The 137032-nt window shown below is 45.7% G+C and overlaps 3 protein-coding genes across 7 annotated transcripts; 2 read left to right on the top strand and 1 right to left on the bottom strand.

Annotated features, from left to right (window-relative positions):
• The first annotated feature begins 6454 nt into the window (after window positions 1–6454).
• On the top strand, window positions 6455–26857 carry Fam107a (family with sequence similarity 107 member A). 3 transcript variants are annotated; one of them, XM_052190246.1, is made up of 4 exons: window positions 6455–6721; window positions 21869–22043; window positions 23508–23664; window positions 24425–26857. In XM_052190246.1, exons 1-4 carry the CDS (start codon window positions 6643–6645, stop codon window positions 24530–24532), a joined length of 519 nt encoding a protein of 172 aa, XP_052046206.1. In that variant the 5' UTR covers window positions 6455–6642; the 3' UTR covers window positions 24533–26857. The 3 variants fall into 3 exon arrangements, with proteins under 3 accessions (XP_052046206.1, XP_052046208.1, XP_052046207.1); XM_052190248.1 differs by lacking the exon at window positions 6455–6721 and adding an exon at window positions 14358–14458; XM_052190247.1 differs by lacking the exon at window positions 6455–6721 and adding an exon at window positions 14358–14605.
• A 34074-nt stretch (window positions 26858–60931) lies between these two features.
• Acox2 (acyl-CoA oxidase 2) lies at window positions 60932–95480 on the top strand. Its single transcript, XM_052190245.1, has 15 exons — window positions 60932–60982; window positions 62927–63161; window positions 63728–63890; window positions 64086–64237; window positions 64597–64704; window positions 66426–66545; window positions 66868–66983; window positions 67550–67722; window positions 69287–69449; window positions 71225–71415; window positions 73081–73260; window positions 75761–75866; window positions 78898–79115; window positions 90624–90756; window positions 95104–95480. The coding sequence occupies exons 2-15, from the start codon at window positions 63002–63004 to the stop codon at window positions 95164–95166; spliced, it is 2046 nt and encodes a 681-aa protein (XP_052046205.1). The 5' UTR covers window positions 60932–60982; window positions 62927–63001; the 3' UTR covers window positions 95167–95480.
• An 803-nt stretch (window positions 95481–96283) lies between these two features.
• Kctd6 (potassium channel tetramerization domain containing 6) lies at window positions 96284–125426 on the bottom strand. Of its 3 annotated transcripts, XM_052190242.1 has the most exons (4): window positions 105836–105899; window positions 104105–104210; window positions 99945–100013; window positions 96284–98067 (listed from the first exon to the last, which is right to left on the bottom strand). In XM_052190242.1, exons 3-4 carry the CDS (start codon window positions 99969–99971, stop codon window positions 97381–97383), a joined length of 714 nt encoding a protein of 237 aa, XP_052046202.1. In that variant the 5' UTR covers window positions 99972–100013; window positions 104105–104210; window positions 105836–105899; the 3' UTR covers window positions 96284–97380. The 3 variants fall into 3 exon arrangements, with proteins under 3 accessions (XP_052046202.1, XP_052046203.1, XP_052046201.1); XM_052190243.1 differs by lacking the exons at window positions 104105–104210; window positions 105836–105899 and adding an exon at window positions 124415–125426; XM_052190241.1 differs by lacking the exon at window positions 104105–104210 and having other exon boundaries at window positions 105836–105920.
• Window positions 125427–137032: the final 11606 nt, after the last annotated feature.

Genomic DNA, 137032 nt, shown 5'->3' with positions numbered 1-137032 from the left:
CTGATGCGGTGAGATGGGACAGAGACAGAAGAATCGCCTAGAAGCTTGCAGGCCAGGTAGCCTGAAGTATACAACACGCCAGAAACAGGAGAAACACTGCATCACAGCAAGGAGAGAAGCCAGAATCAACAACAGAGAGTGGGCCTCTGATCTCAACACTTGGGTCCTTGCACATCTTATATACAGAAGGGGCAGGGGAACCTAAATCAAACTGTCTTGAATCTACTCACAAAGCTCAACTTGCTTCCTTCTTGGGGCATTAAACAGGAACCTCACTTCTCTTAGTCTTAAAGGGCTGTCAGGAGGCTTAGCTGAGGCCTCACTAATGCTGGCTTATCCGGAGCCCGGGGCCAGCCTGAGGTCACAGATGTCTGCTAGAGTTATTAAGTTATCAATGTGTGGCATGGGAGACCCCTCCCTCAGCAAGCTCAGTCTCTACTCCCTTGACAATTGCAGCCTAATGAAGAACGACAGTTGAGGAAAGAAAGTGCACCCAGAGGCAGGCGTAGTATCCCCTCCAAATTTCAAGGAAAACAGCACCCTGAAGAAGTCATACCCTCTTCTCCAAGTTCAAGACTGACACCCACTTATGCTTATTTAAGGTACAAGTCTGCTCATGTCTCTGTGATGGATTTCAGGGCTCAGTTTGAACTAGTGTAGTATCACCCAGGAATAATTTCAGTAATGTGGGCAGCACGTGAGCTGAGGTGTGAGCTGGAGTGTGAGCTGAGGTGTGAACTAAAGTGTGAGCAGAGTAAGAGCTGAGGTGTAAGCTGAGGTGTGAGCTGAGGTGTGAGCTGGTGTGTGAGTTGCGGTATGAACTGGAGTGTGAGCTGAGGTGTGAGCTGGAGTGTGAGTTGGGGTATGAACTGGAATGTGAGCTGAGATGTGAGCTGGAATGAGAGCTAAGGTGTGAGCTGAAGTGTGAGCTGAGAGCTGAGGTGTGAGCTGAAGTGTAAACTGAGGTATGAGCTGGAGTGTGAGCTGAGTGTAAGCTGAGGTGTGAGTTGGGGTGTGAACTGGAGTGTGAGCTGAGGTGTGAGCTGAGCTGTGAGCACCCACTTTTTACCGCCTGTCCCTGATTTATGGATCTGTGTGACGTGCCTGACTCTTTCAGGCTCCTGCCTCTTCAGCTTCCCTGCCAGTGGGGTACCACAACTGGAACTATGACCTGAAATAAACCCTTCTTCCCCTGAGTTGCTCTTGTCAGAATATGTTATCACAGTAACAGAAAGGGAGACTAGGGTAGCCTCCCTCTGTCCAAAGCATTATGCACAGACGCTTGCTCAAATGTAAAAACATTTACCTGGTGGAGATGTCAAAGCAAAGCCTATAAACAGTTGCAAGCGCCCTTGGCAGCGTCTTCCCTCCCTTACAGGCCAACCACTCCTCAGCCAGCTATCTGCATGACCAATGTGCATTCAGTCAGCTGCCATAGAAGAATGTGCACAGTGGATGTTTTTAGTGCTGTCCAAAGACCACAAAGTAATTACTAACTAAACTAGAAAGCCACTCAGCAACAAAGAGGAATGGACCAGAAATGCAACTATACACTCAAACTGTCAAAACAGAAGCCAACCCATGCAGCAAATTGTACAGTTCATTTTTTAATAGTGACTTGTGTAGCCATGGCTGACCTTGAGGATGATTTTAAACATCTGGTCCTCCAGCCTCTATCTCCTGAGTACAAGGATCACTAAGACAAGTTCACATGGTGCTAGAGACTCAAAGCTTCGTGCATGCTAGGCAACCACTCTACCAACTGATCCCCAGAGCTAGAGCCAGGCCCAGGCCCAGACCCAGGCAGAGACCTAGACACAGACACAGACACAGACACACAGACCCAGACCCAGACATAGACACAGACACAGACACAGACAGACACAGACAGAGACACCGACACAGACACAGAGACACAGACACAGGCACAAGCAAAGGCACAGACACAGACAGATACAGACAGACACAGGCACAGACAGAGACCCAGACACAGACAGAGACACAGACACAGACAGACACAGGCACAGACACAGACAGATACAGACTGACACAGACAGATACAGACAGACACAGGCACAGACACAGACACAGACAGAGACACAGACACAGACAGACACAGGCACAGACACAGACAGATACAGACTGACACAGGCACAGACACAGGCACAGACACAGACAGACACAGACACAGACAGAGACACAGACACAGACAGACACAGACACAGACAGACACAGACACAGACAGACACAGACATAGACACAGACAGACACAGACAGACACAGACAGGCACAGACAGACACAGACAGACAGACACAGACAGACACAGACAGACAGACACAGACAGACACAGACACAGACAGACACAGACAGACACAGACACAGACAGGCACAGGGGCAGGCACAGACACAGACACAGATGTGTTTATGTGTACTGCTGGAGCCAAAGACCTGAAGACACAGTACAGAGGGTAGAACTCCACCTCCTGGAGCAGACAGTGTGTGTGGTGCCTGGGGAGAGAATGTTTTACATCCTAATCCAGAAGTGGATATAAGTGAGCACACACAAAAAAATCACTGAGGTGGCACTCAAAACTCACTCCCCTGTGGGCATGTGATGAACCTCAATTTTTAGGTATTTAAAACTTAAACAAATTCTGGGTATAGTGGTGCCCACCTTTAATCTCAGCACTCAGGAGCAGAGGCAGGTGGATCTCCGTGAGTTCTCCATAGAGAGTTTCAGACTAGCCAGGGCCAGCCATGTTTCAAAAGAGAAAAGGCAAGACAAAATACACCGAAGTCTATGGGCAAGACTATAAGGATGGATTTTGGAAGTCTGTCTGATAACTATGTCATTGTCATACTGAGACATTAGCCTCTAGGAGATATAATGTGGCAGAGTGGAGGGGGGGAGGACTTTAGAGGACAGGACAGTTGAGGTCACTAGCCACCAGCTCCTAGAGATTCTCAGCAATCAGGGACTGGAAAGGAGGCAGACGGTGGCCTCCACAGGAGGGACACAAATGGCCTCAGCTAAGGCAGAGCTGTGGTCAACAGTGTTTGGGTATTTTACATGCCAGACTGCAGCTGGTCTTTGCTACTTTGTGGGTTCTTCTTTTTCCCCAGGTTTCACCCCCTAACACTGGAAAGGAGAGAAACAAGGATGGAGAGGAAAGAGAAAGGGAATAGGGATCCCTGAATCTAATTTCTTGCCTTTTGTTTCTTCTTTGACCATGGCTACTAACAAACCACAACCAACCTCCCTAAATGACCAACAAACAACACCCCTGCCTCTCAGGGTCCCTAGCATTTATACACCCTCTAGAAAATTCCCAGAATTCCAAGTGTCACATAATCGCAGAAAACATCCGGCAAAACCCCGCTTCTACTAAAGCACGAGGCAAATCATAGTCAGATGCTGCAGACAGTCCAAAGCAGCCCCACATCCCTGCACCTGGGATTGAAGCAAAACCTCATTTTTATATTTCTGTATTTTTAAAAGAAACCAGTATTGCAAAATTCTCAAAAATGTCACTACACTTGGCAAAAGCAGTGCCCCCTGAGGATCACGGGTGGAGCTGGCACCTGCCAGTCTGCCATTGGTTCATGGCTGCATTAATCAATTGGCACAGTCCCAGTAGAAGGCTGTGAATTACAGGACTGCATCAGCAAAGACCAGGGTGGCTTTTCTGAGCTGTGTTGCTTTGCCAGTACCTGGGAGTGAAGAGCCCACTCGTCTACCAAGCCCACCCAACAAAGGGACACCCCCCAACCCTGGCCACCTTGCTCCGTGGGGCACTGCCTAGCCGTATTCATAATGGGCTCTCCATTCTAAAAGCCTGACAGATGTGCCAAGGGCATGTTTTTGAACTCGGGTCTGGGAGCTGCACTGTCTTTGTAATGCTAAGTCTGTGTGTGAGACCTAGTCTGCTTCCCAGCTCTGTGTGGGGAGACATAGGAGACGAGTTTATGAGTCCTTCCAACTCTCTGGAGTAGGTCCTTTTTCTATGTCCCAGAATTTCCTTCCATGGATGACGTTACTTGTGCCCTCAATCCCTTTGTGAAGGCAAACAAAAGGAAGCCTGACCGGTCCCCAAACACTGCCCCTCTTCTCTCTCTTTTTTGATGGCAACGCTCAAAATGGAAAGCCTCTGGGGACTCCAGCCCCTCCTATCTATCCCACAGTGCCACACAGGGAGCAGGCAGCCTCCCTTGCTTTGTCTGTGGAACTACACAGTAACTAAAAACTGTCAAGGTCACAGGCAAGAAGCAGCAGACTGTGTGGTATCCTGGAGATGGTTCTGGGACAGAGAAGAGCATTCAGTAAGAATTACAGAAGTGAGAATAAAGGATGATCAGTTATCAAAAGTATATCAAATTGGTTCATTCTTTTCAAGAAACTGACTATGACACTCATTTGCATACATTTGATTATACTTATTTATTTACTTACTTATTTGTAGGAGGGCATGCATGACACAGCATGTTTGTAGAGATCATCGGCAACTGGTAGGAGTCATGTGAGTCCCAGGGATTGAACTCAGGTCCTCAAGCTTGGCTTCAAGTTCCTTTGCCTGCTGAGTCATCTTGCCTGCCCTACATACATTATAATATTAAGGACAGGGACACTGGGTGTGGAATACAAGAAACTCTTTGTACTGTCTTCTTAACTTCTAAGTGTAAAGGGCCCCCCTATACTCTGCAAAAGCTGTGTATCCAAAGCTTGTCCCAGTGGTCATAACTGTCAGTTATGTCAGAGGCTTTGGAGAGGTGGTTAGGTTGCAAGGACTTACTTCTCAGGTGGATTGGTTTGTCAATGGAGTCATAATTTGGTGGCATTACTGGAATGGAAGGTGGAAAATGTGGATCAAGTGGCAATCCTCCCTACTTTCAATTGTTTGCTTTTGGGTTAGAAAAGGAAAGCTAATACATTTGTTGTTGTTGTTGTTGTTGAAAGAAGAAGAAAAAGAAGAAGAAGAAGAAGAAGAAGAAGAAGAAGAAGAAGAAGAAGAAGAAGAAGAAGAAGAAGCAGAAGCAGTGTTGGGAAATGACTCAGGTTAAGAACAGTTGTTATTCTGTGTTCAGTTCCCACCACTCACACTGGTTGGGTCACATTCATCTGTAACTCCAAGGGCTCTGACCTCCACAAGCACCCACACACATAAAAGAAAATACGGCATTAAATACACACACATTCAAAAAACTATAGTGATTTCCCCAGGGAAGACTTTCACCCTTACCAGTCAGTCTTCTCTGTAGCCAGAGACTCAGAGATTTGGGTGGGGTACATGGGGAGGGGACACATGTGCTGTGGTTGTGGTGGTCACGTGTGGATGTCAGAGGTCAACTTGCATGAGTTGATTATCTCCTTCCACTGAGTGCGTCCCTGAGATCAAACTTAAGTATTTTGATTTGGTGGCAAGCGTTACCAGCTGAACTATCCTCAGGGATGTCTCCTTGAATCTGGAGCTCACTGAGTCAGTTAGACTCACTGGCCAGCCTGACCCACAAAACTGTCTCCACTTTCCTGGCACTGGGACTACAAATGTATGTCACTATACCCAGCGTTGTATGGGTTCTGGGTATCCAAATTCAGGACTGCTTATGTGGCAAGCACTCCTGGGTAAAATCAGCATGCTGAGAGACAAAACTTCATAAAGAGTAAAGGAACCAGATCACATCTTGTTGTTTTAGATGCAGAGCAGCCCAGTGCTGGCAGAGTGGGTGACCAAGGCTGTGGATGTCTCAAATATCCCACAACTGCATGGTGGATTTCGCCCCATCCACCTTCAGACTCTTGCAGTGATCTTCTCTGGCTGTTTAAGAGACACCACAAAGCCAGAGAAATCAGCTCGGTCTTGAGGCATCCTACTGACTTTTCTCTACCCCAGCAATGCTCCAGCCTCACAGTACCACTCTAATCTTTGTGGTGTGTGTGTTTGTTTACTAGCTTGTTTAGATATGGAGCCGGGGAAGACCTTGAACTCTTGATCCTGAACTCTTGAACCTCCTATTTCCAATCTCTTAAGTTCTAGGGTAACAGGTATGCACCACCATCCCCGGTTTTATGCGATGCTGGATCTCAAACCCAGGACTTCACGTAAGCACTCTACCAAGTGAGCAACATCTTCAGATCACAAAGTCATCTTTAAAAGTACCGGGGCACAGTGCCTGCTCCGAACCTGCTGGGTTCTCAGCATTTCCTCTTAAGCTTGCCACGCCTCACCTTGTAACCCTGTGGATCTCTGCGCTTCTCAAATGAGGACCCTGGGCTTCTTTCACCAGCTCAGCTGGGAACAGATCCCAGGATCCTAATCCCATACCTGCTTGCAGCTTTCACAGAAGCCAGTGGCCAAGAACTGGGCGAGGTGGGCATGAGGCCAGGCTGGCAGCGCTCTGTGTGATGTTGCAAGAGCGTCCGGACACCCGCCCGCTTCCCCGGACACGGAGACTGCCTGTGCCCCTTGGCCCTCCCACACCACCGCACGCTCCACGCAGATCGGGGAAGCAGGTTGGATCTCACACACGGCCCACGGTAACCAGATCCCCTGCGGGTGGAGCAGCCGGGCGCGTCACTATCACCGAGTGAGACGCTGCTCAAACCCTCAGTCCAGGCTCCGCGGTGGAGATACACAGCGCAGGGCATGGCGCGGAAGCTGGGCGAGTGGGCCAGTGCGCCCGCAGAAGCCACCGGGCTGTACCGAGCGGTGCTGCTCAGGTCAGGTAAGTGGGAACTACACCATCACCCTCTGCAGACAGCAGCGCCCCGGTCCTTCCTTCCTTCCTTGGCGCCAGGTCTCTTCTTCCGATCATCTCAATGCTTCGACATTTCTTTATCACTTCTTATCTGTCCTTCCATTTCTTCTCTCTCTTCCATCCATGCCCTCTTGCTGAGTGGGAAAACACATGTGCGTGCACAAAATGCAAACTTCTGCAAACATTAAGTAAATATCCTGCCTGCAGAGGTCCCGCAAGGTCCCTGGCAGGACTGGTGCCAGGCAGGGTCCCCAATCCAAGATCTTTCATCAGGCATCGAGGAGGGTAGGTAGGTTTGAGAGCAAAGAGGGTAGTCCGGCCGGGGATGGGGATGGGGGCAGGAAAAGCCGTGAGCCTTGCCCACCACCGACCAGGGAGCCTTGGTTGTCCCGTGGATGGTTCCCCATGATGAGGAAACAGTGTGCTCCAGGCAATTCAGACAGCGTTTGCTGACTGCGGCCGGGCAACAATTGGGAAGGAGACGCGCGGCGGGCTTTTGAATTTTGTTGATGAGAGGTGTTAATCTCTAATTTTTTGTTTGCTTATGCGCGAATAAGCATTGTATTTTCTACTAGGGATACTTCAGAAGTCTTTTATTCAAATAATAAAATAAATGAATATATGGTCAGCATAAAAATAATCTGGAAAAACCTCAGGATATAGAAAAATAGAAGGAGAAAATGCCTTCGATGAAGGCTTAGGGTGTTTCCTTCAGGAACTAAAAACTCCTACTGGTCGGGGTTTAGGGAAGGCAAAAATTGCCCTCTTGAAGTGATTTAAAGCGCTCAGGGATTTGACCCTTATGCCTTTTGCCTTGAGCAAGGAGCGGGTCTCAGCTGGTAGTCAGCCTGAAGACTAAGAAGTCGGAAGTGCTAAGGCAGTTGGGTCTGCGACGCATTTTGCCGCGGTGGCGCTTGACTGGGTCCCCAGGGAGCCTAGAGCTCAGTGTTGCGGAGCCCCGCCCCTGCCGCGAGAGTTACCGCCCACCAAATTAGTTAGTGGTTTGAACAAGGGTTGCCTTAAGCCCCCAGACAATACCTGGCCAAGGTTTCAGAACCAACAGCGACTTCGGGGGGCGGGGGCGGGGGCGAGGGGCGGGCGCGTATAACCCAACCAGCACGGAGCCAGCAACCCCCCCATCAAGGAATCAGATTTCTTAAGTTCACATAAAGCTAGAGGCAAGGTCTCTAATAGGAGGAAAGCCATGCGCTTTCTCTAGCTGGGACTGCTATTGTGAACTGTCTCTCTCAGCTTACAGCAGACAAGTCAGAGCTCCAGGGGTCACAGGCTGGTCCATCTCCACCACCCCAACACCCCCCACCCACCGCCTCACAAAGAGACAAAGGCCTCCTTAAGGATTGGATGCTCACAGATGGAGCACTCACTAGAAACACCAAACATTGTTTAGCTCCATCTTCACAATGCTAATAGACCGGCTAAGCATCCGGTCCATTTAGTAAGTAGACTGCCCAGAGAGTGCCTATAGTCTTTAGCAAGAATCTTTCCACCCATCTCAGACTATGGGCTACTTCTCCCAAGTCAGCCTGTTTCCCTGGGACAGAAATAATGGCAATGATTCTGCCCATCTGTTGCTGTCATTGTCTTCATAAGGCTCTGCCCTGTCATCCAGCCATGCCAGTTCCCTCCTGTACTCAGATCATCATTGGTCTCTACTACGCACTCTGTCTTATGGGAGACACTGGATGTGTTGGTCAGTAGAGCAGGCAAGACCTCCTCCTGTTGGAAAATGAGGAAACTGGAGCTCAGAGGGCAGCAGGATTTGTCTAAGACAACACAGACAGTTAGGGGCGACGATGAGGTTCAAATCTACAGCCATGAACTCAGGAATCACTCCCCCACTGTCCAACACAAGGAAACACAGAGGAACGGGAATGAGGTGTCCTTTCGACGTCCTCAGGAGACTCTAGTATGCAATGGGAGAGAGCAACTGTATCCTTGGATAGCAGCCTTGAGCCTCACCCAAGAAAGAGTATACTACTAGAAAAATACAGAGGAGTAGAGTGCTACTCGGAGACTCATTGCAAGCCCAAAGCCAGCATGGGCTACTTAGTGACTCTCAGGCCAGCCCATGTGACATAGCAAGACCCTGTCTCCAAAAAAAAACCAGCCATAACAGCCATGCGTGCATCCACAGCGGTTTGGAGAACTTGGGACGAAAAAGGGGCGGGGCTTACCCCGTCATCCTATACTAGTCACACCAGTAGCTACCACCGGCTGCTAGTCACACTTGAGGACTCTGCTTTCTTATTCCCCCCGCCCCCGCACATAATTGACCTTTCGGGTTGAAAGTCACCTAGCTGTTCCGCCAGGGATCCAGGGTTGGTGTCTGGTTTGACACCGGATACTCATAGGCCCCTGACGGAAAGAACTCACTCTGTGATATAACTGATGCTCACTCAGAGCGGGAAAGCTGCGTATTGTCCCTTCATAACTGTCTCCCTGGTTGTGTTACTTCTGCCCTAGGGAAGAAGGCTTCTTTCCCTCTCGCTGTGTAAGTAACAGGGTACTTCCCCAGGTAGCTCTATTCTTTGTTAGCCCACCAGGGGGCGGAAAACCCCCCAATCCGCTACTGCTACCAAGAAGCACTACATTAAAAAACAACAAAACAAACGAACAAAAATCTGGACCCTGGTGCAATTTAAACCTCATATGTTGTAAATAGTTCCAAACATAAAACGGGTGCAGTTGTACCGAACAATTCCATTGCTTCTCTGAAATTCAAAATCTTCTAGGAGTGCTGTTCTCTACCACCTAGGCCTGCAACCATGGGTGTTCTGAAATTATATGGCTTACTATGATCTTCTCACCATACCCATAAGCAGAGAGAGGGAGGAGGGGAGGGGAAGAAGGAGAGCGAGGGGAAGGGAGGGAGAGAGAGAGAGAGAGAGAGAGAGAGAGAGAGAGCCTGAAAATGTGTCCTGGTTTGTCTCACAGCAAGAAAACTAAAATAATATAACTCTCAGAGACCACATTCACTGCACCATTGGCAGCAGATTCAGAGCCAGCTTTCAGAAAAAAAGGACTTTTGGTTCTGTTCTCGCTCTGCCCTGCCCCACTTCCTGGGTTCACAGCTTGAAATCCCTCCCCGACCCCTCTGGGATAAATGTTTCTCAGTTCAAGCTTGGAAAGGCAGCTCTTCACCGATTTGCAATCTCTCTATGGGTGGGTCCTATGGCAAACTCTACTGCCAGCGAGCTCCTTCCCTTGCCCCAAGGTCCTGTCAACAGAATATGCACTGAGTGGCCAGAGGGGTGGCCAGTTTGATCCGGGACTGTTTTGTGGGCTTCTTTGGAGACTGAGACTCCAAAACACAGGGTCATGGAAGAAGTTTTGAGTTGCTGTGGAAACTTCTCTGATGTTTGCGGGCCCATCTGAATTGCTTTTGATGCTACTGGACTGAAGTAAACTAAGCTGAAAAGAAAGAAAAGCTGTTTGGGAGAGTTTCCCTGCACTACAGCAGGGAATGCCTCGCACTCAACTATGCCTTCCCCAGTCTTCAGGACCCTTTTTTCCTCTCTTACTTCCCAGAGCCCAGGGAGAATGTGGCAGGGAGGCGTGACCTCTGTCTCAGGGAGGCGTGGCCTCCGTCTCAGGGAGGCGTGGCCTTCGTCTCCTGCAGTCCCCACAGCCCACTATGGGGCTCAGTGAGAATTCACCTTGGGGCTCAGTGAGTCCATCAGCTTCTAAGGCTCTCCATCTCAGAAGAGCAAGGTAGAGAGGGCAGAGAGGCAGCGGCTCCACCTTGAGCCCTGAAGGTTTCCAGAACACTCTCCAGACAGGTCCCTTTGCTCAGGCCTCCCTGTTCTTTCGAATTACAAATAAACATAGGATTCCCTGCTGACTTTCAGTACGGGTGCTTGGAAGGGGTGGGTTTCCCCACACTTTCTCTCCTGCTTCCCTATGGAGACAAAAAGCAACGTGTAGGTGGGTTTGTTCATTATTAAAGCTGCAACCTTACAGAATAGTGACAAAAGAACAAGGGCTCATAATTTTTATTTAATAAAAGAGTAGTTCTCAAATGTTAATACCAAGGATTCCTGAGGCAGTATGCAAAATCCCTATTCCTGGGCCAGGAAATCACTTACGTAGCATGCTTTTGAGACTCGGAAACACAGACAGACAGACACACACACACACACACACAGTCACACACTTCCCTGTCTAGGCTCCCATCAAAAGTCCTGATACAGTAATCTATGAGCACGTGCCCACACTTCTGTCTTTCACACTCCATCGATACCTAGCTATGGCAGTTGAGACTGATTCTCCTAGAACTGACCACTGCTGACGGATTTGTTTACATAGAAATAGGTTCTCTGTGTATGCATTTAAGAAGGGAAAGGGAGGGGATCATGCTTTATGTTTTCCCTACAGTGTAGGGGACATCCTTTACAGGTTGACATGCTAGTTGGCTGTACCCCATGTAAAGTGCCGCGGTCTCTCCTGTGGACAGTTGTGGTTTGGACAGTCGTGTCTCAGATTGCCCACCTCCTGTACAGTGTCATGAGAGCTCATACAGGACAGGAAGAGCCACAGCTCTCGGTGTCCATCCTTTGGATATCTTCAGGTCATCTGTAGTTTCTGAGCCCTGCTCCCATTGCGTCTAAGACCATGACAAGACAGAAACACTGTGGAAGCATTTACCACATGGAGTCCAAGGGTGCAGGACAGGGATGAAATGTACCCAAATTCACCCCCTCAGAGAGACCTACTTCCTTCCTTCTGGTAGCCCATTCGACTGCGACCCCATCAGTACACTGAACTATTGCTGAAGGTAAGGCCGTGACTAGTTGTCAATAGCGCATCTGGAGACTAAGCCTTCAGCACTGAGCCTTTGTGGGGAACACGTCATGTCTAATCCATAGCAGAAGACAGGATAAGGATAGGGTGAGGTCCCTGATGTTGAGCTGCCAGCCCAGGGGGTGAGCCTGCGGGTCTGCACCCAAGTCCGGCTATGACAGAAGCCTTAGTTGGAGCAACAGAGTTACGGCTGCACAGAGAAGACGACCCCTTGCCTTCAGGTTTCTTGCCTAGCTGTCCTTGGCCATCTGTTGTCCTGCACCTGCTGCCAGGACTTTCTGGAACAGGAAGTAGACAGAAGGAACAGTACCGTGGCCAGTATGGGAACTCTGAGAGCCACTCCCTCTACGATGGACTGGGACGCGGGTTTCTATCTTTTCTGTGCGTAAGTAGAAGCTTTCAGAGTCAGGGCCTCAGATCCTCAGCTGTCAGAGGTCGGAGGGCTCCAAGGTCAGTTCTGATGGGCTACCAAACCCCCTAGGACATGCCCAATCCCTTCTCTGTACGATAAGATGAAAGAGACGGGAATAGCAACAGAGGTTTGACAAGTCTTTGGTTTGGATTTTTAAATGAGATTCCATGTGGCCAGGTTGGCCGTGAACTGGCTATGCAGCCAAGGATGGTCTTGAACTGCTGATCGTCTGGGATTACAGATATGAAGCACCATACCCAGTTTTATACAATGCTGGAGATAGAGTCCAAGGCTTCCCGTATGCTAGGCAAGCATTCTACAGCTGAGATACACCCCGGCCCTTACAAGACTTCTGTCGTCCTATTCAGCCAGGAGAGTTGAGTAAAATGGAGTAGCCAGAGAGGGAAGCGGGGAAGGCCACCACTCCACGAATGTCCAGAGAGGCAGACTTGGAGCAACAGACGTAGCATACTGTGCATTGTCCCTGGAACATTGTCTCATGCCCGAGAACGCGCGACTCTAAGTTTCTGTGGCTTCCGAGTGCTCCACTCTAAGCACCCTCCCGAGGCTCCCTTCCACCATTTCCCTCCTTCCCTGTGGCAGCTCTGCTGGCCTTCCCTACCGCTCCCAGCTCAGAGCCTGGACACTGGCTGTGCTTGCCCTGAAAGTCTGTCCCCCACAAGCAACGACCAGCTCCTTGTGACACTGCGCCCACCCTTCCCGACCTTCCAGTCACTGCCCTGCCCTCACTCAGCCTTTCTACAGCCATACATCACTGCGTGACATTTCCCTGTATGTATCTTTACCTACTCACACACACACACACACACACACATACACATACATACACATGCACACACACACACACACACACACACACATACACATACATACACATGCACACACACATACACACACACACACACACACACACACTGAATATGGATTCCCTGAGGACTGGGGTACTATCTGTCTCTGTCTCCTTCCCATCATCATGTGACCACTTAGATCATGCCAGTAATTACATATGTATATATATATGTGTGTGTGTGTGTGTGTGTATGTATGTATGATGTGTATGACATGTATGTGTACATGTATATGTATACATACATACATACATACATACATACTAGATGAACAGATCCTATGGCCAAAAAAACCCCAAATCTGTATGTGGAATGTGCCTGCTTACCTGTGATGTGTCCTGGGCCTCATCACTCTTGGCCAACCACAGTACCTTGAGAAAGTAAACTGGGGTACAGGCCCAGTCTCACTGGGAGGTGCTGGCCTCCTCCATGGCGGGGGGGGGGGGGGGGGGGAGACAGAGGATAATGCCAAAAGCCAGAATAGGCCCAATGCTCAAGTGGCAACTAGCTCAGAAGGGCAGAGAAGGCCTTTGCTCTACAAGCACCCAGACTGGCTTTGGGGTTCTGCCCACACCCTCAGCTTTTTTTGCACACACGAATTGTGTGGCCCAGGCACCAGCTGCGTTAGTGAACACCATCTCGCTGAGGTCCCACACAGCCACACTGTTACCCTTGGCTGACAGGACAGCGAAAGTACGGAAAGGACAGTGTAGGGCGGGCTGAGTGCAAACTCTATCTGCTGCCCTCTTCCTGGGCTCTGCCCTCCTGGTTCTTCTGTGAAGATCCAGGAGGAAGTTAACCATGTGAAGTTAGTTAGTTAGTTAGTTACTTAGTTACTTAGTTACTTAGTTACTTAGTTACTTAGTTTGAGACTGGGTTTCTCTATGTAGTGCTAACTGTCCTGCAACTCACTCTGTAGACCAGGCTGGCCTCGAACACTGAGATCCACCTGCTTTTACCTCCCAGGTGCTGGGATTAAAGGTGTGGCCCCACCGCCCTGCGTGCCCACATGCTCAACACTTCTGTAGATGACTACTTCATTTCACAATGCTTCTTACACCTATGCCTGGAGGATTGCCAAGAGCTGACTCAAGTTCTCTCCCTGCTAGTATCCGAGAGCCAAGTTCTAAAGAATCCCTCACTGCAGCAGGAAGCATGTTCCCCCCCACACACACACACACCCTTTGGGGAAGTGCTGGAATCCCCTCCCATACAAACAAGGGAAATTCCTCCACAGAAGCCAGGAGCCGCCTTCCTCAGAACAAAGCTTGGCACATTCTTGCTCCTCACCAATCTTACAAAACATGCATTTCTTTGTGCTTCTCAATCGGGGTGGCTTGGACACGGTGTTCTGAGTCTCGGACATGGCCCCTCACCAAGTGAAATAACGGTTTCTATAGCAACAGTTCTTTTTTTATTGATATCAGAATAAGTGGGAATGGAAACTGCCTCCCATCTTGGGGGTTTAAGGCCCGCCCTTTGGGGGTGGCTGCCTCAGCCATCTGGGACCTGCTTAGCACTCCCTAAGTCTGAGACCTGGAGAAGAGCTAGCAGCCCGGGCACTGCAGAGGAGCTCACAGCCCAGGACCTGAGGAGAAAGAAGTAAGACTCTGATCTATTCTGCTTCACAGCTGTTAACTCAGCTGTTAGGCTGAGTGAGTTCTAGGAGATTCTAGGAGAAGATGGAGGGAAGGAAAATGACCTAGGAGCATCAGAGCAAGCTGTCCCAGCAACTGAATCCTTCAAAATGTAGGTACTGGGACCTGTCTCACTGAGGGGAGAGGACGCAAGGGTATAAAGCGGGGGTGGGGGATAATGGGCTAAGTTGGCTCTCCGTTAACAGCTCTGCAGTCTGGGTAAATGCTGAGAGGAACGTGCCGCCTGCTACAGCCTCTCTTTAGTCCTTTATCACACAGTAGGGGTATGTAGGGTCAGCAAGGAGGGTCCACTTAATAGTGAACAGATAGACAAAAATCAACAGCTGGTCCCGATACTGCATGTAATGAGGAAAGCACAGAACTTGGGTTTGGGCACCGGAGCTCAGCTCAGATTCTGCCTCGTCCTACACCGGCTTTGAGATCTGGGGAAATGAGATGATCTCTGTGAGGTTCGCTCCTAAGAAGGGGTTGCCCACCTTCTCAGTTTATTGAGTTTTGTGAGTCAGGAGCTAGACTGGTAGTGCAGGCTATGGGTAATTCCCACCTTGCTGATGGACTTGGCTCCATCATCCTGTGGCACATGGACAATCTGGGATGAGAGAAATCAGGCACTAGGGGATTGCCTGTCACTGGGAAGCTGCTCTAAGTGGGATGGTCTCTAAATCTGAGACAGTTCCCATGCATAGGTTTCTGGGCAGCTTGGATCCTGATGGCTCTTTTAGCATGAAGTGTGGTCACCTCTGCTGCGATTTTCCCTGAGCCAGCTGCCAGGTGGCATCAGATCACAGGGGCAGCGGTATGGTAGTATGCTTATGCTCACCAGCTCAGCTGAGGGGTTCCTGCTCACCAGCGTGGCACAATCCCCACCCTTGCTCTTAGGGACTCAATAGGCCTCACCCTTCAAACCCAACTCTTCTTCTCCATGGTTAAATGGTCCCAGGGAACCAAGACGGAGAGTTGAGGAAGCTAGTCTGGAATAGTCTGGAGCCTTCTTGCCCAAATGGACTGATGGCTCCTAAACGGAGAAGAAGGCTGGCCTGAGTCTTCAGGGAGACCTAGAGATGCTGCCAAATATGTTCTTAGGTTACTGGCCAGTGAGCTACAAATGCATGCCACCCGCAGGGAGGAAAGGGCAAGCCAGACTTGCGGCGGCCAGCTTGTCGCTGTCCTGAATGTTTCTCCTTCTCTTGTCAGTGCTTCTCAAAGCCTCCATTCTGGGCCTGCTGATGCTGAACCAGAAAGGTTTGGAGGGACAGGGGGTTGAAGTCTGGCCACGGGCCCTCCAGGGAAGGCTGCTTCAAGCAGCAGGGCAGTATTTGCCTTTCTCACTGGCTGATTCTCTGGCCTTCATATTCTCATCCATCAAAGGGGATCAACTGCCTCTTCCATGGGGTTTCTTGAGTATACAGAGAGGACAAAGGGCTGTAAATTGGTTCTATTGAGTCCATAGAACCCGGAAGACAATGTTGTGGTAGAAAGAGTACTAGGTTTGGAGTCCAACGATCCTGGCTTTGCTAAGTACTCAACACTGACCTTTGCTTACTAAGCTCCGATTTCCTCAGCTGTAACATGAGTTGCCTTCGAGATAATCGTGGAATGCAGACCAAGTCCCATGCTCACTGCACAACATGCACAACAGGAGGCTTACAGTTTGCCTAGGTGGGGCTTACTCAGCAAGGTAGCAGGCAAAGTACAGTACACACACCACATCATCTCCCGCTCTAATGACCTTAGGGTGGTGGAGATTGCCACGACTGGTCAGAGGCTGATAGAGCGTGAGCTGTTTGCCTGAGGTCACATTTGTTTCTTTTGCTTTATTCACTGGACACTTTACCAGACCCAATGCCATTTGTTGTGACTGATGCATCAGAAACATATTAAGGACATTGATGGTAGAGGGAATTCAGTCATAAGGGGCATGAAGACCATAGCAAAGCTAAGGATTCAGGCCAGTTGGTCAAGAACCTACCTAGCATGCACAAAGCCCCGAGACTGATCCCGGATCCCTCATGAATGGGACGTGTGGCTATACCTATGTCAGCCCTTGGAGGTGGAAGCAGGGCCATTAAGAGTTCAAGGTCATCCTTGGCTCTGTAGCAAGCTTGAAACCAACCTGGGATATGTCAAACCCCGCAAAAGGGGGCAGAGGAAGTAAAGGGACCTTGCCTTGCAAGCATCATCAGACTCCTGTACAGAAACCTTCAATGGTATGAAGACAGAGCTAAAATCCAAATCCAGATGTGAATGTCAAATACTTGTCAGTCTCCCTTAAAGCTATAAGCCACATAACTCCTCTTTTACCAGCCCTTCCTCTCCCTGGCCAGCTTGTTTTCTTTCAGCACTGCTCTTTCGGTTGTTCATGATCTCATGACCTCATCATGACCACACCCTCAACGGTTTTAGGTTGCTCAGAACCTCAGCATCTTTGGGAGTGACCCCAGATTTCTACCTCAGGAGCCCCACCTGATTTTTTTCTGCTTTGAAGTTATCCAGTGCCTATTCGTAAATGATGAGATGAGCTGGTTCCTATTGGCAACCAGGGCTGCCACCTGCAGTGAGGCAGGTTGTGACTACACAGCTCCAAATCCTCCTCCCTTCAACAGTAGCTTCATGACAGGACCTTCTCAAGGGTCTCCCCACAGAAGGCTCATCTATCATAGTAAAAGGTTAGAAGGCTCCCGCTGCAGTTCTTAAACTCTGAGGACTCCCATGAGCCCTGTACACACACACACACACACACACACACACACACACACACACACACACACGAGTTCAGCACTCACAAAGGCAGCACCTTCCCCAGCTCCATCTGCCCTCTCAGAGACTCCTGTCATACATTATAGATTTAATTTAAAAAGAGTAAAGGGTCCAGAGAGATCCTTAAGCCAGGGCTAGCCACTGATGGACCTGGTGTGGAGGTGACCCCCATGTGCAGGGCCCAGGACAAAATGGGGAGCTCCTCTCCAACATGTTTGAGATATTTCAAGAGAGCGACAACAGACGGTTTAAACCAGACAAGACTTGTGGAAATCACAACTTCCTGAGGGGGTGGCCTGGGAGTGAAGGAGGATAGCCGGGCCAATCTGAGGTTTCTCTGGAATGTAATAGAAGACTAACAGACAAACAGAAGCAGTATACTGTAAGTGAAGGAAATAAAAATTCCTAAGGCCTCCTGCTGGCCATTTCCCCTACACGGCAGTCGCCAGCATGACCTTTTAGAAATCCAATCTGCCTCCTCGCCTTTTCCCGGACCTGAAGCCAGCGGTCCACCCTCACTGTGAACACCCCTCCACCAGAGCTTGCCTCTCTGGGCACAGTGTGCCTTTGTGTTCCCAGAACAGACCCAGCTTGTTCAAGGTGCTGGAGGCAGACAGCTGTTCCCCAGGCCTAGAACAGCCTCCCTTCACTCTCAATACCCAGAGATTGAGCCCAACTCCTCAGAGAGGCTCTCCAAGCACCTGGCTGAACTTGGTCCTTTATACAGGTCTGTCTGAGCCATTTGTAATCTTTAGGGCAGGGCTGCCCACTTACTCAGCTCTCCTCTGCTGCTACCACAGTACCTGGCGAATGACAGGAGAATGAGCATGTGCAGAATGCATGACGTACTTTATTATACACCTTCTCAATGGTCATTCCTATTGTGTAGTGGCTCTTAATTCTATGCATTTATTCTAGCCATACAACTGAATCTCTCTCCTACTGTTTCAGTGGATATATAGGTGTGTCTTTTTAAAATATTATTATTAAATAATTATAATACTATATTTTAATATTATTTTATATAACTCTCCAAAAGTCATGTAACTTGTTTCTGCTGCTTGCTGTCTTGGCATGTTGGCAATAAACAATGAGTTCTTCTAAAGATGGCATGACTGATGAGAAGTACTCTGCTCTGGGAGGCTTGGGGCTCAAAAAGGGTGAGGGTGCAGTCTCTAGCCAGACAGCCAAGGAGATATTGGAGTGTGCTGTGTCGGCAGCTTGGACACGCTGGGAGCTGAGAGCATGGAAAGTCTACAGAGAATTTAGTTAAAGATCAGAGGACTCAGTAACAGAGTAAATACCAAACAGGGATCTTAAGGATACAATCTGCATCGAGGCATTCTGATATATCAGCCCCAGAAGACATGACCCATCAACTAAAAAACTATGCTCTCTCGATGGGCAGGGAGGGAGATTTTCTGACATTCCCGTTTACTAGAGGTCTGGGGGTGTAGCTCGGTAGGTAGAGGATGCATGAAGCCCTGGGTTTGATTCCAAGCACTGAGTAAAACCAGGTCCAAGCTACATAGGGTCCATTGTGAGAGGGGATGTGGCTACAAACTCCCGTCCCTAATCAAAACGCCAGTGTCAACTGACAGCTGCTTACAAAAGAAAAATTAGCATTCCCCAGTGGGATCCTGGGTATGAGAAGCACACTTAAGAGAGGTCCCGAGGCGGCAGTAGATGGCCGCCTGAAGGCTGAGCAAGGCAGAAGGAGGGGTACTTCCGTAGGTCTGTCTCATATTGCGCTCTGTGCGCGTGCGCGTGCGCGTGCGTGTGACCGGTCTTTGGCTCCTGTATTGTGTTTCCGATTCTGTGTTACTATGGGTTTTAATTTGTGTGTATGCATGTCTGTGAGTGTATGTGCTTCTTTTTCTTTGTTTTTATTCTGATTTGGCTGAGTTCTTTGTTTTTTGATTTGCCCATTTGTGTTTCAAAGAGACAGAAAAAGAAAGTATGGAGGTGGGTGGATGGTAAGGTTGGGAGAAGAGAGGGGAGGGAAACTGTGATCAGAATGTATTTACAAAAAACCAGATACCTGGATACCACCAAGATACTCTGAATGATTACTAATTCTCCATTGTTGGAACTGGAGATTGAGGCACAAGAACTGCGAATTCAGCAGTGGTGGCGCACGCCTGTAATCCCAGCACTTGGGAGGCAGAGGCAGGAGTATTTCTGAGTTCAAGGCCAGTCTGGTCTACAGAGTGAGTTCCAGGACAGCCGGGGCTATACAGAGAAACCCTGTCTGGGGGTGGGGGTGGGGTAAGAACTACGAATTCACAGTCATCTTCAACTATATAAGAAGCTCAAAACCCACCGAGACTGAGAGAGAGACAGAGAATGTGGAATCTCAGTGTGTGAGGCGGGGAAACTCTACCTCCATTGCTACATGGAATCCAATTAGACCTCTGGTTCCCCAAGATCAAAACCTCAAAGGTTTTTATCACAATTTACCTACCACAAATTACCAACCAATATTATTGAGTGTTCACTGCATATTACACCAGAGCCTATGTTCACCACACAGAAAAGGCTCAACCTTACCAGCCAGGCCAGCTGACACATGCACTGGTTAGTCCTGCTAGCACTAAGGCAGGGGACAGGAAGCTATAGGGATAGCACCAGCCAAGGCTTGGTAGAAAGACCTGGGTCAGAAAAGGAGTTAGGGTGCTTCCGAAAGCCCGAACTAGGAGGGAGGCGGAAACTGCCCCTAACATTCACTGTAATTACTCTAAACCCATAATTGCTAATCACTAATGGCTAACAGCCAGGCAGTGGCTGTCCCCCTGTGACTTGTTTTTATAGAACTCTCCTCCTCCTCTCCTGTCCCCTTCCCTCCCTCTAAAGCATTTCAAGTTTCAGGAGCTGTCTGTGGCCTTTCTGCCTAAATCTAAAGTACACTGACAGACATCCAGGTACTTGGTAGAAGTGGGATGCAGGACTGTGACAGATAAGACAACAGTTGTTTGTCACAGGGACACAGCAGCAACTCACTACTCTCTGGTGTGGAGGACAGGGACTGTGTCTCTGCCACACCATCGGAACTACAGCTAGGGTATTGGACAGTAAGGGATGATGTTTTCTTCTATTGCAGCATTTCTCCCAGTTGTCTTTAACTGATACAGATTGTGTGCGTGCACACACACACACACACACATTTTATACCTTTTCTTATGCAAGTTTGTTGAAAAGCAGAAACTCTAACGTAAGTCCCTTTTGCTGGTGGGACTTTTTTTCTTCTGTCAGTTTCTTGTCCTAGTAAGGGTTACTATTTCTGTGATGAAACACCATGATCAAAAGCAACTTGGGGAGGATAAGGGTTATTTGCCTGACACTTCCATATCACTCATGATCATCAAAGGAAATCAGAAGAACTCACACAAAACTGGAGCCTGGAGGCAGGAACCAATGCAGAGGCCGTGGAGAGGTGTGGCAGGCACGCTGGCTTACTCCTCACTGGGCTTGCTCACAGGATGCTTTCTAATAGCACCCAAGACCACCAGACCAGGGCTGGCACCACCCACAATGGGCTAAGACCTTCCACATTAGCACTAGTTAAGAAAATGCCCTACAGGCCTGTTCTTAGGAGGCATTTTCCTCAATCAAGTTCACCCCTCAGATGACCCTAGCTGCTGATGTCATGTCCATACAAAACTATCAAGCACAACCAGTGACTGTATAGTTTTATGCGTGTGTGTGTGTGTGTGTGTGTGTGTGTGGTGTGTGTGTGTGTGTGGTGTGTGTGTGTGTGTGGTGTGTGTTTGTGTGGTGTGTGTGTGTGTGTGTGGTGTATGTGTGTGGTGTGTGTGTGTAGTGTGTGTGTGTGTGTGTGTGTGTGGTGTGTGTGTGTGTGGTGTGTGTGTGTGTGTGTGTGTGGTGTGTGGTGTGTGTGTGTATGTGTGGTGTGTGTGGTATGTGTGTGTGTGTGTGGTGTGGTGTGTGTGTGTGTGTGTGTGTGGTGTGTGTGGTGTGTGTGTGTGTGTGTGGTGTGTGTGTGTGTGGTGTGCGGTGTGTGTGTGTGTGTGTGTGCGGTGTGTGTGTGTGGTGTGCGGTGTGTGTGTGTGTGTGTGTGGTGTGTGTGTGTGTGTGTGTGTGTGTGTGTGTGTGTGTGAAGGTACACATGTATGCATAGCCACCTGGAGGCCAGAGGTCATCCTTGCATACCATTCCTCAAGCACTGTCTGCCTTGCATCTGGAGACAGGATCTCCCACTGGGACATGAAGTCCCCTGATTAGGACAATAGAGTGGCCCATGAGCTCTCCATGTCTCTACCTCACGGTGCAGGAATTCCCAGCACACTGAATGAACCATCCCCCAGTCCCGTGACAGCTCACACTATGAGCCTTGGTCTCTTTCCACATCTGTACCCCACCTCCCAGACAAACATCTCCAGTAATCACAACAGCTTTTTACCTGGGTGGAGTGACTGTTCCCCACAGTAGAGGCAGGAGCAAGACTCGGAGGGCCAGGCAGCTTTCCCAAATGGCTCAGAAGCCACTGTCTGTGTGAGAAAGCCCCAATTAAGCTGCGCCCGAACAGAGGGCTGGAATGTGGATGCATTTGAGGTAACGTGACTTCCCATCACTACAGCCTCCATGTACTCAGAGATCCAGAGGGAGCGGGCTGACATGGAGGGACTCATGACCCGACCAGAGTACAGAGAGTGGAATTCAGAGCTCATCAAACCCAAGAAGCTGCTAAACCCAGTGAAGGCTTCTCGAAGCCATCAGGAGCTGCACCGTGAGCTGCTTATGAACCACAAAAGGTAGGATGGCTCCCAGCTGGCTGGCCCAGCAGTGTCCTGCACAGGATCAATGCTTCTTAGGGGGACCAGCCTAGCCATGGCCTGGAGTCCCCACAGGATCACCAGAAGAAACTGTGTGAACCTGAAAGCCCTATCCACTCTCTGTGAGCTTAGACGCCACACAGATTTACTAAATACCTATTGTATTGTGTGCAGGGCGCCATACCTGCACCTAAGATACAAAGAACGGAGACCCAGTTCCTGCCCTCCGCAGGGGAAATGAAAGTTGCTGGAAACTTTAAATGAATGTGACACCCCAGAGGGGCTACTGGGCTATCTACCTATATGACTTCATGGAAGAGAGGGTATCTAGAAAGCCTAAAGCAGGGGCAAGAGTCAACCCTGGAGGGATATGGCTCTTGTGGACAGAGTAAACTAGAGAGTACATAGCTATCGTAGAGAAGGTATCAGGTGATGCTTTCTCAGTCATGCCCTTTATTGGAGGAGGGCATGGAAGTAAAACAGAAGAACCAAGGGAGAAACTGGGCTATGGCAGCTCTGTGATCAGCAATCACAGGATGCCAAGTGTAGTAGAGGGCGGTTGAGGATCCATTGTGAGGATCCGGATCTCCAGGCTTGGCTGAAGCTGGCGGCACCTTCATGGCGCCCTCTGCCGGCTCGTTGCTGTATTGGCGCTGGACGTAATTTCAGTTCTAAGTCGTGCACTAGCCCTTGCACACTGGGCTGTTTGTGGGTTTGTTTTCTATTAATATTATAACATTATCATGTTCTCAGTGTTTTTTTTTTTGCGATAGTCATTCATTTTACTATCAAAAGAACCACCGCAATGAAAAACAGCTTCAGGCAAACTGAAATATTTGCAATATAAATAAATAATACTGAAAATTACATATACAGTATAAAATATTCATATATTCGTGTACCTTAGTCTAGAAGGAAAGGGTAAACAAAACGAGCGGGATTAATTTGCAAATGGGAAAATGTGAATACTAGAAACACTTTAAAGGCAGTTACATGTGACTGATAATCACGGAAACATGAAGACCAGGCATTGGTTTTTTTTTTTTTTTGTCCCCTAGACTTAAAAAAGTTAGCTTGTAATGTGGGGATAAATAGATATCTTTGTAAGGAAATTAATTCCCATGAGATTTATAAGAGAGAGAAGGCCAGCATTTCATCATCAGAAGCTCTAGCAGAATATCCAGCAACCACGTGATTGATACCTGGTCTCTGCAGCCTGGTCTGAAATTCTCGCTCACCAACTGAACCTGCACTTGCCCTGCGCGGTCATGGGGGAGGGGGCGCGGGGGCTCTTTGCCTTTCTACATAACATGGGGCAGTGAGAGCGCCCCCTTCTGGTGTTTCCTTAATACTCTAAGAGATAATGCAGAGATTGGTGTCACCGGAAAAGTCAGGTCCAGGCTAGGAAAGAGTCTCCTGACTGCCCCCCCCCCCCAACCCCAGGGGCCTGGGTGTGGACAGCAAGCCTGAGCTGCAGCGGGTCCTGGAGCACCGTCGCAGAAATCAGCTGATCAAAAAGAAGGAGGAGGAGCTGGAGGCCAAGCGGATGCAGTGCCCCTTCAAGCAGGAGCTGCTGAGGCGGCAGCAGAGACTGAACCAGGTGGGTGGGAGGCACCCAGCTTCCGTCTGAGCCTCCTCCAAGAGGAAGGGCGGCATGGGGTCAAGAACCTACCTCTGCCCTGCTGCGTGACTCTAGTCCAGTGGCATTTCTTCTCTGACCCGTTGCTTTCCTGGAAGATCAATAGCCTGGAAGATAGATCTGCTGATCATCCCTGCCCCGAGAGCTGGCGGCATTTCTGTTTCCTAGGTGGGAGGGTCTGAGGTCAGAGGAAGGAGTGATTTGAACAAGGAGAACCTAATTCTTACTGTCCCCAGGCCGGTAAACAGAGAGTTCTGGGTCCTTGTGTCCTGGGAGGGCCGGCTGGGGACACGGGTAGTGGTAGAGATGAGGTTCATTAAGAGAGAGGAAAACACTCTCCAGAATGGATATGGGCTACAGAGCTAGAACAGGCCCAAGCTCAAAACCCCAGGCTGCAAGCAGCCTGACCCTTGAGAGGTCATTTGCATATCACCCCTTGCCCCATATTCGGAGATGGTGGGATTTCTTTTTGGGTACTGTTTTGATAATGTTTCCTGAAGTGAAGGTAGATTTTTGTTGTTGTTGTTCGTGTTCATCTTTATGACTCTTTCAAGTGTCTACTCTCCTGATACACACCCCAGCTTTGGGATGGTTTGTAAAACCCACCCCAGGTTTTCCCCATTGACAGGACCCTTGGTCCAAACACCATGGCTTTTGAGAATAGGAATCTCACCCCTCAACCAACCCTGCGAAATTCACTCCTTGTGTTCCTCTGCTCCAGCTCGAAAACCCACCACAGAGAGATGAGGACCATGCCCCCGAGTTCATCAAAGTCCGGGAAAACCTGCGCAGAATCACCACACTGACCAGCGAAGAGAGAGCACTGTAGAGTTCCCTCATTCAGCTCCCGCCACTCACTCTGGCCCAGCCCTCCTCCAGCCCATCTGAACCTGAGTACCCTAGCCCACAATGATGCCAGCCAGGCACACAGCTATCCCCGGAAGCTGGAGACCCTCACACACACCCCACAGGAACGACTCTGGACTTTTCTTCTGAGCCTTCCTGCACCGAAGAGGAAGCCACTTCCAGGAAAGACCTCCAGAGGTGCCATCCCCAATCTGACTCACTGAGATTCCCTAGCAGAAGTGAGGAAGAGAGCCAGGCGTCTCTCCATTCTGCCTCGGTTGCCCAGTAAGGCTTAGTTAGCTCTTGGAGTAGCACAGCTCCTAGTGTTGGGGACAGCTCAACTGTGATTTAACCTGAGGCCAAGGACGCCTGTTTTAGAAAGCACAGAGCAAGCAAAGGCACCAGATGTTTGTGGCAAGAAGGGCGTGGGAGACCACAGCAGGCTGTGGCCAGGTGGGAAGGGTCCCCAGCGAAGCAGCGTTAGGTCTTTCCAGCTTGCCTCATAGTTTGGCTTTATGTCTCCTCCCCACTGCCCTCCCTAAATCACTAACCACACCTCACCTCAGAGCTCTGGCTTCCAGCCTAGAATAGCACTTTGCCAAGTTTACTGTATATGCAAATCAGAGAGTCCCGTGAACAGTCCCTGGAAGCTACGTGTCCAACACACTCCCGGAGGTGTTCCAGTATGTGGGTGTGAACATACAACCCCACAGTAGGCTGAAGCACCCAAGAGTGGTATATTAGAAATATCCAACTCTCTTGACTCCCTGGCCTGGAGGCTCCCAGTGGTTCTTCTGAAGCCACCCCCCCCAATTGTTCATTCACTATCTATAGTGTTCCAACACACACACACACACACACAGGAGCCCTTGGCCTGGTCAGGGGATTGTAACTGCCAATCTTCATTTCTTACTGGTATGAAAACACTATCATACAATTCTAGCCAAAAGGAAGGGAGAAAGAACCTTAGCCTTCTACAGCTTTTTGGAAAGCAACTATAAAACTCTTTCCTCTGGAAAGGGCAGTTTGAAGAGCCCACTGCCATGTGATGGAGCAGACTCTTAGGTCAATATTGCCAGCACTGTCACCTGAGACCCTGCCCCTCCCCTCCCAGTCTGGGTCTGCCCCACCCATTCTTCCTCCAAAGCCCCTTCCTCCTTGACAACCAAATACTTGAATCTTTTGCTCCTATGCCATTTTTGAGGACCTAGAGGGTAAGGCAGGCCTGAATTCTTTCCCCTGAAGAATGAAATCCTTGACTCAGCTTTTAAGCCCTTTGCAGTTGGGAAGAGAGACAAGCAGGGGTTCTCACTCTCCACACCACAGATTTCCCTGCTGGGGTGCCAGTGACTCTGCCTCCAGGAAATGATGGTGGGATAGGCCAGCAGGGTCCGACAGTGGACAGAGATTCTGTCTCTTCCTTATGGATGGTGCTTGCATAGATGTGTAATGCACCTGTGCACGCACACATGTGTGCATGCGTGTGTGTGTGTGTGTGTGTGTGTGTGTGTGTGTGTGTGTGTGTTTTCTAACTCTAAAGGTCTAAAGAAGTGTTTCTCAACTTCCCTAATGCTGCAACCCTTTAATATAGTTTCTTGTGCTGTAGTAACCCCTCAACCATAAATTATTTTCATTGCTTTTTCATAACTGATTTTAGTACTATTAAACATCATAATGTAAATATCTGATATGCAGGATATCTGATGTGTGACCCCCACCCCCATGAAAGGGTGACAACCCACAGGTTGAGAAATGCTGGTTTAAATACAGCAGACATGTCTTAAGTATCTGCTGGTGAGGTTTTATGCTGAAGATGTGTGTTTCCTAAATAGAGAGAGGGTTGGGGGTGCTGTTCTGACATGTAATGAGGAGCAGGGTTGGGCATTTGGGACAGAATAGGACCACCCAAGGGACTCCCCAGAGAAACGGCACGTCTTGGAGAAACCTCAAGGCAGGTCATCCAGGGGAATCATTCCGTCTCTCTCGCCACCTTCCAGCAGAGACAGTAAACCTAGCTGCTCATCTTCCTAGCCTCCTCGGGCGGGTTTGGGTGAGCACGTGACCAGGTCTGGCCAATGAAATTGAAGGGAAGTCTACAGGCGCGATTAGAAGAGCCCATGCCTTTTCTAAGAGCCTGGCTTTGCCTCTCCCTTCTTGATTGAGGATGGAGTGCCTGGACCATTAGCAGCCATGTTTTACCCGAGGAAAAGGCCAAAAGATCCACAAATTATCTGGCCAAGCAAGTGCCAACAGCTGTCCATCTCCCAAATCCTTGTAAATAAAAATAAATTCCTGTTTGGTAACACCATTATAAGTCTGTTTCTTACCTTTCCCAACTGACACACAAGGCCGGCCTTGCCTGCCTGTTCAGAAATTCCTGTCAGTGATGCTAAAGAGTTGGATCCCTATTTTCCAACAGAAACCTGTCGGGCAGGTCTCTTACTTCCGCACACCCTCTGATGTCATCTACCGACTCCAGCATGGGAACGGGAACTCGGGACTCGTCACCGATCACGTTCCCTGGTGCCAGGAAGCATGTTGCCTGGAAAGATGCTTACTTTCCCTAAGTCAGTGCCGGGACTCCTTCCCCGTTGCTGCCTGTGCCCGTGTGCCTCCTTGACAAAGCAGCCCAGACTGTTCCGTTACAATTTTAAGCAGATCTTGCCATCCTTCATAGAGCCTTCTGCTGGCTCACAGGGGAGTCCTTCAAGCAATCTTGAAGGCTCTAGGTGTCCAACTTCCTCTTGACCCTGACTTCCACTATGACAGCCATCCTGGCAAGCCCCACTGCTCCACTTGCAGTTGCTGACCAGGAATAGGCTTTCCTCGGGAGCCACCCAGCACACACCCTCATTCTCGTCAAGGTCTTACCACACGCGTGCGTGCACATGCACACGCGCGCGTGGGTGCACACGCACACACACACACACACGCACTTTCAATAAGAGGCCCTAGCTAAGCTGTTGACATCTATGTCCTACTAAAGGAGGTGAACATGTGCATCTCACGATGCACCAAACTGGCTTGCTGGTCATTAGGAATCCCTGCAGCAATGAGTTACTAGTGTGTGCCCAGGCACGCAGCCTCGGGACCACTATGAAAAGCAACCCAGCACAGAGCCAGAAACTTACTTAAAACATGAGGGTTTTTTTTTTTCCTATGAGATTTATTTTCTTCTAATCTATGGTTTCTCCATCATAAACTGCAGATGATAACATCATGGCACAATGTCCAAAAGGTTGGACCTCTCTGACAACTTCAGAAACGGTCATCCAGCAGTCTTTTCCTATGTGCAACAAACCATAAAGGTTCCATAGGAAGGAGTGTTTTCTCCACACAACACCAAATGGCCTTGTCACAAGACACCAGCACCTGAGCTGTCCTGAGCCTAAATAAATAACTTCTCCCCTTGTTTTTATGGGCTTCTAGATATCTTCTATTGGCATCTCTAGAATTTACCACCCCAGTCCAGAGACCTGGGTCACACCAGGCTTTACAGGCTATTATTTTGTGTAAAAAGTCATGCTTTGGTCATGTCTTCGCACTTGGCTTTCTGGTGAAAATCCTCGCATTCATGTAAAGGCATTTTCTCTTCTGAGTCAACCTTGCATTAACTTCTACCTCTCTGCTCTCTGAAATTCCAATCAGTTGGCCATGTGTCGTAGCCACGGGAATCCAGGGAGCTTTCAAATATGAGTGACTAGGGCCAGGAGCACAGATTCAGTTTACCCCCAAACCCTGTGTGCCCCAGAGGAACTGATTCTTCTAAGCAGAAGGAAGCAGCTTTGCCTTAATGAGCCCAAATGAAGCCCAGACGCCTCCACATTTTTATACAGTGACTTAGATCCCAAGGAGTGAGTGGAAAAGTTGATATTTGCCTTTCTGCTATTATTGGATTTACAGGAGATGAGACCCTTTCTCCATGGCTCCCAAGGCTGATAATCTTTCTCAACTCAAAAAATCAAAACCCTAAAATTATTTAAGAACCAAACCTAAAGGTTTGGAACAAGGGTCTCCAAATATCTTTGGCATTTCTGGCCTTCAGCCAAGACAGAACAAAGGACATTTTTGGCCTTTGGCCAAGGACACAAATCAAGAAAGACCCCCATCTCTAAACATTCTACCCTATTTTTTATCTTTTATTTTTATCATCCCCCACTGTCTTATCAGGGTTTCTATTCCTGTGACAAAACACCAAGACCTAAAAGCAAGATGGGGTGGAAAGGTTGATTTGACTTACACTTCTATATTGCTGTCCACCATCAAAGGAAGTTAGGACAGAACTCAAACAGGGCAGGAACCTGGAGGTAGAAGTTGGTACGGGGCCATAGAGGGGTGCTTCTCACTGGCTTGCTTCACATGGCTTGCTCAGTCTGTTTTCTTATAGAATCCAAGACCACCAGCACAGGGATGGCCCACCACCATGAGTGGGGCCCTCTCCCATCAATCACCAATTCAAAAAAAAAGTCCTACAGGCAGATCTTAAGGAAGTATTTTCTTAGTTGAGAACGCTCCCCCCCCTCCTCTAATGGCTCTAGGTTGTGTAAAGTTGACATAACACAGTCCAACACACCCCCATTCATATAATTGCACATTACTTTGTTCTTTTCAGAAGAACATTTTTCTTTAGTTCCCTTAGATACTGACGCCTGCTTATGATGCATGCTTCTGGGCCTCCAGAGACCCAACCCATCCTCTATAAAAATGTCTCATAGCACATGTGCTATAAGTCTGGCCTTAGTGTCTTACAGACAGTAATCTGCCATCTGGACAATCTTGCTACTTTAGAATTTGGTGTTAATCTATGAGCCCTGGCAAAATAAGTGCTTTGCTTTTGTATAGGAGATACATTTGCACATAATGTTTGTAGTAACTAACACTGTTCCCTAGGCTTGTAAGAGATCTAAAATTTGCAAATGATATGGCCTTTTTACCCTACTGGTCAAATATCCTAAACTGCACTTCAGTAGGAAAGCTGAGATAATTCCACTCCTCCCTCATGCACACATACACACACTTGTGTATAATTCTACTATGCAATAATACTAGCTGTCCCTGACTCTTTTATATATATGCGTTACATAAGTCATCTAAGAGATAAAGCTTTTTAAAACCACTTCACTGAAATGATGCCCTCCAAGCCATCAAGGTTCACTGACCTTTTCCTGGCATTGTGTTTACATGACTACTATTCTTAGCAAATACAACAGAGAATGATCCAAATGATGGTTAATCAGAAACTTCTTTTGAAGATATCGCTCAAAGGGGAGATGGGGCAGGACGGGAGGTGTCAGGGTTGAAATGAGGTCACAGTGAGCATGGTAGAATGTGTGTGTAATTCCCACATGTGGGAAGCTGAAGATGGAGGGTTTCACCTTTGAAGTCAACCTAGTCTTGGTGGCAAGACCATGTCTTAAACCAACAAAATGGAATCCCTTGTGCCAGCCTTCCATAGGTCACTAAATGTTAAGTGCTTACTGAAAACTCATCCCAATAGTTGACACTGAGTGTATTCTGCTTATGCTTGTCACAGACATAAACATTTTCCATCCACCTCAAGATTTAGATGCTAAAACAGAAATGTAACTAACCCGGAAGGAATGAAAATACCCCAAAGAGACTCTTATGTCCATCAGACTGTTTAAACAATAGACTCCAGGAAATTTGAATTTCCCTCGGGAATCTCATATGGAAGAGACAGAAACCCTAAACTCTGAACTAGCCAGAATGAAAACTTTTCTCACTGATGATCTACAGCTTCTCAGACCATCTCAATGGAAATGGTGATAAGCCAGTGACCGGCAGGACCACACTTGGCCAGAACTGCTAAAATATGCATAGTCCTGGCTTTCCACTCAAACTGAAACCTCACATTGGGACTCTGGGTCAGCGAGGGAAAACTATCTCTTTCTCTATCTTCCCAGTGAAGCCACATTGAGTAGATCTTTTATGCTTTTTGATATTGATCTGGATCTTTTAATTGGCTCAAAAAATAACTGACCTAGCCTGGCTTGTTGGGCACCAGCTGTGATCATTACCCTTTTCCCAATCCCCAGAATCCTCACTCCTTAATTTCTTGCCGACCCGAGTTTCTGAGGCAGGACAGAAAGGGACATTTGTGGGGACGTGGGAAAAGCAGGGAGCTCCTCGGCCCAGAATCTGTATGGCGCCTCTCAGCAGCTGTGAAGTAGGAACTCCAAGGCCATTAACAGCATCTGCTGTAAAGGCTGCCAATGCAGAAGAATACAGTACCTACCCCCTTACAGTAGCTGGTGCCATTTGGTGAAACTCTTCCATTTTGTTTACATGATGGTGGTTCCTCAAATCACAGTCATTTGCATTTCTGAAACTAGCATGTTTTCCTGGGTTCTTGGTCCTCCCCTATTCACCCTAGTTAAATCCTGCGCCTGCAAAGGACAACATCCGTTACCTGTGTTCTTTAACTCACAGCCCCCTAGCCCACGCACGCTTCACACTGGGTCTCTGCCCTGCAAATACCCAGCCTGTGAGCAGGCAGCAGGCTCTGATTCTCACACTAGGCCCTACTTCTGCAGGTTTCACTGCAGAATAAAGATGTAACGTTGGCAGGTCACTCATCCCTGTGTCTGTTCCCCTCCTACTGACCTTACATTTGGTCCACGCAGGAAGCAGGGATGGGGTTATCCCGTGGGAACTTCCTTCTGCCCTTCTTCCCTCCCAGCTTTTGTAAATCATGCCCTTTGAGTGACCCCATCAGTGTTGCTCTCCACCAACCCCCACTGGCCAGCTCAACTCTAGGTGAGTCTCTCAACTTTCTCCCCTCCTATGGAAGATGTTTCTCTCTGATGGCCCATCAAGAACACCTCAGAAAACCTCAGCGCCAACTTCTGCATGGTAGTCACATTCAGGTTCCTGTCTTTACACTGTCACCCACTCATACCCATGTGTGTCCTCCTCCCATCTGAGAACTTCTCTGTGGAGACCACACATTTCTGTCTGCTCCCTATTCCCTTCCCCTAGACCACACCCTTCCACATGGGTGCCTGGCCTGGACACGGGCTGCAAGCAGTAAACATCAGCCTTTGCTTCTCCAGCTAAAAACATCCCTCCCTGAGTTACAGTTTTTAAAAAGCTAACTCTATGTTCCATCTTCTGATTTCTAAACTGCTTGTCTAATCTGTAAAATCCCTTTACAACCCCCCCTTCCATACTTCCAAAAGCCGCATACCTAAGATCCCAAACTCCAGACCCACTCTGCCTTCCCTCCCTTCCCCTCCCCTCCCTGCCCCACACCCCTGCTGTGTAGTTCTCAGCCAAAACACAAATGATAAGGTCTTCTAGCGAGGGAAAAAGGCAAGTAAACTGACCAACTGGCTCCCAGCCATACCGCGCTTTTATAACAGAACCCTTGCGAAGTCCACACGGTCTGCCAGATAAAAAGCTGCACTCTGTCCTTTACCCTCCCCATGGCTTCAACACAATTATATTTTATGTTGTCTCACTGTACTGGTCTGCTGTCTTATGTCTTCCTAAAGAGTTCATGTAATCTATGTCACGTATTCATTCTGAAAGCTAAAAGGCCTATAGTCACTACATAAAGTACATAAATTTTAAAAAAAATACTTTAACTTCTTACTTATTAGTGTTTTGCCTGCATACATATATCTGTACAACACTCACCTACCTGCTGCCCACTAAGTCTAGAAAATAGTGCTGTACCCCCTGGAACTAGAATTACATCCTACAAAACCACATAAAATACCATTTCTGTTATTTTTAAGATGTGTATATAAAGTGTATATAAAGGAACATATGTCTATTTATAAACACTTTAAGGTATTTTAATTCTTTTTATTTTATTACTTGCATGAGTATTTGTGTCTTATGTCTACAGAGGCCAGGAGAGAGCATCAGATCATGTGGAACTGGAATTCTGGATGGTTGTAAACTCCCATGTGAGTGCTAGGAATTGAACCCAGGTCTTCTGTAAGAGTAATTGGTATTCTTCACCACCGAGTCATCTCCCTAATTTTAAAACTATAACCTTCTCAAAGATATATAGTTCTCTGTTACAGTATATTTAAGTTGGTTACCATGCCTTGCCTGTACTTCAAACTATTAGATATTTAGAATATAGCAGTCATGTTTTCTGTGTTTCAACTGTGACTTATTAATTTATAATTCAAAATATTAATGGCTTCAAGATTTTATAAGTGAAATTAAAAGCCGTTAAATCAAAACTAATGGAGCTATAAATATAAAGTACATAGCTTGTTTAAAATATTTAATAGACTAAAGAGGTGGCTCTGTACTTACGAGCACTGGTTACTCTTTCAGGGGATCTCGGCTTGATTCCCACATGTCAGCCTACCATCATTTGTAATTCTAGTTCTGGGGCTCCAGTACCATCTTTCTGACTCAGTGGGCACCGGGCAGGCAAGTGATGCACAGGTGTATATGCAGGCAAAACAGTAATAATCATGAAGCTAAAGTAAATGTTTTTTTAAGTAACTAAATAAATTTGACATTAGAATATTTGTGTAAAAATCTATTAAACTATTATAGTTCTAGCTTAATTATAATTCCTAAAGTCAAAATTCTGTTACATTGATGGAAAACTGATGCCTGATTCTCTATTGACAATGATAGCTTTTCTTAAATATTAACCTTGTTTGATCCTTGTAATAAATAAGATATTTAAAACCTGTGGTCTGCTTCCGCTAAATACTGTTGATGTGTTCTTGTTGGGTTAAGCCTTCCTGAGCAATAAAGATTCTGTTACAAGTCGGGCCTCATACCATGCTTGGGACATTCCTGCTAAACCACAAGATAATGAAGGAATTTATGTTAGTAGACCATAGCTTAGATTTGTTCATAAGGATAGCACACCATACAAAATTTCATTGTACCTATGAACTTCAGTTCTCTGGATTAATAAATAAGTTACTGTCACTAATAAATTATTATGTTCCACCGTAAGTCTGTAAAAAGTAAAAACAGTCTACATTAATCTGAAGATTCCCTCCTGCTCAGAGAAGTATTGTATTTTCTAAGTCCCGCTAAATGTAAAAGACATTTACATTTTTATTAGATCATTTTTTAGTATAAAAATAATGCTAATCTTGATTCTGATGAGACTCAGGTAAAGACAATATTAGGTCCCTTCAGTTGAAATTGTTTATGTAACCCACCTGTCTCTTAATCTCAGGGGTGGAGGGTGAATCTAGTGGAGGAAAAAGTGGTATGGAGAGCCAAACACTTGAGGAATCTTGATCCAGCCATACACAGCTGGGATCTGAAATGGTTCCCTGCCAACCAGTGAGACTAAACAAAGGCACAAGTCCAGGGAAATGGCCATTTTCTCTGTCTCCACGGGTATCCCACTGGACAAGCAAAACCCTTCCCTTACAGAGTATTAGGCAGGAAAATTAGATTCAACAGGCAGCGTGTGATGCCCCGTTTGGCCCTTGCTTATGTAACTACACCTAACCAAGCCCACTTAGTCAACAGGCTCGCCAGCGCAGGGGCAAGGATGGAAAAGAAAGAGACAATTAGACAATACTGCAGCATGGCTTCTGTCAATTCTGAGACTAAAGGCAGGTTTATTTTTCCCAATCCACTTTTATACCATTTTAATTACATGCAAGTAATAAGGGCAAGCAGTACAATAAACACAAATGTCAAGGAACAAGAAATGCAATAGCAAAGTCTGGTGATTACTCCCATGATCACTGTTTCTAAGGGCTTGTCAGGGTGACCAAAATATCTGAGCCTACTTCCCTGTCCAAGCCCAAAACCAGATTCTTGCCTGAATCCTACTTCTTTTGTTCCACCCTAAAATTAAATTCCTGCCTAAACTTACTTCCTTGTCATGGCCTAATGTCAGATTCCTGCCTGAAGTCCATTTCCTTATTCTTGACCAATGTCAGATTCCTGCCAAGCAATCCCCAGTGCTCTTCACATCTTCCCCTATTTATTTCATAAATAAGACTGAGCCTGTCTTAGGTCATTCTGACAAGAATGCCTTACTTACCTGTTATGGAATATGTATTATCAAAAGCAATGCACTTCTGTCTAAGGTTGGTAAGGATCTTTGCAGAATCCTACCCATCCTTGCCTTGTCGGTCTGCTAAATTTATAACTCTGTCTGGGGGGTCCATTTTTAGTTTCAAGCCATGTATTTTGGCCACCAACGTGTTGATGTTGTTAAAGGCAAGCTTTAACATGATGGGCAGGAATAGAAGTAATCCTAGGACATGAAGGGCTAGCATGATCAACCTATATATGCCATTCTTGAAGCTTGACCAAGATGGAAATACTGACCTCAGGTCATGAATAATAATTTTATCAGCAATATCACCAGCATCAAAGCTCAGTGGAGCAGCAATCTTTAAATTCATAATCTCAGTATGCAAAGCTAAAACATCCAGAGAGGTAATGGAATTATGCTGAATACCCTGAAAGTGTCTTTGAACTTTTTCCCAATTAGAGTGACTGCCATTGTAAATTTTAGTAGTAACACAAATCCATTGGTATTTGGCATGGCATGGGACTCGAGATGATTCCTTACTTGTAGACTCTGAACCTCCTCTCTAATAATTTGAATAGTATCATAAAGAGCATCAATCCAAATGCCTATCTAAATCCTCTTGAATACTCAGAACATTAGTAACATTTTTTTTGCTAAATGATAAACAAAAGTAGTTGCCTTAACTTCTTGTGTCAAAGCAATTGCAGAAGTTATTAATGTAATTAAAGCTGCTATATATGTCTGCAATAATCAAGCCCACTACCCTCTTGCTTCTGCTTAAAGTCTGACTCACTTCTACCAGTACCTGCAAGCTTTTTTCAGAATACCAAGGTCCTGTAATATTCACAGGCAATAAAACAAAAGCTGACTGATAGACCACCATAACAGACATGCCAGGTTTCAACACACTAACACAATTAGAAAGTGTACAATCAATACAACTTATATTGAATACTGTAGAAAAAACAATAGTAATTATAACATGGCCAATTAATAAAAGATCGGGAACCTTAACACATGAACTGACACGTGTTCGAAGTATAGATCCTGCCCCAATTCTATTCATAGCAGTGTAACTTCATTGAGAGCTTCAGCTAATTTCCAGATATGCCATCAGAAATGGCCTGCTTATGATTGCCAAAGGCCTATGGAATCTCCTTTTGCCCAATGTTTGATTGATTCCCTGCTCAATCAATAATTAGCATTTTATTGGAAACATTAAACTACATTGGGGGTTGATTAAAACATTCTTTCCATCTAATAGCGTTGTTAAATGCCTGTTCCACATTCTCTGTGGGTGCAGCTCCACAAGGTCGCAGCTCATGGGGATCAGGGGCAGATCCCTTATGATGTTTAGTCACGGCTTTCTCTATGATTTGAGTTATGGTTTGTGAAACCTTTTTATTCCAAGTTTGAGGAAACACTGAAATACACCCATCATTAGTACTATTCTTCACAAAGCAAACAGGGATCCCATCACCAAATGCCTTGAAAGTCACAGTCTTACTATAAATTGACTCTCCTGTCCAGGGAGATCCAAGAAGTTGAGTATTATTACTTGTCAAGAGAATCTCCGGTCTGGACCACACTGCTGGATGTATCAGTGCTGGGTCAGGAACATAGGCCCAGTGGGCTTCACTGTGTGCAGGAGTTGTCATCATCAGTAGGGAAATCAACAGCAGGGTGGGGTTGTTCTGCAGGGGCGTGGGATTGTTCTATTTGTCGTACCAGCCTTTCTGGCAACCACTGCGCCCAGTTTGCTTCCTGTGAAAAAACACAAACGTGAACTTGCTCCCATATGAGTACAGGGTTGGGTCCATGCCATTGGCCTGTCATAGGATCCTTCCATTTCACTGAAGCATACATAGTGGAAATGTGAGGATGCTGCTGAGCGTTCATGAGCATCCAAATTTTAAACATTTAAAATAAAAAGGGCATGTCTTAAGTAGTTTTGTGGTGTATGTGGGTATAACTCCCTCTTTTTTATTTTATGAAGATATTGTTTTAAAGTTCCATGGGTCCATTCCACAATGCCTTGTCCTTGAGGATTATAAGGAATCCCAGTATGATATATGATGACCCAATATGGATGATATTAAACTGTCCGTAGAAAGTCTCAAATGCTCCAGTGTAATAGCCGGTTCCATTATCTGTTTTAATCTGATTAGGAACACCCAGTATAGAAAAACAACACAGGCAATAACTAAAACATAATTAGTTTTATGTTTTAGCAGTTGCAACCAGAAAGCCTAAAAAGATGTCAATAGTCACATGTACATATTTTAATTTTTCAAAATCGGAAATATGAGTAACATCCATTTGCCATAATTGGTTAGGTATAAGTCCTCAAGGATTAACACCGTTATGTGGTACAGGTAGAAATTGAGATCATTGAGGACAAGTCTTTACAATTTGACATGCATGTTCTCTAGAAATACCAAATTGTTTTCTCAAGCTATTACTATTTTGATGATGTAAAGAATGAGATTGTTTGGCTAATTGTTTCTATGTGAGGCCTATAACCTTCCTGGTGTACGAATCTGCTGTAGCATTGCCCTCACTACTGGATCCTGGTAATCCAGTATGAGCTCTTAAGTGGCCGACAAAATAAGGAACTATATGTTCTCTTAAATTGTGTTGTATTTGCATAAATAATTGCAAAATTTGAGAAATAGCAGTATCTTAAAAAGGAACGGTTTCAAGTAATTGTAAATCATGACATTATATATATATATATGTATATATATATATATGCTATATCAGTATACAAATTAAAGGTTTGATTTTTCAGCATTTCCAAAACTACAGCTACAGCATGTATTTGTGTTGAATCAGGGGGAAACTTGTGATCTAATCACATATGCTGCCTTCCCATTAGATGAGCCATCTGTAAAAACAGTAAGCGCACACTCTATGCAAAAATATACATGGAATACAAAAGCATGCATAGAGGCAAATTGTAATAACTTGTCTCTTAGATAATGATTATCAGTTTTCCTTGAAAAGTTTGCACATGCAATAGGCCAAATACCATCATTTTGCAATAATCAATTTAATTGCTGTTTGAAATAAGGAGTAAATATTTCATCAGGTTCTTTCCCAAAATATTTCCATGATTTCATCCTACAATTCTGTATTAACACAGCAGTGGCTTCATAATAGGGCGTTAAAACTACTTGGAGATGAAGAAAAATGAATGCACACTAATGGTCCGTTTTGACAAAGGACAGCTGTGGACATGTGAGTTGTAGCAACCAATGCAAGCACCAACACTTGATCATAGTCTATACAATGTATCTATTATTGGCTAATAGTGTCCCCTACTTTCTGCAAAGCTAAAGTTCCCCTCATCAGTTAATTGTTGAGGGGAATTAAGGATTTGCATCCCCCTTGAGGGTATCAAACAGAGGTTTAAGTTCTCCTGTGGTAAGCTTAACCTCTTCAGGCCTTAGCCAATTAACATCTCCTAGAAGCTTTTGAAAATCATTAAAAGCAAACTATCTTTTCTTATTTGAATTTTCTGTGCCACAATTTGTTTAGGATATTGCAATGGAACAGTTGGGTATGGGGGTCCCTGCGATGAGGGTCCTCAAAGGCTAGGTGGGTAAGAATTCACCAGTGGCAAACAGAAACAAACACAGAGGCACTTTGAATCTTAGTATATTTTTCAGCTCTCAAGCAAGGGTTTTTATACATAAAAACCAAATATTACAACTCTTAGAAGATGTGTTCAGTGAAGCAATCACAGACACACACCATCATTATCATTTGGCACAGTAAAGCACAAAAAACATCCAAGCATTACAACTCTGAAAGGATATACTCAGCAGATTACAGACAGATCAGGTAACATCATTGTTATCTGGCACAACAGAAATCATCCAAATAGTACAACTCTGAAAGGATGTCTTCAGTGGGGCTAGTGGCATATTTCCAAGAGCAGGTTAATAAATCTTTACGATCAATTATTGTTTAACATCTAGTGCCTGACTTTTTATGTCTTCAAAGCGTAAATTTACACTATTTTAATTCTTTTTATTTAAGGCTTTCTTTACAATATACCGAAGCCCATTTCTGACAACACACTTGTAGCCATATGAAATTTTGTTGTTGGAAAAGTTTTTATCTGTCCTAATACTATTTTATAATTTTGTAAATGATTTATGAAGTAAAGCACTGGTTTTCCCGGAGAAAGGTCATGGCTAGTGACCCCATCTCAAGGGATGGTTTCTTATCCATTTTTCTCACTTAAAACTTCAGCCTAGGCTATGAGGAACACCTCATAAATAAGAAAAGAAATAGAAGAAGATAGGACAGAGAACTACGGCTCAAATTTTGCTCTGGTCAAGAGTTTCACAGCCGGTTCCAGGAGGTCTCCTTCTTTCAAAGTTTTCGCCTCAGTCTGTGTAACTTGTCAGACAGATTCTACTAGGGTTGGTGTGGAAGGGTATAAACGAGTCCCCAAATATTGAAAATACCGTCCATATGATGAATGATATACACTGAAGGATTCAAAGTCCTAACTGCTTGTATTGAAGCAGCGACAAAATTTTTAGATTAGTTGTATACAAGTTACTGTACTGAATAGTAAAAGTTATATCTGTACCCCAGTGCTTGTCTCCCCGAGTCTGAATTCCAGGGCATCTTTGTGGGTTCCATCTCCACTTCCTGCCACTTTGGGTTCCAGTTCCAACAATTCTAATCTAAACTAAGATTTCTACTCCATCATCAACCATCTTTGCTTCTTTAAAACTCACTCTGCTTTTACTATTTCAATATCAAATGTACGATTTCTACACTATATGCATGTAAAAGATTCAGTGAGGTACATTTGTATTGCCAAAACTTCAATAAGTATAGAGATAAAATTTCTGGAGTCCAAAGTCATACTTATGATGGGCAACATTAGCTACTCTGATATCCAATCTCTTACTCTCTTCTACATGTGATTTATTACACATCTGACAAAACTCAGAACTGCTTAAAGAGATTAGCTAAAGAGATTTATAACAACCATAACCAAACCTTTGTTTACTCTTAGATGCCTTTTTCACAACCTCCTCTAAAATTAAATAAACAAAAACAAAAAATCAAACAAACAAACAAAACCACCAAACAAGCCACAAATCGTATCTATGTCCTCTTCTGGCATGTTCTGCCTTTAGTTCCTTTCTTTACTTCAATCCAAGGGTTGCTCGGGCCTAATTTACCTACAACCTCATCTCTCCATCACAGTCCCCTTTCTCTCCCCAAACTTATATTTTGTTGGGATTCTAGTGGCCCCTGCAGGCCTTCCCTATCGCTGGCATCTCCTTTCTGGGCTCCTATTCTTACTTCTTCTTCTGTCTGTCCATCCATCCATGTCCATGTCCCATGTCATCATTTCTCCCCCACTCCCATCCCTACTCCCCACTATAAGTCTTTGGGTTCTCTGGAACCCCTGTTTACTGCTCACTGCTGAATGTGGAGAGACTTTTAGGGTGCTGCTTGGCAAGAATCTGACATTGGCCAAGGACAAGGAAATGGGCCACTTGGCAGGAATTTGGCATTAGGCAGTGACAAAGTTCAGGCAGAAATCTGATATTGGCCAAGGACAAGGCAGTAAGGTCAGGCAAGAATCTGATTTTAGGGTGGAACAAAGAATTAGGTTTCAGGCATGAATATGACTTTAGGCTAGGACAGGGACGTAGGATCAGATATCTTGATCATTCTTGGAAACAGTGATCACTGAGTGATTATGGGACTTTGCATTTATTATCTTGCTTGATCCCTCATTTACTACTATTGACCTTAATACTTGCATGTAATTAAAATGGTATAAAAGCAGATTAAGAAAAAATAAACCTGCCTCAGCCTTAGACTGGCTGGGGTCATGCTACAACATTGTCTAATTGTCTTTTTTCTTGTAATCCTCACTCCTGCCTTGGAGACCCTGCTGACTGACTGAGCCAGCTTGGTCAGTCAAAATTCTCAGAACTGGGTTAGGGACCCACTAGCGGGCCAGGATGGAAGTCCATTGCCCTGATGTACTGATTTCCCAAGGCATTAGGATCTCTGAGTTCATTCGTTTCCTCCAAGGTAAACTAAGGCTTACAAAAACTTTTGTCTGCTCTCTCTCCTGCCTGTTTTCCACTTAACTTATCAAAACTCTATCTCTAGCATACACTCCTCAATTTTGCCAACCCAAATATATTCCCCTTAGCTATCTTGTTCACAATCTTAAACTTATCTACACAGAAGGCATGATAATAGAAATTAATCCTCTTTCATAACAGCATTCAACCACAATGACTTTAATAAAAAAAGAACAGCATAGACAGACACTGAGCATCCTTCCTCCCTCCTACTGACCTTTGAAGTATGGGCTACTGCCCCATCCGCCCGTGGGACTAAGAAGGCTAAGGACCTGAAAGCCCGGGGAACTGATTAACAGAGATCTAGACAGCGTCATTTGCTGTCCTGGCTACACCAGCTTCTTTTCATTTTTTTGTGACCTGCTTCATTCCAGCTGAGAGAGCCTGGTCCTCCCCGCACTTCTTTGCTACATAGTTTTGTCAATTTTTACTAAATGTTCTGGGTCCAGTACAGAGTCACTGAGCTCAACAGCAAGTTGTTAAATAAGTTGGCAAAAACGAATTTGTTAATGTTAATCTTTTGTTGTGATATTAAGGAAAAAAAGAGGAAACTAGTAAGTAGAAGAAAAATATTTAAAGGATGTAAAAGTGAATATATTTTTAGTAAAACAAATATGATTTCTATATGGCTAGTTTTTTTTTCAACTCAGCCCCATCAGACAACATAACTGATTTAAAAAAAAAAAAAAGCTAAAGGACCTAGAGGCTCCTCCCAAGCCGAACGACCCCTAAGTACTGGACTTTCTAGTCGCCTTAAACACAACTTGTAAAATGTGGTCAATTCTGGCCACCGTGCAATCCTTAAGCATCAAGGAGGAACATATAATCAAAGATTAAAATGGTTGATAATAATATTTTTTTAAAAAGCCTAAACTGGGCTTTAAAAGACAAATGATTCCGATCTGAAAGAGTTCCCCATGAAATCAACCCCAAGTACAAGCTACCGACATGCCAGATGCAAAAGTCACAGCCTCCCTGGCCGCAATCAGGTGGGAGAACACTTACAATCTTCCTAAGCATAAACAAAATACTGCTGGTGTGTATGCTCCTGCTAATTCTGCTAACATCTCTGGGCACAAGTCATGTAGGACAGGTTATGACAAGCACATGAGCTTTCTGGAGATGACCCGCCATTTTGCACAGCTGCAATGGGTGTGCTCTGAGAGGCGTGGACCCCAGAGACTTCATCCCACGACAGCTTCTCACTGCTGGCACCCCTTTTCTGCCACTATTGCATACCTTAATTGATTCCTGGGCACCAGCCCACCCTATTGAAAATTTCCTAAAGATCAATATAAAGATGCACTTTGATATAATAATGCTGTTTAGATCCATTAATTACTTTATAGAACTCTTGATTTGATTCAGATTACTTCAGGAAGAAAGTTTAAGGAAATGGTTTTCATTTTTTTTGCCAGAAAGATATAATAAAGTTACAATCAAGAATAGTAAATAAGTAGAATAGTAAATAAGTAGAATAGTAAATAAAGGCTGAATAATAATGAGTGTGATGAGCTTTCACAAATTGCACTAAGAAGAAAAATAGGCTTGGGACAGATTTGCAACCAAGGAAAAACTTTCATTCTAAGTCAGGTCCAGGGGTAAGGCCACACGTGAGCACTATGCTAAAGCAAGGCCATGTGAAACTGTTGCTTTGAACTTATAATGAGCTTACAGAATGAAGCACTGCTTTGAGCTTACTACTGAGACCCTTCTGTAACTCTCTTTTGTGTAACAATTTATCTGTGAGGTAATTTTATAAAGAACCTTTATCTTAAAAGAATTTATAAAAAGGCTGATGGGGCTCAGAGACAGCTCAGCAGTTAAGAGCACTGGTTGTTCTTCCAGAGGTCCTGAGTTCAATTCCCAGCAACCACATGGTGGCTCATAACCACCTGTAATGGGATTTGATGTCCTCTTCTGGTGTGTCTGAATACAGCTGAAGTGTACTTATATAAATAAAATAAATCTTTAAAAAAAAAGGCTGAGAGAAAAAATTAAGTGTGGCAGTTGGGTCTCTGCTCCATTTACCAACTGTCTATATATGTTTTCTTGACTGCATGAATATACACTTGTGAAATTAACGAAACTGGTATTTAGGTCCAGCTGAGTGTGTGTGTGTGTGTGTGTGTGTGTGTGTGTACATGCGTGCATGTGCATGTGTGTGAGTGTGTGTATGTGAGAGTGTGTGTGTGAGTGTGTGTGTGTGTGTGTGCGCCAGCATATGTGTGAGTGTGTGTATGAGAGAGAGTGTGCGTGTGTGAGTGAGTGAGTGTGTGTGTGTGTGTGTGTGTGTGTGTGTGACTTTCTAACCTTTTCTTTCTCACCAGACACGTAAGAGTTAAAAGAGTTCAGATTTCTTGCTGGGACTGCCTGAAGCCGGCCAAGATTATATCTCAGTAGCCTGCAGCAGCTCTTTATTTAAAAAAAAAAAAAAGTTGTTCACATTTCTCCCAACTTTAACCCTAAACAACTGTATAGATTTCATTTGTGCATGACTGCTTTTCAGTTGGCCTTGGTGTACATAATTATTCTATTATATCTGACATACCTATTTCTTTCTCCTTCTGCCCATGTGAATTCTGTGAAACTGAAGGACACTTCAGGCCCCCAAGAGAAAGCCGGGAAGGCTCTGCTCCTTCTGGAAAAGGCAAAACAGTGGCGGCAGGAGCAGAGTCTTGCTATAACCTGTTTTTTTCTGGTTCCTGCCATATGGGCAGGAGCACCTAGTTTGTTTTAGTGTAGCTGGAGCTGGCTGAGCAACTCTGTTATCTGGTTCCTGCTACATGGGCAGGAGCACCTGGTGTCTGTAACTGGGCCCATCAAGGGGCAAACTGTGCTTTGATTGTCTTTCTCTGTATTCTTGGACCTGGATGCCATCCCATGACAGGGTCAGACTGTCTGTGTGCTGATTGTTTTTCTCTGTGTTTGTTGCTATCTCGTTCTGTGTTCTTGGACTTAGACTGACGACATTGTTTGGGCATTAGACCAACTGAAAAGCAAGTTAGTTACTCTCTGCTTCTCCAAATGACCCACCCATAAGGACCTTTGACTTACAGGTGATCAAAGCAGTAGAAGAGAAAGTCTTTATTGTTACCTAGAAGAATCTAGTGGAGGAACCACCTCCCCCCTCATAGATAAAAGCCTTTCTTTCCCGAGACCCACCTCACAGGTTCTGGCCTTCAGGAAGAAGGAAGCGTGAGTGGAGAGCTCCAGACCTGAGAAGACGTTGATCCTCCAAGGCCCTTCAACAGCAGACCTGTTGCTCTAAGACCCTCCCATCTATATCTCCCTACCCCTGCTCCACAGCCCAGCCAGCACTGGTACCAGTTCCGGGATCCCCAGTCCATATGGGACCAGGAAGAAGCAGGAGGAGACCTGAGCGCCACCTCCCCTGATACCACGGTGGCTCTCTCACAAAGGTCATCTTTTCCAAGGGACCGATTGATCACTTTGAGACAGTTTTATTTATAATGTAGGAAGCCATAAAGAATGCCCCCTTAGACACAGGGGGCACCATGGATTGGCCAGGCTGTTGTGAACAGTGGGCTTTCCCTGACTAGACCTGACTGGGACTTTTTTTTTCTTTTTTTTTTTATTCGATATATTTTTTATTTACATTTCAAATGATTTCCCCTTTTCTACACCCCCACTCCCCAAAAGTCCCATCAGCCCCCTTTCCTCCCCGTTTTCCCACCCAACCCTTCCCACTTCCCTGCTCTGGTTTTGCCCTATACTACTACACTGAGTCTTTCCAGAACAAGGGGCCACTCCTCTGTTCTTCTTGTACCTCATTTGATGTGTGGATTATGTTTTGGGTATTCCAGTTTTCTAGGTTAATATCCACTTATTAGTGAGTGCATACCATGATTCATCTTTTGAGTCTGGGTTACCTCACTTAGTATGATATTCTCCAGCTCCATCCATTTGCCTAAGAATTTCATGAATTCATTGTTTCTAATGGCTGAATAGTACTCCATTGTGTAGATATACCACATTTTTTGCATCCACTCTTCTGTTGAGGGATACCTGGGTTCTTTCCAGCTTCTGGAAATTATAAATAGGGCTGCTATGAACATAGTGGAACATGTATCCTTATTTCATGCTGGGGAATCTTCTGGGTATATGCCCAGGAATGGTATAGCAGGATCTTCTGGAAGTGAGGTGCCCAGTTTTCGGAGGAACCACCAGACTGATTTCCAGAGTGGTTGTACCAATTTGCAACCCCACCAGAAGTGGAGGAGTGTTCCTCTTTCTCCACATCCTTGTCAACATCTGCTGTCTCCTGAATTTTTAATCTTAGCCATTAAAACTGGTATAAGGTGAAATCTCAGGGTTGTTTTGATTTGCATTTCCCTAATGACTAATGAAGTTGAGCATTTTTTAAGATGCTTCTCCACCATCCGAAGTTCTTCAGGTGAAAATTCTTTGTTTAACTCTGTACTCCATTTTTTAATAGGGTTATTTGGTTTTCTGGAGTCTAACTTCTTGAGTTCTTTATATATATTGGATATTAGCCCTCTATCTGATGTAGGGTTGGTGAAGATCTTTTCCCAATTTGTTGGTTGCCCATTTGCCCTTTTGATGGTGTCCTTTGCCTTACAGAAACTGTGTAATTTTATGAGGTCCCATTTGTCAATTCTTGATCTTAGAGCATAAGCTATTGGTGTTCTGTTCAGGAACTTTCCCCCTGTACCAATGTCCTCAAGGGTCTTCCCCAGTTTCTTTTCTATTAGCTTCAGAGTGTCTGGCTTTGTGTGGAGGTCCTTGATCCATTCGGAGTTGGGCTTAGTACAAGGAGACAAGGATGGGTCAATTCCCATTCTTCTGCATGCTGACCTCCAGTTGAACCAGCGCCATTTGTTGAAAAGGCTATCTTTATTCCATTGGATGTTTTCCACCCCTTTGTGGAGGATCAAGTGGCCATAGGTGTGTGGGTTCATTTCTGGATCTTCAATTCTGTTCCATTGATCAGCCTGCCTGTCACCAATATGACTGGGACTTTAATATGGCAAAAGGTAAGGGGCATCTGAAGGTCTACCACCAGACTCCATTGGTAGGTCTTAAGGGGGCTGCAGAGCAACCCACATATTTGACCAAGGTACATGAAGTTAGGCAGGGACCAGATGAGTCACCTGCAGCCTTTCTGGAGTGACTCATGGAGGCATTCCACCAATATACACCCTTTGACCCCAGCATAAAGCTACTGTGATATGACTTATAGACCAGGCTAGTAGAGACATCAGGAAAAAGCTTCAGAGGCTAGAAAAACAGAATAAGCCATTGAGGGATTTAATGCAGGTTGCCATTACATAGAGACAGAGGAGGAGAAGGAGCAGAGAAAGAAAGGATAAGCCGTTGGGGGATTTAGTGCAGTTTGCTGAGACAGAGAGACAGAGGAGGAGAGGGAAGAGAGAAAAAGAAAAAACAAAAGCAACAGGAAAGGAATCTACAGAAAGTCTTGGCTATAGTAGTTAGGAAAAGCAGAGAAAAGAGACTCCAACCAGAGAGAGACTGTAAACCCCTTGAAAGGGACCAGTACACACACTGAAAGGGGAGAGGCCACTCGGCCTGTGTGTGCCCTAACAAACAGAAGCCAGGAGTAGGAAATCCCAGGCCTTTGGAAAAGTGTTCCCAAATGGCAAAGGTGTTAGCCCTGGGTGAAGACAGTGATTAGGGGAGATGTGGTTCAGACACCATCCCCAAACACAGGATAACTCTGAGAGTGGAGGGGAAACCCACTCAGTTCTTGGTGGACACAGGGGCTCAACAATCAGTCCTCCAAGCTGATGGCCCTGTTTCCAAGAAAAGATCTTGGGTCCAAGAAGCCACTGGCACCAAGATGTAGTCATGGACTACCAGAAGAACAGTGGACCTAGGGATGGGATAGGGTCTCCCCAGACTCTCCCTACCCTCTGTTGGAGCGAGACATACTCTCCAAAATGGGAGTCCAGATACACTTCCTGCCTGACAGGTCGCAGCTAACTGGCCCAAAAAGAGACCTCTCCTACTGACCCCTTCCAAAAGCCAAGGCTACTTGGTTTACAGACAGGAGCAGTTTTCTCTATGAAGGTCAGAGACAAGCAGGTGCTGCTGTGGTAGACAGCACAAATGTCATCTGGGCAGAAGCTCTACCCCCTGGCACATCAGCACAGAATGTGGATCTAATTGCCCTCACCAAGACCTTAGAACTTGGAGCCAGCAAGAAAATTAACATTCACATGGATAGCAGTATGTCTTTGCCACAGCCCACGTCCACAGGGATATATACCAAGAGGGAGGACTGTTCATATCAGAGGGAACAAACAAGTAACTTGGACCTCTTGGATGCCCTAATGAAGCTGTGAGTATTATTCACAGCCCAGAACATCAGAAGGGAAGAGACTCAGTGGGCAATAACCAGGCAGAGCAAGTGGCTCCAGAAGTGGCTATGCAGGAAACTGTCCTGGTTATGGACCTACAAGAGACACCCACTGGGAAATGGGCCTGGAGTAAGAGATTCCCTCACTTAGAATATGCTGAAGAAAAAAGGACTCAGATTGCTAGCCACCCTACCAACTATTACCAAGAAAGGACAATGGTGACCACAAAGGGACAACTATACTCCCCAGAAAGTAATCAAAAGACTTACTAGGCCAAATAGATAGACTCATTTAGTGGATACAAAGCTTGTCCAAGCAGTTAAGGGACCTAAAATATATATTTATAAGACTCAGGTTTTGGACCAGAGACATAGTAGAACAGTGTAAGGTATCCCAGCAAGTGAATGTTTATGCAGCAAAGAGTCAGTAGGGGGAAAGACCTAGAGGAGAACAGCCTAGAATATATTGAGAGATTTTACAGAAGTCAAGGCAGGAAAATATGGTTGCAAATACCTTCTAGTGTTTGTGGACACTTTCTCTGGATGGGTTGGGACATTTCCCCACCAAGGATGCGACAGCTGCCATGATAGCTAAAGAAGATATTAGAAGAAATTTTCCCAAGGTTCGGAGTGCCCAAGGTAACTGGATCAGACAAGGGTCCTGCTTTTGTCTCTAAGGTAAGTCAGTGATTGACAGAGATATTGGGGACTGATTGGTAGCTCCATTGTGCATACCGTCCCCAGAGCTCAGGACAGGCAGAGAAAATAAACAGAACCCTACTAGAGACCTTAACTAAATTGACCTTGGAGACCGACTGAGGCAAGGGGAGGTGCCCCTCCCCCTGTTCCTGTTCTAAGACCATAACAGCCCCTGCCATTTTAACCTGACCCCTTTTTGAGATCCAACTCCTTTGTTGTCCACTGAGCCTTCGCAGGAGATATCACAACATGAGATTTGGCCCAAACCGTCTGCCTTAAATGCTCCAAGGATGCCAGTGACCCTTCACCGCGTCCAGACTGGTGACTGGATCTATGTAAGGAGGTTTTGGGGACAGTCGCTAGAACCCTGATGGAAGGGACCCTTCCTGCAGCTGCTAGCCACTCCCACAGGCCTCAAGGTGGACAGTACTGCAGCCTGGGTGCATGTTTCCCATGTGAAACCTGCAGACGCTCTCCAGAGACACCCCCCCCCCCCCCACTGGATGGTACAGAAGATAGATGACAATCCGCTCAAACTCAAGATCATTCAACCTTGATCATGACTGCCTGGTGGTACCCTTAGATTCTGGTTCCTTCCCCCATCCTATGTGCCTGTTCACCAAACCTGTTAGTACACTCACTGTCTCCTTTCTGTTGGGGTTGGGACTGGCCGGGGCAGCCACCAGGACTTCCACTCTGGTCTTACAAGGGGAAAATTATGACAGTCTGAGGACAACCATTGACTTAGATGTAGAGAGAATAGAAACTTCCATCAGTCACCTTCAAGAATCACTGACTTCATTATCAGAAGTAGCACTGCAGCATAGGAGGGCTCTGTGCTGCCTTAGCTGAGTGGTGTTGATTTTATATAAACCATTCCAGAGTTGTTAAAGAGTCAATGGCCAAGGTAAGGAAAGGGTTAGCCAAGCAGAAAAGAGAGGGAACAGTCAGGGCTTGTTTGGGCCTTGGTTTAACTCCTCCTCTTGGTTAACCACATGCATATCCACCCTGTTAGTTCTCCTGCTATGGTTGGATTTTGGCCCCTACATTTTGAACTGCTTGGTCACTATTGTTAAGAAACACATAGGTACAGTACAGCTAATGATCTTAAAGCAGAGATACAAAGAACTAGATACAGAAGACCAGGAGCATGAGCTATCAGAATACCAGCAATTGCTTCAGGACTGAAGCATGCACAAAGAAAATAGGGAAATAAGAGGGTTAGCTCAGGAACTTTGGAAAGGTCATGGAACATTTGCCCCTCCCAGAAGGGAAAGGCTAAATTACATTCCTCGGACCACAGGGAGGTCCCTGCGGCTAGGGAAGGCCCAGAGTTATTCCAAGACCATTGGCCACCTACCTAACAACCAATTAGTTTAAAGGTAACACTGTTCTGCCAATCACATTGTGCCTAATGGCGACTGCCCTGAGGACTGTATAAAGGTCGTTCTCTCCCCCATGTGCCAGGCAACCCCAGCATGCTGGATTAAATAAAATTCCTTTTGCTTTTTGCACCGATTCCTGTCTACATGTTGTTCATTCAGGGGGTCTCCAGTAAGTTAAGACTCCCAGAGTCTTACATTAACAATGTAATAACTGCACAATGGTAGTTCAAGATTAATGTTTGACTTGAAAAGAAAGTTTGAAGAAATTATTAGAAAATGAAGCAGAGCCAATATTGGGACCCCAAGAAAGGAAAAACTATTGAAGTTATGTAATAAGTTTTGTACAACATTTGGGAGAAGTTCATGGACAAGGAAAGTATAGAACACAGAAAAGTATATATTAGTAAAACTAAGTCAAAACACTGGCACTGTTAGGAGAGTCATTGTGTGCAAGGTACAGAAGCAGAAAGCTAGCGGAACTACTGAGTGAAGGGTTAATTTGATTCTTTCTGGCCACTGCCTGGCAGCTTTGCCCATGTCATTTATCATTAGTAGAGCTTCACAGGAAAATACAAGAAGCTGACCTCGGAGCTCTGAGCTCTGAAGTATAGTAAGTCGAAAGTTAAAGTTTAAATAATGATAAGTTTGCAATTATTATTATTTTGACCTCAGGCCTGGGAATAGAGGAAGAATGAAACTGGGGAACAATTGTAATTCTTGATTCTTTGTGGGATATGGTTGTTCTTTTGAATTTGACTTGGCAATGATTATACAATGTCTGTTTTTCTACCTGCTTTTGAGGTATCAATAAAATACTGGGGCAAGAGAAAGGCGAGAGAGTGAGTGTGGAGTGTGTGGTGTGGAGAGAGTGTGAGGAGAGAGTGAGGAGAGAGTGTGTGAGTGAAAGGAGCGTGCACTGGGCGTGTGGGAGTAAGAGAAAAGAAAAGAAGAGAAGAGAAAAGAAAAGCACACAGGATAAAAGCAGAGCACACAGGAGAGGGCACAGTGCGTGCAGCCTCAGGCTGCGAGCAAGTGAGCAGAGGGAGACAGAGACAGAGAGACAGAGAGCCTGTCAGCTCGTACCCGAAATCGTTGTCTCTGTGTGTTTATTCTGCGCCTTCCAGGTGTCCCTGCTTCCAGGTGAGAACACCAATCCTGTGTGGAGGCTGGATCTTGACAGTTTCCCACCTGGCATTCTTGCCAGCCCCAGATAATTAAGTTTTCTCCCTTCAGCACTATTAGTGGATTTCAATAATCTCTTTTGGTTTACAAGGTCTAGATCAAACTAAGACTATACCTAACAGCTGTTGGTGAACAGATTTGAAACTGACTCTATTTCTTCATGGTAAAAACGAGTTATATCTCCTATCATCTCAGTAGTAGTGCTATTAACCTTTAGATCTGCATATTCAGCTGCTGTTTTAACCTTATCGACTTCTCTAGTTGCTCTCCACTCAGGAGGCCCTGTGACAGTCTCTAACTCCATCTATATGGGTTCCTTTGATTGCCACCCAATACCTGAAAGCAAGAATGGAGACTCTTCTCTGGCCCGATCTCATCCAGAAGCAGCCAGATTGACTCAATACCTATCTTCTAAATAACTTAAAGGCCTCAACTTTTGAAAGGAGAATATTATGTAGCTAAAGAGATTAGCAGGCTTGGTGGTCACTGAGGAAAGGCTGCCAAGGACCAGTCTTGTTTTGGAGAGGGGTTCTGAGAGAAGGGGTGTCTGGGAGTGGCAAACCAAAGGACTCAAGTCAAACTGTAAGTCTTATGTTCTGCTCAAGACAGCTTTCCAGATCGAATGATCTCTCTCTCTCTCTCTCTCTCTCTCTCTCTCTCTCTCTCTCTCTCTCTCTCTCTCTGTGTGTGTGTGTGTGTGTGTGTGTGTGTTCTGCCTGAGTCAGCTTTTCAGACTGCTCTCTGTGTTCTTCTCTGCTCAAGACAGCTTCCTCTTGCTATTCTAAAAACTCTCTGAATAGCTCATCTCTAGCAGATCAAAAGCCCACATTTTTATCTGTATACCAATTCAGTCATTATCCCAGATTCCCTTTTGATTACCCCATGAATCAACATCCTATGACCCCAGGCCCTTGATTCTTAGAGAGGGACAGCAAACACAAGCACAGACAAGAAGTTTGTTGGATGGGACCACACCCTGAAATTGACATTCCCACCATACCTGGGCCTGCACCTAAACCTCTCCAGTCCCAAGTTAGGCTAGAACTCAGGGAGTTACCTGCCTTTGTAAGCACAAACAAACAAACAAACAAACTTAGCTGGGCGGAGTCTTGCCCTGCAATCACAACTCCCTAAATCTCTTTATCTCCTTCCTTAGTATTTTTTTGACAAGCTAACTCATAGTAAAGCTGCCTCTGTTCTTTTAGATCTGTGAAGCTCCTTATACAATTCAAATTGCAGCCTTATATTTTTTCATAGTTGAAAAATTATATATTTCAAATTATATATTTTAGAGTTCTTCCCCACAGCCGTAAGGGATGTCCTAAAAGTCACAGTGATCTATCATTTTGCTGAGACATTAGCCACACCCTCATCTCCTGAACTCATGCTGTCTCTGATTATCATGGAGTCATTAACCTTGACAACGAAACACAAAGATTATATACATACATATATATATATGTATGTATATATATATATATATATATATGTGTGTGTGTGTGTATACATACATACATACATACATACATGCATGCAAACACGCCTCACACCCACAGCAACTACTAGCACTCGTGAAGGTCCACACATTCTGCTGGCTCTGTTCCAGTGGTAGCAACCCTGCCACTCCATCCCATACACCTGGTCAAGTAGGACTCAGCAAAAGGCTGTTCCTTCAAGCTGTTTGCACGCTTTCCCTGGCACTCAGGGGCCTTTCACTCACTGTCTGAAGCTCCCCATCTTCAGCCATGCGGCTGCTTGCTGGCCTCCATAACCTTCCTGGTGTCTTAGACCCTGTTGCAAAGGGTTTTCTGCTCTGTCTTTCTGTGTCCCAAAGACTAAACTCTTTTATCCAAGGAATCTCCACAGGCCATGCTAGAGGAGAACAGCATCCTTCTCCTCTAAGATCCTTCACACTACAGACTGCTCCAAGATTCCCCATGCAGACAACACCCCTGTCTAGTGGGACAGAGTAACAAGAGTGTCCCCTTCTCTAAGACTCTACAGGAGCAAAGGTCAGGAATGATAGCTGAGGTCATAACTTATTTCCCTAGATTCTTATCAACAACTCAGTCAGCCCCCAGGAAAGGCAGGAGAGAAGATAATCATCTAACTTTCTTCCACTCACCATTCCCTGGTTACACCCAGCAGTTGTTAACATTAATCCAAAAAGGAAACCTTACAGTCTCCTTTCCACCCCACTCCCTGCCTACACACACACACACACACAGAGACAACACATATACAAATACACAGACACAGGAACACATACAGACACATATACAGGGACACATACACCCACAAATACACACTGACACACACACACATACATGTAAAAATTAAATACATTTTTTTAAAAAAGTATAGCCCCACAGAAAATCTTCTAGGAAAAACAAAATCAAAAGAGGAATAAAAGAATAAATAATCCACAAGACAACAAAAACATTTACAAAATCAATCATCTTAAATATGAATGGATTTAATTCTCCACAAAATATCAAGTATGTACTTGAATCCTAGAAAGACGCAGCTACCAACAAGAGAGAATCACTTTACTTTTAAAGACATGCATAGATTGAAAATATGAGGCTAGAAAAAAAGATATTCCATGATAACAGTAACTAAAAGAAGCCAGAGGTTGCTAAACTAACAGCAGATAAAATAGACTGAATCAAAAATTGTAAAGAGAGACAAAGGGGTCAATTCATCGAAAGTAAGCAACAATGATAAAATATATTTACTCAACATTGCAACATCTAAATATGTAAAGTAAATATTAATAGATGCCAAGTGACACATATTGCAATACAGTAACAGTTGGGAACTTTAATACTCTACTTTCAACAATGGGCAAATTGTCAGACAGAAAATCAATGAAGCTATATTTGAGTTGAAATTTAGACCAAATAAATTTAACAGATAAATACAGCATAGCAACACACACACACACACACACACACACACACACACTTCCAGAATAGATCAAATGTTAATCATTAAGAACTAGTCATGGACATCAGATACATAAGGAGGGGGGACCTAAAAAACTCTAGTCATAGCAAAAACTGCCTCCCTTCCCCCAGAGAAGACATCATGATACTCCAGGTAGATTTTTTTACATGTTACACCAAAAAAGACACTAGGCAGGAGATACAGAAAAGAAAACAAACCATGCTGGTAAGTGTGAGTGAGTAGTTACTATAGAGAAAGGTCCAGCAGGGAGCAAAATCTTAAACTAGACAGGTCCGACATCACTGGCCTAATGATGTATTAGGCTCTTTTGTCTCTTATATAATTCTCCAGCTGGTTTTCATGGATTTTTTTAAATTAAATTTTAGACTGAAAAACTTAGTCATGGACATGCATGCCTTTAATTCTAGCCCTTGAGAAAATCAAAAACCTTACGACACCCTTAGCAGAATAGCAAGAGTCTGATAACACACTCATACACATACCCTCACACAAGCATACTCACACAAGTCTCCATAAACTGAAGAAGTTTGAGACTGTAACAAAGTTCTTTTCTGGATGTAATGAAGCTAGACATAAGAAACAGAAGTATCTCAAATATTCATCAGAGTGTGGTAAGTAAGCATAATGATTCTGAAGAATCAATGAATCAAAGAAGAAATTAAAAGAGAAATTTCAAAAATATTTTGAGATAAATGAAAGCAGACATGCAAAATATTAAAAATATTAAATATTAAAATATTAAAAATTGAAACAATAAACAGTTCTAAGAGTGAAATGGTCTGTAATACATGCCTATATAAGAAAAGAAGAATAAAATCTTATGAAAGAAGAAAAGTCTCAAATATGTAACTTTACTCCTCAGGAAATAAGTAAAATAATCACAAATTCAGAACAAATTCTGTAAAAGGGTGAAATAAACAACTTGAGAACTGAAATAAAATATATAAAAATAAAAAGATAAGCATAACTAAAAGTTGTCTCTTTGAGATAAAAGATAGAATTGACAATGTTGGCCAGAAACTCCTGATTTAATCAGTATCACCCAGGACTCCAAGTGGAACAGCAACCAAACAATTTAAAAAGTAGCCACTGAAGAGAATACAATAATGGTTCTGAAATTTCTAAGAATGTAAGCTCCTGCCACTGAACTGTATCCACTCCAACTGTGAGCTTTAAAAAAAAAAGCCTCCAAAGATTAAAATTAAAATCAAAAATAGAACAAAACACCAACAGCACCTGTACTATGAACAACAATCAACAAACAGGAACTCGTGAGACTAAAAAGATTCTATATGGCAAAGGACGCCATCATTCAGACAAAGCTACAAAGTGGAAAGTTATTTTCACCAACTATACATATAACAGAGGGCTAGTATCCAAAATACATAAAGAACTCAAAAAAATTAACATCCAGAAGACAAGCCAACTAAAAATTAGGATTCAAATCTTAAAAGAGAATTCTCAAAAAAGGAAACTCAAAAGACTGAGAAATATTTACAGAAATGTTCAACATTGTCTTCATAGAATTGCAAATCAAAACTGCTTTGAGATTTCCTCAAGGTCAGTGAAACAAACGACAACCAAAGGTGGTGAAGATGTGGAGTAGAGGGATCACTCATTTAGTGTTGGTGGCAGTGCAAACTTATACAGCCAGTATGGAAAATCAGTGTGGTGGTTCCTCTGAAGGATGGGAATCGATCTACTTCAAGATCCAGCCCTATCACTTGAGGTGGTTTGAATGAAATGGCACCCATAGACTCATAGGGAGTAGCGTTATTGGAGGTGTGACCTTATTGGGAAAAAAATGTGTCACTGGAGATTGGGCTTTGAGGTGTCAGAAGCTCAAGCCAATCGTAGCGACTCACTGCCTTTTCCTGCTGCCCGCCAAGCTGGATGCAGGTCTCAGCTACCTCCCCAGCACCCTGTCTGCCTGTGTGCCACTATGCTTTCTGCCATGACTGCAAAGGACTGGACCTCTGAAACATAAACCAGCCCCAAATAATGTTTTCCTTTATAAGAGTTGCCTTCGCCACACTGTTAATTCACAGCAATAAAACCCTAATTAAGGCACAGCTCTTGAGCATATACCCAAAGGATACCTCATTCTACCACAGAAGCCATTACTCAACCATGTTCATTGCTGCTCTATTCATAATAGTCAGAGATTGGAAACACTTAGATATCCAATAAAAAATGTGGTACACTTATCCAGGGGCATATTACTAGTTGTTTAAAAAAAAAAAAAGAAATCTTGAAATTTTCAAGTAAATGGATGGAATTTTTTTAAAAAATCATCCTGAGTTAGGTAACCCAGAAAGACAAATTGGTATATATTCACTGATAAGTTGTTAGCTGCTATGTCATTGATGAGGAAGTTACAACCTTTAACCCACAAAGATTAAGTAAGGAAGTAGTAAGGAGGGATAAATCTCTAGGAAGGGGAGATAAAATAGATAGTTATGGGTGGATGGGGTGGAAGGAACTGAAATGAGAGAATCAAATAGGGCAAGGGAGGGAAGAAGGGGCAAGGGAAAGAATTCAGGGGCGGGCAGTTAAAAGTACCATTTGAGGAGTTGTATGGAAACCTAACATAGCAGAAGCTTCCTATAATATGTACATATAGGAAAGTGGTCTAAGTGAAATTGCCAAATACCAGGGGAGACAAAGCCCAAACTGGACATCTCTCATCACCAAATGAGTCTTCCAGTACCAGGAATGAGTTACATCCAAAAGGGTCCCAAGGGAACACCCAAACAATCCAGGGTACTGCCAAGGCTCTCCACAAGTCAACAGTGAGGCCCCACTGCTGAAGACAACACTTAAACAATTCACTGAAGAGCAGCTGGGACAGAAGTCTTCCTGCCACCATTTGCACCAGGGAGCCAGGAGACTCCACAGCCTTCTGTGCATAGCCTGCCAGGAGAAAGTGATCTCCCAGCAGTCCTTTCACTTCTGAGCACAGAGGTGAGATCTCCACCTTCTCTCTGGAGGGGACCAGCTAGGAGCACACAGGGCCTAAGATCATTGGAGGTGCTGGCATGGAAGTCTTCTCTTTGCCATTTGCACCAGGGAGCCAGGAAACTCCACAGCCTTCTGTGCATAGCCCTCCAGGAAGAGAGATCTCCCAGCAGTGCTTTCACTTTTGAGCTCAGAGGAGTAAGGACACAGGCTCACCAGGCCCACAGGAGGAACAAAGTCCAGCCAGAGACAACAATACCAACTAGTACCAGAGATAACCAGATGGCAAAAGGTAAGCACAAGAATCCTACCAGCAGAAACCAAGGCCACATGGCAACATCAGAACCCAGTTCTCCCACCACAGCAAGTCCCAGATACCCCAACACACCGGAAAAGCAAGAATTGGATTTAAAATCGTATCTCATAATGCTGATAGAGGGCTTCAAGAAAGACTTAAATAACCCCCTTAAAGAAATACAGGAAAACATCGGTCAACTGGTAAAAGCCCTTAAAGAGGAAACACAAAAATCCCTTAAAGAAATACAGGTGATCATGGGTCAACAGGCAGATGCCCTTAAAAAAGAAACACAAAAATCCCTTAAAGAAACACAGGAAAACACAAACAATCAGGTGAAGGAACTGCACAAAACCATCCAGGATTTAAAAGTAGAAGCAGAAGCAATAAAGAAATCACAAAGTGAGACATCTCTGGAGATTGAAAACCTTGGAAAGAATTCAGGAGTCATAGATGCAAGCATCAACAACAGAACACAAGAGATAGAAGAAAGAACCTCAGGTGCTGAAGATACCATAGAAAACATTGACTCAACAGTCAAAGAAAATGCAAAATGCATAAAGCTGGTAACCCAAAACATCCAGGAACTCCAGGACACAATGAGAAGACCAAACCTAAGGATTATAGGTATAGACGAGAGTAAGGCTTTACATCTTAAAGGCCTAGTAAATATCTTCAACAAAATTGTAGAAGAAAACTTCCCTAACCTAGAGAAAGAGATGCCCATGAACATATAAGAAGACTTCAGAACTCCAGACTGGACCAGAACAGAAAGTCCTCCTGGCACATAATAATCAAAACGCCAAATTCACTAAACAAAGAAAGAATATTAAAAGCAGTAAGGGAAAAAGGGCAAGTAACTTACAAAAGCAGACCTGTCAGAATCACACCAGACTTCTCAGCAGAGACGATGAAAGCTAAAAGATCCTGGGCAGACCTCATACAGACCCTAAGAGAACACAAATGCCAGCCCAGGCTACTATACCCGCCAAAACTCTCAATCATCATAGATGGAGAAACCAAGATATTCCATGATAAAAGCAAATTTACACAATGTCTGTCCACAAATCCAGCCCTACAAAGGATAATTGATGGAAAATGCAACACAAGGAGGGAAACTACACCCTAGAAAAAGCAAGAAAGTAATCTTCTTCCAACAAACCCAAAAGAAGATACCCACACAAACATAAAAATAACATCAAAAATAACAGGAAGCAACAAGCACTATTCCCTAATATCTCTTAGCAACAATGGACTCAACTCTCCAATAAAAAGACATTGACTAATGAAATATTTCTCATGTAAATCTTGAATTTTATCAGAAAATATTTGTAATTCCCCTTTTAATTAATTTAGTAATGTTTTTATGTCTACCATTTTATCTGCATCATTTTTCATGATAATCTTTAATTTTAATGTCTTTCTATATAATTCCTCTATTTTATCAGAAATATTTTCAACGTAAATCTTTGATTTTATCACAAATGTTTCTAATTCCACCTTCAATTATTTTAGAAAGAGTTTTTATATCTACCATTTTATATGTAAAATTTTCCATGAAATAGTCAATTTTAATGTGTTTTTCTATTAATTTCTTGAAGTTTACCAGAAATGTTTTCCATGTAAATATTCAATGTTATCTGAAAATATTTATAATTCCACCTTCAATCAACTTAGAATTATCTTTATGCCTATCAATTTACCTGTATAATTTCCATGATAATTTTTAATTTTAACATGTGTTTCTATATATTTCTTCAATTTTATCAGAAATATTTTTCATGTAAATCTTCAAGTTTATCAGAAAATGTTTATAATTCTACTTTCAATCAACTTAGGAATACTTTTATACCTACCATTATATCTATATAAAATTTTCCATGATAATCTTCAATTCTAACATGTTTTTCTACAATTTTCTACAATTTTATCAGAAATATTTTCCACATAAATCTTCAATTCTATCATAAAATGTTTCTATCCCATATTTCAATTAATTTGGCAATACCACTTTACACTCTAATTTTCCATGAAAATTGTCAATTTTAAAGTGTTTATCTGAAATGTTTTTCATGTAAATCTTTAATTTTATCATAAAGTGTTTTTACTTCCCTTTACTTCCCTTTTCACTAAATAAAAAATAAATAAAAATAAAAAACAATTCACTGAACATGCAAAAGTGGAGCCGGTGCCTACCTAGAGCCTGCACAGATCTGCAGCAGATCTAGAGCTGAGAGACGTGGACACATGCTCCCACCTCGACGGCCCAGTATTTGAAGTTCTAGAAGGTACTCTGCCTGCTACCAAAGGAGAAGCATCTACACCAGCAAAGCCTTCTATCTGCCTGCAAGGTATGCTAGTGAGTTAGTGGCACAACCACTTGTGGGTGTAACCAACCAAGACCTGATTTAAGGTCCTCTCCATAAGATGGAACTCATACCCAACATGGCTTGTGACCAAGACTGACACTAGATAGACCTGGGGGCAAACCAAATCTTACTGCTCTGCTAAAGGAACGTAACAATAAAATAGCTCCTAATGACATCCTGCTACACCCGTAGATCCAAAGCTGATGGCAAAAGCACTCCAGCTCTTTATAGTAGTCTCTAGTCCCAGCACCCAGCAGGCAGAGGCAGGGGGATTACCATAAGTTTTGGTCAATTTGATCTAGGTATTAAGTTCCAGACCAGCAAGGACTTCATAGTGAAACCCTGTCTGAAAAATCAAACATAAGAGAGTCAGAGAGACTGTTCAGTGGATAAAGGCGCTGGTAGCCAAGCCCGATGGCCTGTGTTCAATCCCTAGGCCCCTCGTGGTAGAAGAAAAAAATCGACCCCCACAACACCCGACATTCACTAGCATGCTTTGGCACATCTGTACTTGCCCTCCCAACTCTCTCTCTCGCTCTCTCTCCTTCTCACTCTCTGTCTCTCTCTCTCTCTCAACATTTTTTAAAATATGGAAAGACAAATGGAGACAAATTAAGTGACTTCCCATGATCGATGATGGTACAAATGCTTAGAGGGGCCAGATGACCATCTCCAAACAGTGAGGTCAGGGTTACCTTCATTTTTTATTTATTTACCTTTATTTATTATTCATTTATGTAGATGTGTGTGTGAGAGGGGGGGAGGGAGAGGAGGAGAGGGAGGGGGATGAGGAAGGGAGGGAGAGGAAGAGAGGAGTGGGTTAGCCTGTGCCATGGTGCACTTGTGGATGTGAGAGCACAACCTCCAGGAGTTGGGTCTCTCCTCCCACCATGGGACGCAGGGATCGAACTCAAGTCAAGACACTTGTGCAGCAAGCGCCTCTGCCTATCTGGAGTATCCCACCAGCCCTGGCTAAAACTTCTTAACCTAACTTCATCACCCATCTGTAGCTACTACCAACAGATGTGAGTGACACACACACTCTGGGACATCCCAGTGTGACAGGTTAGGTGGCCTTTGGTCAGAGGGAAGTGCATCTTCCTGCAGAGCACACTGGATACTACCTTGGGGATCATGAGGAGCTGTGAGGTCCCTTAATGTGCTCACACTCGTGCATGCAGGCACACACACACACACACACACACATACACACTGAGTATGCATTATATACACACATATTAGCACACATGGGGAGGATGGACGAGGTCCCAGAGAGGAAAACATTGGAATCACGAAGATTTGGAATTTCTGTAAGAGGCCTGTGACTTCTTTCCCAATATTGTACAATGGCTTGTGTACATATGGAGTAAGAGTTCATCTTTGTGACCTGAGGCCTGGTTCAAATTCCAGGTAATTGGTTTGCTTATTGCTCAACTTGGGAACTGGCCTCTACCTGGTTCTTCACTCACACCATGAAGAATTCACCCTACCTCCTAGGGCAAAGGCTGGATACAAAGGAAGGTCCCAGTCGGCCTCACTCGTGGAGACCAAGTTCTCAGGACCCTGTATAACACATTGCCCTCCTCCTCAAATTCGGAGCCCAGGCTTGGGGTGGGAGGCTGATGGACTGTGGGTACACTGGTGACAAGCACGACACAGACAAGGCCACAGTCAGAGCAGAAGCAGGGCAGATCCTTTCCTGTAAGAATCACCCGGAAGCCGGCCTGCTCAGCTCACTGTGATGTGACCAGCCTGCCTCCCTGCAAGCAGGACGGGTGCAGAATTCCACAGTGGAAACACCCCCTGGACACAGGACATAGAGCGGACCGTCAGAGGGGTCCTTAGCTCTAAGACTGGAAGCTGAGCCTTGCCTAAGTTGCCCAGCACCTGATATAATACACCCTATTTGCCCAAGGACACTGGCAGGAAAGAGCAGGGTGTCATGGGATACTCTGGCAGGGCCAGGAAATACCTGCCCCTTGGGGAGGAGAAAGGGGTGTGGCCGACAGTCTGAAGATCGGACCTATAGGGAAGAGGCCAGCCCGGCCTACGGAGCTGTCCCAGGACAGAGGTGAGTCAAAAGCTTTAGTCCCGGGCCAGCCAGAGAACTGACAGACTGTACCAAAGGTAATGGCAGTGAAGTGCCTGGGCGTCCTAACAGCTGGCTCTCGGTTCTGCCTTTGGTTCTCTTGCTGCTTACAGTTTGATAGGGGGAAACCAGTGACCACAATAACAAAAGGCAATGAGTTACTTGCCCTGCCTGTTAAAAGGTTAAGACAGAGAGGGGATTAGCAATGCGGGCAGAGGACTTGGGTGTTAAAGGAGGTGCAGGGAACTCCACGGAGGGCTGACATTGAGTAAGACAGAGGAAGCCATGGTGACATCTGAGGAAAGGGGGCTCAGGCAGAGGCAGAGCCCTAGGGGAGAGGCTGGCCACAGCCAGAGGCTGGAGGGTTGGGGACCGGTCAGAAAACAAGGGCATCTGGCACAGAGGAAGCCCGAGGCAAGAAAAGGAGGCAGATAGGCAGCTTCCCAGGAAGGCAGGCAAACAGAGGGCTCCTTGTCCATGCCAGGCCTCTTGTCAGTACCCCATACCCCCTCTTCAGGAGCCTGCCAGGGGCTGTGGCCTTACAAGGGTACCCCCTTCCCCAGTCCTGTCCTCTCTGTGAAATGACAGGATCTTTACTATGTCTTCAGGCTCAGGCTCAGGGGATAAAGGAAAGGAGAGCAGGTGACAGGCAGCAGGGAGAGTTGACAGCCAGGCTCTGGGACCAGGGAGACAGTGCCGCCTCCCTAGCACTCAGTGCCGGGGGGGGGGGGGGGGGGGGGGGGGGGGGCTAGAGTGCATGAGGGTGCCCAGTTCTCAGGAAGGGTTGAGCTACCATGAGGTCTCTAGAGGCCGGAGCTCACTGGGAACACTGGGGAGTCGAGCCTCGGCCAGAGGAAACGACAGGGGCAAAAGTCGGGAGGAGAGCACACCACAGGCTAGCTGGTGGGAAGCACGTGGCCATGCTAGGACTCCATTCTGCTGACTCCCTTCTGCACATTCCCAATGGCAAGCAGGAAAGGAAAACCGAGACACTGAGGCCAGGTAAGAGGTGAAGGCCGCAGAGTGGTAGCCAAGGAGATGACAAGGAACAGACAGGGTTAAAGGAGCTCAAAGAATGGGTCTAGTTGTCCATTCCCGTGGGGGATGGGGATTGCTAAAAGGCCAAGGCTTTGTTGTGAAGGAAGCAGGCCCCATCTTGGCTCTGGGGGACACAGGAGATCCAGAGAAAAAGCACTTCACAGGAAGAGAGCAAGCTTTGTCCTCTTCCTTCTTTCTACAGGTTTCCTCTCCTTCTCCTTCCTCTCCTTCATTCTCTTCTTTACAGTATGGGAGTTGAATCCAGGGCCCTCTGTAGGCTAGGAAGCACTCCCCAGGTACCCTACTACCGTCCAGAAGCATGGTCTCACTAAATTACCCAGCCTGCCCTTGAACTCACCCTGTACCCCAGGTAGGTCTTATGATCTTCCCACGTCTGCCTGCCAAGCAGATGGGATTGCAGGCCGATACTGCCAGGCCTCGCACCACAGTGTCCAAATAGGTATCGTGAAAATGGGGAAGCAAATGAGGTGTGAGAGTCCCTCCCAACTAGCCCGAGACAGTGGGCCTCCCAGGAAGGTATAGTGAGAACGAGGTACCTGCTTCGTGATGGACTCCAGCCAGCTCCCAGCCACCTCTAGTAGATGTCCCTCACTCAACCTTTCTAAAACTGCTCTCTTTCACCTGACCCCCACTGACTTCATGAAGACTGTGCTAGGCATGCTATGACACAAACAGAGGGTAGGAAGGGAGCTCTGTGGTCAAACACCTTGGCTACTGCAGACAGAACAATACTGACTGCACTCGCTCCTGCACAGTGTGTGGACCGCACCTGGTAGCCATGAAGTCAGGGTGGGAGTGTGCAAACATTCAGCTAGCCAAGAAAGGCCCTGGCTGACCCCAGCCCTAAGCAACACCTTTTGCACACAGGTTCTTGGCACCTCCCAGTGGCTCAGAGCAGACCCTGAAGGAAACCAAGTCCTTCCTGAGACAGGCAGATCCAGGATGGGGAGCCCAGTGCACCGAGTGTCACTGAGGGACACGTGGAGCAGACAAGTGCACCCTGACATAGACAGTGAAAGGCGCTCACCGTCCTTCAGCGTGGAGCGGCTCACCAACATCCTTGACGGAGGCATCGCAAACACTGTGCTGAGGAGGAAAGTCGGTAAGCAGCGGCAGAAGGCCAAGAGCTGGCTTTGAACCTGTATGCTTTTCTAGAACCGTCTGCTAACTAATTCTGTGCCCCTTTAACTAATAGTCCTTTCTGTTGTTGTTGCTCATTGTTTTGAGACAGGACCTCGTGTAGCCCAGGCTGGCCTCAAACTGCTATGTAGCCAAGGATGATCTAGAACTTCCAGGTCTCCTGCCTCCATTTCTCAAGTGCTGGCATTAAAGATGCCGACCTTGTTCCTGTGGTGCCTGGGAACCGGTGCTGTGGACAAACCCAGAGCTTTCTGTATTCTAGGCCGCCCTTCTACCAACGAGTTCTGTCTCTAAGCCTAGGTTCTCTTTCAAGTAACAAACTGATCCTTGAGGCCGCACACGCGGCAGAGCTTTGCAGGAGTGGATGAAGCACATTTCCCTCCTCGAGGGTCTCAATTGTTCCATCTGTTAAATGACAGCGACAGCTGGCTTCCTCTCCAACTCCATGAGGCAAGTGGGTGGGAAGATTTGAAGTTGTCCGGAACCTTTTCCAAGCCCACCAAACCCCTCTGTTCTTTTCTGCGGCAGAAAGCATCATCCAGAGTGACCCAGTGTTTAACTTGAAGAAGCTTCACTTCATGACCCGAGATGAGTTGTACGAGGATGCAGTTCAAAAGAGATTCCATCTTGAGATGCTAAGTCAGAGCCTGGGCTGGTCAGAAGACAGTCCTGAACGCATTTATGCTATCAGGTGCTCATCCGGGGCAGCCCCATCAGAAAGGCTTGCCTGCAACCCATAACCCCAAAAGACAGTTCCCTCGGCAAACAAGGACTTACTGGGACACGAGGATGCCAGATGCCTCTTCCCTCCTGAGCCCTACCTAGGTTGAAAGTTTACAGACCCGTCTTCTGCAGGCTACTCATCTACAGCATCTCTTCCCCACAGAGTCCTTGCTGGATATCTCAACTTAAGCTTACATGGTGTTGCCATGAATGCTATCAGAAGCCTGGGCTCAGATGAACAGGTCGCTAAATGGGGCCAACTCTGCAAAAACTTCCAAATCATCACAACATATGCCCAGACAGAGCTGGGACATGGTAAGCCAGAGCTGCTGCATGCAGTGTGGTGCTACACCAGCCTGGAAGGTCTACTCAGGTTCATAGATGTACATGCTAATCTGAGAACTCCCAGCAGATGGCAGTCAAGGGTCTTGAGGAAGGAGTGCCTCTTCCTAATGTCACATACATTGTATGAGCTGGGGGGTGGGGGGGCAAGTCATTTCTCTTGGAAGCATCAGGACGTCCTCACACAGCCCACAGATGAAAGGGAGATAGGCCTGTGAGTACAGTCAGGATCTGACCTTATCGCACATCAAGCCCCAGGCCCACCGAGAAGCTACTCACAAGAGAGAACCCCACCTTGGCCCAGCAGTCTAACTGTCTTCCTTGATCCCAAGGGACATATGTGCAAGGCCTGGAAACCGAAGCCACCTATGATGCAGCCACTCAGGAGTTTGTGATACACAGCCCTACAATGACTTCCATCAAGTGGTGGCCTGGGGACTGTGAGTATTCTCCTTCCTACCTCCCTGTCTCTCCACGAGGAAAGCAAAGCTACGGCTGAGTCACTGACTTTGATGCCGAACAGACATCAGGTTGATGTCCTGTTCTCGGCTCGTCACCTTGAGATCAACTGAAATAGATAAGATGTCAAGAATGTCCATAGTTAGTGACTAGAAGGTCCCGAGGGAGTCTTGAGTAGATTAGGAAATGCAACCCAACCTGTGGGCAATGAGGTTAAGAATATGCCACACCACTGACCACATATAGCCCATGTGTACATGCACACAGCACAAACACTACCCCCACATACAGATGTGCAAGCATTCAACACACAGAAACACACGCTGCCCTCCACGGTCACCGGTATATACAACAGGAGCTGTTCCCACAGACACACGTGCATTACACAACACGCACACACTGCCCCATGACACAAACATTGCCCCTACAGGCAGCATGTACCTACACACAATGCCCATACATAGACACTGTGTAGATGTAAACATACACATACTAGCCCCAACAGGCATGCATGTACACAACACACACATTGTTGTCATACAGACACATCTGTGCATATACATATAACACAAACAACCCCCCAAATGCACATATGTATGGACACGGCACACACTATCCCATACAGACACACTTAGACTTGTACACACACACATTGCCTCCATGCAGAAACATGCACACAAAAATATGCACACTGCCCTGTCACAGGTACTTGTACACGTATAGAGTACATACATACACTATCCACCCAGACACACTTGTGCATATATGTTCACAATACACCATACACACACACACCATCCTAGTCTTGCCCCAAGGGCTCCCAAAAACATCATATATTCTAGCCTCCCCAAGTTAACACAATAGGCTTGCCACCCACTGGAGCAGAGCAGATGCTCTGTGACTAGTTACTAAAAATCCTCCCTTGCCACTCTAAACCCAGACATGCTCCAATCACATGGCCATCCAACCAACAAGGTGGCAGCCACACCAACCATCTCTGAGTTCCAAGACAGGAGGATCCTGCCAAGGGTCCCTTTGAGAAATCATTTCTAAGGACTCCACTGTAGCATTTGGAGACCCAGTGACAAAATGCCTGGTGTGGAAACTAACGAAACACGTGCATTCAATGAAAGCAGGGCAGGGGACAGAACAGAGAAAGCGAGGCAGACAGAGAGGAGAAGGGAAGGACAAGGGAGAGGGAAAGGGGGACTAAGCTGAGTGAGGAGTCAATATCAAATTTCCAGAGAGAAGAAACCTATCTTCAAGATGAGGCTGATGTGGTTAAATTCCAGCTCTGCCCCTGCAGACCAGTGATTCAGTGATTCGCTCTGTACTCTGAGCCTCAGTGTCCTTATGTGGAAAATATGACTCCTCTTAGTTCAGCCAAGAGCTAAGCTCTTGCTGGGTTTTGATAAGAAATGGTTGTGCTCATTACAGGGCTGACGGTACAGTCAGCTGCTGTGGCCGGGCACAAAAAGTCTTTCAAAGTTTACTCGCTTCAAGTTCCTTACTAAGTCAGTTACTTTTGTTCAAGCCAGGATCTTTGTGCCAAATTTTTCTATCATCACTGACTTTTCAAGGACCCAAAGGTCTAACAACAACCTAAACCCAGCAAACAGGAGCAAGACATGGTACACAGGGCTTCCTGTGACAGGCCACAGGGCTTCCTGTGACAGGCCTCCCTCCCTTCTTTCCGCCTCAGTGGGACGGTCGGTCACCCATGCTGTGGTCCTAGCCCAGCTGATCTGCTTAGGAGCCAGGCATGGCATGCATGCCTTCATTGTGCCCATCCGGAGCCTAGAGGACCACACCCCACTACCAGGTAATCCCTGCTGCTTCCTCGAGGACCCCCCACCGACCGAGAAGATAGTCCACCAACCTACCTAGTCCTGAGTCTCCAAGAAATGCACAGAAGCTTGGGTGTGTCTCCCTTGCCTAGAAGGAATCTATTGACAGGGCCAATATGGTCTGGCTGTTAGACTGGTACAAGATTCAGCATCTGTCTGACTTCGACTTGCTTACAGATACCTGAGTCACAGTGTGGGTGTGTGTGTGTGTGTGTGTGTTCATGTGTGTGTGTGCATGTGCATCTGCCATAATGCATGCACCAACTGACAGGCATCCTCATCTCTACCCTCTTCTAGGAATCACAGTTGGGGACATAGGCCCCAAGATGGGCTTGAATCACATAGACAATGGCTTCCTGCGACTGAACCACGTGAGAGTTCCCAGAGAGAACATGCTCAGTCGCTTTGCAGAGGTTAGATGCCTCGGAAGGCTATGGACCCAGAATGCCTAGGGAGGGGACTTGCCCTTTACACAGCTGCCACAGGCTCTGAGTCTGCCTCAGCAAAGCTGAGTTTGGACCACAAGCCCACTTCTCTCCAAAAGAGTTTCAGGGGTGCCACAGATCAAGGCAAAACTGAGCTTAGAAGCACAGTGGTGTTGGCAAAATGTTGCCACTTTAAGCCTAAGACTCCCCAGGTGTAAACACTTAGCACAAGGTTTTAGAGCAGTCATAAGGAACAGTGACAGAGCAGTCCCCAGAAAGGGGAGGAGCTGAGGACGAACCTGCTGCTTTCCTGGAATCAATTAGAGAACAGATGTGCCCCAGATGCTGGCAGAAGTCCTAATCAGCCAGCGTTTCCTCTTTAGGTGTAAAAGGTGGGGATTCTCATGAAAGCATTTGTACGTGTCAGCAACCATGCTGCACCAGGGGTCTGCTTCAGATGAGGAAAAGTGGGATGCCTGCAGAGATGGAGGCTCATGGAGGTACAGCCTGGCGTAACTTGGCTCCAACCCAGCACCTGTCTTTGTTGCACACAGGTCTTGCCAGATGGCACCTACCAGAGGCTCGGGACACAACAGATCAATTATCTTGGCATGTTGGTGACGCGGGTGCAGCTGCTGTGTTCAGGAATCCTACCCTCTCTCCAGAAGGCTTGTATTATTGCTGTGCGCTACTCAGTAATCCGCCACCAGTCTCGTCTTCGGCCTAGGCAAGCAGCACCCAAAGGCTGACCCTGGAAGACATGTTTAACACTCAGTCCCACACTACACCAGCTTTGCCAGAGCCATGGTATTGGAGCAGGTCACACACAGATAAACACACTTGCACACAGGCACGCACATGTATGCAGTCCAGATGGGGTCTCAGGCTCCCGCTACACCACTGACAGACTGTCTGGCCTAACCTGTCCCCTATCAGTGTGTGGCCCTATCAGGTTCTGTGTGTGACCACACTTTCTACTATCTGCCGTGACTCAGACTGTTTGCTGACTGTTTCCAGTTTGTTCTACATGGCTGTGACTAGCTAGAGTGTTTGTGTTTGCCAATTGTCAAGGCTGGTTGGTTGTTGTCAGGTTGTGTGTGGTAAAAGCCAACTGCCTTAGACTGCATGAGGCTGAACTCATGCTGCTTGGCTATGGGAAGCTCAGTCTAGACCCTTTCTTCTCATTGTCACTGTATCTGGCTCTGGTTCCCTCTATTCCATGACACAGAATGCCAAGGGTTGCTCTATGACACCGGAGAGTATATGTGTGTTTCCAGAAAGAATACACTAGTTAAATTTAAAATTTGTGGAAACAACAGTCTTTTGGGATAGGTCAAACCACAGTAAGAAGGAGGGGGGCTGTACAGCATATCACAGCCTAACAGTTCATGGTGCTCAGGAGAGTTTTTATCTCCGTCCTGCTGACTGGCCTGGGCTTGATAAGGCTTCCTTTCCCAGGACTATGTCCTACCTATACATAGTGAGGTCACCAGGACTGGACAGCCCTAGGACCTGGTGTTATTTGATGCCATGGACCCCAGGCATGGGCACCAGCCTGCCACAGACATACTGAGGATTAGATGCCAGGCAGCCATGGGCAAATGCCCTTCTTTCTCCCTCAGCTTCTAAGTCTGTAAAATAGAGGTAACACAGGCTGAGTTTCAAGGGTGGCAAGGGTGAAATACAATAAAGCTACAAAGCTTGAATTTCAGAGGCCCTTCCTCTGAAAACCCACAACAGCCTCCGTGTGAGGCCTTGGGCTTTTGAATTCCAGGCTGAAGGCATCGTCCTTGGAGGACTGGGTACCCAAAAGACAGTGGTGACTGTGCCATTCCTGGCCTTCAGGTCTCTATCTGGGCAGCAGAAGTGTCTCACCCTGATTACAATCGTGTCACAGAGATGGACATGGAAGACATTTCTTTTTTTATGTTTCTTTGGACCCAAGTTCATAGCCTAAGTGTTGTTAAACTCAATGCATTTCCTATAACACGGCAGGCACATGGAGTGTCGTGAATTCCAGTCATCAGTGGGACAGGACCACACTCCTTCTCCTGGTCTTTGGGTTCAGATGGTTTGGAGTTCAGAACCTTTCAGACTTTCAGCTAAAGTAATGGATGTATAAGCTGTGGACATTTATACAGAAAAGTACATATGGATGTTGGTGTTAGGTGAGGTTTAAAACACAGTAGCCTCATGTCAACCTTGCAAAGGTCCATTTTTATGGCTTGACAGTGTCAAGGGGTAGATGGTTTGGAGTGAACTTCTAAACCCTTCTTCTTTTCTCGTTTCAGTGACCCAGAGGCAAAAATCCTGGAATTCCAGACGCAGCAGCAGAAGCTCCTTCCTCAACTTGCTGTGAGCTACGCCTTCCATTTCACAGCCACCGGCCTCTTAGAATTCTTCCACAGCTCCTACAGTGCTATTCTGAAGAAAGACTTCAGCCTCCTGCCTGAGGTACACTCTGTTTGCTGGGAACTACTTCTAGAGGGTGGCAAATTCCGTCCCAGTTGTGGGGAAATGTCTGCAGCTGGGCTCCCATAGGTCCTCAGTCTCCCAATGACCAAGGCATCAGGGTGAATGTATTATAATATGGAGGTTCACTGACCCCTGACCCCTAGAGAGCTCCAACAATGTTAGAGGTAATGTGAGGGTGGAGGACACAAATACACTATCCCTGGTATATGAGAGAAACCAAAAGAACTCCAAAGTCATTTGAACGCATTTGATGGCATACTTTGGCCTGAATTAATCTGATTTATTTTACTGGCCACAAATATAACAGAACCATCAATGTGTTTAGCTGCCAAGACTTCCCAGAGTCCTTCACCATAGCGTGCACACCTCACAGGCTCTGCTTTGCCTTTGAAAAGTCCATATTGGGCCTAGAGCGAGCACTGCAGTCCAGGCTGTGTGTGGATTCAATACTCTCAGTCTTTGATGAAGCTGGGACTCACAAACGTCTTCAGTCTGTGTAGGCACTATGCTTTTAAAGCATTGCTTCACTAAGTCTGTCCATGGTATCCACCATTTCCAGTCTTAATTTGCAAGTAAGGAAACTAAAATAGAAAGGGAAAGGAGGCCTTCCTCCCCAGGGCGTGAAAGTCTGAAAATGCTTAAGGCATGCTGCTGCAGGACAAACTCAGTGCCTTGCACACAACAGAAATTAATTCTCATTCTTCTGGAGGTGCCCAGCCTCCGTCGTACTGCTACTGTTTGGTAAGGACCTTCCTGCTGTGTAAGGCCCTTGTTGTTGGAGCTCTGGAGGGGTCAGAGGTCAGTGTAAGGTGGCAGAGGACATCACATGACAAGAGAAAGAGTGGAGGGCACTGAGAAAGGGGACTTGAGTTTATAACTGAGCAACTCTCACAATATAGAACTTAGTCCCATGACAGCACAACCTATCCACGACCCAGAAACCCTCGAGGCCCAATCACCTCTTAAAACAGTGAAGATGGCAATTACAGGGCCAGCAACATGGCTCAGTGGGGAAAGGTGCTTGCTGCTAAGCCTGACAATCTGATTTCAATCCCTAGAACCCACATAGTAGAAAGAGAAAACTTGCTCCTGCTGGTTGTCCTCTGACCTCCACACATGCACTGTAGTCATGTACCCGCACACGCACGCACACACATGCACACACACACACACACACACACAGAGGGGATCAGTAGCAGGAAAGTTTTCAAAGGCAGCAAATTGTGCAATTGTATTTCAGCACAAGTTTTGGAGACGATAATACAGCCATTGCAGCGGCTAACATTCCTAATGAAGGAGTTACCTAATCAATGCCAAAGGTTCACTCCTTACTCCATTTCTTTGGGGTTCAGCTTTCAACACATAAGTTTGGGTGGACAGTTAGCCCATGGCACCTTCCAGGAAATGGGTTGTCCAAAAATACCTTCATTGGCAACTTTTCCAAACTTCTGCCTACTGGCAAGTTCCCGTGACCCTTATAAGGGAGTGGGCCCACTCCCAGACACTCCTCTTCTGAAGATCCTGAGACGCGGGCTAGGACAGATTTCTCCTTCATTCTTACAGCACCATGGCCACACTTTATAACTGTGTGCCTTTGCGTGAGCCTTAACCTATGCGTAGTAGCTTTGTCTGCCACCTTGCAAGACAGCGAGCCGAGCACGGCACCGGCCTCACAGCCATGGCCAGCATGCAGCAGGTACCGAGCGCAAGCCTGGATGGTACTACAGGACCCTTCTACTGCTTTGTCCCTGCAGCTCCACGCACTGAGCACTGGCATGAAGGCCATGTTTGCAGACTTCTGTGCCCAGGGAGCCGAGATCTGCCGCAGGGCCTGCGGGGGTCACGGCTACTCAAAGCTGAGCGGCCTGCCAACACTGGTCACTCAAGCCGCAGCCTCTTGCACGTATGAGGGTGAGAATACGGTGCTCTACCTGCAGTTGGCCAGGTAAAATCCAGACGTTTCCAGACCCCTGCCTGCGTACCGCGTACCCTTGCTCCCCGCCCCAAGGTTCCATTCAGATTGGAAAAGTGCCTTTTGTGGGTTGTCCAAATCCCAGTGTGTCCTTAATTTTCCCACTTCCCCCAGGTTACCTGCTGTTCCCAGCTGGGCCATCTATCTGCCTTACACACACAATAGCATCGGGCTCCGTCCTGGGCTCTTGCTTCTCTTTTGTCCCCATTTCTCCATAGGCAACCAGGATGCCCTTGGCAAAGCCTAAAGAAAATTGTATCTTTGTCTCACTTAAAATGGTTCATTAGCTTCCCTGTGCCTGGAGGAAACGCCACGGTACACACTGTACTCTTCCAGTCATTATGACCTGGGTGCTTCCTGCCTTCATATCCAACCAGCTCAGGCCCTCCTGCCCCTGCCTCCCTCACGCTGACCCCGCCACCTAAAACCACGTTTCCTTTGGAAGTTATCACAATCTGTAATTGTCTACAACTTTTCGCTTAGCTTGTTAGCCATATTCCCAGATAAACCAGGACCTCACTGAGGGCAGGCACCTTCCTGCCTTGTCCAGTGAGGAAGTCCAGGCTCAGCCAAGAGCAAACACGAAACTGGGCTCCTCCAAATACGTCTTGTGAGCTGTTTCTTTCTTCTTTCTTTCTTTAAAGATTTATTTATTGCTATATCTAAGTACACTGTAGATGTCTTCAGATGCACCAGAAAAGGGGGTCAGATCTCATTACGGATGGCTGTGAGCCACCATGTGGTTGCTGGGATTTGAACTCAGGACCTTCAGAAGAGCAGTCAGTGCTCTTAACCGCTGAGCTGTCTCTCCATCCCCCTTGCGAGCTGTTTCTGATGGTCAGTTCTCTCACACTCATTTATTCTCTGGCAATTGAACAGAGCAAATATTTCAATATCCAAGGAGAAAAGAGTTCACTGGCAAATACAATATATAGCACTTACTGGGTTGTTGTTGTTGGTTTTTTTTTTTTTTTTTTTTGCCACGTTATACAAATAATGCAAGAGCATGCATTAGGCAGCCTGTAGCCTACACTTGACAAGCAATTCACAAGTGTCTCATTCAGCTCTACAAGCTTACACTGTCAGGCAAGTAACATCATTCCCATGGTCCTGGGGAAACTGAGGCAGAGGGAGACACAGACAATTCTAGGCATCCCAGTGGTCTCAGAGGAGCCAATGGGAGCCCGGAGTTGTCTGAGCACAGCTGTCTCACCCAGCAGCAGCCTGGAGCTGCTACCCATCTTCCTCGTGTCAGTGTTCCTTCATATATTGACTGTTTGAAAAGGTCACCTACATCCCAAGGCAGAGGATCCTGATGCTGAAGCTTCTTTTTGCACAAGCATCACAAGGGTGTGTATCTAAGATCCAAGGGAGCCTGGACCAGTTCTGCAGCCCCTATCATCTGTTACAGAGACTAGCGCTTTGGGGACATCTCAGCGAAGGTCCTACAGAAGAATGTGGCCCCAGGGCTGGGATGAAGAGTGGCCATCAGGAAGAGGCTGGGCTGAGGCCTCCCGGATCTCCCCACTGGAGCACAGCATAAAATGCATGCCCCTGGGAGTGAGGGCAGCTGGAGTGGGGGCCCCACGGAGTCTCACGCTGTCTCATCTGTCTCTACTTCCCCCCCACTCACCCCAGGTTTCTGATGAAGAACTACCTGCAGACTCAAGTGTCCCCAGGCTCCATACCACGGAAGCCTCTCCCTCAGTCGGTCATGTATCTTGTCACACCAAAGCCAGCCAGGTGCCCAGCCCAGACAGCAGCTGACTTCCTCCGCCCAGATGTCTATACCACAGCCTGGGCGTATGTGTCTGCCAGGTAAGCCAGTCCCAAGAAGTCAGCATCCCAGCAGGGGTAGCCTCCTTCCCACACTGGGACCTCTCGGGCCAGCTGGGTGGACACCAGGGCAGTAGTCTACAAATCACTGCCACGCCCAGCCTCTGCAGACCTCTTAGCTCCTGTCTCTGTAGGAATAGAAGAAGGGACACCTCACCCTCAGGCATGTACCTCCATTATTTCTTTATTCTGGTTCCCTCTGGTTAGTGACAGGAATTTCTTAAACCTTTAGGTTCCTATGGTGATTTCCAATATAACAAATGCACTCACACACAAATCACTGTAAATGAAATGATCTGCAAGTCAAAACAAGTAAAGTGAGTGATGCTTTAAGTCTGAACTATCCCACAATCTAAAAGCACATTTCAGAGGCAAGTTAATTTCCACAGCAGCCATGTAAAACATCCAGGCATAGTTAGGAGTATTTGTAAAGGGGTTGTGGTTTCCAGCCTTATGCCATGGACACCAAGAAACCCTGTGTCAAGGGAATACAGCAGAGAGTGAGAGAGGGAGATTGCTGACACCCCCTTTGACTCTATGCAAGTACATGTACCCCACAACACACACACACACACACACATTAAATAAATAAATAAACAAACATTAGAAGTAATTTTCAAAGATGTGATTATACCTCAGAATAGAAAAACCAGGTTATATTCAGGGTCTAGTAGAGTCCAAGGAACATGATCGACCTGCAGCTAGAGGGATGGCTAAACCATTAAAAGCAGTTATTGTTCTTACAGAGGACTCCGGGCTAGTTTACAACTGGCTACAATGTAACACCAGTTCCAGGGGACCCGGCACCCTCTGCTGGCTTCCGTGGGTGCCTATAGTCACATGTTATGCATAAACTCACAGAAGCGCAAATACGTGAAAATCTGTAAATCTTAAGAATATATAGTCTTTGTTGCTGTGGAGCTCACCGTGTAGACTCTGCTGTCCTCAAAGTCACAGAGATCTGCCTGTCTCTGCGTCCTTAGAGCTGGGATTAAAGGCATGTATTACCATGCCTGGCTTAAAACATGAATTTTCATGTTTTAATTGTTTGTGTATGAGTATTTGTCTGCATGCATATCTGCATGCACCATGAACACACAGCACCATGGATGTCAGAGTTGGTACTGGGTCTCCTGGAACTAGCATTACAGAACATCATGAACCGCCCTGCAGATCCTAGGACCTGAACTTGGGTCCTCAGGAAGAGCAGCCAGTGCTCTTAATTGCTGAGCCATCTCTCCAACCCAGAACATGAATTCTGTTTAAAAAAAAAACATTCTGTCATTAACAAGTGTCATCAATACCGACTATATGTCAGACGTGACTGAGTGTCCAGACACCAGGAAAGGAAACACACAATCACAACCGCCATCACTGAAGAGATTCAACTGCCTAGAAGGGAACTTCCTGAAGTCTGCCCCAGACCAGACGCCACAACTGGAGAAAACATTTCCAACATTCACCAAGAAAGCTAACATTCCAACCTATGCCCCGGGGAGGGTGCCAGCTACTTTAGGATCACGGGCAACTTGAGATATTGTGCTTATTCCTTGTACAATACCTTTTAATGCTTACGATGTGCCAGGCCCTGTGCTGAGAAGTGGGGATCTACCAGGGACTAGCCTGATAAACACGCAGGACACACAGAGCTAAGGTAGCTGGGAAGGTTGGGGAAGGGCTGAAGACGCTGCTCTGTGCCCCTGGCCTGGAACTCAGTGTGCCGACTGTCACTCCCCTGACGGAGCCAAGTAAGCGTTGCTTAATAAACAGTTTGTTTGCTTAACAACCAGATTCCAAAGGGTCAGGTGGGCACGCAGGGAACAGAAAATAGGGTGGAGGTTAATAGAATGGCAAATGACGAGGTTAGCAGTTCACGGGGCAGAGGGTGGTTTTCTAGTTTTGTAGTTCAGGACCTAAGTAGGACTTCTAACAGAATTGCCCTTTGAAGAAAAAAAAATTCTCCTCATCGGGCAGTAGGAGCTAACCAACAGAATGGCCTGAAATCCTAAAGGAAAAAAAAAAATCCTCAGGAGGCTAAAGCAAGAGGGTGCAAAGTTCTAGGTCACTCTGAGCTGTACAGCAATACACAGTCTCAAAAGTGAAAAGGAAACCCAGTTCTTTTGTTTTGGATTTGGTTTTTTCGAGACAGGGTTTCTCTGTGTAGCCCTGGCTGTCCTGGAGCTCACTCTGTAGACCAGGCTGGCCTCGAACTCAGAAATCCGCTTGCCTCTGCCTCCCAGAGTGCTGGGATTACAGGCGTGCGTCACCACCGCCCGGCGGAAACCCTGTTCTTTATTAGCTGTGTGATCCCGAACAAGTTAATGAACCTCTCTGGGACTCAGTTTTCCCACTGTAAATTGGGAATACCTGCCCTTAAAGAGACACTTATGAAGCCGTTAGCTCTCAGACAGGTGAGTGAGAGCATTTCTACTCTTGAGAGACCCCAGCAGCCCTTCAGTTCTCTCTTTTCTTTGGTCTCTAGGCTCATAAGAGATGCAGCGCACCATACACAGACCCTCATGAGGTCCGGGCTTGACCAGCATGACGCCTGGAACCAGACTGCTGTCAGACACCTTCAGGCTGCTAAGGTGAGCTTCCTGTCAGGTGACCCTGTGGGGTGTGTTCCCTCTCCTTGGCAGGACACTGTGCTAAGAAAACTCTAGTTCACATTCTTCCTCACCCCACCTCACAGGGACTGCTCTCCTCTCACTCCCAAGGCTGTATGTAGCCCAGGGAATTTTAATTAAAGAACTTATTTCCAAAGCATCCTGCTGGCAGCTCTTAGGAAGAGGTAATGAGGCGCTGCTACTGGGTTTGCTTCAGGTCATTCAAATAGCTCCTCCCAGAGAGAAAAGCAGGTCAAGTCTCCCCTCAGCCCCACAGGCAATCCTGGGACGTCTGATTCAATTCCATTATCTTTTGTGTTTGTGCACACTTCGCTATCGGCAAAGATTTGAGCGTGCACTCTGTGCTGGGCCTGAATACAAAATGGTGAAGACACTGCCTACAAACAGCAGTGTAGGCACGAAGTGTAGAAACTCCTATCACAAAGGAGGTCCCAGAACAGGGGAGGAAAGGGCTGCTGGCTACACTCCCTGCAGAGTCCAGAGGACTTTCCTGAAGAAAGGGGTGAACGACGGGCTGAGACTTCACGCAGTAGTCTGCTGTCTGAGTGCGGCAGAGGCTTGGGGGGGGGGGGGGGGGTTCCAGCAAAGAGAACCAAAGGTATCAGAACAGGAAGAAAAAGCCAAGCACCTCCATATGCTGGGAGACAGCGCAGATCTTCCTGAAGGGATGCCAGAGGAGAACTGAGCTAAAGTGAAGCCGGCAGAGCAGGGAGAGGAGGAGGCGGTTGGGAGGCCAGAGGCCTTCTGAAGCAAGGCAAGATGGCTACCTCTTTCCCTAGCAGGGAGGCTGACCAGTTTGGGAGGAGTGACCAGAGCTCCTTTCTAGAAGAGCCATACATGGTGCAGGGAGCGGGGAGCTGCAGGTGGGGGAGGGTGCGAGGAAAGGTCTGGAAGCTGATCAGAGGGAAGCAGAGGCAGTCCGGTCCATCCTGAGGGGATGGCTGTGAGCTCATCATGAGCTTGGTGCAGGCTGTGGGGAGAACCGGGAAGATACGGAAATATTGTGGTGTAGGATACAGGACTCAAAGTCGTCACGAGGTGGGATAGAAGTAAGAATGCCTCCTAAGATGGGACAGCTAGGATGGCAGTCACCAACTGAAGACTGAGGCATTCATTCCTAATCTCAAGGCCTGGGCCTGGGAAACTCTCAGAACAGAAGTCCTGAAAAGAACCCACAGAGGCACGCAGGCCAGGCCGTCAGGCAGGCTGAGCAGGAACGCCACCTGGTGGCTCAGCGTTCAACTGCACACACCAGGGCTGCCAGGAACTCTGCTGCCATCCTTAGTGTCTGGGCCACTCTACTGCCCTCTGTGCACAGACTGCCACCAACCAGAGGCTTAGCCAGGACTGTGCACTCTCCTCAGAGCCCAGAAAAGGAGCCACACCTGACCAATGTTCATTTATCTGCCTTCTAAACCTCTACTCTGACCTGAAACACACCGCCTCTCCTTGCCAGTGCGCTCTCAGTTAGCACAACGAAAGCGAACAGAATCCTTTCTGAAGTGGAGAGCACGACACGGAGGAGTAAAATAGCCAAGCCCAGGCACCATCCTTTCCTGTGCCACAAAGGCCCGAGTGTGTTCTCGGAGCTTCCAGGGAGAGGCCTGCTATTAAGGACTCCTCTCAACCTTTGGGAGAACTCACAGATAACAGCCCCACATTCAAACAGTCTAACAATGACAGGGGTCCTGAAGGCCGCCCACTGGGGCAGGGTTAGCATCCTCTAGATGCTGGGTTGAGTGGAGAGAGAACCCCAGGAAGGAAGTCCAAAGAGCCAAGGTTTTGTGGCAGTGGTCACTTGGTCACTGAAGCACACTGTACTAAGTGGTTAAGAGCCAACAGAGACAGGGCCTCTCCCACGGCCTAGCGAATGGCACTGTGTACATCCAGGGGCTTGTGTTTAGCTAGGATACCTTTCACACACACCTCAAACCACGCCCCATAGTGCACACGTGCATGCACATACTATCTTAACATGGAAAACAGTAAGTAGCTGTTTTCTTGGGAAAAGTGAGGCTGCTGCCCTTCAAGTACCCCAGGCTAGCCTCCAACGCTCATGTATTCTTTCTGTTTTCTAATGCTCCTGAAGCCGTCTCAAGCAAAATGAGAAATCCAAAGGCCAAATTTCACACTCCACCCAGTCCCCCAAAGCTCACACACACACACACACATAACACTCACATGTGATTATACATATTCACACCACCAGTCATACCTGGAATGAACAAGAACCCCAGGCTAACCTCCAATGCCCATGTATTCTGTTTTCTAATGCTCCTGAAGTCGTCTCAAGCAAAATGAGGAATCCAAAGGCCAAGTTTCACACTTCACCCAGTCCCCCCAAAGCTCACACACACACTCTCACACACACACACATACACACTCACATGTGATTATACATATTCGCACCACCAATCATACCTGGAATGAACAAGAACCCCAGGCTAACCTCCAATGCTCATGTATTCTGTTTTCTAATGCTCCTGAAGTCGTCTCAAGCAAAATGAGGAATCCAAAGGCCAAGTTTCACACTTCACCCAGTCCCCCCAAAGCTCACACACACACACTCACACACACACACACACAAACATACACTCACATATGATTATACATATTCACACCACCAGACATACCTGGAATGGACAAGAACCCCAGGCTAGCCTCCAATGCTCATGTATTCTACTTTCTAATGCTCCTGAAGTCATCTCAAGCAAAATGAGGAATCCAAAGACCAAGTTTCACACTTCACCTAGTCCCCCCAAAGCTCACACACACACACACACACACACACATACACATGCACACACACACACACACATGCGCGCGATTACACAAATTCACACCACCAGTCACACCTGGAATGAACAAGACAAAAAGTAACCACCAGTCCTCCAGGAGATACACGTACTCCAGACATCTTGTCAAGCTTCCAGAATGATCTGTGGAGCTGGGAATGAGCGTCAGTGGCCAGTGCATCTTTGTGTCTTCATAGGCTCACTGCTACTTCATCACTGTGAAGAATTTCAAGGAAGCTGTGGAGAAATTAGATAACGAGCCAGAGATTCAGCGTGTGCTCCAACGCCTCTGTCACCTCTATGCCTTACACGGTATTCTGACTGACACAGGGGACTTCCTGCATGACGGCTTCCTGTCTGGGGCCCAGGTGGACATGGCAAGAACAGCCTTCTTAGAGCTGCTTCCCTTGATCCGGTGAGTGAGCAGTCCCTGAAACCGTGGTAGACCCTGCTGCGAGGGCCAGTTCTCGCCCTAAGTGAAACCTTGCAAACTTGGGGTCTGGACAAGCTGGCACTTAGCACAATTATACCAAAAGAAAGCATTAGGACTTAATGAGAGAAACTTTAGAGGAATTGGGAGAAAAATTAGAAATTAACGTGCTTAAGATAATAAACTAGGGCCAGGCAATGGTGGTGCATACGTTTAATTCCAGCACTCAAGAGGCAGAGGCAGGCAGATGTCTATGAGTTTGTAGCTAACCTGGTATACAGAGTGAGTTCAAGGATAGCCAGGGTTATACAGAGAAACCCTGGCTTGAAACTGCCCCTAAAAAAGAAATAATAAATTAGTCCTTCACTTGAACTCTTGAACACTGGCAAGAAGGCAATGTCTAAGGAGTGGGAATAAAATCAAATCAACTACATATGAGCATGCCAATGCTAATTTTAATAATAACCAGCATTTAGTGAGGTTTGTGTACTTTTCTACGCATCATCTCATTTAATCCGTATAGCCTTTGAATTGGCTTAATCTCCTTGTTCTGCTGAGGAAGAAGTTCAGGCTTCTGTGAGTGAACTTATGCAGCATGGCTGACTAGGCAGGGGAATTAGGAACAGCACTCAGAGCTCTCTGACCACTGACGACGCACCGTCATCTGTGTGTTCAGCATTAAGTACATGTTATGCATATCCGTGTCGCTGTTGAATGTGCTTTGTGTAAATTCAGACCAAGTCTAATTATTGTGTTTTGATACTCCCTTAGCTTCAAGATAATTTTTTAGACTTAGTAATTTATATACTGATTTATAAAGCAGTAATCAATACTTTTAAAGGTAGAGCTGATCCTGTAAAATTTAGAGCCGTGAATACAAGCAGTATTCATTCTGCTATTTTTTTATATACAAAGTCTGACCTGACAAGACTACTGAAAGAAACAGGTATTAAACACTATTATTTACTAGTGTCAGTATAATATAAAAAAAAAAGTTAACTTGAAAATACAACATGTTTTGAAACCTTTCTAGGAACAAAAAAAGATGCTTATTTTGTATGGAGGGAATTGTCATTTCCCCCAAAACTCCCAATAGCTCTCATTATCAGTAAAAAAAAAAAAAAAAAAAAAAAAAAAAAAAAAAAAAAAAATTAGATTTGTAAAGATTTTCATAAGAGGTTAAAAAATCAACCAAGTTTTTTTTATTTCTAAAATGCAGTACTAACAAGCCCTGTGGCTACATGTCAGCACCTGGCTGATAGTTAGTGCCTAATAAGTGTTTGTTCGATTAAACCATCAAATATGGAGCCAGAGAGATGGCTCGCAGGCTCCCAACCAAACACAGCCATCTGAGTTTGATTCCACATGACAGAAGGCTAGCACCAGCATCTGTAGTCATCCTCTGACCTCCAACTGCATACCATGGCATTCCCAGCAAAGTAAATAAGTAATAATACAAACAAAACAGTCAAAAGCATACCTAATACAATTATACCAGGGACTAGACTTACCCTAAAGCGCTGGATCCAGTAGGGGGACATTGAGGGTGTAATTAGTACTACACAGTTCAAGTTCAGATTGACCTAACTTTCTAACTTTCTGAAATGATTAACATTTTAAAAACACAAGAAAAAAGTCACCTGGTCCTGGCTAGTGATGATCACACACATAAGATCCTTAACACCTCACAAGCACACAAGCATGATGCAGGGCGTGTGTGTGTGTGTGTGTGTGTGTGTGTGTGTCTGTGTCTGTATTTCTGTGCAGTGTGTGTATGTATGTGTGTGTGTCTGTGTCTGTGTCTCTATGAGGTGTGTGTTTATGTCTCTGTGGGGGGGTGTCTATGTCTGTATCTCTGTGTGGTGTTTGTCTATGTCTGTGTGTCTGTGACTCTGTGTCTGTGTTTAGTCTGTGGTATGTGTATGTGTTGTGTGTGTCTGTGTCTGTGTGTGTGTGTGTGTCTGTGTCTGTATTTCTGTGAGGTGTGTGTTTATGTCTCTGTGGGGGGGTGTCTATGTCTGTATCTCTGTGTGGTGTTTGTGTCTGTGTCTGTGTGTCTGTGACTGTGTCTGTGTGTAGTCTGTGGTATGTGTATGTGTTGTGTGTGTCTGTGTCTGTGTGTGTGTGTGTGTGTCTGTGTCTGTATCTCTGTGAGGTGTGTGTTTATGTCTCTGTGGAGGGGTGTCTATGTCTGTATCTCTGTGTGGTGTTTGTGTCTATGTGTGTCTGTGACTCTGTGTCTGTGTGTAGTCTGTGGTATGTGTGTGTGTGTGACTCTGTGTCTGTGTGTAGTCTGTGGTATGTGTGTGTGTGTGACTCTGTGTCTGTGTGTGTCTGTGTGTGTGTGTGTGTGTCTGTATGTGTCTGTATCTGTATTTCTGTACAGTGTGTGTGTGTGTGTGTGTGTGTCTGTGTCTGTGTCTGTATCTCTGTGAGGTGTGTGTTTATGTCTCTGTGGGGGGGTGTCTATGTCTGTATCTCTGTGTGGTGTTTGTGTCTGTGTGTGTCTGTGACTCTGTGTCTGTGTGTAGTCTGTGGTATGTGTATGTGTGTGTGTGTGTCTGTGTCTGTGTGTAGTCTGTGGTATGTGTGTCTGTGTGTGTGTGTGTCTGTATGTGTCTGTGTCTGTATTTCTGTACAGTGTGTGTATGTGTGTGTGTGTGTGTGTGTGTGTGTGTGTGTCTGTATCTCTGTGAGGTGTGTGTTTATGTCTCTGTGGGGGGGTGTCTATGTCTGTATCTCTGTGTGGTGTGTCTGTGTGTGTCTGTGTGTAGTCTGTGGTATGTGTATGTGTGTGTGTCTGTGTGTGTGTGTGTGTGTGTGTGTGTGTGTCTGTGTTAACCTGCACTCTGCTTTTCTAAGTGCTTGTTGTGGCTCCAATGACAGAGGCTGCCGACATATGCCTGGAAACCACAAATTGATGTACTTAACATTATGGCTCCTGAGTAGCCGGTCTTACTGCAGGGGAATCATGCAGGGAACAGACTTCCTCACTTATCACAGGTCTGCATTCACCATCATCTCCCTCAGGTTTCGGGGATGACAAAGCAAGGGCAGGACAGTATACTGGAGACACCAAAACCAGCTTCCAGTGAGAGCGAGTGAAGTGGCGCAGCTCTGCTTCAGCACGCTGAGTCCTGCTAAGCGCCTCCACTAAGGACGGATGAGCAGAGGTGGCAGACTGAACAGACACATTTATTTTTGGAACCTTTCTGAAACGCCAGTAAAAACATGAAATATGTATTTGTTTTGAGACAGTGTGTGTCCTATAGCCCAGACTGGCTTTCAACTTGCTATACAACCAAGGATAGTCTTGAACCTCTGACCATCCTGCCTCCATCTTCCTGGAACTGGAATGACCAGCATTGGCCAAAGCTCCTAGTTTTTATTCAGCACTGCGGTTTGAACCCGGGGCTCTGTACATGCAGGGCAGGCACTCTACCAACTGACTCCCCCCTTAGCCTTTTGTGGTGGGTTACATAGGAACGGTCCCCACAGACTGCCGTGCACTGCTTGGTCCCCAGGGAGTGGCTCTATTAGAAGGTGTGACCTTATTGAGGAGGTGTGGCTTTGTTGGAGGAGGTGTGCCTCTGTGGGAGCAGGCTTTAAGGTCTTAGAAGCCCAAGCCCAGGCTCAGTGGCTCAGTCTCTTCCTGCTGCCTGCCAAGATTCAGAATTCTAGCACCACGTCTGTCTGCCCACAACCACGATTCCCACCGTGATGATGATGAACGAAACCTCTGAACTGTAACCCAGCCCCAATTAAATGTTTTCCTTTATAAGAGTTGCCTTGGTCATAGTGTCTCTTCACAGCAATAGAAACCCTAAGACAGAAGTTGGTACCAGGGACTGGGGCTTTGCTATGATATACCTAACTATGCTGTTGTTTGGAGGAATGTGGATCTTAGAACTTTGGATTATGGCCGGGCAGTGGTGGCGCACGCCTTTAATCCCAGCACTTGGGAGGCAGAAGCAGATGGATTTCTGAGTTCGAGGCCAGCCTGGTCTACAGAGTGAGTTCCAAGATAGCCATAGCTATACAGAGAAACCGTGTCTCAAAAAACCAAAGAAAGAAAGAAAGAAAGAAAGAAAGAAAGAAAGAAAGAAAGAAAGAAAGAAAGAAAGAAAGAAAGAAGTAAGTAAGTTTGGATTAGAAAAGTAGTGGAATGCTTTAATTTTGGCTTAATGGGTCATACCAATGGGAACAAGAAGGTTCCCATTGGTATGGTGCTGAGGGTGACTTGAACTGTGGCCTGGCTCAGGAGACTTCAGAGGAGAATTAAAGTGGCTTGGAGATTGTCCTTTTGATATTTTGGCAATATGTGGCTGGTTTTAGCCCTTATCTGAGAAGTCTGCCTGAGGCTAAATTGAAGTTTTTGACCAATGGTGTTGGCAGAGGAAGCTTCAAAGCAGCCTAGTATTTACTCTGTTTTGTGGTTATTAGTATTCACTCTTACAAAGATTTATAATTTATAAAAGCAAGCTGAGCAAGTAAAAACACAAAATGTACAATCCAAGGATAAAAGGGGCACCAGGAAGGGGAATGGAGCTAAATCCTGTGCTCAAGGTAGAGTTGTGGCAATCCTAGAGAAAGTCAGAGACAAAAAAGAAACAATAATTTTTTCTCTCTTTTCCCCCTTTTATGTAAATATTTCCTTTATTTACATTACAAATGTTATCCCCTTTCCAGGTCTCCCCTTCAGAAACCCCCATCCCATCCCCTCCCCCTGCCTCTGTGAGGGAGCTCTCCTACCCATCTGCCCACTCCTGGCTTCCAGCCCTGGCATTCCCCTAGGCCGAGTTATTGAACCCCCTCAGGCCCAAGGGCCACTCCTCCCACTGATGTCCAACAAGGCCATCCTCTGCCGCATATGCAGCCGGAGCCATGCGTCCTTCCATGTGTAGTATTTGATAGGTGATCCAGTCCCCGACACTGTTGCTCCCCTCATGAGACTGCAAACCCCCTCAACTCCTTCAGTCTCTTCTCCAACTCCTCCATCAGGGACCCTGCACTCAGTCCAATGGTTTGGCTTCGAGCATTCGCCTCTGTATTTGTCAGGCTCTGGCAGAGCCTTTCAGGAGACAGCTATATCAGGATCTCTTCAGCAAGCACTTCCCAGCAATCTTCAATAGCAGCCAGGTTTGGTGATTGTATATGGGACAGATCCCCAGATGGGGCAGTCTCTGGATGGCCTTTCCTTCAGTCTCTGCTCCACACTTTGTCTCCATATTTCCTCCTGTGAGTATTTCATTCCCCCTTCTAAGAAGCACTGAAGCATTTACACTTTGTTCTTCCTTCTTGCAACTCATATGGTCAGTGAATTGTATCTTGGGTATTCTGACCTTTGGGGCTAATATCCATTTATTAGTGAGTGCACACCATGTGTGGTATTTTGTGGCTGGGTTACCTCACTCAGGATGATATTTTCAAGTTCCATTCATTTACCTAAGAATTTCATGAAGTCATTGTTTTTAAGAGCTGAGTAGTATTCCATTGTGGAAATGTACCACATTTTCTTTATCCATTCCTCTGTTGAGGGACATCTGGATTATTTCCAGCTTCTAGCTATTATAAATATGGCTGCTATGAACATAGTGGAGCATGAGTCCTTATTACATGTTGGAACATCTTCTGGGTATATGCCCAGGAGTGGTATAGCAGTGGTATAGTATATGTAGTATACTATATATAGTATATGTCCAATTTTCAAGGAACCGCCAAACTGATTTCCAGAGTGGTTGTACCAGCTTTCAATCCCACCAGCAGTGGGATTCCACTTTCTCTACATCCTTGCCAGCATCTGCTGTCACCTGAGTTTTTTATCTTAGCCATTCTGACTGGTGTGAGGCGGAATCTCAGGATCATTTTGGTTTGCATTTCCCTGATAACTAAGGATGCTGAACATTTCTTTAGGTACTTCTTGGCCATTTGAGTTTCCTCAGTTGAGAATTCTCTGTTTAGCTCTGTTCTTGATTTTTAATAGGGTTATTTGGTTCTCTGGAGTCTTCTTGAGTTCTTTGTATATATTGGTTACTAGCCCTCTGTCTGATGTAGGGTGGGTAAAGATCTTTTCTCAATTGGTTGGTTGCCATTTTGTCTATTGACAGTGCCCCTTGCCTTACAGAAACTTTGTAAGTTTTATGTATATTTTATGAGGTCCCATTTGTCAATTCTTGATCTTAAAGCATAAGCTATTCATGTACTGTTCAGGAACTTTTTCCCTGTGCCCATGTGTTGAGTCTTTTCTCCACTTTGTCTTCTATTAGACTAGGTGTGTCTGGTTTTATGTGGAGGTACTTGATCCACTTGGACTTGAGCTTTGTACAGGGAGATAAGAATGGATCAATTTGAATTCTTCTACATGTTGACTGCCAGTTGATCCAGCACCATTTGTTGAAAAGGCTGGATTTTTTCCACTGAATGGTTTTAGCTCCTTTGTCAAAGATCAAGTGAACATCGGTATATAGGTTTATTTCTGGGCCTTCAATTCTATTCCATTGATATACCTGTCTGTCACGGTACCAATACCATGCAGTTTTTATCACGATTGTTCTGTAGTACAGCTTGAGGTCAGGGATGGTGATTCCCCCTGAAGTTCTTTTATTGTTGAGAATAGTTTTCACTATCCTGGAGTTTTTGCTCTTCCAAATGAATTTGAAAATTGCCCTTTCTAACTTTCTAACTCTACAAAGAATTGAGTTGAAAGATAATGATTTTTTTAAGAGAAGACCAATCAATAAAAAACATTTCTTAAAGAAATTTCTTAAAGAAAACTCAAATTCACAGTCCATCTTGTGAAAGACACATCAAGGGACAAAAAGACAAAGAAACCCAAAAGATGGCAAAACATCTATAAAATAATTCAAGAAAATTTACCTCAAAAGAAAGATACAGAGTTTCAGGTTGAAAAGTCCCACAGTGCCTACAAGCAGGAGAAAGCTGCCCCCAACCCCAACACACACACACACACACACACACACACACACACACACACACGGGAAGGAAAATATTCAGGGAAGCAGGTAGGCAAGTGTTGTGAGGGAGCAGAGGGCTCACCGAGGCTCCAAATGCTTTTGCTCTAGTTTTTGTGTGGTGCTGGGGATCAAACCCATGGCCTTGAACATGGTAGGCAAGTACTCTACCTGTGAGCTCCCGCTCCAGACCTTCAAGCATGGAAACAGGCCAAAGAAGGCCTGGCCAGTGGGGTGATTGGAGGAAAGGCCTGAGAATACAGGAAAGGGATTTCTAGGAATCAAATGGCTACCAGGAAAAAGCATCAGCCAAGCTGAGCACAATGTAGAAATCACAAAGGCAGGACACTATAGTGCTTGGTGTGTCTACCTAGAGGCCAGAAATGAGGCCACAGAGATGGGAAGCACAGCTGAGGGGAGAGTGAGACAAAGGGAGAGAACGGGTAAATAACTGAAAACTACAGATCCGGGCTTTCACCCTGTGAGAAAGGGAAGGTTTAGAGCACAGGACACTTACTATAACCCACAACAACCCAACATGTGTATATTCATGCCTGGGGGCGACACACATGTGTAGGAGCATATGCACGCTTTTGTAATATAGGGGTCTGTTCTGTTTTGTATGTATATATGTGGGTGTACATGTCCTGGAACCCACAAGCAGGCTAGATGGACGGGGCAGTGAGGCCTAGTGATCTACCTGTCTCCATCTGCGTGAACTTACAAATGCTCAACACGACGCCTAGCCTGCCCCCACCCCCTATGTAAGTTCTGGGAATCAAACTCAGATCCTCAAGCATTTTCTCAACTGAGCCATCTTCCTGCTTCATACACATATATATTGACTAACATAATGCAGGGGCTGGGAGTGCAGTTCTAAAGGTAGACCACTTACGTGTTCAGGTGCATATGGCATAGGTTTAACCTGCAGCCCCTAATTAATCATTATGAATAACTAATAAATAGCAGCAAGGAGACAGGTCTGGAAGCTCGGACAGTAATCCAGGTGAGAGGTGATCAGGGACCGCCGGCTGATGCGGTGGGAGTGGACAATATTTGGACATGCTCTGAAAACAGGAGAGGGTTTGCTGACTCTTAGATATGGCACAGGATACAAAAAGGAAGTCAAGCCATTTATCGTAAAGGGGAAGGCTACAGCAGGGCCAGGTTTAGATAAGCTAGACAAAATCAGGAGTCTGTTAGGTATTCAGGGCACTGGAAAAGCCTGTTAGAAAACTAGTGCAGATGACACTGGATGGATGTATTTGGAAATCAGTGGTATGGGGCTCATACTTAAAGCTGTGAGAGATGATGTCATCAAGGAATGAGCGAATGAGAAGTGTCAGGACCCTCCAAAGACAGCAGGGGACTAACAGTGAAGGGCTGGAGGTGAAAACTGGCATTAAACCAGTCCTCGCCAGAATGAGCCGGACTGACAGAAGCAAACAAAATACTCCTGAATCCAGGTAAAAGAGGAGCCATGATCTGGCGTGGATAAGGGAAGGAGGGAGCAAAGCCATGTTTGTTTATTGTTAAATTTCATTTTATTTCATTTATATTATCTTTTTTTTTTAATTTCAGAATCCCTTCTCTACTTTCTGGATGTTACTGGCATTTTTTATTGTGTTTCATATCTGTAGTGTCTTGCTTGACCTTCTTAGCTCTTTGAAGATTTTGGAGATTTTTTAAAAATGTTTATTTTCTATTTTTAAGGTTTCCTTTCCCTGCAGGTTCGTTTGTTTCCTTCAAGGTGTCTTGTTCTTGATTATCTGGCTCTCCGCCTTTTAGATTAAGGGCTTCTCCCTGTGATCCCCAAGTGTCTGATTTTAGGTGAAAGCGAGGCGCTAACTAGCCACACCTGGCTTGAACTTCAGTTTTTAATTTTATGAGTATGACTCCGCATATGTAAGCGCACCACACATGTGACTCCACATATGTAAGCGCACCACACGTGTGACTCCACATATGTAAGCGCACCACACGTGTGACTCCACATATGTAAGCGCACCACACGTGTGACTCCACATATGTAAGCGCACCACACGTGTGACTCCACATATGTAAGCGCACCACACGTGTGCAATGGCTGAGGAGTTACAGACAGTCGGGAACCACATCTAAGTGCCGTCAGCTAACCCCAGAGCAGCCAATGCTACTAACTACTGAGCCATGTCTCCAGCCACCCCAAAGCTTGTCTTAAGAGAGATGACAGCAAGTGTCTACACTGCTGGAGTGACCCTGAGGGGTTCTGATACTACACAGGAAGGAAAAGTATTGTCTGGAGTATTGTTCTCCAGTAGGCAAGGGCTCAAAGCATCTGGCAGACCACGGAATGGGTAGACTCGAAGCACGAGAGCAGAGATAACTGGTACTAAGAGGGGCTCGGTGTAGCATGCTCAGGGGTGGGAAGCTGTGGGAAGCCCTTATGACTTCCACTCGATCAGATGCAGTCACTCTGGTAAGGAACGGGGAGGTGGGTGCTGTAGACTTGAAGACAGAAGAGACTGTGAAATAACCACAAGGCAAGTGAGTCACTGAGACAGAGCAGTGGAGCAGGGCTGTGAGGCTGTGGCTCAGCTTAACTGAGCTCTCGGGACAACGGTGTAGCTGGCCTTTCCAGACACACGTGATCACATAGGTGGTGGCAGAAAACCACTGAAAACAAGGAGTGGGCTGGCCTAAACCAGCATGGTGAGGAAGAAAAACTACTTAATATATTTTAGGAGGAAAAATACAATGGTCCATAGACTTTCTGCTGACTGCAGAGTGACATGAGACCACAAGGGTCATAAGGGATATTAAACAAGAAGTATACAGTTCATTGGCTCTTGCCGAAACAGGAGGCTCATTGGTAATTGTCAAAACAGGATCAAAAGCCAGCGAGAAGGCTTGACGGACAAAGGTCCCTGAAGCCCAGACTGACATGAGTTCACTCCCCTGGCTGACGATGTGAGTTTGATGCCTAAGAGTCACATGTGTGGAAGGGCTGCTGACTTTTCACACGGAGTGTACAGTTCAAGGCCAGCCAGAGCTGCATGAGTTCTAGACCAGCCAGAGCTATGTGAGTTCAAGGCCAGCCAGAGCTACGTGAGTTCTAGACCAGCCAGAACTGCAGTAAGACCCTGTCTTTAAAAAAACAAAAAAGTGAAAGTTCAGACCAACCTTAAACAAGACCATATCCCAGAACAAAATAAAAAATTAAAACCTACAAATATAATTCGGTATATTATGTTAGCCACTTCAAATGTTTTGATGTCATACAGTCATCATAATGTCAATACTGAATATTAATTAATCTTGTCAAGATCACAACTATATTAGGAGACAGGAAGGCCAAGGGGAGAAAGCATATGGCTGAGGAGATGGGTGTGAAGAGAAAGCTGCTCGATAGAGCCAAGTGTGTGGAATGTATCTGCAATCCCAGCCGCCAGGCTTTGGAGGGAGGGAGAAGGGGAGGGCGTTGAGGGGATTACTTGCCAGCATGGGCTGCACAGAGTTCTAGGACAGCCTGGACTGCACGGTAAGATTCTGTCCCCAAATGGTAAATGGTAAGATTTACTCCCCAAAAAGGAAACCTTTGCTTTTATAATAGTCAATGGATAACAGCTAAAACTGAAGCATCAAGAAGTTGTTAGCAACTTACTTACATACACAGATAGGTAGGTAGATAGGTAGATAGATAGATAGATAGATAGATAGATAGATAGATAGATACATACATACATACATACATACATACATACATACATAGTCACATACATACATAGGTACATACATACATGCATACATTCATATATGGAGATGTTTGTGTAACTATCAGCTAAAAGACTAACAACGTCTCTGGGGAGAAGAAAACTGGAATACAGTTGCTGGGTGTTCCAGTTGCTTTCTGTTGCAATAAAAAACACGGCCAAATCAAATTTGGGGAGGAAAGGGTTGATTTGGCTCTTGGCTGCAGTCCATCATCAAGGCAGGATCTGGAGGCAGAGACTGAGAAAGAGACACCGTAGAGGGATGCTGGGTACTGGTGTGCTCCCCGTGGATTGTCCGACTGCCCTTTCTGTACCTGCCCAGAGGTGGGACCTTCCACAGGGGGCTGGACTCTCCCACACGAACCATTAATCAAGAAAATGTTTCACAGACATGTCTGCCAGCCAATCTGATGGGGGCGTTTCCTCAATTGGGGCTCCCTCTTCCCAAGTGACTCAAATTAGTATCAAGTTGATAAAAACTAACCAGCACACAGGGAGATAGGATATTTATTTCATTTATTTATTTTTTTCCAGTGTTGAGAATTGGACCTTAGACGTTATGGCCACCAGGCAAGCCCTGGTTTTTAAATAACAAGCCTTAAAGAACTCTTTGATTCTTTATCAGATAGATACCTGATTTAAAATAAAACCCTAATAAAAAGGTGAATTATTTAAATAGTCAATAATGATTCAACTTCTAATTACTTCCTGTGGGTTGATTAGATTCCTAAGAGCAAGGTGAAATGCTCACAATTTGTTTCCTCTCTCAGGAAGGATGCCATCTTGTTAACCGATGCTTTCGACTGCACGGACCATTGTTTAAACTCGGCACTCGGCTGTTATGACGGACACGCCTACGAACGCCTGTTTGAGTGGGCTCAGAACTCCCCAGCCAATACTCAGGTAGTTGAGTGAAACCCATTATAAATTATGTAAGACAGCAAAGAACAAGCAGTAAATACATCTCAGTGTTTTTCCCATTGTAATCGATTCTTCTTAGGCTGAAAAATCACTTGGCGCAGTGCATCTGTTTAAAATACTTTCAGAGGATACATAAAAGAAACCAGGGGCGTGGCCTGGCAGGAACTGAAATCAGCAAAATGCACAGCTCAAAACATGGAAAGGGCATTAGGAGAAAGGCTCATTTCTAAATCATGGCTTGGCGTACTCAGAGGCATATACTCACAGCAGCAAGCTGGTGTTTACATTAACAAAACTAAGATAAATCACAGCAGTGCCCAAACCATCCTATTTCCAGCCTTTCGGCTCTGTTCTATGTAGATAAGCACACATGCAGAGGTGACGGGGAGATGTGAGGTTCTGCTGTCAGTGGGCAGGAAAGGCACAACCATCGTGAGGGGATGGTAATGAGGCCGTCTGCGGAGCGGAGGGAATACGAGAAGGCCAGCTATGCCAGCCTCACTGGGCAAATCTAAGACCATCAGTGGGTACTGTACTTTGAATCCAGGAAGCCCATAGTAAATGATTAGATTTACACTGCTATAATCCCAACAAGGAGTCTATCTATAAGCACACACACACACAAGTTGTTTCACAGCGCTGGGTATATTAGAATTTATAAAGCAGTGTTTTTCACATGGCAAAACTTTCTCTTTAGTCCAACTTAGGAAAGCTGTCGGAGAGCACGGTGACAACACTCAGGCGTTCACTAACACGTCACCAGGTGTTATTAGACAGCTTGTCTTGTCACACATCAGAGCTTAGCTTAACATTATTAAAGTCATAACCTCCAGGATGGCTGCCAGATACAAGGTTGGTCCATCTGAGTCAAGCACCATCCACAAGCAGACATTGTTTTAGCTCAAGGAAACAGAAACCACTTACTTCCCCGTTTACTGCTCCTTACAGCTGAGCTACTTCTAGTACATTACTAAAGACCTCTGTCCTTGCTAGTGCTTAAATCCTGGCACAAAATCAAAGCAGTTCTTCCCAAACCAGCCTACATCCCACGGTCTCAAGAAAGACGTGTGCCCTTCGGTACCCCATAGAACCACTGCCACCACCACCCCCCCCCCACCGTCCACCTCTCAGCAAATGCCGAGACACATAGTTCCGCCCTATTTAATTGGCAGCACAGGAAGACATTCCTCTCCCCTAGATGCCACATGGTCACTAAAGACTCAAGTAGGTTATCTTGCTTTTCTTCATTCTTAAGCCTTTAGTCTGGAAACCATAGCAGATTTGTAGAAATGAGATCTGCTACCCCACCTCCCTGGCTGACTCTGTAAACTGATGATGTACTTCATCCTGTTCCTTTGATTCTACTTCCTTGACCAAGGATGCAGCTTCTTGTGGCCTACCTAATGGCACAGAAGCAGCAGTACATACTGATGCCACACACACTCGTCAGCCTGCCTTACACTAAGTGACAGGTGGCAGTGTGGCTCTTACATGCAGTTTAGGAATGTGAGGTCACACGTGACTTCGACTTCATTTAGTCAAAATGACACGTGGCTGACTGCTAATGTATAGCCACATGAGCTTCCTCTTCTGGCTCCTTTGAAAAGCACCGACATTTTTGAAGTCTAAATAATTTTGATTTGCCATAATTCTGAGGTGCAGCAGACATTTTTACAATTGAAGAAGGCGTGTTACAGATATTTTAAGTAAGTTAACAAGCAGCTATGCTGAAACACGCCCTATGGACAGGAAAGTACACGTGGGATCATATGTCACTGGTATTCTGCCGGAAGTGAAGTGCTACGTGCTACCATGCATGCCTTAGCTCCACGGAGTCTCTCTGTGTAGGGCAGGCTCTGCTGAGTTTTCTCCCCAAAGAGGATAGCAGCTCCCCTAGCATATACTCTGTGACGCCTGCTTTTGGCTTTCTGATTGATCTAGAATACTGCCACAAACGGATCTACCTCCTCACATGAAATCACAACCATGTGGTTCCCTAAGGAACAAGGAGGCGTCGTTAGGGGCCTTTTCAAACCAAGGCCCCTCCCCTCTTTTAGTGTTTGCCTGGGGAGCTTGAGTATTACAGGCTGGCCTTGAATTTCTACCCTCCAAATGCCAGGATTACACATGACATAGCCACACCCCAGCAAAAATCCTTTTCTATTGTAAAGGCATGTTCAAGGAACAGAGAAGTGTTAAGCACATCTGGTTCAGCCATTCAAAGAGTGTTTACTGTGCACTGCTGGTGTGGAAGAAACAGTGGTGTAGATCTATGCTAAGGACCTCATAGTTTTACTGTGGATACGCAAAAGGAAATAAACAAGAAGACAGCATGGAAGACTAGGGTTTAGCTATGAAGAAAAGAGATCGAGACACTACATTAGAAAATAATAGGAGCACTAAAATCAGGAACAAGACAAGGCTGTCAACTCTCTCCGTATCTAGTCAATACAGGGAGTTTTGGCAGAGCAAAAAAGACAACTAAAAGGATACAAGTCGGAAAGCAAGAAGTCAAAGTGTCACTATTTGCAATTGATATGACAGTATATATAATATATCATACATATCACATGTATGATATGATATGATATGACATATATAAGTGCCCCTAAAAATTCTACCAGGGAACTCCTACAGCTGATACACACCTTCAGCAAGGTAGCTGGAAAAAAAAAAGTAGCTTTCCTATATATAAATGATAAATGGGTTGAGAAAGAAATATTACTCAGCTGTTAAAAATGATGACATAATGAAATTTGCAGACAAATGGATGGAACTAGAAAAAAAAATCATCCTGAGTGAGGTACCCAGAACCAGAAAGAAAAGCATGTATGTACTCACTTTTGATGCTAGCTGTAAAGTAAAAGACAATCCTGCTACAGTCCACAGACCTAGAAAGGCTAAGTAACAAGAAGGGCTCAAGGGGTGAAGTGTGAATTTCCCTGTGGGAGGGCTGGGGGGATGGGGACAGGAACCAGAAGGAACAGGTTTCAGTTGGATAGAGGGAGAAAGCACTGGGAGAAACCACTGGAATTGGGAGAAGGGCATCTCAGGGACGAGCTAGAAACCTAATGCAATGGGAACTCCCAGGAATCTACAAGGGTGACCTTAGCTAAGACTCCTGGCAATGGGGGATACAGACCCTGAACTGGCCATCTCCTGTAACCAGGCAAGAGTTCCAGTTGAGGGACCAGGACACCAGCCCAGCCACATAACCTTCAACCTACAATTTGTCCTGTCTACAAGATGTGCTGGGGTAAAGGGGTACAGAAACTGTGGCAGTGGCTAGTAACTGGTCCAACCTGAGACTCATGCCGCCCTGACACTGCCTGGAAGGCCAGGACCCAGAAGCTGGATAGCCCAGAGACCTAGGATAGAACCACATGAATGAAAAAAAAAAAAACTATGAAACAATGCCTAATGATATTCTGCTATATGTATAGACTGGTAATTGTCATCTGAGAGGCTTCATCCAGCAACTGATGGAAACATTAGACAGAGCTCAGGGAATCCTGCAGAAGCAGGGGAAAGGAAGGATTATAGGAGCCAGAGAAGTCAAAGACATCACAAGAAAACACTCAGAGTCAACTAACCTGAGCTCACAGAGACTGAACTGACAACCAGGGAGCCTGCATGGGACTGACCTAGGCCCTCTGCACGTTACAGTTGTGTAGCTTGGTCTTCTTGTGGGACTCCTAAGAGTGGGAGAAGGAGCTGTCTCTGACACTTCCGCCTGCTTTCGGGACCCTTTCCCTCATACTGGGTTAACTTGGCCAGCCTCAATACAAGGAGAGGTTACCTTGTCTTACTGGAATTTGATACGCCTAGTTTGGTTGATATCTGCCCTAGCAGATGGGGTGGGGGATACAGAAAGGGGGGGGGGGGACTGGGAAGAGAGAAAAAAGAAAAAAGCAGACCGACAGACAAAAGAAAGATACTTAGAAGCTGCATATAGAAGAAAACAGGAAATGATAGGAAAGCTGCTCTGACACAGAGTATTGCCTGATTCTACTTTCTCGGTCCTTACTTTGTGATTTGTGTTCAAAGACCCTCAAATAGCAAAAGGCTTTTATTTATATTACATTCCAAAAGTGAAGAAGAAGCTGTAGGGTTTTCTCTTAATCAGGCACCTGCATACACAAGATCTGCCTCACAAAGGATGCCTTTTGGGAAATGTTTACCATATGTTCACACCGTGACTTTCAAAAATAATTTGAAAAATTAAAACTCTTAGGTAATGTTACTTTTTAAAAGTGAAGTACTTAATCTGAAAATGAAGTCATTAATTCTAAAAATGTTCTTTTAATAATGTGCTTCTCATAAACATAGGAGAACCCTGCCTACAAGAAGTATATCAGACCACTGATGCAGAGTTGGAGACCCAAGCTGTGAAGAGGCTAAGGACTCGGGACCGAGACCCTCGCTATGGCACACCACACACACACACACACACACACACACACAAAGAACCTGAAGCACATGGCAGAGTGCCGCCTGTTCAAGTCAGTGAGTGAATCAGTCCACAGATGGGTGTTCATCAGATTGTTCTGTTACTGAGTACATTTGAAATTCTCCCTTGTCCGGTTGTAGCATGTATTTGGCCAAATGCTAGAATTTTGCTTTAAATACAGCAAAAGCCAATAAACGTGTTAGTTACTACATGTGTTGCTTATTCATCTAGGGGGATGCTGGGACTCAAAGGTCAGAAAGATGTCAACAGGCACTCTACCACCGAGCTGGCCTGTGGCACACACGTACTTTCGCTTCTCCTGGGCTTCACACAGACACACATGCAGCCCTTCAAAGGTGCCCAGGTGTGCTATCATCTAAATCAAATAAATAGAGGTGCTCGGAATGTAACATACCATTCTTTTTTTTTTTTTTTTTGATTTGGTTTTTTCGAGACAGGGTTTCTCTGTGTAGCCCTAGCTGTCCTGGAACTCACTCTGTAGACCAGGCTGACCTCGAACTCAGAAATCCACCTGCCTCTGCCTCCCAGAGTGCTGGGATTACAGGCGTGCGCCACCACTGCCCGGCTCATACCATTCTTTTAAAATTCAACTCTTCTGCAGTAAAAATTAAGATTTCATGAAGAGACAGTTACCTCTTCTCACCAGCTCATCAATATACCAAAGCTATAACAACCTGCCAATAACATTAAAGTATCCTAGTTTGAAGATGAGGTAGTTTTGAGTTTCTGTGGTGGTGATGGTATTTGTATGGGGTTGGGGAGGGGGGTTAATTTATCAAATCTTAAATTTTCAAAGAAACTGTTCTTGGAACAGTCTCACAGAGAAGAGGAAAAGGGTGTCTTGTCTTCCCTAGAGCCAAAACCGCAGAGGTCTACAATTCCCCTAAAACAGGGAAGTTACCATGCAATGCTCACAAACCAGAAAGTCTCTCATAATTAACACACTGTTTCCTGCAACAACTTTCAAGCACCAGAATCACACCAACCCTGGAACCAGATAACACTGAAATAAGCAAATGCACACACATTTCCCCAAGCGTTTCTGATCCTTCACTTCGATTTATTTCTCGGAACTTGAACTTAGGCTTCATAATAACATACATTTGTAGCTACTGCGATTCCTGAGGGTAGACTGGTGGGGTCATTTTGTCCTCATGCGCAGCACAAACTGGAATGAGTCATCTCCAGAACTATGACAGTTGAAAACCTGTAATATTCACTGTAAACTCTACCTGAAAACAGTGTTGCACTCTTTAGACAAAACGGCTTATCTCTCGTTATACAGTTGGCTTTATAAACTACAATCTAATGTTCCACTGTGTCCTGTCAACCCTATCAAAAATGTGCTATAAGCAGTTTAATTGGGACATAAATGATGCACACTTTCAATGAAGAATATGATGTTCCCCTTATATAGCAATAAATACAACCCTTAATATTTATATTCCATTTTTTATTAGATTTTTTTCTTTCCTGGTAGACAGTACCCTTGGGAATGAAACTGTACCAGGCATAAGGTTTCTACCACAGGGACATTTTGTATTGAGAATCCAATATAAATATTTCTAGTCAGACATTTCCATGGCTACAGATATTTGGTTGCTTGATTTATATGCATAGAAAGAAACAGTTGTCAAAACTGTAGAAAGCAGTCCTTAACAAGTACCTTTAGATGACTGGCCAGTCTTCCTAATACTACAATACTGCCTACTGGTCTGGAAACTAGGTCACCCTACATGATATTCTGATTTTTCTCAAAGTCATCATGAATACCCTCTTTAATCTTTTATTCCTGTGTTTTTAGCCTTCCAGTCGTGTCAGGAACCACATTATCAGAAATCATTTTAGCACTGTTAAGGGTAGATTATATACCATAATGATTTTCAGATCTCTTTTTATAAAAATGGTTTCTAGAGACTCTGAACAGGCACATGCATACTTGGAAACAAAACAGGGAGGAGACTGCTCACACACGAAACTTCCCTCTGGTCCTCAATGCCTTCAAATAAATACAAATACTGAAGAAAAAATTAAAGAGGGAAAAAAAAAGAGGGCCCACACTAAACCACAACAGTCTCTTCCGTGTCCCAAAACGTGGGCTTGCGAGAAGCTCTAAGCTGAGGGCCCGCCGTCGGTCAGTCGTCCGTCTTGCGGGCCAGTCTACAGAAGGTCCAGTTGTGTTCCACTGTGTTCTCATTGGCCCGCTCGCTCATGTGATGCACCCGAGTATTTCGGATCGTGAAGCCCTGCTTCGTAATGTATTCCATCAGGTGGACCCGGAGAGAGACTTCCTGATGGTAATCACACGGTCCAAAGGTGAAGGAGACCTGGCAGTCTCTGGTGTCCATCATGTGTTTATTCCACTTGGTGAAATGGTTTGAGATGCCTTCTAGTAAGGAATGGACTTTTGTGGTGATGGTTAATTGGGTTATGATGACGGCCACAGGATTGGAATATTTAGAAAGCTTCCGAGTACTAGACAGCTCTACAACTTCTTCAAAAGTATCCATGGGATACAAAGGCTTGGGGTCATTGAGACACTGAATTAAGGGCTCGATCTGGTAGAAATCAGCCTCTTTCCGAAGCAGATCAAACTCCTTAAAGTCAAGGGGGAGTGTCAATTCTGAAGTCCGTAGGAAGTTGAGGACATAGCGGAAAAGCGGTCCGTCTCGATCAATGAAGTAATTGCCTTGAGGGTCTCGGGCTGTGGGGAAGTCACCCCCAAACATTGCCCCAAGCATAGAATCCGGGTAGCGTGTCAGCGTGGTGAGAGACGTGGTATACAAGTGCCCGCCTACATTCAACGTGACTGGGTCAGTCATCTGCAAGGTTTAAAAATCCAGTTAATTACCTGGAACCTTAAAATCCTAACTAACAAATTAAGAAAAGTAATACTAACAAGCAAAGCATAAGATCCTTTTAAGCTAATATATCTGGCCGCACTGGGGGACAAAATGGCATTACTTCCAATGATAAAACCTGTTTGTTGGTTTCAAACAGAATAAATCTAATCCTTCAAAAGTTCACTATAAGCCTGCCAGGTGTGACCTTTAGTGCCACACAGTGAAGTTAGAATCTGAGGAGCTTTCTGGGTCACATCTGCCTGCTTCTACTTCCCTAGTGCTCGGATTAAAGGTGTGTGCCACCACTCTTGGCAAAACCTTCAGCTTTTTAAAATTTAACATAAGCTAGAATATAAAAATAATCTGATGATGTAACAATAATTAATTTAGGGATTCCGTTGGGTTTTTCTCCTCAAGGGAGTCGTGAGATCTATTTTTTTTTTTTGAGGCAAAGTTCCGCACAACTTAGGCTGGCCTCACAGTCACTGTATAGCCAAGGATGGTCTAGAATGCCTGATTTTCCTCCCTTGGCCTCACTGCTAGAACAGTGCTAAGATCACAGGTGTGCACTGTCACACCCAGCTGAGGAAAAAAATATATATATTCATTTCTCTTATATGTGTGTGTTGCCTGTGTGCGTGTATGTGTACTGCATTCATGCCAAGGGCATGGCTCTAGGAACTGAGAGTTACAGATGGTCGTGAGCCACCGAGCAGGCGCTAGGAGCCCAAGCCAGGCCTCTGCCGGGGTGTAAGCGCTCTTCACTGCGGCCGCGTCTCCAGACCCAAATGTATTTTAGAAATACAAATTTGTTTAGAATCAATCTTAGTAATTTTTTAATGGAAGCAGCAGTTTCTTTTCTGGCTGCTGTTGTTGTTTTTGTTGTTGTTATTGTTGTGAGAGCATCTTACTATATATAAAGCAGGCCAGAGACTCACAAGCCTCCTGCCTCTACCTCCCAGGAGCTGATATTTCAGGCCTGTGCCACCATGCCCAGGGAATAAGCTGCAAACACTAGATTAAAATACATGGTTTGGTGAACCCAATCTAGCCCATCTTCTAGCCCCAAACTACCACATGCCGAAGGGCTGGGATCAGCTTTAAAATATCGTAGCTGACTGTGTATCCATTTTTATAACATTAATGTTGTAATCTGACCTTTAATTCAGAGAAGCAAGCTTCTCAAAATAACACACCTTCAGCTTTAGAAATCCTATTTAGGAAAAAACAAGAAATGGTCTTCAGGTACTAAGAAAGCAAAATATGTCTTACCAGATAAAGAAGAAAATAGGGAGACATGAACACATGTGAGAACCACAGGTGAGAAGAAACGATTTCTAACTATTAATCCCTTTACTGCAATAAAGAAGTCTCCATTCCATTATCCATAGGCCCTTCAAGCATCAGCATCCCATGAACAGAGAATTTAAAAAGCAATATACACCAAAGGCAGAAACAACATGGTGTATCTGAAGTCGGTGACTATGAATAGTTACTAGGGCAGCAGGAAAGATGCCAGGAGTTAAAAGCCATGTGCTTGTGCAATGGACCCAGCTCCATTTGGGTGCCTCCCAGCAGCGCCAGGGGATCAGACGCCCTCTTCTGACCTCTGAGGGCACTGCAGGTACTGCTTCCCCCACACATAACAATTTAAAAAAAGGTTATTTGGAGAATATGCATTGAGTCCTCCACTAAAACGTCAAACCAAATAAAAATGCCCTTCCCCAAATACATCTACGGAAATTAGAGAAAGCTGGACAGACTCATAGTTTTTATCCTTTTACAATAAGCCTATGAATGCAAGAAGAGAAAGACATCAAAATTACTTGCCAGCCTTAAAGTGAGGAAGCACTCACCATATAGCCCCAGTCTCCATTATCCATCTGCTCCGCACTGCGTCCTCAGAGCCCAGGAGCCAGGGAGCTCTGCAAGAAGACAAACAGACACAGAACCGTGAAATGGAGACTAAGGGCTGTTCTGCCAGAATGCAGTTAGTCTGACCTCACACAAACTCCTCATATATGGTCAACTGGGCAAAGATGCGGAAAGAAAGCCAGGTCCTGCTCTGTCCTCACCTCGGGAGCCCACACAGCACAAAGAACTAGTCTACACTTGGAGAGAGAGGAAGAGCTCATTCAGAGTCATCATCCCGGCTGACTGGATAGCTCAGCAGGTAAAGTCGCTTGCCTGACAACCTGAGTTTGACCCCTGGGACCCTCATGGTGGAAAGAGAAAACTGACTTCCACGTGTGTCCTCAGAGCCCACACTCACTCCCACGCACCCACACACACAAAATAAATGCCATAAAAAAAGTTACAAATTTTGTCACTCCCCCAGAGATGTAATTTTTACATTTTCAGAGAACATCAGAATTAGGACTATGACCTTCATAACCAATTTTTGATCATCAAAAAGGTCATGTAAGGGAAAAGGACGGCAATTCCTTTGGACCAGCATGCCAGCTGTATAAACTAAACATCTCAGTAAAAGCATTTAAAATCACGAGCTTCAAAAGTAACAGTCGTTTTCCAAAAGAAACACACCAGAATATTATTATCTTATAAAAAAAATCAATCAGGCTTTTAATAATGAAGTATTTCTCTTTGTATATAAAAACAAACAGAAATCAACTTAAATGACTGTTACGGCACAATCTGGGACAAAAAAGACCCTTACAGAGCTGGCTGAGGGCCACCCAGCCAGCACCATGGAGAGCCAGTTTTAGGCCACTAGCAAATGCCCGTGCACTAATGATGCTGCTTCGATGTGCTTTTCTCTACAATTCAAGGGCAAGCCAGCAGTTGCCCGGCTACTGAGCTGCTTGCATTAGTTCCCTCTCTTACACGCTATTCCCCAAATCAGCCTAAGCAAACTGCAGAGCAGATTTCAAAATCACTAGCAAAGAAGGCAACAGCAAGGACCTGCCTGCCGGTGTTCACCCCAGAAAGTCACTGGCTCTGTGTGTGGTCTGTGAAGAGCCCTTTAGCCCACTTTTAGAGGAATCTGGCCCCAATTTCCAGAACAAGAACAAGCCCTGGCCACTGAAGATCACAAAGGATCTTTCTCAAAAGGTCACTCAGGCATGTAGAGAACATTTGCATAACACAGCAGGGGCTGAAATCAGAGCCTGCAGCAGCCGTTTCTCTACCTTTACAAATTCTTCAAAGCAAACAAGCTAAAACGTGGCCCCGAGGAGGAGAGAGGAGGAGAGGCAGTCTCTGCCTGCCTCTACTCTGCCTGCCTCTACTCCAGGCCGCTGGCTGTGGGCAGACAGGCTTGAGTACTAGAGTGAGATAGCACAACGTGAAGCCGGAGCTACTGCGATCCCTTCTCATCCCTGTTACTTACTCCACAAACCCCATCTGATGTAAAGGGAGGAGATGAGCCTTACCCAAGTGTCCGGTCCATTACAGACAACAACACACCACCAATGAAGTGAATTAAAGGTATCTCCCAACACTCAAAGGATTCTTTCCCAACTACCTCAATACCCATTCAGCCAAAGTTTATGTAAGGTCCACTATCACAGGGCAAGGGAGCCCATGTAAAATCCAGATACAAGGGAATAAGAAAACATAACACTGAAACACCTCGTGGGGCTTTCAATCTACAAGGGAAGGCAGCATGCAACAACTGAAGTCCACAATATGATTCCAAAGAGCTATCTAATAGGATAGACTGGAGGAGCTCTCAGGAGGAAGAGACCTAGACTCCAAATGAGAAGAAGATGGAGGGCTTCCGCAAAGAGCTCGTTCAGTGAAACGGCGAAAGAAAAAGTGCCCGACCTGTGAAGAGACTCTACTCAAGCAACAATTTAAACAGGCAGGGATGAAACAGCCTTTCTGCTCATAAGCACACACACACACACACACACACACACACACAGAGAGTTATAAAATAAAGAGGCAGGAGAGACCACAATATTTGCTCACAGCCCCACATCTGGGGAATACCTGACCAATAACTTGTGTTTGCTGATTCCTAGTCTAGATTTTTTCTGTTCTTTTCAAAGAACAGAATCCAAAAACCAAACAATTGAAAAGCATCAACTTTAGACTTCCCATAACCAACTATTAACCCTATCCACCTAGCACTTTATTTACAATTTAACAAAAACTTGGGCTAGTCATAATGAGCCTGTAAAAATTCCTACCACTAAATAAAAAATGGCAGTAACCTACTCATTAGCGCGAGTAATGGCTGCTGTTCCAACCTAAGCGACAGAAAGAATTCTAGTTCATGAACAGTCAAATGACTAATGAAGAATGGAAGCCCAAAACACAAGAAAAAAAATCAGACAGCTCTTATGCCAGTACTAACCTTTCACATTTATGTCTTCATGCCTAAGTCAAAACACAGTAACTTGTTGTGCAATCATCAAAATAAACAATAAAAAAAAAAAATAGATGTTCCTGAATCTCTTCTATAGCAAAAGCCAAGGTCTGGCTACAAACATATAATAAACCTCAAGCTTAATAATTTAGGAAAGTAGTCATGGGAATATGTAGCTGTATATATACATGTTCACAATTTTTATTTATTGGTTTGAGTTGGGGACCAGTGGGACGTGCAGGCAATGGTGTACACCTTTACTAAGGAGCTAGCTAATCATGATCCAAGTCCAGGTTTCTTCTTCTTTTTTGGGGAGTGGGGATGGGGACAGGGTTTCTCTGTATAGCCTTAGCTGTCCAGGAACTTGCTCCATAGACCAAGCTAACCTTGAACTCAGAACTCAGAGATGTGTCTGCCTCTGTCTCCTGGAGTGCTGGAATTAAAGGCATGTGTCCTTACCACCTGGCCAAGCCCAGGTTTCTTAAAAAACACTTCAAGGCCTCACAGTCAGATGTAAAATACATCAAAATAAAATACTAGTCACTTGCAATATAAGCTAGCAAAATCTATTTTAAAAAATTATTCTAAATTGTTCACTAATAAAGTCAAAATGGGAGGAGTAGTCTTGATTGATTTAAAACTGATTTGTGTTCCTTGCTTGTAAACATCTACAGAGAAGCACCTAGAGAAAAATCTAGAGAGAAAAGAGGGGGCAAGATTCTTGCTTATCCAACAGCCAGATTCTGTACAGATGCCTATCAGGAAGATCTCGGAGACCGGTACAATAAAACACAACCCAGAAGAAAGAATTTCCAGAGTAGTGAAGGCTCTGCCTCCTCCAGGACACAAACAATTCATTTCCTTTTCATCTTCTCCAGCATCCGGCTCGAGCTCCAGTGGCCTGCTTAATGACAAGTTTAATAACCACAAGCCAGGCGACAGGCCTTCAAGGAGGCATCAAACAGGCCTGTCATGCTTGAGGGGAAGGTAAAGAAATGTGTAATGTTTCATAAAACATGTTCCTCATAAAATTCCTTCAAAGGTGTTCCCCTCCAAGTGACTTTCCCTCACTAAAGATCTTTCTGAGAGTTGTGACTACGACCAACTACAAGCAATGACTATAAAGTTCAAAGAAAGGCTTTCTGACTTTGTAAAATCAGTTTACCTGAAAATGCCTGACCTTTGATTCAAATAAAATTATGATCCTAAAGACTATCAGGCCTGAACTTCAAAGGTCATTGTAAATAATGTATAAATTCTGATAGTATGTTAGCAGGTAGTTAAGAAAAACATATCCTGAAGAATTTCTAGAAGCCTGAAATGAAGTTACTAATTTACTGACCTAGCAAATCTGAAGAATGCACAATCCAGTAAGTTAACAACTTAATCTGTGAGAACCTTCCTTACCACAGCAAAGAAAGCTACACTAGGGGTAGTAGTCAGCACAAATATTCTACAGACTTCTGCTATTGAGTAAGAAGCTCCAGGCAAACGTGCTCTCCCATGTAACAGTCTCTGTGCTGCAATGCTAACCTTTAGATCTGAAGACGTAAGGATACAGCCATAAACACTTCCTTCCCAGGGTTTCTGGGGAGCCCTCCCAAGTGCTTTCCTACTGAAACCTTTGTGCCTGGTATCCCAAAAGGAAGACTCGGTAAATTTTCTCACTCCACCTATACTTACCTTCCAAACTGCCTTTGTACTGAGTTTCTCTGTTCTTGGGAACGTGGGAGTTTGAAAGTGAAATACTTTTTATAGTAATTGGTTCAGCGGCATCTCCAGGCGTCTTCTGAGTTAACGTACAGGTCAGCACAAGTATCCGAGTGCACAAGGATAATGGGATTATGAAGCTAAGTTACCACTAACTAAACCCCTCTCTCAGCCTTGTGGGCTAGAAGAAAGGAGATGTAGGCAAAAAAGAGAAAGTCTTACAAGAAATTATGAATCTTCCCACAGTATCAAACCAGAGGAATATATACTCTCCAGCTAAAGTGCTGTCGGAGTCAAAACTCATAAAATTCTACTTCCCCTCACTTTCCACTAAAATGGGGTATTATGGCCTTCCCAAAAGTAACCACACCATTTAAACACAATGGAGGTAAAACTGGCTGACAGGGCAGTGAGGAGTGGAGCTCTGGCGACACGGGCAGCATGCCAGCAAAGGAGGACTATCGCTCTGGCAGCATCACCAAAATTTAAGTAGCTAAGTCAGACCCGGTGGGCAAACCTGGAAGTAAAGGCCGGTCTGTGATCCCAATCTGTCCCCACCCTCCTTTCCCCGGAGTTCCCACAGCAGCTGTAGTAAGAAAAACTAAAGGTAAAATGATGTCCAGCATTCACAGAGACAGACAGACACGTGAGCTCTCAGAACTTCTAGAAAGCATGACTCAGGGTTGTCTCCAAGATAAAACAGAATACACACATAACGTGTTCCGTTTAAAATAGACCCCCAAGTATTTAAATCCAGGATACGATGATGGATTCATAGAGTGACCATAAGACTGCTTTTCATGCTATTGCTTCGGCTAAATTATGCTTTAAGAAAATTCAAAACACAAAACTTACTATGGTATCATCTATGGCTATCTTTCTACCTACGGCATTACAAAAAAACTAAGAATCCGTGTGGGCTCCTGGTTTTCATCCAAGGGGTGAGTCTTCCACCCTACCTACCTACCTGCCTGGCTACTTGGACCTTTGCTCTTTTGCAAACACTTTTAGATTTAGGCCTGTGTTACCCCAACATTATTCCCGTACATTGGAGACAGTTGCTTGGGCTATCCCAAACATTCATAGCCAAACCAGGTCACCCAGGTCTATTTGTCAGCATCACGAAATCCTGCAACTATAGGTTTATCAACTTGCTGTGTGAACTGGTGTACAGAACAGAAACATGACAACTTCAGCAGAATATCCAAACAGGATCTCAGTCACGTTCCGTTTCCCCGTCCCACCCCCAGACACAGCCTCCGCTGCCAGCGCCCAGCAGGTGCTGCAGGGGCTCCCCAAGACCTCGCCAAGGATCACCTCTGACACCCAGCACTAAAACGCGTGACATCCCGAAATCCCAGTAAAAAGCTGCAATGTGTGCAGAAAACCCAAAGAGCAGGGCTTTAAACTAGGGCAGTGGCGCCTAACATGCACCACCCCCCAAAAAACAACCCTTTGCCCCGCAGAGCCCGCCGGTTCCTACTCCGCGGTCGCCCGCAAGCCAAGCCCGGCCGGCCACGCGCACCGAGCCCCGAACCCGAGCCGGAGCCCGGAGCCCGCGGCGGCCGCGCGTCCCCGATCTCCCCGCCCAGGCCCCGCCGCGGGCTCGTGCCAGCCCGGGGACGCGCGGCCGCCACCCGCCGTTCTCCTCAGCCCGACTTCCCGCAGCCCCGGCCCCGCAGGCCCCGTTCCCGCCCCACTCACTGCGCGAGCGCGGAGGAGGCGACCCGGCCGGGAGACGCCGGCGGCCTGAGAGCGCGAGCGCGGGGACGAGCGAGCCCGCGCCCCGCGGCGGCGGCGGCAGTGGCGGCAGCGGCGGCGGAGAGGACGACTGAGTCGGCGCCCGGAGTTGCGGCTCCAGCTGCCCGGCGCGGGCGGCGCCTTCTCAGGAGAGCCGCGGCGCCGAGAGCGCGGACGCCCCCTGTCGGCGGCGCGGGGCGAAGGCCGGGAAGCCGGACCGCCACGGGCACTCTGGGCGCTGCCGGGTCGGCGTGGTCAGGCGGGCTCTGCTGCAGTCCCGAAGCCCCGCCTCCGGCCCGTTCCTATCCCCGCCCCGCCCAGGACTCCGCGCAGAGCTCCGCCCAGGCCCCGCCCCTAGCTCCCCTGGGCGCTCAGGCCGCCGTCCTGTCCGCCAGCGGTCCCCTACCCGCTTGCCCTGGATGTCGTCTCTGCAGCTGTCTCTCCTCAGCTGTTTTCACTAAGTTGATAGACTTCATCGCATGCAGGGCTTGGAGAGCATAGCAGCCACCCAGACTGAGGCGAGTCCCGAGACTCAAGAAAGCAGCCAGTAGACAAAAAAAAAAGGCAAGTTCGAATACGGGAAAATGCTTCTGCAAATTAGTACACAAAATAATACATACAGTACCCTAATGTTGATTTTTTTTCCCCTGTTTGTTTGTGTGTGTGTGTGGAGCCTGGCTGTCCTGGAACTCACTCTGTAGACCAGGCTAGTCTCAAACTCAGAAATCCGACTGCCTCTGCCTCCTAGGTGCTGGGATTAAAGGCATGCGCTACCACTTCCTCACCCACCCTCCCAACCCCCCTAACATTGATATTTTTTAAGGAGTACAGATAAACAAAAATTTTGATGAATAAGCCATTGAACATGGTATTCCAGGGTAACAGGATACAAATGTTATTCTGTGCATGGATGTGCGTGGATGCATCCCGTGCTACCTTCAATGCTTGTGCAGGCCAGAAGATGGCGCTACAGCCCTTGGAACTGACCTTCTAGATGGTGTGCTTAGCTATCAAGTGGAACTGGGAATAGAACCCTGGTCCTCTGGAAGAACAGCCATCTCTCCAGCCTCTACTTATTGCTTCTTAATGTTCTTCTGAATTTTATTTTCTATAATATGTGGAGATTGGACTTACAGTCAGAAAAATACAGTGAATATGGATGTTTGTCTTTGTGGTACTAAAGATTGAATCCAGGACAGTACAGACTAAACACTGTACTGCTAAACTGTACCTTGCCCCACAATGTATTCTACAGAAAGAAAACAGAGAAGTCACTCAAGATTAACATCTCTAGGATCTGGCATCACTACAATTGAACTACTTTTGATTTACTGGTATCTCTGGTATCTCTGGAAAAGTCACCTCTCATGTTTCTCCAAATAAAGACATTTATTTATTTATTTATTTATTTATTTATTTATTTATTTATTTATTTTTAAGATAAGGTTATCACCAAGTAGACCAGGCTGGCTTCAAAGTCACAGAGATCTTCCAGTCTCCTGAGTGCTGGGATCAAGTGTACCACCACACTTGGATAGGTCTGATAATTCTTTTCTTTCTTTCTTTCTTTCTTTCTTTCTTTCTTTCTTTTTTTTTTTTTTTTTTTTTTTTTTTTTTTTTTTTTTTTTTGGTTTTTTGGATTTGGTTTTTTCAAGACAGGGTTTCTCTGTATAGCCCTGGCTTCCCTGGAACTCACTCTGTAGACCAGGCTGGCCTCGAACTCAGAAATCCGCCTGCCTCTGCCTCCCAAGTGCTGGGATTAAAGGCGCCACCACCGCCCAGCTTGATAATTTTTTTCTTAAAGGTTATATAGATAATATAAATTATATTTTCAAGTTTATGGCTTAATACAGTCAGTTTAATTTTTGTATAATAACATTTTACTCAGCAAACTTAACTCTTAGATTTAATAAGACTGGAGGTGTGTTTAGATTTCTTGTATAAATAACCACAGAGTCCAAAAGTAGTGACTGTTCATAGTTCCTGCCTAGTCGTTATCTAATTCTTTTTTCATTTTTATGCTAACTAAGTTCACCTGCATTGAGCTGACTGCCACCTGTGACAACAGGCATCATTAACTGGGTCCTTTACTCCTAACATGGCATCAGTAACTATGGTGGTAGCTATCAATTCTGACAGAGCAATGTTTGCAGCGTTAGGAAGCATTTGCTTTCCTGTGGGGATGCTAATATAATGTGTTCCAGTCTTGTATTGTTAATCCATCCATGCATGCTTGATGGTGTATTAGTGTTTCACTATATTGCTGGATTCTCTTGGCTAATATTTTATTTAGATTTTGGCTTCCATAGTTATGAAAGAGATAGGAAAGATATATGAAAAATAATAATTTTCTGTATTATTCTATCTTTGTGTGGTTTGAGACTCTTTCCTTTTTAAATAAATTGGATTTTTGTTGTTTTTTAACGACTTATTTATTTTATTTATTTTTTTAAGATTTGTTTATTATATGTAAGTACACTGTAGCTATCTTCAGAGAATCCACAGGAGGGCGTCAGATCTCATTACAGATGGTTGTGAGCCACCATGTGGTTGCTGAGATTTGAACTCAGACCTTTGGAAGAGCAATCAGTGCTCTCAACAGCTCAGCCATCTCTCCAGACCAACTTATTTATTATATATATATGAGTACTCCATTGCTCTCTTCAGACACACCAGAAGAGGGCATCGGATCCCATTACATCTGGAACTGAACTCATGACCTCTGGAAGAGCAGTCGGTGCTCTTCACCACTGAGCCATCTCTCCAGCACCCCCAACCTCCTCAACCCCCCCTCCCAGTTTGAGACTCTTAAGAGATGGTTGGTTAAGAGATGGCAGCTTCTCTCTGACTGGGGTTCTCTGTAGTTCTCTTTTTCCATAAACCATCCAGAGCTCCTGGTTTGGGGGATGGAAAGATTATACTGGAAACTGTTTTACTCAGGACAGCTCAGGGTTGTCAACCTGTGGGGGAACACCAGCTTCAGGCTGGCAAATCCCAACCCACACACCCACACTGCACTCAGTGATTCTTAGGCCTCCGTTTCCCTGCTAGCCTCTAGGTATCAAGGCTCCTGTGGTGAAGAGAGTCCTGATGGTCATGTTTGCCGCACAGCTAGGCAGCCTGGAAGAGGTTGTTACTGTGGCAGCTACAGATGCTACTGAAGGGAATCCAGATCAGCAGGCTGCTGAGGAGATACAGCGAGAAAGCTAATGATCTTCGAATGTGGGATTCAGTCTGCCCTTCTGAGTCTCACCCCACTGATGGCTGGTGGACCTCACTTTCCACGTGTCAAAGGATCTTCAACTGAGCTCCCAGAATCCCTCTGGATTTGTGGGCCTTACACTGTCCTTTCTAACAAAAGTGGCTAATGGATTCTCCGGGCCAGGACTCCCAGGGTTCGTTCCTATATGTAGCCCTCTGGATTGTAGCCCTCAGTCTCTGCATTGAGTTCTTACACTCTGCCTCTGCTCTCCAGAGAAATAGCCTCAGGACTCTTCCAGACACTGACGGGAGGACGTCTCCTTTGACTTCCCTAGTGTCCCCTCCCATTATTCTTTTGCTGTACATATAGCTGTTTTACAGTTAGTTGTCTCTTGCCTGGTGACAAATCCTCTCAAATATATAGGAGTTTACAGCACCATTCATCACTTACAGTTCCTGGGTCAATAGCTGGCAGCCCAATTGTCACCAGGGGCTACAGTCTTCTGGAAGACTACAAAATCCACCCCCTTATTCATGTGACTTTTATAATAAAGCATCAGTTCCTTGTCACATGAGCCTCTCCTGACAAAACTTACCCTCAAAAGTGGCATGCCCTTGAGGCGTGATCTCACAGACCAACCCTTGTACACGGTAAGGGGCGTGAACAGCAGGAAGCAAAGGTCATTGGGCCTGCTCTGCAGGCTGCCACGACGGCTCTGAGGATGGGTCTCACCTGAAGATGGGTACACGTGAGGGGTAAGAGCATGATGAAAGCCACTGCGGCTCGGAATGCAAAGGGAGCCTTGTACCCATCTCTGCTCAGCCGCTTTCTCCTCTCCCACGGCCCGCCATTTGCCAGACCACCCCCATCCTCGATAACTGCAAACCAAACCAAACTCTCCCACCCCCCCCACCCCCAGCCTCCTCAGCCTCCTCAGCCCCCACTCAGCTCAGCAAATGGCACCCCTGTCCTGCCATCTGCCCAAACCAGCAGCTTTGAGTCATGCCTGCTCCTCACTCCCCCTCACTTCCCGGTGCCAGGAAGCACGGGCCTGCCAAGTCTCCCCCTAAGCATAGCCAGGATCCAGCTCTCCTCCTCCCTCTTCCCCGGCACCACCGACTGTGCCAGGCCAGGCCACCAAGAGTTCCATCACGGACATCTGCAGAAGCACTCTCTCTGGTCTTCCTCCCTCTGTCCTTCTGTCTTCAGTGTGAGTCACCCACACAAAGCTGCCGTGTCACCCTGCCTGCTTTATCCTCCGGAAGTGGTTCCCCGGACCTAGCCCGCTGCGGTCGAATCTGGTCCCATTCACTCATTGAGCCTCTTCCTCTCCATCCTTCCTTCCGATTGGGCCCTTGCCTCTCTCACAGTTTAGTTTCTGAGACCTGCCTATTTGTCCACGTCAGGGACATCGTGGATGAACCTGCTGTCTCCTCTGTCCAGGACACCATGTCTCAGCCTTTGAACTTCTGTTCACGTCTTCTGCTCCCTTCATCCCGTGGTCACTTTCTGGCCTCCCCTGAGTCTCTGGAGTCTCAGGTCCTGCGTGGTTATAGCGCGGGCCTGCCTGCCCTCTCTTTGCCTCCCTCCTTTGCAGTTGCACTGTGAACTCCCAAAAGGCAAAGACTGCATCTGTGTGACTTAGAACAGCACCACACAAGTGCTGGGTAATTAGCACATACTCAAAAGTCACATGACAATTTGGGGCATTCTGTCTTCCTCTTTTTTCTTAGATGCCTCACACTCTAGCAGAGGAGACAGTGTTGATTTCACTAGATGAGTCCTGGGACAACCCCCTACTACTATCACCATCACCACTATCACCACCACCTTCATCATCAGCACCACCATCACCTGTACCACCACCTCCACTATCACCACTACTACCACCTGCACTACCACCTGCACTACCACCACTACCTCCACCTCCACCACCACCATCACCACCTCCATCACCACTACCACCTCCACCATCTCTACCATGACCTCCACCACCACCACCTCCACCACCTCCACAAGCACTTCCAAGTCTACAGTTCCCTTCCCTCTGTTCATTTGGCTAACTCCTGTTCATTCATCAGCAATGTGGACTGCCAGATTTAGCAAATAAAGGCAGGACACTCAGTTCAATTTGGAGTTGAGCTAAACATCATTTTTAATATAGGTGTGCCCAAGCACTCTGCTAAATACATCTTGTCTTTTGGCTGGCAGCCACATCAGGAACCAGCACCACTGCAAAACCTGGCAGCTTGTCTAACAATGATGATAGAGATGAAGGGGAAGAAGAAAAGATGGCCCCCCTGCTCACCCTCCACCCCCACCCCAGGCTCCCAAACTAACCCCCAGCATGCCTCTCCAAGCACACACTGTGCTTGTGTGTTGATATCATCTGTTGCCAGTGAGATCTGGTAGCCTGGATTTGGTCCTAGTCTTCATTAGGAGCCTCTTTCATCCAGAACTACCTGGGCGCCCAGGAAGTGGTCTGGTCCTCAGGAGGGAAGCATAAAGAGCAACAAAGAGAAAGAGGTAAAGAAGAAGTTAAAGAGCCCACAAGTGAGTCAGGCAGAGCTCTCTAGATGGCTGCCTGCAGTGGAGCACTCCCTTGTTAGCTTTGTGGCTGTCTCTTAGTCCCACCACCCTCTGCCTCAGAACATCAAGGTCCCTGTGAGGCAGAAATGACACAAAAAGAGTGTGTCTGGGTCCCTTCAGTTTTCCAAGTCAGCCGCATGAGCGTTAGTGTGGCAGGCGTCATGGGGAGCGAGGCCTTGAAGACGGCAGTGTGGGGAGGGCTCCCAGAGGTAAGCGCCTGTGTGGCCAAGCTGCTGTGGAAATCCAAGACCACAGTGACCAGATGGCTCAAACCACACTGTCACAGCAGCTTACAGTGCCTCCCACAGCCCCTCAGAGCTGAAGGCTCGCTCGCTGGGGCTGGGCACGCCGGAGGCAGAGGGCCCACTATAGCAGCTGTGCATGGGTTCTATGGACTCAAGATCTGGCTGAGTAGCTTCTGCTTACCCATCAGCCAAGCAGGAAAACCAGGTCCACTCTGCAGTCCTCTCCCTCTCCCTCTCCCTCTCCCTCTCCCTCTCCCTCTCCCTCTCCCTCTCCCTCTCCCTCTCCCTCTCCCTCTCCCTCTCCCTCTCTCCCTCTCCCCCCCCTCTCTCTCCCTCTCTCCCTCTCCCTCTCCCCCCTCTCTCTCTCTTCCCCCCTCTCTCCCCTTTGCTCCCCTCCTCTCCTCTTTCCTCTCCCCCTCCCTCCCTGCCCTCTTTCTCCCCAATTCTTCCCTTGATCCCCTCCCCTCCCCTCCTCCCCTGCCTCCACCTTCCTCCCTAACTCCTCTCTCTCTCTCCCTCCCTCCCTCCCTCCCTCCCTCCCTCCCTCCCTCCATCTCTCCCTCTCTCTCTCCTTTCTTCCTCTCTTCCTCTCCCCCATCCCACCCCTTTCTCCCAGTCTCTATGTTCCTGGTGTTATGGTTTCACCAACTAAGTTTGGTAAGTGTCCTCCAGCTGTTCCAACTCAGAAATAAATTCCCACGCAGTCCTCTCTCTCTGTGGCGGGCAGGTCGCTGGTCTCAGGCCCTTTCTGCATTTGTCCCCTGCAGCAGGACACCCTCCTGGCAGAAGGAACCCAATAGGCAGCAGTTTCCAACCCCTCCCACACTTTCAGCCGAGCAGTCACTTAGGTGAGTTTGACAAGAGTGTTTTTCCTTTTTATAAGATTTCTAATTACCTGCTGTTCCCAGCCCTCTCTTTAATCAGCTTCCAAAGCTCTGCGGGGAGCTACAGAACCAGAGAAAGGAATCTGGTTCTCACCAGTATGGGTGAGCATGAGGCCTGGGGGTGTGTCCCTGGGTGCCATCACCCTCTTTACCATTATGACTTTCCATAATTATAGAGAATCCCAGGACTTCTGTCTTTAGCCCCGTGAGTGCCTCCACTGGTCTTGACAGGCCTTACCATGTCACCCAGGGACTGATGCTGCCTGGTCACGGTGGCATCACCAGCTGGCCTGCAGAGGACATGTGAGAGCTCAAGTCTCCTCCCAGGCTGCTCCAAAACCCACACACATGTCAGCCCCATGCTTTCAGCCTGGCTCTGCCTTCTTCCGTCCTAACCCACTGCATGACTGTTGGTTTCAAAAGAGTGAGTCCTTTGCACAGCCCCGCGCTTGCCTGTTCTTTATCTATCCTCACACATTCCCCCTTTGTGCCTGCACTCAAGCAGCAAGGGCCACCCGTACACACTCAACACCTCAAATGCAGGAGTTCTATATGACAGTGTCAAAACACATTGTCATATAGGCAAATAAGACAAAAGCAGATATTGTGGCATTCAGGATGTAGCACCTTGGCTGAAGGAATCCCATTTTGTCTTGTTCTTTCTTTCTTTCTTTCTTTCTTTCTTTCTTTCTTTCTTTCTCTCTCTCTCTCTCTCTCTCTCTCTCTCTCTCTCTCTCTCTCTCTCTTAAAGATTTATTTATTTAAAGACAGGGTTTCTCTGTGTATCCCTGGCTGTCCTGGAACTCACTCTGTAGGCCAGGCTGGCTCTGCCTCTCAAGTACTAGGATTAAAGGCGTGTGTATAAGGAATCTGAAGAGCTGACTTTGGTAGGTTCTGTCACTTACTACCTGAAGCTCAAACTCTTCTGTCCCAGCACCCTTTCCAAAGTGTTTACTCTTCATCAAACTTCATTAAACACGCATGGCTTTGGAGCACGAGGATCTGAGTTTCGATCCTCACAGTTCATATGAGGAGCGTATGTGGCGGTGTGTGCTTGGGAGCACAGTGCTGGCGAGAAGGGAGACAGAGGAAACAAAGCCCTGGAGCTTCCTCATGGGCCAGCCACTCTAGGCAAACTGAGACGCTCCAGGGTCTGTGAGACAACCCATCTCACAATAAGAAATGCAAACACATCAAAAAGAGCATTCTCCATGATCAAGATAGCTCTAGACCAGAGATGCAGGGATGGATCAATATATGCAAATCGATAAATGTTACAAATTACATGAATGCACTCAAGGGCAGAAATCAAACAGTCATTTAGACAGACATAGAAAAGACTCTTGGCAAAAATTCAACACCCCTTGATGTTAAAGTTCTGGGGAAACTCAGAATAAAAGGAACTTATTTTAACATACTAAAGACTATAAACAACAACCTATATCCAACATCATATTAAAGGGAGAAAAACTCATATAATTTTTCATCAAAAGAAGGTCTACTTTTCCAAATATTGTTCAATATGCTACTGGAAATATCAACTACAGCAAGAGAAGCAAATAAAAAGAATACAATTAGGAAGGAAGACTGTGAAGTGTCTTTATTTGCAAGTGATATGAATTTATACATAAGAAACCTAAGCAGTTAATTAGAAGTGGCAAACATTGTCAGGAATGTGTAGGATACAAAGCTACCACATAAAACTTAGTGACTTTCCTACATACCAACATGCAGAGAAGGAAATCAGGGCAACGATTCAATCCATGGCAGCCTCAAACGCAACAGCTCAGAATAAACCTAACGGAGGACTAAAAATCATCTACAGGGAAAGGTTTAAAGTGCTGGAGGAACAAATGGAAGCAGACGTGTGCTTACAGCCATTTGTGAAAACTGGCAATCCTACCAAAAGTTACCGATAGATGCAGTGTAATTCCAACCAAAACTCCAGACCAGGTTTTGCGGAAATAAAACAAAACAAAATAAGACCCTGTAAGTCTATGAAAGACCCCAGAAAGCCAAAGCAATCCTGAGTAGAGAGAGCAGGGCTGAAGGTGGACTGCGTACCTGATATGGTTATATCACCAAGCAATAAAGACAGGGTGCTGTGGGCACAAAAACACACACAGATATCAGTGGGTTGAAACAGAGGATCTAACCAAGGCCACATCATACAGCCACCCGATGCTTTACAAAGATGCCTAAAATCCTTTTTTGGAGAAAGTTCAGCATCTTCAACAAATGGAAAGCTGGCTAACTGTACATACAAGAATGAGACTAGATAGATCTGTACAACTCTAAATGAAACATGGCTCGTAACAAATGACCTGAAACTCTGGAAACACTGGAGGATAACACCAGGAGTACACTTGGACATACAGGCATGGGAAAGGGCTTTCTGGATGGGAATCCATTCAGGGAATACAGCCTATGATCAACAAATGGGACTGCATGACATTAAAAAGCTTCTATACAGCAAGAGAAACTGTCAAGTAAAGCAGATTGGCTGCTTAGATGTCTTTGTCATCTATACAACTGGCAGAGAACTATATCTCAAAAGTAAAAAAAAAAAAAGCTCAAGAGACTAAATGTCTTAGTTAGGGGTTTACTGCTGTGAACAGACACCAGGACCAAGACAATTCTTATAAGAACAACATTTAATTGGGGCCAGCTTGCAGGTTCAGAGGTCCGGTCCATTATCATCAAGGTGGGAGCATGGCAGCATCCAGGTATGCATGGTGCAGGAGGAGCTGGGAGCTCTAGATCTTCATCTGAAGACCACTAGGAGAAGCCTGGCTTCCAGTCAACTAGGTGGAGGATCTTAAAGCCCATACCCACAGTGACATAGCTACTCCAACAAGGCCACACCTCCTAATAGTGACACTCCCTGGGCCAAGTATCTTCAAACCTTCATACTAAACATCAAGAAAACAACCCAGTGGGGAAAGTGAGTCACAAAACTGAACCAAGATTTCTCAACTGAGAAATCCAGGGAGATGGCTCGGTGGTTACGAGCACTGCTGCTCCCGCAGAGGTCTGGTGCCTTCATATCCTACCACAGAGATAAACACTTGCCCATCTGTAATCACTGCTGCTCTGTTCACAATAGCTAGGAAATTAAATCCACCTAGATGTCCATCAGCTGATGAACAGATACATGACGGGATATTAACTCCGCTGCAAAGAAAAGTGAAATTATGAACTTCACAAGAGCTGGAAAATGCTGGACTAAGAAAAACAGATACTGGCTTTCTTTCTTACGGACAGATCTTAGTTTCAAATTTTTAGATTGGTTGCCTAGTTTGGGTATCTGTAGAGGACAAGAAGCTAGGAAATGCCCATTAAATGTTGTCCTTATAAGAGTTGTCTTGGTCCTGGTGTCTGTTCAAACAGTAAACCCCTAACTAAGGGTGGGAAGAAAGAGAGGCTTTAAAAGGGAATAGAACACAAGTGATGTGTTAGTAGATGGGGAATCTGAGGGAGGGGTGGGAGTCAGGGGGCGTGGAAGGCATGAAGCTAGAGGAAATACTGGGGTTAGAAAGGTTTAGTCAGGGATGGGATGGGGTAGGGAAAGATGGGGAGAGGAAGGATTGACTAAACTGAGGGTGTATAAGAAGTCCTAAGGTGTCCTCATCTACTACTTCGCAAGATAATTTTTAAAAAATTTAAAGAAGTTTAAATGGAGGTAATCATCATGGCTAAATAATACTCTCCCACAAACTATAGATTATTATTATTATTATTACAAAAGCAAAATAAACAATAATGCCGGGCATGAGACACATCAGTATGACCCCCTAAACAATACAGGTTGTTGCCATTTTTGTTGCTAACCAGAAATCAGTGGGAAAAGAACTCAATGCAGAACTAATCTGGAAACTGTCCTGTTGGCTAGATTTCATAGTTGTGGAAAGTCCATTGTAGGCTGCTAGGGAAAAAGTCACCCATAGGTGACTTTATACCTGTTCTCCCAGCAAGGCGTGCCAACTGCTGAAAACAGTAACTCTAAAGTTATAGGGCAAACCAACCTTTTTTTTTTTTAAATTGGATTTAAGAGCAAGAGGGAAGCGATGCCTCCTGCTATAAACCAGGTCAAAACCCCAGGGCTAGGGGTTTTGGTCATAGGTCATAGGCAACAGAGGGGAATCTATTTGCTAAATGTTGTAAAACTGTCTTCTCATACTCATGTTAATTCCCACAGATCACGGATCAGTGCTGTTCTTGCCTTTGATCCCAGAAGCTCCTTTTTGAGATTCAAAACTAGTGCTGAGAATTAAGATTGTTGCCTGTCGCCAGGTGGCAGAGACAGGGGCGTCTCTGGGTTCGAGGCCAGCCTATTCTACCGGTCGAGTTCTAGACCAACCAGGGCTACACAGGTTTTTTTTCCCCTGCCTGGAAACAACAAAACAAAACAAGAAAACAGCAAACAACAACAACAACAACAAAAACTCAGAAGATTGTTGAGCACTCAGCTCTAAACAAGACATGGACAGTAAACCCCACCCTCAAGGCTCTGGGAAGACCGGGGAAATGAAGGAAAAGGTTTTAAGATGTGCAGGATGAGGAGTCACTGGGAAATGCTGTGCCCAGGATGCTACACAGCACCTGAGTTGGCTCCTGAACTCACAGCAGCTGTGCTTAGTTGCCTGAGCTCAAGCCAGTGACATTTCCAAAGCGGATGCAGAAGGGACACATGCGGCTCCATCCACTACCATCTGTAGCCAGTGGTGGCTGCGAAAGGGAGAGCCATTTCTCTCCAAGGGTGAAGCCAACTGGCAAGTTGCCATTGGTCAGTAAATAACCCTATAGCTCTGTGTGTCTGAGCAACAGTAATTAAACTCAGTGGGTTGCTTGTTTTGTTTTGTTTTTTAAAAGATGAAAATAAGAGGGGGATGTACTGGGAAGAATTCCAGAGAAAGTGGGAAGGGAGCAAAAAAACCAGATAAGGTGTTTCTGATCAAAATAGAGTGTATACATGCATGAATATGTCAAAGAATAAACTTTAAAAATTGATTTTAAAAAAAAGGTGAGAAAACAAAAGGTCTTTCAGAAAGATATCCAGCATCAGCCTCTTGTCTACAGACACACACACACATCCATACACACAAAAACCACAACACAGAAATTCGGGTTTAACCATTCCCTCAGGTCTTGATTTCTTAGATGCTCATCACAGAAATCGTACATGAAACAAATGGATGTGTATTATTCTTGTCAGTCTGTCTTTTGCTACACAGGACAAAAGGAAAGAGAATGTTCCTTCCCTGCAGGCACCTACACAATAGACAATGTTTGTGAAGCTGTCATAGCACAGATTCTGACAGTGTTCCTGGAGCTCCTGAACTAGAGGCACAATGGCTATTTTATACCTATTAGCATGTCGTTGGGGATTCTTGATAGCGATGGGTTGGTTTCCTCAATGTCTGACAGTGGACCCCTTGTCACCTGCACAAGCAATGAGTGCACCGTGAGGTACTGTAACTATAGTAACTGCTGAAGAGCCGTGTTTTGGGTTTCCGACATCTCACACACGTCACTCCTCTCCTGTTCTTGACATTGACTGGGTGAGATCACAGCTCTTCTCTGCCTCTGCCATCAGCACCACAGACGTAGGCCCACGTAGAAGCCTGCCAGCCTCAATTTCTTCACCTGTGGACCTGAATAAACAACTCCTGTTCGGGATTGCTAGGACAATCAACTAGGACAATTGAGAAATGGAAAAGTTTGATAATGCAGCGCCTGGCGTGAAGTCAGTGCACAGCAAATTGGTGGCTCTTATTATAATAACTAATTGCTGTACTGCTGATTTGAAAGGATAAATATAGAATTGAAGCGTTGGCAGGCAGCAGGGGAACCGGGCTGAGAGAGGGGCTGATGACTTGACTGTTCCAACCAGACCTCTCAAAACATCCACTTATTTTGGCTGGTCATTGAATGTTGTCCATGTTGGTAATTGCTATGAATAATTAAGGGACAATGGCTTCCTGTGACATTCTTGAGGCCCTTCTGTGATTAGAGAAGTATACCTTTTTATAACTCTTTCTGTAGTAAACCACATAAAACCCGAGCCCTTAACATCAGAAAACCAGGTTGGCAGCGAGATGTAATTATACAAAGTAATAAGACAGAAAGTAATAACTCAGTTTCATTAACTACTTAAGTAACAGCTGGGACATCCTCACTTGGCTGGATATGTTTTAGTAAATTTTGTTATGGAGGTAGACTTGAGAAATAAATAAACAAAGGGATACTTCAATAGCACTTCACCAAGTGAGCATCCCTTTGCAACCGTACAGTCAAGAACTAAAACATGACTGTATTCAGAAGCCCTCATGCCCCTTTCTGGAGAACTTTCCCCAGTGCTATGTTAAAGGCATGGTGGTCCCAGTCTTGTTGTCACTGGGTGGTGCCTTTAAGAAGTGTGGCTTGGCAGTATACCTTTCAGTCAGGAGGTATGCCTCCCTCCCCCAGGACTTTCCTACCTACCCACTGCCCCCACCCCACACACAAGCTTTTGTCTTTTGCTTGGACACTAGAGGAGCAGTTTTGTCCCGCCAATCATCGTCACCACAATACTGCCTCATCGTAGGCCCCCAAGCAACAGTCAGCAGACCCATTGGGCTGAAACATTGAAAGCCATCAGCAGAAATGACCTCTTCCTCTAGAAGTCGGCACTCGCAATCGGCACTCTCGGACATCTACCATAATGACAGAAAGCTAATTACCACTGTCTAGTTTGGTTTCATTTGAAATGTATACAATTGCGCAACCATCACTATGTCCCAGTTTTACAGCCTTTCTGCCATTCTAAACAATTCCCTGGTTCACAGTCCTCTGAGCTGATGGATAGCTGGCCTTGGTTCGGTCCTGGGCAAGCACTCTCTGGATTGTCTTCTGTCAGGAGAGCTTTGCCATTGCTAACTAGAATTCTCATTTCAGTGGGAGAACACAAGCATTGCATTCTGTGTGGCAAGTGGCTTTTTAATCACAAAGTCTGTCAACCAGCATTTCCTAAACATGGCATATGACACAGCTTTAGATGGTATACAGACAACTGTGACATAGCCTGATGTAATTTTTAGTAAGTAAAGGGGGAAATTTTTATAAACCTTAAAGGAAAACTAGTTGGTTCAGTATTTCTGATAAGATACATGAACTCACCAGCAGATGGGGACTATAGTGTCTCAGAGAGTACTTGTAATCCTGGCACTTGGGAGGCAGAGGCAGGTATATCTTCGAGTTCCAGACCAGCCTAGTCTACAGAGCTAGTTCAAGGACAGCCAGGACTACACACACACACACACACACACACACATACACACACAAAACTTGTCTCAAATCACCAAAAAAGAAACCTGATGAATAACAACACAGATAGAAAATGAGATATCCATTTTTCTACACGTGACTGTGCCAGTAAAACAGCAAGCTTCCATTCAGCAAAAGAAATGGAGAGTGTGCATTCATCAATACTTAGCCTTTAAAACATAATCCAAACGTTATGTCCACTGAGATAGTTTGACATTTTTCACTCAATGTCTTCTATATGCTAGACGTTAGATAAATGATCATTTAGAAATTCTACTTAAATGTCATTTCATATTTATTTTATAAATAGTTCTTAAAGTAAATTAACCATGCAAAGCAACTATGAAGCTTGGCATATTAGCTCATGTCTATAATCTTAGTACTCAGGAGATTGAGGCAGGAGGATTGCAATGAGTTTGAAGCCAGTCTAGACTTTACAGTAAGCTCTAAGACAGCCTAGGCATTACTGTAAGATCTTGTCTCAAAAAAGTGTGTATTTATGTGTGTGTGTGATGTGTGTGGTGTGGTGTGTGTGTGGAGTATGTGTGTGGTGTGGTATGTGTGTGTTGTGTGTGTCTGTGGTATGTGTCTGTGTGGTGTGTGTGTGTATGTCTGTCTGTCTGTCTGTGTGGTGTGATATGTTTGTGGTGTGTGTGTGTCTGTGTCTGTGTGTTGTGGTATGTTTGTGATGTGTGTGGTGTGGTGTTTTTGTGTGTCTGTGGTGTGTCTGTGGTTTGTCTGTGGTGTGTCTGTATGTGGTGTCTGTGGTGTCTGTGTGTGTGTGGTATGCATGTGTTTATGTGGTGTGTGTATATGTATAATATATGTGGTGTGTGTATATGGTGTGGTGTATGTGTGTGGTGTGTCTGTGATGTGTATGTGTGTCTGTGTATGTGTTTATGTGATGTGTGTGGCTGTGTGTGTGGCTGTGTTTTGGGGAGCTAGGGAGATTTCTCAATGGTTATAGAACTTGCCATATGCCACATAAATGCCAGGTGTGTGTGGGGGGGTCCCCCTGTAATTCCAATCTCAAAAGACAAAGACAGAGGAACCTGGAAAACAAGCTGCCTGGCAAGATTAGCTGTATCAAGCTCTGGGTTTACTCAGAACCCTGCCTCAGTTGAACCTGGGAGAGCTATAGAGAATGACTCCTGACTCCTGATACCAACTTAAACTTCTACATGCACACACATGTGTGCCTTCACTCATACAAAAACACAAGTACAACATGGACACCACACACACACACACACACACTGGAAAATAATAATTGAAAAGAACACGTCAAAGAAGCCTTAGAGACATGACAAAGTGCTGGGCTGTCCCTTCCACAGTCCAGGCACTTAAAGGGATGGAGAAGCATGCAGGCGAGAACCCTGGCCCTCAGAGAGTGAGGCGGACGCCAAGAAGAGGTGTGAGTAAGAAGATCAGTAATAGTAAAGCACGAGGAACAGTCACCAGGGCACGCAATGACAGGCAGCAGAACATGGTCACATACACTCGGGGGCCACTACCACGAGAGTCTGGGTTAACAAGAGGAGCCCTACTACAGGGATGTGGAGGAAGGTGGGTTTGGCTGATGATGGATTTGATGATGGCTCCAGGAGGAGACAGCATTTTGGTGGAAGGCTGTAACAGTTCAGCAGAATCAGAAACAATTTGGAAGGCTGCGTATTCCAGCACCCCTCAGGCCGCCCACTAGCTGGTGCAGAGTGAGAAAGAACGAAGAGTTGGCAACAAGATTGGAAGGGCTGGTATCAATCCTGACCACGCACAAGCAACTATGGATTATTGGACATCATAAAAACAAACAAGTCTGCCGGGTTCACTAGCATGCATTTCTAATTCCAGCATCTGGGGGCTCTAATAGGAAGATCTCAAGTCCAAAGCACTGGTACTTAGCCTGCCTTGACAAAAGGATGGATGTCAGCTGGGTGGCAGTGGCACACGCCTGGAATCCCAGCACTCTGGGAGGCAGAGGCAGGAGGATTTCTGAGTTTGAGCCAGCCTGGTCTACAGAGTGAGTTCCAGGACAGCCAGTGCTATACAGAGAAACCCTGTCTCGAAAAAAACCAAATCCAAAAAACCAAAAAAAGAAAAAAAAAAGGATGGATGGACAGATGTATAGATGGTGGGAATCATGGAACTCCATTCCTATGGCATATGAAGGTCTAACATTAAAGTTATGCCTTATATATTCCCCAACTTCTGATAAAAATTAGGGGATGCATCTTCCTAAAGTCCCTTGTCTCCTCCCCACACATATGCAGCAGAGGTGCAGCTTGCTCTTCACGTGGGTCCCAAAAGCTGCTGCCTGTACATAGGGTATGTTCTAGCTGGCCCGCTCAGTGGGAGAGGATGCACCTGACTTCATAGAGACTTGATGTGCCAGGGCGGGGGAATGCCCAGGGGAACCCCACCTGCTCAGAGGAGTAAGTGAGGGGTGTGGGGGGAAGGACTGGGGGAGGGGGATGCCATGGCGGGGGGGGGGGGGAGGAGGACAGGGGGAGCAATAAGTGGGATGTAAAATAAATAAATAATAAATATTTTTCAAAGTGGAATAACTTAGAAGCTCTAGGTAACATAAAATAACTAAGAGAACAATGTGCAGAATGCAGAGGGCAAGAGGAAAAAAGATGTTGCAGAGAGCAGAAGGAGCAGGCAGGCTTCTCCTTACCATGGGACAGGACAGGTACATGGGAAGGAGAAGACAGGCTTAGTCTTATTAAGAGAAACAAAGCCTTTTTCTTACATGGATTTAATTCATTTAGCATTGAAAGGGTGGAAGCTTTTTCTTTCTTGATGCAATAAATATTAGAGTCCATTTTCATCCAAAAAATAATAATAAATATTTTTTAAAGTCCCTTGTCAATCAGCTTTCTTTTTACAGGTAACAGGCATGCTTTCTACCTATCCCTGAAAAGTGGCCTTTACTTCTGAGAAAGAAAATCCACAGGGTTATTCCAATAAGCTAATCACTTCCTTCTACAAGAGCTAAGAGGCAGCTCATCCTCTTGATACGAAATGGCCTGGTTGCTCCTTGCAGACTCTGTGCCCACTCTATTCCCAAGTATAATTCCCATGTGTGTGAGTGTATATTAGTGTGCGTATGTTAGTGTGAGTATGTTGTGTGTGAGTATATGTGAGTATGTGTGAGAGAGTGTGTTAGTGTGTGAGTGTGTGAGTGCATGTGAATGTGTGTGTTAGTGTGTGTATGTTAGTGTGTGTGAGTATATGAGTGTATGAGTGTGTAAGTTTTTGTTAGTGTGTGTATGTCAGTGTGTGAGTAAGTTTGTGTTAGTATGCGTGTGTTAGTGTGTGTGTGAGTGCATGTGTGAGTGTTACGGAATCAGAACTTGGGTCCTATGGTTGCACAGTAAGTACTTTACCAACTGAGCTCTCAGCCACTTAGACGATAATTTCCTGTTATTTTAAGCAGCTAGCTCCAATGCCCCATCTAGAAGCTCAGAGCTGGCATCAAAGGAAGAGCTGGCAGCAGACTTGGATCATGGCGGAAGGTGTGGATCCACACTGCTCGTTCTTTCTGTGTTTGCCTTCCTCACTTCCAATGAAGGAGAAAGCTGTGACAGGCATGGTGGCCCATGCCTAAATTTTTACAGCACATGGAAAACAGAGGCAGAAGAATCAAGGGCAGTTCAAGGCCAGCACCTAGGCTGCATACTGTGTTAGAGATTATCCTTGGCTAGGTAGCAGGACCTGGGGGGGGGGGAGACAGAGAGAGAGAGAGAGAGAGAGAGAGAGAGAGAGAGAGAGAGAGGCAGATAGAGAGAAAGACAGAGAGAGTCAGATAGACAGGCAGACAGACAGAGACAAAGTCAGAGAGACAGACACACAGAGAGAGGCAGACAGACAGAGAGACAGACATAGAGTCAGAGAGAAAGTCAGAGAGACAGAGAGAGACAGAGAGAGACAGAAAGAGAGAGAGAGAGAGACAGAGAGACAGAGAGACAGAGAGAGAGAGAGAGAAGGCTCTATGACACTACCAAGAGTTGGAGTCTGTGAAAGGTGTGGCAAGCGGCATCTGGGCAGCCTCAGAAGGGCAGGAACATAGCAGGGACAGGCCCTGGAGCCCAGAGGTCCACTGAAGGATAAAGAGACACTTCAACCAGCTACATGGACTGATGACCCAAAGAGAATGCTTTCTTCTCCCCTTTCTTGTCCTCGCCTCCCTCCCAGGACTATGCGAAACCAGTGTGCACACACACAGAAAAGCCCTCAGTCACAGTTGTTACCTCAGACTAGTAAGGTGGAGGCCTGCACAGAATTTAGCACCAGGAAAGCAAGCTTTGTTTCTTACCCACTGGAGTTGCGGACTGGGCTTCAGACCTGTTTCCACTAGTATGAAGAATTCCAAGTTGCTTGTCCCAGCAGACAGGGTGGGTAAAACAGCCCAGCAAGGAGTAGCGGAGCCGATGAAGTCGCTGATGGTCACTAGGACAGTGTCCCAGCGGCCTGGTCCAAGAGGTCGCTGGCGTGGGCTTGAGCATAGATGAAGAAACAAGAGAGAGCACGAATGAACAAAAAAAAACCCTACTGCTGTCTGCTGCAGTTCACACTCGAGCCTTGTTAAATGCTGAGGTTGCTGTTAGCAATTAAAACCGTTAGGCAGCTACACCTTCTCTGTTTAAGGTGAGGAAGGCTTATGGCTTGTGAAGCTGTGGATTTGACACCACAGCCTTCTGTACAAACATCTGACGCCATCTGAGCACACGGGTGGCATGCTCAGGTTTCACCGTTAACCCCCAAGCCTGCTGTGAATGTCTGTTCCTTCCCAGAAGCAAAACGAATAAAGCAAATCTCTCTAAAGCAGGACCAACAGCCCTTAAGCCCCGGTTTATGAAGGCTCAAGCCCCAGAGGCCCTGAGCTCCGCTGGTGCACTGGGAGGGGTGAGCAGGCAGAAGCTAGACATCAGTGGGCTCATCGCCACGACATTTACATTCTGAAAGCCCAGGGGGAATGGGTCTGTGGGATGATAGACCTTTCTGTGGAGCAAAACCTGTGAAACCTAAGTCTTTCTGAAAGGTCAAAGATCAGAGCTGGGGAAAAGCTCTTGCTGCAAGGACAGTTAGAGGGCTTGCAGGGCTCCCTGGGGCATCTTATGCGTTAGTAAACTCAGCTCAAAGGGAGCTAGGAAACTCCAGGCAAACAAGTCACGTGCAGAGTGAGCTGTGACGGCAGTCCTGGCTTGGATCTTTTGACTGTTACTTGAAAGCCTCCGTGGTCCTGTGGGTCACGATGGGATGCAGCAAACATGCTCCAAATTACTTCTCACCAAATGTGGGGGTGCACTTGTGCTTGCTCTGCTTTCCTAAAAGCAAAATCAAAGGCAAGATGTAGCTCACCACGTTTTCTACCAGGGAGATCAAAGACAGCATTCAAGACGACTTTAGATTGTTCTGTCCTAGCAATGGCACCAAGGAATCTAAATCTTAGGGTTTTACCGCTGTGAGCAGACACCATGACTGAGGCAACTCTTACATAAGGACAACATTTAACTGGGGCTGGCTTACAGGTTCAGAGGTTCAGTCCATTATCATCAAGGTAGGAGCATAGCGGCATCCAGGCAGACATGGTGCAGGAGGAGTTGAGAGTTCTACATCTTTTTCCAAAGGCAAATAGAAGACTGACTTCCAGGCAGCTAGGAGGAGGGTCTTAAAACCCACCTCCTCAGTGAAACACCTCCTCTAACAAGATAACATCTACTCCCACACGGCCACACTTCCTAATAGATCCACTCACTCCCTGGAGCAAACATCAACACAAACACATTTCATTCCCTGGTCCCCATAGGCTTGTTCAAACACATGAATCTATTGGGGCCATGCCCAGCCATAGCATAGTACAAAATGCATTTAGTCCAACTTGAAAAATCCCATAGTCTATAGGAGTCTCAACAACGTGAAAAGTTCAAAGTCTTTCCTGAGATTCATCTAATCACCTAACTGTAATCGCATATAAAGTCGAAATCAAAAAGCAGATCACATATCTCCAGCATCAGGATATGCATTAGCATTCCAAAACATCATAGTGAGGAAATACTGGACCAAAGCAAAACCAAAAACTAACTGGACAAACTCCATGTCCATTGTCAAAGCACTCTTCAAATTCCCAGCCCCTTTCATCCTTTTGACGGCTATAGGCAGATCTGGCACTCAGCAGCAGACAACTTCATTCTCTTGGGCTGGTCGCACTCGGTTAGCAGCTTCCCTATGCAGGTATCCTATGACTCCGATATCTCTAACATCTTGGGATATCCAAGGCAACTTCAACTTCACGGCTTCTTGTTCCAGTGTCTGGGATCCACACATCATGTGTGATCTTCTGGGATCCTCCAAAGGGCTTGAGTCACTTCTCCAGCTCTGCCCTCTGTAGCACTCTAGACTCTGGTTGACTCTACTCTACTGCTGCTACTGTTCTTGGCAAGCATTCCACAGCATTGGCATCTCTAATACACTGGGGTCTTCCACTGCATCTAGGCTCATTAAGAAGAGACCAGCATCATTGAGGTAAAATCTGGGAAGTGTTTTCTTTTTCTTTTCTTTTTTCTTTTTGTTTTTTTTTTTTTTTTTTTTGAGATAGCACTGGCATCTTAATACACTGGGGTCTTCTGCTGCACCAATAGCCTCTCATAGGCTGTCTTCATGGTGCCAAGTTTCAACTTCTTTGCATGACCCCTTCAGTTCTGTGCCATCAACTGCAACTGAGGCTGCACTTTCACCAATGGTCTTCCCTGGCCTTCCACAGTCTAAGCTGCTCTCAAAACTCCTTCATACCTTCCAGACCAAGACCACCTGGCTGACTCTTACACATTACCAAGTTCAGGTACCAACATGAGGTCTGGAGCATAGCTGCTTTGTGCTGTCAGAAAACACTTCCCAGCCAGGTGGTGGTGGCACAAGCCTGTAATACCAGCACTCTAGGAGGCAAAGGCAGGCAGATTTCTGAGTTCGAGGCCAGCCTGGTCTACTGAGTGAGTTCCAGCTCAGCTAGGGCTATACAGAGAAACCCTGTCTCAAAAAAACCCAAAATCCAAAAAAAACAAAAAAGAAAAAAGAAAGGAAGGAAGGAAGGAAGGAAGGAAGGAAGGAAGGAAGAAGGAAGGAAGGAAGGAAGGAAGAAAGAAAGAAAGAAAGAAAGAAAGAAAGAAAGAAAGAAAGAAAGAAAGAAAGAAAGAAAGAAAGAAAGAAAGAAAGAAAGAAAGAAAGAAAACACTTCACAGATTTTACCTCAATGATGCTGGTCTCTTCTTGATCACTGCTAATCTCTTAGCTTCAGCTAACCAGCATCAATTGTCCCAGTAGGGGCTGGAGAGATGGCTCAGTGGTTAAGAACACTGACTGCTCTTCCCGAGGTACTGAGTTCAAATCTCAACAACCACATGGTGGCTCACAACCATCTGTAATGAGATCCGATGCCCCCTTCTGGAGTGTCTGAAGACAGCTACAGTGTACTCACATATAATAAATAAATAAATCTTTAAAAAAAAAAATTGTCCCAGTAGTCCTTTCTCTTCTTGACTCTAAAGCCAGAGCCACTTGGTCGAAGGTCATAGACAAGCTAGTCTTTATTTGCCACGGATTTACGTTCCCATAGTCACCACGCCCAGAGAGTCAAAGCCTACTTCCTTAGTCCTGTCACCCACTTCTCTAAAAGTTTATAGTTGTAGAAAATGGTATTTGGAGAGGTGTTTTTGTTTTTTGCCAAAATTGAAAGCAAAAAAATCTATCCTTTAACAACCAGACCCTGATTATTTAGAGATACACTCCACTGATACATGTTTTATACAAATATTTAAACCCTAATTCCCATTGACAACTGATGCGGTAAAATCTACCAAACAAGACAGGGAGACGCCAACTGTCCAGATGTGGACCCCACACAAACGGTACGTAAGAGCAAGTTACTTCCTTCGATTGTTATGAAAGAATGAGAGTTTGCCTGCTGCGTTTATGTCTCTCCTTAAAGCTCTCTCTCTCTCTCTCTCTCTCTCTCTCTCTCTCTCTCTCTCTCTCTCTCTCTCTCTGTGTGTGTGTGTGTGTGTGCATTTACACATGTGGGTTTGGGCTCACGTACATGTGTGTGGAGGCTAGTGGTCAGTATCAGGTGTCATCCTTGGTCACTCTCCACATTATTTATTTTCACTTGTGTGTGCATGCACATGCAGATGCCCATGGAGGTCAGAGGAGGGTGTTGGCTACCCTGGGACTGGAGTTGCAGGTGGTTGTGAGTCGCTCAACTTGGATGCTGGGAACCTAAGTCCTTTGGGAGAGTAGCAAGCACTCTTAACCACGTAGGCATCTTCCTCATTTTTTGAGACCCTATATTTCCCTGAACTGGAAGTTCATTGAATGTGTTCATTGATGGCCAGTGAGTTCCAGGAATCCACCTGCCTCTACCTACCAGTGCTAGTGATGCAGACACACAGGCCCAGTTTTAACTTAGCTGGTGGGGACCTGAACTCCTGTACTCGTGCTTGTGCCAGAGTCGTCTCTCTGTCCCTGCAGTGTATTCTCTAATAAATCTTTTCTATACTGCACTAGCCCCGTACAGAGCTTTATCCCAGTGTCTTACACTCATCATGGTTGCCATTCCCTTTAGGATAATAAAGTATAAGGTAGAATTCACAGCCTCTTCTGAGAGTTACTCCTGACATGGCTTCCAATGTATGTATGAAACATCTCAGTTCATAAACTTGTATTCAGGTTTTTCTTAGTAATTTGTTTTTGTTTCAGGGGTTTACTCCAATAAGAATTTAGGGAGATCTGGGGAAGGGGATCACTTTCCTTCCTTGTGTACCCCATCTGCCCCTAGTTCTGCCTCAAGAGCACATGTGTACTGACTGGTTTTGAGTGTCAACTTGACACAGGCTAGAGTTATCACAGAGAAAGGAGTTTCAATTGGGGAAGTGCCTCCATGAGGTCCAACTGTGAGGTATTTTCTCAATTAGTGATCAGGGGGAGGGCCTCTTGTGGGTGGTACCATCCCTGGACTGGTATTCTTAGGTTCTTTAAGAGAGCAGACTGAGAAAGCCAGGGGAAGCAAGCCAGTAAGAAACATCCCTCCATGGCCTCTGCATCAGCTCCTGCTTCCTGACCTGCTTGAGTTCCAGTCCTGACTTTCTTTAGTGATGAACTGCAACGTGGAAGTGTAAGCTCAGTAAACCCTTTCCTCCCCAACTTGCTTCTTGGTCATGATGTTTGTGCAGGAATAGAAACCCTGACTGAGACAACGTGACTCTGATGGGGGGTGCGTTGTCCTAAGGAATGGTTACCTGTGACCAGTGTGCTCATGATCAGTTTGTGAGGTGAAGCTCCTTCCAATTCAGGCCTTCAGTTTGTGTGTTCTCCCCCTAGGCTTTTGTTTGTTTATTTGCTTGGTTGGGTCTTGCTGTAGTTTTAAGACTGAACCCAAGGCTGGCCTCCAAATTGTAACCTTCCTACCTCTGACTCCCAAGTCTTTAGATTACACATACTTGGCCTGTCCTATTATTTTCCTTGTTATTTAGTTTTGGATTCACCAGCCAACATTTTGGCATTTTTAAGGATTTAAAAATTAATATGTTCTAAGGGTTTTTTTCCCTCCTAAATGTTATACTTCTGATTAAGTATTTATGCAATGCATTGCTTCTATAAAAAAATGAAATCATTATTTATTGCTGTGGGAGGCTTTTGATGATCTGCCTACCTTCAAATACAGCACAAATAACTGTTTTGCAAGTACATGAAAAGGTTTTCTTCTCAAAGATATGTGTTTACAGCAAGTAACTCTCCCTGGGTCTTACGTTCAATATATAAAATTTAGAAAATAATCCCAGGTTTCAAATACAAATGGGTGCCTTTGGTGAGCAACTGATTTTGACTTTAGTAATGGGACAAGAAAACCCAGTTCCTAACAATTAATCGTAACTGACATATGATTACAATCTATTAGAATTTTCTATATCAAGGCTAAAGGTGTAGATTGGTGTTAGGGTACTTGCACAAGACACTGGAATCAATATCCAGCACTACGGAAAAAAGATTCTTCAAGACAAAGTCTACTCGTCATTTGCCACCTAATCCTTAGTAGCCCATGGTAGATGCCTTTTGAAGAATGGCTGAGTAGTCCTGTTAGGCAGTGTTGTTGCTATCTGTCCCCTCAAATGTTCAGGTGAGGAAAGAGGCTTAACGGCCATCTTCTCCTGAACACCAGGAAGTGCACTGTGGCCTGGAGTCCAGACTGCTACCACAGGTTAAGTGTGGCCTCAGGCTTGTGCTCTAAATAGCAAGGCCTGGGCTTACCCAGGAGAACGGCTGACCAGAACTCAAAGGCCATTTGGATGTGAGACCCAGAGTTGGGGGTGAGGACTAGGATGCACAGGAACGATGTTCTCTGTATGGGCTGGTTCAACCATGACCAAGATATGGCTATATTACTGCGAATTTGGGGACCTAACATTCCTAAAGTAGCCTGGGTCAGAGATCGAGGAAACAACCAGCCGACCTAGGCTGCTCATCTAGACTATGTATCAGCAGCTTATCATGATGGTAAGGAGATGACCATTTTCCTAAGCCAAGAGCCGAGCGTGAGACCTTACAGGCAAGCGACGAGTTCACGTTCACCTTTCTCTCCTTCTCTTACTCGCTAAGATATATCACACTGAATTTCTTAACAGAATAGAAGTGGCTCAGTTCCCCGTGTGCCTCTGGCCTAGTGCCACTGCTCACAGTAGTCAATAACATTTTGTATAAAAAGAAAACTGTGGCTGGGAATGAAAGTGGTGCAGACTCTGGAACAAAACTTGGCAGTTTCTCAAACATCCCAGCGTACACTCATCCTGCAGCCTGGCTAGTGTGCTTGGGCACTTATCCCAGAGAAGCAGAGACTTATGTTCACACAAAAACCTGTACAGGACTGTTTGTAGCAGCTCTTTTAGTACTCGCTCGAAACTGCAAACAACCCAAGAATTCTACAGCAGGTAAATGATTAAACCAAAGCATGACCACAGCAGGGAGTATGTAGCATCCAACAAAGGGAAGAAACAAACTGATGTCATAAAAGCCAACCGCGTTGCTCCCCATGGGAAAAGCCAGTCACATTCAATGGGCACTTACATAATATTCTCAAAATAACACAACGATGGAGTTAGATAACTGATTGATATTTTCCAAGATCGAGAAAAGCAGAGGAGGGGCTGGAGAGACGCCTCAGAGGTTAAGAGCACTGACTGCTCTTCAGAAGGTCCTGAGTTCAAACCCCAGAAACCACATGGTGGCTCACAGCCATCTGTAATGAGATCTGACACACTCTTCTGGTGTGCATGAAGACAGCTACAGCATACTTACATATAATAATAAATAAAACTTTATTTTAAGAAAAGAAAAGCAGAGGAAAGATCAGTATAAATATGTTGGAGCAACATGAAGGAGATGTTTGTGGTAACTGAGCACTTCTGTTTCTTCTTCTTCTTCTTCTTCTTCTTCTTCTTCTTCTTCTTCTTCTTCCTCTTCCTCTTCTTCTTCTTCCACCTCCTCCTCCTCCTCCTCGTTCTTCCTCCTCCTTCCTCCTCTTCCTTCATCCTCCTCCTCCCCCCTCCTTCTCCCCACCTCCTTCTCCTCCTCCTACAATTTATTTTGTGGTGTGTGTGTGTGTGTGTGTGTGTGGCGCGCGCGCTTGTGCCTGCGCCTGCACACGCTCATGTGATGGAAAGGACAATCTGTGGGGGTCAGTTCTCTCTGCCCGCATGTGGGTTCCAGAGACTGAACTCACATCATCAGACTTGTGTATCGAGTGCCTTTACCCACTTTGCCCGTCTCACAGGAGCTACTTGTTCTGTGTCTTCTTTGTGGTGGTGGTTATGCAATTCCAGGTCCACAGATGCAACACGATAACACAAAATACACATGGTGTCTGTCTTGGTCACTGTTCTGTTGCTGTGAAGAGACACCATGACTACAGCAACCCTTATAGAGAAAAGCATTTAAATCAGGAGCTGGCTTACAGTTTCGATGATTTAATCCATTATCACCAGGGCTGGGAGCTTGGCAGCATGGAGGCAGACATGGTGCTAGATACGTAGCTAAGAGCTCGGCATCCAGGTCCACGGGCAGCATGGAGACAGAGATGCTGGGCCTGGCTTGGGCTTTTGAAATCTCAAAGGCCAACCCAGTGACACACTTCCTCCAACAAGGCCACGCCTCCCAATCCTTCTCAAGCAGTGCCACTCCCTGATGGCCAAGCATCCAAGTACATAAGCCTGTGTGAGCCATATTTATCCAAGCCACCCTGGCACCAATGTCAGCGTTTGGGCTCTGTGACATATCTATATGAGCAGCCACCATGGAGGACACTAAATATCAGGTACCGGGGCTTCTCTATCTCGGCAACCACTGTGAATAATTGTTTCAATGTAGAACTTTTAAACAACAAAACTGTAGTTGAAAATATCACCTGATTCTCAGATCTGTAACCATAGTGCAGAGGGTTCGAGTGAAGACAGCAACGGCTCCATGCTCAGAAAGCTGCTTACCAAGCCCGGCAGTGGTGGCGCACGCCTTTAGTCCCAGCACTCGGGGAGGCAGAGGCAGGCGGATTTCTGAGTTCAAGGCCAACCTGGTCTACAAAGTGAGTTCCAGGGACAACTGAAACTACAAAGGACAGCCAGGGCTACACAGAGAACCCCTGTCTCTAAAAATCAAAAAAAGAAAAAAGAGAGAGAAAAAAGAAAGCTGCTTACCCTCTGTTCTCAGATGATTTCATTTTATAAGCACAGCATACATATTTTAATGCAGACATTACCTGTGGATATTTGCATTCTCCCCCATGCTGTAAATGTTATTACAAATAGTCATGAATCACCTTATGCATAATTCACTCTCCCCTTTGTTTTTATGCACCTTTTGAGTATAAATTTATTAAGGTGGCAACACTGGTTTTTCTAAAAGCTATGGCTTATTACTAATTTATGCTGTATTTTAAACCAATGTATAAATTTTTTAAGGTCAAAATCTTGAAACTAGGTATTTATATACAAATTCTCTTTAGTAAAGAGGTTAGTCTACTTCAAATTACTGTAAATAGATAACAGTAATAAAACACTACCTCTAGTTGGTTAATGCAAGTTAATCATTTACCTATCAGTGTTGTTACAAATATATTTTTCCTTTTTTTTTTTTTACTGTGGGTACTGTAAAAATATTTTAAAAGAACTTTCTGATTATTTTAATGTCATTTGCTTTTGCATAGATCCAGAGATCATGAGGTGAAATGCTGCCTCTGAGCTACACAGGGAGAGGCTTTCTGTTAGTTAATTCATAGATTTCTCTGAACCCCAGAAACACAAAATCAGTTCTAACTTATTAAGCAAAGCCCACTCCACTTCGGTACTAGATAAATATATAGTCAAGTAATTGGTATTAAAATGTTTGGGATGCTAAGGAATGTCGCCTTTGTGCCTGAAAATGGGTCATTTTTTCATCTTCTCAGAGTTCTTTGCACAGTATGTGGGTGAAGCTTTCTGAACTTTTTCCTCTTTTCAGACTGCTGCTACAAAGTCCAAATGTGGGCTCTGCATCTGAGCTTTCCAACCCACAAAAAATGTGGTTGAGGCCAGAGAACATAAGTGTTAATATTGTGGGAAGGCCACACATGGTGTTAGTCAGTCACACCTCAGTGGCTGTTAACAGGTCTTCTTCACACTTGCAGTGGCATTAGCCACAGTCGGGAGAAGAGAGCGCCCTCTATTGGCAACTCTGAACATGGAGGTTGTGCTCCCCAAATTCCAAACACTCCCAACCCCAAAATGTTGACCACTGGTAAGTGAATAGAGTGTTCTATTTAAAGACATAAGTAGAGAACACAATGTTTGACACCTATGATTTGTCAAAACACAAATGCCCTAAAAGTATTCCATAAAATACCATAATAAAGTGTTTGTGAAACATGGATTAGCCGGGCGGTGGTGACACACCTTTAATCCCAGCACTTGGGAGGCAGAGGCAGGCGGATTTCTGAGTTCGAGGCCAGCCTGGTCTACAAAGTGAGTTCCAGGACATCCAGGGCTACACAGAGAAACTCTGTCTTGAAACACACACACAGACACACACACACACATACACACACGTCAAATCCAGAGCAAAAGTCAAGAGAAAAGTCAAGTGGGAGTTCCCCTCAGTGGGCTTCTGAAACAGCTGCATGAGTAAAGCTTCCAAAACAACATTTCTTGTTAAGGGGCTCTATTAGTTATTTTTCTCCTTGCTGTAACTGCATGCCTGACAGAAAACGTAAGGAAGAAAGGATACATCGTAAGCTACGATTTGAACCTGTGCGATCCACCCTGGCAGAGGAAGTCATGACCGCAAGCAGGCAGGCTCCCCAGTCTGCAGGGGCGTGCAGCTAATGTTTGCTTATATCTCTCAAGAACAGAAACCATCGAACTCAGAGCTGGGTGTGAAGTGGGGCTGTGCCCACTCAAAACCTGCACCCCAGTGACCCACTTCTGCCAGCTGGGCCCCACCTCAAAAAGATTCTGCAACCTTCCAAAACACTGTCACCAGCTGGGACTGACTGAGTGTTTAAGCATACACGCCTATGATGAGTTTGCATGCAAACCGGAGCAAATACAGACTGCTTCGGGGAGTTTTCAGGAGTCAGCATCCTTGCAAAAGACATCAAGACCAAAATAAGAACTAACTAAAAGACTGCCCCTTTCGATAGCCACGTCGCCAACCAGAACCCAGTCAGGAACAGCTGGCTGAAACACTAGCACTGCACCCCAAGAGAAGCGGTGACACCTCTGGACAGCCACTGTACAAATCTCAATTTAAGATAGTGTAGAAGAAAAGGAGGAGTGGCCCCTGGTTCTGGAAAGACTCAGTGAAACAGTATTCAGCAAAACCAGAACGGGGAAGTGGGAAGGGGTGGGTGGGAGGACAGGGGAAGAGAAGGGGGCTTGCGGGACTTTCGGGGAGTGGGGGGGCTAGAAAAGGAAATCATTTGAAATGTAAATAAATTATATCGAATAAAAAAAATTGAATAGTTAAAAAAAAAAAGATAGTGTAGAAGAGATTTCCTGGGAAGATCTGAACTGCTCCACCTGTCTCCCCTTTACCCTCTGTACTCTCAAAGAGAGAGAAGAAGGCCTGGGTATCTGGCAGTGATCCTATGGGACACTGAATCACGGTTTAACTGATGACAGCTGCCCAGATTTTTTATAATGTTTGATCAGACTAACCATTTGCCCTTCAGGGCGTCCTCTCTTATTTAAGCTCAACAAACCAGAGGATTTATAAACCTGCAAAATCCACCACAACTCACGTGAGTCTGAGGTCTCAGCCTTTCTTCTCTTGGCTCTCACATACAGACTTAACTCCAGTCTATGGAGAGAGAAGAGAGAAAGTCACATGACCCTCAATAGTCCAATCTCACATCTGCCAGGTTCTGTTGATACCACACCCACACCAGAGAGCAGGTCTCTAAAGGCCACAAAGTGGCTTCTCCTCCACCAGACGCTACTGTACTTGACCCTGCTCAAGCATCACCCCCTCCAAGGGGAGAAGAGGAAGGAGGGAGGTTTCCTGGCACTGGAGACTGTATATTTGAACACAGGACTCTGAGTCCAGAGGAAATACACACATGCCCCCTACATACTGCCACTCTGTGAACTGGGTGGGATTACCCACATTTGGAGTGGACATACCCCACCCTACAGCAGCACTGTGCGGTCTCTACTTCAGTGCGCACTTTCCCAAGCCTGCATCAGCAAGGGAGGCAGAGGAAAGGCAGTTAGGATTCTCTTCAAGATCTTAGGAAAAGAGCTGGGAACACACTGGGAACACACTGGGAACATACAAGGAGCCCTCCTCAATTCCAAGTGCCCACTTACCTGGGGTTACCACCAACACCCAGAAACCACCAAACTGCATCCAGGCTGGGGCAGGAGAAGCCACAGAAGACAGGGGAAGATAGACCTACTACATCTCAAATTCTCTCTCTCTCTCTCTCTCTCTCTCTCTCTCTCTCTCTCTCTCTCTGTCTCTCTCTCTCTCTCTCTCCCTCCCTCCCTCCCCCACCCCTGTGTGTGTGTGTGTGTGTGTGTGTGTGTGTGTCCTCCAACAAGTTAGAAAGCAGACTTCTGCAACTCCGCCTGTATGTACCCTGATGTCCAGGCTAGGTAATACTAAAAAGGAAAAAACGGTAAATTCCCCACCATTTTGATGGGTCTTTGAGTTCTGACACCTTCACCCTATCCACCTGTCACCAAGTGCTTCTCAGGATCCTAAGAGAGCTGCCTAGTGCTTCCTGAAAGACTTTGTAGGTGTGTTCAGTGTGATCAGAAAGTGTAGGGGCGATCAAAGAGATGGAGCTGGAGATAGACATCTGAGAAGGTTGTGTGTGAACTACTGAGTTCATCTCAGACATGCCACAGGGTTTATGAACTGAACTACTAAGTAGCCCTGTCTTTAGTCCCTAACTGACTACTAGAGGGGACAGTGTGGGACCAATATGAAATATCACTGCCAAAGCATTCAACATTACTAACCTGGGACCCAGAGGTTGATACTTGTGACAACAGAGCTCACTCTATGGCTTACCTGCTCAAATTAGAAACAGTAATACTCTCTTGGTAGAATGACTTAAAATAGAGAGAGGTGTAAGCTACTATGGTGTTAATATTCATTGTCAGCTCGACAGGATCTGGAATTACTTAGGAGGCAAGACTGAGCGTGCACGGGAGGGATTATCTAGGAGTGGGGCGGGACCTGGGACCCACCCTAACTGTTGTGGATGGTACCATCCTATGGGCTGGGGTCCCGGACTGAGCACGAAGGAGAATGTGTGAACACCAGCATCCGTCTCTCTGCATCCTGACTACAGATGCGCTGTGACCAGCTCCTCCCGCTCCTGCTGCGGGGCCTCCCCCACCACTTGGACCAG

This window comes from Apodemus sylvaticus, chromosome 8, assembly GCF_947179515.1.
Source record: "Apodemus sylvaticus chromosome 8, mApoSyl1.1, whole genome shotgun sequence".
Taxonomy (NCBI): domain Eukaryota; kingdom Metazoa; phylum Chordata; class Mammalia; order Rodentia; family Muridae; genus Apodemus; species Apodemus sylvaticus.
The sequence above is the reverse complement of the archived record's forward strand: the minus strand, read 5'-3'. Positions and strand labels throughout refer to the sequence as shown.

Coding starts and splice junctions, on each gene's coding strand:
- Fam107a (XM_052190246.1), top strand. CDS start 6,643: ATGGCGCGGAAGCTGGGCGAGTGGGCCAGTGCGCCCGCAGAAGCCACC. Junction 22,044..23,507: donor CTGCTTATGAACCACAAAAG/GTAGGATGGCTC, acceptor CCCCAACCCCAG/GGGCCTGGGTGTGGACAGCA. Junction 23,665..24,424: donor GGCAGCAGAGACTGAACCAG/GTGGGTGGGAGG, acceptor CCTCTGCTCCAG/CTCGAAAACCCACCACAGAG.
- Acox2 (XM_052190245.1), top strand. CDS start 63,002: ATGGGGAGCCCAGTGCACCGAGTGTCACTGAGGGACACGTGGAGCAGA. Junction 66,546..66,867: donor GGACCACACCCCACTACCAG/GTAATCCCTGCT, acceptor ACCCTCTTCTAG/GAATCACAGTTGGGGACATA. Junction 90,757..95,103: donor ACTCCCCAGCCAATACTCAG/GTAGTTGAGTGA, acceptor TCATAAACATAG/GAGAACCCTGCCTACAAGAA.
- Kctd6 (XM_052190243.1), bottom strand. CDS start 99,971: ATGGATAATGGAGACTGGGGCTATATG. Junction 98,068..99,944: donor ATGGAGACTGGGGCTATATG/GTGAGTGCTTCC, acceptor TAAACCTTGCAG/ATGACTGACCCAGTCACGTT.